Source organism: Eulemur rufifrons, chromosome 7, assembly GCF_041146395.1.
Source record: "Eulemur rufifrons isolate Redbay chromosome 7, OSU_ERuf_1, whole genome shotgun sequence".
NCBI classification, from domain to species: Eukaryota; Metazoa; Chordata; class Mammalia; order Primates; family Lemuridae; genus Eulemur; species Eulemur rufifrons.
In genome coordinates this window covers 253,212,567-253,356,745 of record NC_090989.1, presented here as the reverse complement: position 1 = coordinate 253,356,745, position 144,179 = coordinate 253,212,567, and the positions used below count along the sequence as shown (strand labels likewise).

The 144,179-nt window shown below is 42.5% G+C and overlaps 1 protein-coding gene and 1 non-coding gene across 8 annotated transcripts; one reads left to right on the top strand and one right to left on the bottom strand.

Moving 5' to 3' along the window:
* Positions 1 to 74,527: 74,527 nt before the first annotated feature.
* MELK (maternal embryonic leucine zipper kinase) lies at positions 74,528 to 137,493 on the bottom strand. 7 transcript variants are annotated; one of them, XM_069474438.1, is made up of 17 exons: positions 137,398 to 137,493; positions 135,418 to 135,503; positions 133,228 to 133,344; positions 129,775 to 129,918; positions 128,816 to 128,884; positions 126,976 to 127,068; positions 121,759 to 121,857; positions 109,096 to 109,164; positions 107,575 to 107,673; positions 102,383 to 102,469; positions 96,101 to 96,232; positions 91,759 to 91,881; positions 87,546 to 87,777; positions 83,711 to 83,807; positions 82,362 to 82,530; positions 77,234 to 77,337; positions 74,528 to 75,053 (listed from the first exon to the last, which is right to left on the bottom strand). In XM_069474438.1, exons 1-17 carry the CDS (start codon positions 137,453 to 137,455, stop codon positions 74,876 to 74,878), a joined length of 1,956 nt encoding a protein of 651 aa, XP_069330539.1. In that variant the 5' UTR covers positions 137,456 to 137,493; the 3' UTR covers positions 74,528 to 74,875. The 7 variants fall into 7 exon arrangements, with proteins under 7 accessions (XP_069330539.1, XP_069330541.1, XP_069330542.1 ...); XM_069474440.1 differs by lacking the exon at positions 91,759 to 91,881; XM_069474441.1 differs by lacking the exon at positions 129,775 to 129,918.
* LOC138388740 (U6 spliceosomal RNA) lies at positions 118,251 to 118,357 on the top strand. Its single transcript, XR_011234231.1, has one exon. It is a non-coding gene; the product is annotated as a U6 spliceosomal RNA (small nuclear RNA).
* Positions 137,494 to 144,179: the final 6,686 nt, after the last annotated feature.

Below are 144,179 nucleotides of genomic sequence, written 5' to 3'. Positions count from 1 at the left end.
GACTTTCGTCATCCATAAGGAGAGGATCTTCATTCCTACCCTGCAGGGATTCAGAGCAGCTGAGAATATTCCCTGGTAAGAGGCAAGTGCTGCCATTATTCTGTCCTAACCAAATCAGATCATAGCAGAACACCTGGCCCAGGTGTCTCAGCCTGGGCTACATGTCAGCATCACCAGGAAACTGATAATAAATAAACAAGAAAGCACGTCGTGATGCCCAGGCCCCAGCCTGGACCAACTGCCTCCCAGCTCTGCCAGTGGAGCTGGCATCAGGATTTGCCAGTGTGCAGCCAGGGCCGGGAAGCTCTGTCCCCGTTTGCTCACACACCCATTCCTTTCCTCAGGCCCCAAGATCAGCTCCTTGTCAGCCACCAAATGGTTAACACAGGACAGGATGCAGTGGGCTCAGGGGTAGCCCCTGCAGTGACCTGTACAAGGAGAGGCGGAAATGACGACACACTGGTTATGACGCAGCAGTGAGGACACAGACTGGATGACGGCAAAGCAGATGTCTGCTGAGCCTGTACTGAGGGCTGGGTGCTGTGCTGAGCACTTGGCGTGAATTTCATCCTCATCTTCAGCCTCAGGTGACACTGATAGGAAGGCAATTTTACTGATACGAGCCCGAGGCTTAGAGGAGTCAATACCTGGCCAGGGTCACAAGGTTTTACCTCCGGCCCCAAGGCTGGGACACATTCATCACCTCACCTCTCTGAGTGTCAGTTCCTCATCTTGGTTAAGGAGGGGGCACAGAGAAGTCCCAGCCCAGAAGGCGGCCGCCAGCCCCAGCTCCGAAGTAGCCCCAGGGCAGCAGGCAGGGCACAGGCTTAGCTGACAGTCAGGTGTGGACTCACACCCACCTCTCCTGGGCCCTGGCTGTCAGCAGATGTTGGCAGAATGAGGCAAGCTCACAGAATGGTGGCCCAGGTGGCAAGGGGCCCAACTCCAGAGACGAAATCTCAAAGATGCTAATACATGGACTCAGGCAGAGATGAAGCTACAGAGGCTCCTGCCCATCAGTCCTTCCCGCTCGCCCCACGGGAAGTTGCACGTACGTGTGTCCAGGTGTGTGTGTGGGGAGCTGTCCAAGGTCACCCACCAGGTATAGATAGAAACGGGAATCTCAGGGCACTGGACTCTACGTGCAAAGCTGCTTTTCTTCAAATGGGACACTGCAGGAGCCTTTGGCCAAGGACAGGTTCTTCCCTGGGTAAACAACCCTCCTGGGTCCAATTTCACCCCTGATTCTTGTCCTTAGCTCACGGCTGCATGGTGGATTTGGTGGCTCAGGGCTCAATGCCCTTCCCAGCTTCCTTCCAGTGGGCCAGCCTGAACTATAGAATCAAGAAGGCCAAAAACTACATTTCCCAGATGCCCTGGCAGCTAAGGTGTGAATTAGGTCCAGCCAATCAGAGGTACTTCGGTAAGTGCTCTGGCAGGGGAAGGTGCGGCAGGGACTGCGTTTCCTCTGCCTCTGCTCCTTCAGTTTGCACAGAGTATTTGCAGGAGTCCCAGCACGGCAAGCAGCAGTGCCCTGGGCATCACTCGTTTGCTGTTGTGGGTCTAGCTGGTGGCTGCCTCTGCATCCCCCCACTCCCCTGATGGTGGCAGAGGCCAGTGCTGCAGTCCTGTCCTGGGATCAACTCTGGAGACCTCGCCAAGGCCCTGCTCCCCTCGCCCTTCTGTGATTCTGTAAGCACCTGGTCCCCTGTCTTAAATCCCTTTTTATCTTAAACAGCTGAAGTTACTTCTGTTATCTGCAACTCAACACACCCCGATTCCAGCAGGTACACTCCTACCCACTTACCAGGCCTCAAGTGAGACCCAAATGAATAAGAAGGAGACAGCCCTGCACTGAACCAGGGGCCAGAGTGATGACTTCTGCTTCGAGCCTGCAAGGGCACTCGGGGAGCCACTGGCCTCATTTGAGCCTCTGTCACCACATCTTCACCATGAGGACAGCCGCGCAGCCCACACCCATCGGGCTGTCAGTGAACACTCACTGGGCCAGCACCTTCAGACGCTTAGTGACTGAAGACAGGGGCTTCAAATAGGGCGACAGTGTTGACAGATGACTGTGCAGTGCAGTGGAACACGGAGGAGGCACAGCCCCTGGGTCAGAAAAGCATCCACGGGCAAGTTACAGGTGGGAGAACCAACAGGAGCGAAGAAGACTCAGGTGTCAGAGTCTCGGGAGTCGGGGAAACAGCAAGCGGCGGTGCGTGCTGGATGGGAGGAGAGCTCAGGAGGGCAGGGCCGGCCGAGTGCTCAGACTGCTTCCTGAGGGTGTCAGCAGCCACGGTGGCACAGGGCAGCCTCCACACCCACCAGCATCCCAGCTCGCGCCTCCTCACAGCCTCAGCACCCACAGCCAACCTGCCTGGCCCATTTTACAGATGAGGAAGCTGAGGCTCAGAGGGGGAAGCTGACCCAGGGTCTCCCAGGGGAAGGCGGGAGGGGAAGGGTGCAGGTCAGCTGCCCCCTCCTGGTGTCCACCAGGCCCTCTGTCTGCTGACGCTCAGCCCAGGGGAGGAGCTGGACCCGCAGGTGGAGAAACTGCTCTCACCTGGTTGGCTTCCCTCGCACAGAAACTCAGTTTCAGAGCTGAAGAAGGGGCCTGGGCTTCTGCAAGACCCAGAGGCCTGGAGCGAGGGCAGCAGGGGCTTTGCCCGCCCCAACCCCCAAGTCCTGCCAGTCTCATGGTTTTAAGGAAAAGGATGCAGGACCTAGGGGTAGAAGACCCAGCTCTGTCACTGACACCAGGGAGGGCTCATCCCCTCACTGGGCCTCAGCTTGCTCATCAGTAAAATGGGCATAAAACACCTTGCTTTGGTTCCTCCCTCCCAAGGTTTCTGGAGAAACAAATGTGCTGAGGGGCATGAAAGCCCCTGGCCAACCGCAGACACAGCTGTGCGGGGTCTTCGCTGAGGCATGGGGTGAGAGAGTGGGGGAGACATTGCTCTCTCTGTGTCTAATTGGTGCCACTTCCCTCTTGCCCAGCCTGTTTGGCCTCCCCCTGACATCTCTTCCTGCCCTTGTCTTTGTCCTTCCTCAGGACCCTTCTCTGAGAGCATTAGCGGTGGAACCTTGGGGCGTGGAGGTGGACAGGGCGGCCGGACAGCGGCAGGAAGGCCCTTAGCAGCGAGGGCTCCTTCCCGCTGCTCTCTGGGAACGCCAGGAGCTGGCTTTGGGTATGACCCTGCATGGTGGCCGAGCTGCTCACCCTTTGTTTTCCGAATCTTGACACTGCTGCCATCCCACCGCCAGCCCCGTGACAAGTTCCATCCCATTAACTCCTCCACGTCACCATGGCAACACAGGCTCCCTACTCTCCCAAAGATAGGAGATAGGCGAGCCACCAACGCCAGGGTGGGCCTGCTTTCCACCCCCAGGTATGCAGGCGGGGCCAAGACCTCAGCTCCTTTCCTGTCGGGCAGCCACACTGCCTGAGCTCCTACTATGCGCCCAGCACAGTGCCTGCCTCCAAAAACAATCCCTCCCCCAAGGCACCCATGGCCACTGAGTGTGTTAGCAGATGGCTTTCAGCTTATTTTAGGTTAAGTTTCTTCATGACTACTTACCTGCCTTTTCTCTGCACTGCACTAAAATCTAAGCATAGCAGACCTGGAGCCCACACAGTAATAGTACGTAGCAGTCATACACTCATATTGTCCCATCGACTCCCTAGTGTAAACCTCTGAAGTATGGATGGTGGATCCCCTCATTTTGCAGAAGAAATGGAAGCCCAGAGAGGTTAAGTAGCATGCCCAAGGTCACAAGGCCAATAAGAGGGAGACTATTAAATATTTGAAGTCAGGGCTATTTTTCACTTGGTATATTTAATACTCATGTAGTTCTTATAATATGCCAGGCACTGTTTGGTGCTTTATGCATATTAACTCTTTTAATCCTCATAACAGCCCTAGGAGGCAGGTACTATCAATAGCTCCACCTTAGATGAGGAAATTGAGGCACAGAGAGGTTAGGTAAATTGCCCAGAGTCACACAGAAAGAGATGGAGCCTGCACTGAATTAAGCTCAGGCAGTCCGGCTCCTGAGTTTGAGGCCAGAGCCACAATACTACATTTGATTACAATTCTTGGGCCCCTCACTCCCAGCTGTACCCTAGCCCACCCCGAAGTCAGGAAATTGACTGCTGGGCCATCTCGACAGTAGCCACGCCTGGCTCTCCCTGCAGCACCCGGCCTTTCAAGCTGACCAACCGGCCAGTGTGAGGATTGTGTCTCCCCCTCAGCCTGCAGCTCTCTTTTCCAATTTCCTTTGCTCTTCAAGTAATCTCACATTTCCACTCACTGCACTGGGCTTTAAAACGCTCCCATTTGGAACAACAGCCAGGAATTGTCTTCCTTCAGAGAGAAGAGCCTTCCAATGCCCTCACGAGGGAAGTCCCTCTTGTCCTCCCACGCTCAGCCTGTCTCCAAAGACCATTAACGCAATCACTTAACAAGAGGCCGGCTCTAATAGAAAGGAAGAAAGAGGAGGAGCGTTGTTAGTGGTTTGAAGGGGAGAAGAAATCATAAAATCCATCAAACCTGTATTTGTCTCATTAAAAGTGTTTCTAATTTATAATGTCCTGGAATGCAGATGCCACCCAGCTGTGCGGGCCTGGTAGTACTGCCTGGCGCACCGCCCCCCACATTCCTGGGCCCCCTCTCCCACCTCGCTGGGACTGCCATCAATTTCTGCTCATCAGCAGCACTTACAGTAAATGGATTCATTTGTGGCAATGGGAGCTGAGAGACAAAGGTGACAATATAATTAAGGTTTTTAATTCTATGCCTGAACAGTTAAGTCCAGAACTCATGATAATTAGCCGGCTGTAATGAAAGATCTTTAATCGTTATTTTCCCTTTGTTTCCTATAATTGTTCATTTTGGCCAACTACATTTGTCCTTTCGTTTGAATCTGGCTGCACAGTTCTATGTCACTTCCATTATTCCTATAAACTCCAAAGAAAATACGTTGCGGAGCTGGTCATTTACGAAGTCGGCGGTGAGATGGCACGGGGAGCTCACCCGTGCACATTTGCTGATGGACGGCTGTGGCTACTTTCCGGGGGACAGAAAAACTGGGCTCGAGAAATCCACAGGCCTGGGGACGTGTCTACAGGAAAGTAAGCAGTGGCAGGAGAATGAGAGAGCAACGGACCCTTCACAGCTGAATTGGTCACATGAGTTGTGTGATTGTTAGCGCACAAGTTCTTGATCCTCAAATGCATGTATTGTTTTTTCACACTTTAGTGTTCCTGTTGTCAGAATGCACCTTATAATTGCTATGCATATCTATTGTCATGTCTGCCTTTTGTATTTCCTGAGAAGTTGTGAATGAATTGACAGTGTTTCTTATAGATGATGGCACCTTAGAGTTGAGAAAGCATCATGTATACAATGAATATTTATTAAGGACCTTCCAGGCAGGGTTCTGGGAATGATGCAGAAACTGACCAATGCCTGCTCGTCATGGTCTCTACAACCTGGAGGGTCAACTCAGCCTCCTCTCCAACCCCTGCTGGCTGGCTGGACAGGGCATTTCTCACTTGCTGTGGACTGTTTGGACCCTGTTTCAACTATGGGTGGAGGTGGTCAGATTTCTTACAGGTAAATGACTCTCAGAAACAGAACATCAGAGCAAGAAGGCGGGGGGCTTCCAGCAAGGAAATGGAGGAACCCAGAATGCAAGTTCTGCCTCCCAGCTGCCCAGGACTAGAGAAGAGCTCAGCTGGGAAAAGTGGGTGGTGGGATTGTGGTAGGAAAGGAAAACTGGCCTCAGGTAGGATGCAAGGAATGTATCTGAATGTGGGTGCACCTGGGCAGATCTATGTCACTTAAGGCAGATTTATGTCACTTAAGATATCCCATGTCTTTCTCCCGTCCCTCCACTCCTGATTTGAGTCCTGGTAGCCGCTTGCCCAAGGCCACGTGGCAAACTTACGTATTTCTGGAGGCGCTAATCTGCACCTGCCCTGATGCACTGCCCTTCAACTCAAGGTTCTCAATGTTGCCTCATCTCAAATTCCCTTTCATTACCATGAAGAGGAAAATTAGGCTACCCCAATAAAAAGCTTCTTGCTCTTCCCCAATCCATCTACAAAGTCAGAATAATTGTTTGAAAATCACATGACACTTCCCTGTAAAAATCTTCAGTGGCTTCCCAGTATCCCCAGGAAAAAAATCTAAACTGCTAAAAACAGTCAAAGGAGCTCTGCGTCTCCCGCCCTCCTCTGCTCCCACCCTGGGCCTCCCCGCAGCCTGGCTGCTGGGCCCTGTGTGTACCAAGCTCATTTCAGCTTCCCGGCTTCGCCCACGCCGTTCCCTCTGCCTGGGGATGTCTCCGATCTCCAGCCTGGAATGGGGTCCTTCTCTCAAGCCCAGCTCAAATGTCGCTTTCCCAGTAGTGCTACCTAAATGATGACCCATTATTTTGTTTCTTGGCACACTTATAACAACATGTAGTTATAGAGTAGACTGAGGGTCTGTTTACTTGGTTTCCATCCATAGACCGTGAGGCCCGTGGGGACAGAGTCTGAAGCTGTGTCCCCAGAACCTAGACGAGCGCCTGGCGCAGAAGTGCCGAATACGTTTTGCCCCATGCTCCCACTGCCTCCTGCCCAGAGCCTCCCGGCAGCCACACGCCCCACTCAGGCACCCCTGAAGCTGAGGCAACCTTTGGATCCCAGTTCACGCAGTGACCCTTGCTTCCTGCTCCAGCCCTACGCGTGAGGAGTTTCCTTCCTGGCCAAAGAGCAGGTACATTCATTAATTCAGTCAACAAACACTCAATACCTACTATGTGCCAGGCTGTGTACTGGTGCTGGGGGGCACAAAAGGTGAACCAGTGTTCTTCCTGTTCATTCTCTTTGGACCATCTCAGACACTCTGGGCTTAGTGCTACTGACCTTCAAGTGTGGGAGATTCTTGTTTGCTCAGAGGGACATTTGTCCCACCGTCCCCTTCCAGCACACGAGTCATTCATTTATTTACTTTAAAAAATAGGTAGTGATCACCTACTATGTGCTGGACACTGTTGTAGGTTCTGGGGATAGTGCTGTGAATGAGGCAGACGGAATCCCTTCTCTCCACGCTAGCTGGGCTAAGACAAAAACCAAATACGCGATGAGTGTATTTGCCGAATAGCAACCACTGTGGCGAAGGAGTGAAAGCTGAGCCCACTGAGGAGGCGACCTTTGAGCAGACAGTTCTGGCTGGAGAAACATCAGTTCTCCCCAGACTTGTCCCTCCTCTTTCTGTCAGTGGTGTCTCCAGTCTCTCAGTTTTCTTGACCAGAAAACTCAGCGTCCCCAGCTGTTCCCTAGTCCAGCCCTGCAGACCCCACCCCGTGGCCCTCTTGCTCTAGTTCCTGTCTTTATCACCTCATCTCATCCCTCTCTTCCTCTGATCTTGTCCCTTGTCCCTTTCTAACCCATCTGCACCTGCCCACTGCCAGATTAGCCTTCCAGAAACATGCTTCGGACCACGTCACTCTGCTGCTTAAAGACCTGCAATGGCCACCAGGTCCTCTCACAATAAATCTCATAATTTGTAGCTTGATAAGCAGTGTCCTCCACGATCTTGTGCCAACCAACCACCCCAATCTTATTTTATCATGACAATACTTTGCACCCTCAACATCCCAACCGAGCTGTATTTTCACAGCATTGCACCACCTCTGTGCTGCTGCTCACTGCTAGTCCCCTTGCTGGAATGCCCTCCCCTCCCCGTGTGGCCAAGTGGCCATGCCACCTCCTCCATAACTCTTCCTCTCCCCCACACACACCACACATACAAATACATCACATACACCACATCACACCACACAGACAGACACGACACACACACAGACACACCACATACCCACACCCATACCATATACCACACACAAACACACATACCACACACCTGTCATTGTGATCTTCTTCCTTCTGGGAGGACACAGGACCTGACCTCTCTTCACCCTCAACAGATGCTGAGCTGCTTTGGGTCGGGAGCATTCCTCTGACGCAGTATGATGGGAGGCAATGGCCAGTGAGTGTCAGGAGCAGATTCCAAATCTTGACTCTGCCCCTTGGTGGCTGTGTGACCTGTGCCTTGGTTTCCCCATCTGTAAAGTAGGGATTAACTGGGTTGATATATACATAAGTACTTAAAACAGTACTTGACACAGCCTGTTACCTGTGATTGTGGTTGTAACTCATCGTGGGTGGATGAGTCAGATAGACTGGGCAGAAACAGGTTCCGGCTCAGATCTCAGGGAGGACCTTGGAGGGGACCAGCCCTGGGTCAGTCTCTCCCTCTTCCCGCCTCACGGGCTGACAGGACCTAGGAGACCCAGCCAGATGCCCTCCTTCCCCAAAAGAAGCTGGGGAGATGCCCCCTACCCTACACACACACACACACACATACACACACACATGTCCCCCTCCATCCTGTGGTTTAGCCCTGCTCCCCCACTCCCACCAGCCCTCCCCAGGGACGGTGGGTCCTCAAGATCACCCAGCAGGCACTGGGTGGCCAGGAGCTGGGCACTGTCCTCAGCTGTTGGGGTCCCAAGCAGGCCGGCCATCACACTCCTCCAGGTGCCTGGAGAACTCATGCCTCCCCTGGCGACTGTGCAGGGTGAGGGCCTGGGCTCCTCCCTCCCCGGGATGGGCAGGGTCCATTCGCCAGCATGCTGAGAAGCTGGGAGCTCACAGTCACCTTGAGCAAGGCCCTCCTCACCTGAGCAGTGGGTCCCTCCCATCGCCACCTGCCACCGTCTGCGTGCTGTCTGCCTGCTTCGAGGTAACTTCAACAACATCCCTTTGCAGTTTCTTAAGTGCTTGCTGAGAACCTACTGTGTGTTGATCCCAGCAGGAAGACCAGATGACAAAGCTCCCAGGAATGGCCTGTAACTGAGCACTTAGTGCCCAAAGGCATGCCAGACACTTTCCAGATAAAGCTTGTTTAAGCCTCACAGGAGCTATAAGAACAGCATCACGATTGCCCCCACTTTATAGATAAGAAAACTGAGGCTTGAAGAGGGGACATTATTTCTCCAGGGTCACACAGCTTCTGAGTGGTGGCACTAAGACTGAAACCTGGGTCAGTCTGGTTTCAGAGATGTTCACTGCCTCGGGCTGCCCCTCTCCCCTCAGAAGTCACCTTGGACAGACTGAGGCAAAGAGGACCAAGAACCCCCAGAGAAGAGTTGCTGCTGTCATCAGAGCGTCTGAAAGGTGGAGCTGGTTGGGATCTCAAATGCATCGCTTCAGCCCGCTCCCTAGAGCTCACCCACAACCCACAGAATAAGCCTCAAACTGGTCTTGTCCTGGGGACACAAACATACATAAGTCAAGGCAGGTCCCCAAGCCCTCCTCCTACTATGCCCCTGAGAGCCACTGCCCTGATTCCCACTGCCACTCCGTCTCTCTCCCCAGCTTCCCGACCTCCAGTCTCTCACCAGACCTGGCTTCCTAAAAGCACCCTGGGTCAGGACCCTCCCCAGCGGCTCTGGAGAAAGTCCAAAGTCCTTACCTTGGCACTCAGGGCCCTTACAACCTCCCGCCCGTCCCTAGCCACTCCTGTGGATCCCACTCGTCCCTGCCGTTTCCTGCCTCCAGGCCTTTGCTGGTGCGGTCCCCTCCTACCTGACATACCTGTCCTCTCCCGCTGTCACCTTGCCGGGCTGCCCTGCTCTAGACCGGGTCAGATGGCCCTTTGCAGGGCACCCACAGTGCTCTCATCCCTGCACTTACCACGTGACTGGGTAGTGACGTGTCCCACTGCACCCCACCAGTCCCTGCAGACACAGGGGCTGCGGTTCGTCCACCACTGTGTGCCCAAAAAACACTTGACAGAAACAGATGAATGAGGACGGTGAGGAGCTGGCCAGCACACAGGCAGCAGGACCCCAGCCAGCAAGGCTTTCCTGTCCTTCAGCAAAAATCTCCTGAACCCCTCCTCTGTGCCAAGCCCTGGAATCCACCCTGAGGCGCTAGGTGAAGTAAGAGATCAGCCCCATCTCAAGTTGCTCGAGCTACAGCAGTTAAAAGCACAGGTTCAAATACCCTCTCTACCATTTATTGGCTGTGTGATCTTGTGTGAGTTTCCTACCCTCTCTGTGCCTCGGTTTCTTTATAAAAGGGGAACAACAGCAGCTACCTCAGATGATGATTTGAAGACTAAATGAGGTAATGGGTGTGAGAGTGGTTAGAATAGTGCCTGGCACATGGGTAATGTGCAAACAAAGTTGGCTCTCCCAGCTGGCCCCTGCAGCCTCCCTCGGGTGGACACCCACACACACCCTCGTGCTCTTGGCTGCTCCGGGAGCCAGTGAGGCAGAGCCAAGACAGCACGGGCTGAGGCGTCATCACCCAGATGGGAATGCACGACCGGGCTCCACCAACTGGCTGTGTGACTTTGAGGAAGATACATGTGAGATGGACCATTTCCCCTGGAACCAATGAGCCTCCGGTTTCCCTTAGGACAAGTGGGAGGGAAAGAATAACCGTGCTGCCGGCCTCACACGGCCTTGTGAGGATAGAGCGAGACAGGGGGTGTAAAAGTCCTTTGTGGGAGGAAGAGAGATTATTCTAATTAGAGCCACCGCGTCCAGGAAGTCAGCTGGGTAGACCAGACTTGTGTGAGCTGAGCACATGCACAATAGACAGGAAACCTGGGACAGGAGGGGGGTGATCAGAGGGTCACAGATGCCCGGCACCTCGACAGGTAGGGCCTCGGGGAGTTTGGAGGGGACACCCTTGTGAGGCCCCATCCTCTGACCCCCGGTGCCGATTTCTGGGGCCTGCCTCCCCAGCGCCTGCCAAGATCACCACGATCATCACAGCAAGTGCCACCCAGACGACTCACCCTGGCCACAAGGCTGTTCCTGTGCCCTTGAATCTATTAAACGGAGCAAAGTGATTAATTATTTTACTGTCTTTATGGCATCAACTTTAACTTGCTTCACATCCAGATTTCCAATTACATAAGCCAGAGTCTTAAACTCGGGAGGACATTTATTACTGAACTATTTATAATCAGAGTTTTTCAGAGCAGATAAAGCTCTGCTAGGCAAAAGCTCCACAACCAAAATGAATGACTTGGAGACCAAAAGACAATCTTTCCGTAATCAGAGGGGCGTGGGATGCAGGCAGGGGAGGAGCAGAGAGCTTGTGTCTGAATCAAGGGTGGCAGACCATTTCTACTGGGGGACACCGACCCCCCAGAGAGAGACAGATCAGTTCCTGGGTGCGAGTCAAGGTGACCCACCCATGCAAGGAGCAACCAACTGTAGTCTGGGGAGCTAACCTCTGAAGGAAATGATGCGACCTGGGTTAGCCCAGCCACACCAACTCCGGGTTTAAAATGGGGTCGCATCACTACTGACAACTACTGTTCCACTGATTTACTGTGCCCCTCCACCTGATAATTCTGGCTGTCTAGCTCCTTCCAGCACCTTCTTAATTAATTCTGGAAAACTCCTATGTTTTTATCAGTAAGTCTTATCAGCCACTGCTTTCCCTCCTCCTCCTTCAGCTCTCTCCCACGGCACGGGAGAACAACCCCCTCACTGCCTCTGAGCCCACCTTGGAGCCATCACCACCAGGCAGCACCGTCTCCATCACAGATGTGTCCGTACCCGAGATGGCCCACAGCCAGTCTGTGTCCCTGGGGGGACTGCCTCTTCCCCACTTTGGTGTTGTTCCAGGGAAGCTTGCCTTCCGGTGTTTTGCAGAAGTCTTATGGGTACAGGCCTTCCCATATTTACCCACTGCAACCTCCTCCCCAGAGCCCCAGACATGAATCCATGACGGGCTTGGATAGGGAGACAAATGCTCCTCCTTGCTGACAGCTTCAGGCAGGTTGCTAGGCTCAGTTTGTCAACCTGGCTCTCCTTGCCACAGGCAGATTCCTGGAGGACCCTCCAATAAGGCCCCCAGGTGAGCTTAGCTTAGAGTTAAGCTGGGTCCCTGGTACAGGCACATGGAGGGGACAGGAGCTCTAAGGTTGCTCCTATTTGTTGGACTCTAGTTATATGCCAAGTGTTGGACCAGGCTGTGTCCTCATGGCAACCCATTAGGTAAATGCCATTAGCCCCATTTCACAGATAAGGAAACTGAGACTAAGGGAGGTTAAGTAACTTGCCCAAGGTTCCGTCACTAGTAAGCTGTTCCAAGCTCTACCAGGATCCACCCCAGGTGTGTCAGATGCTGTCTTAGTCCATTTGGGCTGCTATAATAGAATATCATAGACTGGGTAGCTTCTAAACAACAGGAATTTATTCCTCACAGTTTGAAGATCTGAGATGTCCAAGATCAAGGTGCAGATTTTGTGTCTGGTGAGAGCTCGCTTCCTGGTTCATAGTGTCCTCTTGCTTTGTCCTCACATTGTAGAAGGAACAAGGAAGCCCCCTTTGGCCTCTTTTATTGGGGCACTAATCCCATTCATGAGGGCTCTATCCTTGTGATCTAGTCACCCACTGAAGGCTGAACCTCCTAATACCCTCACCTTGGGGCATAGAATTTTAACGTATGAATTTGGAGGCCTTTGGACGGTTCAAAGTTATGGCTTTCCCTCCTGCTGCTTAAGAACAGAAAACTTACAATCCAGTACCGGGACTTTGTCTAGAAAAAATATCCTCAACATACAAGAAATAAATGTTTTGTTTGTTTGTTTTCTGCAAACGAAAGACCCATCTTCAAGAAACATGGGCACAGATTTGTTCCCTCCTGGAGTGTGTGTTTGCTGAAGTAAAGCTGTGGTCTTAAAAAGATGACCCTAGAAAATACATCACGCCTTCTTTTTAAAGCCTTGTATGCGTGTATGTGTGCGTGTGTGGCAGAGATTGGCCGGCTGTTCATGAAACCTCTTTCCATTGCTTGCTGAGCACAGAGCTAGACTACATTTCCCAGCCTTCTTTGCAGTTGGGCATGGCCATGTGATTGGTTCTGGCCAATGGAACGAGAGCAGAGCATGTGCTCTGGTTACAGCTGTGGTCCATAAAAACCTCCCCCAGGTGATCCTCCATGCTCATTCCCTTTCATCAGTTGGATACAAATGAGCGTCATGACCTTGGAAACCACAGGTTGAAAGGGCAGGGCTGGAAGATGAAGGAGCCCGGGTCCCTGAACCAATACTGAAGGAGGACTACCCGCCTATCTAGAGTTGCCAGAATTAGCAAAAACAAAAACAAAAACAGGACAACTGGTTAAATTGGAATTTCAGATTAGCAATGAATATGTATACTTTTTTAGTATAATATGTCCAAAATTGGGGACAGAGGCAACCCCAGCCCCCTTTTCGGAGCAGTTCTGGTCCCTTAGGAAAACTGGGCAGATAGTTACCATTTGGAAACTACTTATACTAAAAAATTATTTGTGTTTATCTGAAATTCAAATTTAACTAGGTGTCCTGTATTTTATCAAGCAACCCTACACCCATCAGAACAGCTGCCTGGTACTTTACAAGTGAGACATAAACATCTGCTGTGTTTGAGCCATCATATATTTAAGAGTTTGTTATGGTCACTGGCATTACCTTAACTAGTGCACCACAGCTCTCTTGAGGCATCAGATATTAAATAATCCAAGCAATAAGCTTGGTCTGGCCTGGTCAGCATTCATGCAGGTGGACATCTTGTCACCAGCTCTCCTTGTCTGGACTGCTCTAGCTCAGTAAACCTGTAGGGTTCTCTTCCTTCCATGCACACATTTGGAGCACCGGGGAGGAAGAGAGAACAGACTCAGTTCTTGCCCGACCCCCATCCCAGGAACTACAGTTTGCACCTGTAGTTTCCACAAACAGGTGCAAACTAAGGCTCAAAGAGCCCAGAGACTAAGTAGTTCAGGGACAAAAGAAAAGCAGGGGGATTTTGGGGACAAGTAGCAGCAGCACTGAGTCCCCCCTAGGAGCACAACAACGGCCACCAGCTTTGGCACCCACAGAGCAAGTGTCTGGGTGAACAAACGACCAATCAGTCCACACTGGGACTGGCTGGAGCAGGAGCTGTGAGCAGCTCAGAGGATCAGGAACAGGGAATCTGGGGGCCCGTGGCAGGGGCTCCCAGGGAGTTATTTCCAGTTGGGCCCAAAATAAGAAACCAAATTTTGAAGCTACATAGACATAGGTTCCAGTCCTGGCTTTGCTATATGACCTTGGGCAGATTATTTCTTCTCTCTGAACCTCAGTTCCCATCTCCATAAAATAACAAAACAAGTGTTGTAAAGTTAAAAAAAGACAATGTACCCAAAGCATTTAGCTCATTTTTTGTGCCTAGTCAATGATACTTCCTCCCCTGAGGGGCTGGCAGCTGGAGAAGAAAGGTGAGGGGACCCCACGTTATTATCACTCCCCAGTCTCCAATAACATGCGTGTCCCCCACCCCCACTTCCTTAGACCATGGCCCAGAGACCACTGCAGTGGTGGGGGGGCAGGTTGAAGGCACTGTGTTTCCCATGCCTCCATCTTCGAGTCCAATCAGAGGCCACAGAGTTCCCATCACCATAGAAACAGGGTTCCAAATAGAAGCTGGGCTCCCGGCCAGCCCCCAAAACCAACCTCATTCAGAATATTGCTGAAACCCCGCCCCTTAGTAGCAGGACAGACTTTGAGTGGGCTAGCCTGGAACCCAGTCACTACTTCTAGCCTTGCTTACCCAGGCCTGAGCTTTGCTCCTTCAGGAGAGACCCCCTTGTGAACCTCGCACCCCAGGATGGCAGGTGGGGCCCGAGTGCCAGCATCCAAATGCTCGTTTCCATCATCCATCACTCACCTTCTGCTGGAATCGCTCCCGCCGACTCCTCTGGAGCCGTTAGCGTTCGTCATGTTTATCTGCATTTAGGTGCGGTGGGGATTCACACACTCGGATCTGTCTTGGTCATGAAGCAATGGCCCAAAAAATGGTAATGACACCTCTGACGCTGCGGTGTCTCTGTGTTCCTCACATACAGAGTCGCCAGATTCAGCAAATCGAAACAGAACACCCAGCTACACTTGAACTACAGACAAATGAGGAACAATCTAGAAGCAGAAGTATGTCCCACGTAAGCATGGGACAGAGTTGCGCTAAGCACCATTTGTCTGTCTGAAATTCAAGTTTAACAGGGCATCTGCATCTAATTTCACATCCCTTATCTGCGTCCTCCTGGAGCCTCTGGGGCATGCCGGGCTGGAAGGTTTTCACAGTCAAGCGAGAGCTGGGGTCGCCGGGCCTCTCCCTCCTTGGCCAGATTCAACCTCGCTTTCTCTGTCACCTGCACCCACCCTACCCTTCAGCAGTAGGACCCCTGCCTGTCCCTAACACACACGCACATTCCCATCCCAGGCCTTCGCCCACACCCATTCCTCCGCCTGGACTCTCTGGTCCTGCGACTCTTTTTATCTCCTGCCTTCCTGTTCCTCCAGAGCTGAGTTCCAGCCACCTTCTCTACCACATCCACGCCTCCCAGCCACGTGATTCCTCTTCCCTCTGCTCTTCCACAGCCAGGTGTCTGCCCCTCTTAGGGCAATGAGCACTTTCACTGGAACAGCTGCTCTGTGGCAAGCCCTGCGTTGGGCTCTGCAGCTGACACAGAGGAGCAGCTCATAGACCCTGCTCTCCACTAGCCCATAGTCTATAAGGGAAGACAGATATGGACACAGATAGCCACAGAAGAAACCATTCTGACTGCAGGGCCAGCTGCCAAGTACAAGCTGGGGAGGGCAAGTGTGAGAGAAAGGAGGAAGCAAAGCTCCGTTTCATCTGGGGACATCAGGGAAGGCTTCCTGGAGGAAGTGGAATGGGGCTATGGTAGGACAAGTAGAAGCTTCAACAGGGGAATGGAATTCCAGACGTCGGAACAAATCAGCAAAAGTTGTGGACAGAAAGAGGAGGGGAGGACTCACCCGGGGTGTAGCCAGAAGTGTGGGTGTGGGTGATGTGAATATAAAGCTGGGGCTGTGAAGGTGGTGGGAGGTTGCTGAATGGCAGACTGGGGCTCTGGACGATGTTCTGTCACAGCAGTGACTGTCTATTTTGTACTCACTGCGTAGCGGCTATCGTGCAGGGCACTTCACACGTATGTCGTCTTATTTCATTTACTTCTCCCTTTAACCCTACAGGGGAGATCTTGTTCTCGTTTTATAAATGAGGAAAACGAAGCTCAGAGAAGTTCAAGGTCACATAGCCTGAGAATGTTGGAACTTGAACCCTGGATCTATTTGACTCCGAAACCTGTGTCCGCCCACACCATCCTGCCACCCCAAGGGCAATGGGGAGGGTTCATCGGCTCACCTGGCAGGGCGGGGCCCAACGTGCACGTGAACACGCACAGCTTTTCCTTGCTTCCCCTGAAGAGCGCCAGCGGGCTTCACGCTGTGTTGCCATAGAGTCAAACTTGCCCTTCCCCAGCTCCCACCCTCCCACTGTGCCCCCAGGGTAAGCCCAGGGCTCCTGACATCTGCCCACGAGGCCAGCACTGAAGGGGAGGGGCCTTGCCCCAACCTCTGCCCTTTAGGGTGACCAGCCATCCTGGTTCTCCCAGGACAGGTTCCCAGGGCGAGGGACTTTCAGTGCTAAAACCAGGCAAACCGGGATGAATTGGTCACTCTACTGTCCAGTGAGGACACCTGTACAGGCCACTTATGCAGGAGGGTGACAACTGCCAAATACTAAACACCCCAAGGTGTCCCAGCCCTCAGTGCCTTCACTTTCTGGTGGTGCCTGGAAAGAGAGAGCTGTTTTTATTGTGTCTAAACTCGAAACAGATGAGCTAAATTCTCAACAGTGAGGTCCAGCCTATGAGCAGCTCTGCGTTTCTACGTGTGTGTCTCTGTGTCTCTGTGTGTATTTGTGGGAACACGCACACGAGCATGTGTTGGGATGATGTGGGAATATCCTCAGACGTTTATGTGAAAATAAATGTCCTTTTTTATTCTGAGGGAACAGAAATCTGTACAAAGATTATGTCCAAAGAAACTCATCCAGCATTTTTTTGCTAAGAGGAAAAAAAAATGGAAACCTAAACATCTGACAATAGAGAAATGGTTAAATTATGAAACTTGTATACAGTGAAATATGGTGCATTTGGTGTGTAAAATATTTTTACACATTAAAAAATTATAAAAGAATATGTAATGATATAATGACAGTGGTAAATATTCATGATGTGTAAAAGAAGTTAATTAAAGTACAGATGACACTGCTTTATTTTTTTAATAAGTTTTTTAGAGCAGTGTTGGGTTCACAGCAAAATTGAGCAGAAGGTACGGAGAGTTCCTGCATACCCCACCCCCCACCCACAGCCTCCCCCACTACCAACAGCCCCCACCACAGTGGTACATTGTTGCAACTGATGAAGCTACACTCACACATTGTCTTCACCTGAAGTCCACAGGGTACGTGAGGGTTCACTCTTGACATTGTACATTCTGTGCGCTTGGACAAACGTTTAATGACAGGGACCTACCACTAGAGTAGCGTATAGGAGGAGTTTCGCTGCCCTAAAAATCCTCTGTTCTCTGCCTGTTCGTCCCTCTCTCTTCCCTTCCCTCTGGCGACCACTGATCTTTTTACTGTCTTTATAGTTTTGTCTTTTCCGGAATGCCTTTCAGTACATATCTGTTTAGATTGGCTTCTTTCTCGTAGTAATATGCATTTAAGTTTCTTCCATGTCTTTTCACGGCTTCATAGCTCATTTCTTTTTAGCACTGAATTTTTAACATTGCATTGTCTGGGTGCACCACAGTTTACTTATCCGTTCACCTACCAAAGGGCATCTTGCTTGCTTCCAAGTTTTGGCAATTCGGAGTAAAGCTGCTATACACACCCATGTGCAGGTGTTTATAAAAATTTCAATCTTTCAATTCCTTTGTTTTCAACATGGTTGCAGGGGCATGCTTGCTGGATTGTATGGTAAGAGTGTGCTTTGTTTTGTGAGAAACCACCAAACTGTCTTCCCAAGTGGCCGTACCATCTTGCATTCCCACCAGCAACGAATGGGAGTCCCTGTCGCTCCACATCAGCTGCTCTGTTTTCACGTCTCTGAGACGGGACATTAATCTGGCATGTTCTCCCTGTTCCCCACCTCCCCTTCCACCCTGTGAGAGTGTCATGCTCCACTCCACACCCATCATTAGCTCCCAGGGTCACTGTCACAAAGTTCTCAGGTTTTAAGTCAGGAGCCATGGTCTAGGTGGAGGCTGGACAAGTTGGGGGGTGGGGGGCACAGCCACCAGGATCAGTTGTTCCCCGCCCAGCAGACTAGATTAAGGCACAAGGGCCTGGATTGGGCAGCGGGAGTCTGAGGATGAGGATGCAGCTGTGTTGCAGGTGCGGGAGAGCCCTGAACTCTGCCATCTACCTGCTTCCTGCCAAATCTCATGGGAGGGAAGAGGACACTAGAATCCCACAGATAAGTGTGGACACCCCACGACAGAGAGCTCCTCCACCCAGCTCTATGAAGGAGGCAGCTGCTGGAGAAACACAAGTGACACGGCGCATCTAGACATGTGGTGTCCAGTGTTGCCCCAGCCATGCAGGGACTGCTCGGGAGTTCCCATTCAGAGCATTGTCATGGCTCTAAATGGCGCACTGAAGTTGGTTGCAAGAGAAGGTCATGGCCAGTGAGAGTTTCAAGGCCAGCACAGCCCTCCCAAGGGGGGCTGGGGACAGGTTCAGCCACACTTGGTGGGTTTCCAGCCCCAGGGGCTGCACCTGCCGGGGCCAGGAGGGAAGAGGCAGAGTCATAGAAATTTCCTCACCACGAACCAGAAGGCAGGAGACGGAGAGGAAACCCTGACAGGAGAATCAGTCCCGAGTGTGACAGAGTGCAACTTAGAGCACTGAGAAGTTCCTGAATAATCACGACTTCAGTAAGAAATCACTAGACTGATTTTTCTGCACCAGGCAGGACAGGGGCACAAGACAGAAGAAAAGTCCAGTTCCAGGAAAAGTCAAGTAACATCTGGGTACACCTACCTTGAGCTATGAAACTCCTTCCCACGGAGTACCTGTGCATACACACTCACACCAGACGGGCATACCTGGCCTTCAAATGTTAGCGGGGTTAGCCGTGCCCAAGGACGGCAGGGCTCCTAGTTACTTTGATGTTCTTCTGTGTTTTTTCTGAATTATGAGGGCCCCTTCAGTAGCTGGCTTCTCTGGATTCTCCAGGGTAGACTGTCAGGACAGTGAATTTTCTAGAAGGATTATCTAGGCTTAACCTCTCTCTGAGCAGCATCATCCTTCCCACCACCGACCCATCACCCTAACAATCCCCACCCCATAATAAGCAATGGGAAGGGTTAGCAGGAATAAACTTACAAATGTGGCCTTCATCCCCAATTCAGAGATGTGTGCCCTCCAGAGTCTCGGCCAGTGACTTCATGCAGCCACACGTGACCTCGTGCCATCGTGGTCTGAGGGCCCCAGTCAGGGATGCTTCAGAGCCATCGGGCTCATTCCCAAAGCACAGCCATAAACAGGAAGATACCAACATTGCAGGGAATTTTGCACGAGCAGGAGGTAGGAATCCTGTATCACACCACTTTCCTCTCCCCCAGTCTCAAAAGGTCACACGGTGTCCTGAGATGAAAAGAGAACACAAAACAAGAGAGCTGCCTTAGTTTGAGAACTTGCAACCCCCGCTCTGTGCTAGTTACTCGAGCACTTTACCATTTCATCCTTACAACGCCCATGAGCAGGTACTTCTGTCATCACTAAGTGCTCGCACACCCTGGTTTGCCAGGACAGTCCTGGTTTTTGCCTGTTGTCCCAAGGTACTTACTAAGACTGCTGCTTTCACTCTCAATGGTGTCCCCATCTCAATGACCTTAACAGTCACCCTAATTACTATCCCCCTCTATAGATGAAGGGACAGAGGCTCAGAGAAGCTAAGCAACCTCCCCCAGGTCACATAGGTAGGATGCGGTGGGCTTGAGTCCTGGACCCAGTCTGACCCCAGGTGCCTCTGGAAAGTGCAGGTTGCTGGTGAGCAACAAAGAAGGGCATGGTCAGGAGAAACAGGCAGAAAAACCACCACCAGCCAGGCCAGGGAGGAAGGGCTGAGATCACCTCCCTTTCAGCTTTATTTTCCCAATATTTCAAAGGAGACACGTATCCTTTTTCACAAATCTCCCCATAAAAATAAAACCAGTGCAGTTTGTGATGGGTACATTCTCACCGACAAGGAGGGTGATCATTCGAGGGACGGAAGAAACACAGCCTAAGGTGCGTGGAGCTCAGGGACTCCCAGCTCTGAGACCGTGGGAGCGACGCTGCCTCCCCCAGCCCTGCTCAGGGAGCGTCTGGCCAGGTGGCCCGGAGCCCTGTGGATATACACAGCCCCTTCTGCACCTGCTGCTGGCGGAGGGACAGAGGGGCGATTGATGCAGCAGACAGGGCCCTGCGTGAGGGCCTGCAGCCCAGCGCTGTTCTCCGCTCTTCCTCTCTGAGCCACATCCCCCACCTGTGAAATGGGCGTGATACTCCAGGACCTACCAGCTTCCCAGAGTTCTACAAAGGGGACCTAAAAGGCAAAGCTGGGTGTGGGGGCGTTTTCCAGAAGCCCAAGCCATAGGAGCCAACCAAGCTGTCAGCATCCCTCTACCCAGTGGACACTCCCAGCTCCTGTGATGTGGTCACCAGGGCCCAGGTGTCCAGAGCAGGCTCAGTTCACAGCTGTGGGGACTGGCTGGGGTTGATATGTTCTCTTGTCAGTAGAAAGGTCCCCACTCCTTTCTTTTTTTTGTCCCCTATAGAAGGTATTACTTTTTAACTTTCAAGTAAAGTTAAATGTAGTCCCTGCCTGGGAGGAAAAGAAAACTGCAGCACTCAGCTCAGGGTGTATTGATCATGTTTCAGGCTGGAAACTCCAGCCTCCAGGAAAGGGGAAGTGGAGCTGAAAGGACGCCACTGGCGGGCCCCGTGGTGCAGGAACTGGGCACGGTCCCCCTTCCAGACCCTCTGCTGGAACCTGGCCCGGCTGAGGCACAAACACAAACACAAGCGGCCAAACCTCTGCTGTAAGACAAACCTTTTCTCGAGGGGCACCCTCTCCCCTCCATCTTCCCCAGCAGGAGTCAGCCCGCAACATATGAAGAAAGCCTTACTCTGGAACGGAGAGGGACGGAGTGGAGGCCTCTGGGATCCCAAGAGATCTCTCTGCTGGGGAGAGATCCCATAGTTTCTATAAACAGCAGGCAAGGCTGGGCAATAAATGGAGCACTGGCTTAGGAATCCAAAGGCCTGACTCTGGAACATACAAGCTGCATGAATTAACCGCTAAGCTTCAGTTTCCTCATCTGTGAAATGGGACTGTTAAAACATGCTCTGACCACACCTCAGAATGTCAAAAACTCTCTAGTCCAGAGAAAACTCTCTTTTCCAGTAGGGAAACTAAGGCCCACGGGAGGGGGTTGAGTGATTCACCTACCCACTAGTCTAGCACTTTCTCCTTCATGCCTTTTTGTCCTTTCATGCTCTCAAAAGAGATGCTCTGTTACTTTGTCCCCAGAACACTATTCCTGTCATATCTAGCATTTGATTCAAATTAATTCAGACAGAAGGTCTTTGGAGCCATTTTTTGTCCCCAACGAAGGATGTCCAATTCGTGCCCTCCCCACTCGCAGGTTCTGCACAGGTGCCACCCTGGATCACCCCTCCTCAACCATGGGCCATTTGAGGTCACGCTTTGCAAAGATTCCAGGAGCACTGAAAGGGCATGGCTCAAAAGAGGCCCAGCGCTTTTCCCACCCCACCTTCTCAAAAGTGCACCCTTCTCCCCTCAAAGAAGCCAGGAGAACAAGGTGACACCTCCAAGGGGATGCCATTTACAGACAACCCTTAACAGTGACAAGAGCAGGGCAATGACCTTCATAGGAATCCCTCGTAGTAACATTTCAGCCCTGGCCCGCGACAGGCTCCACTGACTCCTGGACATAAATTACTTGTTCATTATCAGGCCCCGACACGGGGAAAGATGTCGGCAGCTTGATTGTGTCTGTGTCCTGTGGCAGGCATTTGCATGCCGGGCTGCCACTGTCCATGGTGCTGCTTTACATGGGCCGGCACTGCCGCCTCCTCTCCTGGCAGACTCAGGCCTCAAGCCGCCCACCAGCTTGGTGCTGCACGCAGGCAGCCCAAGAGTCGTGGGTGCTGGATAGCAAGGAGGACACACGTACTCACGACAGGGTGGCTGGAGGTAAATGGAGCAGGAAATTCAGCACCAACATCAAGCCTCACGGAGCCCGACTCAAGTTGATACTGAGAGCTACCAGTTATCGAGCCTTTGCTATAAGCCAAGGACTGTGTTAAGTATATTCATATTAGTGGGGATCCTTTGGTTGCAAGTTACAGAAACCCAACTCCAACAAGCTTAATCCAAAAGGGAACTGTTGTGGGCATTCACTCAAATAGCAAAACCACAGGAAGGACAGGGATGATGTTGAACCAAGAAATTACTGGAACCAGGGATCCAAGTGCAGTCAGGGCTCTCTCTCCCTCCCTCTCTCTCCCTTCCTCTCTCTCCCTCTCTCTCTCCCTCTCTTTCTCTCTCTCTGCTTCTCTCCAGGTTTTTTTTCTGATGGGTCATCTCTCTTTCCAAGATCAGAACCCTGTCTGTAGGCAACTTCAAGCTCACAGCTTATGTCTTTACAACAGAGAGGGAAGAGCCCTTCTTTCCCCAGCTAGAGCATAAAATCCCCAAGGACAGACTCTGGTGGGCTCCCCTTGGTCACATGGCTGGCCAGGGAAGTGGAGCATGGTGGCCTGCAGCCCTGAGGACAACAGGAAGCCCTTCTAAGGAGAAGGGAATGCTCGACTGGGCAGAAAACCCATAAAAGTTCACTCAAATATCACACACGTGATCTCATGATTCCTCACAACCACACTAGGAAACAGGCACTATCATGATCCCCGTCTTGCAGGTGAAGAAACTGAGACTCAGGAAGATTCAATTATCTGCCTGACGTCACCCAGGTAGAAAGTGGCTGGGCCAGGTCAGTCGGACCCCACAGTCCAAGGTCTTTACCCCCCGACTCTGGCAACACTAACGTGGCAAGTTGAAAGAGATGCTGGAAAATCTTCTCAGTCTCAAAAACGTTGAAGGATCAGAGCTGAAGGTTTTGCTCCTAGACAAGGAGACGTGGTGGGACGGGGTGGGGCTGAGGGGAGCATGACCAGAGTCCCCTCGGCCCACAGGCCTGGCGTGTGGCATCTCAACTGATCTCTTCTGTTTTCCTTGAAGAGATCGTTAGGACAGAGATGAGACAGAAAGGAAGGTCCAGGTGATGACACAGGTGAGCTGCGGGCTTGATTCTGGGGGCCCCTCCAAGCTCGATGGGGACCTGGCCTGTGCCGAGCAGCCCTTCTCCCTACCGAGCGCCTTTGCCTGCTGGGGGCGCTGTGTGTGGAATGGGAGGTCCTGACAGGCAGCCCAAGAAGGAAACAGGGGGAACCAGCCCTGTCAGGATCTGGCCACATGTGCCAGGAAGGAAAATGCTGCAACCCCCTCCCCCCCCACACACACACGGCAACAGGAGGCTGCAAGGGCAGAGCAGAGCCCTTTGGGTACTTTGGCCTTGACTTTCTTGGAAATCATCTTCCCCCTCGTCTATCCCTCACCAGCTCTCCTCCTCCATCGGCTATTTCCTGGAAGTCGCACTTTACACATTCCCAGGGTGGGGACCGGGCAAGACTGACACCCCCATTTTATAGAGGAGCAAATTGAGGCCCAGAAAGGGTATGATTTTTCCAAGGACACACAGCTAGGGAGTGATTTTAATATTCTTGCCCTTACCATCAAAATCTTCTCTTCTCCAGCCAAAATAACGGTAGTTTAGTGAAACTCGTAACCCTGTTTATTCAATCTCTGCATGGCTATGACTGTGCTAAGCATCTTTCCCAGGGTAGAGGGGTGAGGGGTGCAGCGGGGCTCCCAGGGCTGTCTTTGGCTGTCAGGGGCACACAGGGAGGTCTCTGGGGAGGACTGCAGGGCGCTGGGCGCTGACTCTGAGGGGAAAGTGGAGACCTGAACCTGCTAGTGTCTGGGCCAGGAGGACTGAGGCAGCCTTGTCACCACGCAGATGGGGACACAGAGGCCAGGGGAGAGGCCTTGCCTAGGTGCCTTTGGTGAGGGCTCAAACGTGATGCTCCTTCTGGGGCATTCCTCAGAGTTCACAGAACACCCCTTCTCTGAAGCCCTCCCTGATCACCTTGCCGGAATGGACGACACCTTCCTCAGAGCTGGCCGGGAGCCTCCCGGGCCCCCTTGCCGGCACGTGTGTGCCTCGATGCCTGGTGTTCTGCTATCCCTCTGCCAGCCCGAGAGCCCCTGGAGGGCAGGGCCTGGCTGAGTCTTGTCTGCTTCTCCCCCACCTCTCTCCTCAGGGTATACAACAGTTGCTTAATAAGGGTTCAAGGAACTGGAGCACCTCTGGGCTGAGCTGCCCACACTGAGGGTCCCTCACAGCTGTAGGAAGGTTACCTCTGGGGCAAAGAATTCCCTGAATCCTGGCTTCAGAAGATGCAGAGAAGCCCACCAATGCCTGGAAGGCCCAGGGGTCACCAGGGCCTTGGCTTCCAGCCCAGGAGCACTGCAGCCAGGACTGTGCCCGCCCATCATTCTGCAAGGTGGACGCCTCCACCCAGCAGCCACTGCAGGGCAGCGCGGGCCACAGGACTGTCTGATCCAACCACGCCTTCATCCTCTAAGCAGGTAAAGCTGCCGGCCCCCCATCTACAACCACATCTCATTCCCAGGAGCCAAGCCCAGTGCCTGGCACACAGGAAGGGCTCCACCAAGTTTGCTGGATGAATAAAGAATTGTACCAAGGGACAACTGAACTGGTGAGGGAGCAAAGCTAGCACTTATTAAACACCACTTCCGGACAAGCAGGGTGCTCTCCACAGGTCACCTCACCTAATACACATCCGCCATCCCCATAAGGAGACCGTCCAGCTGAGGCTCAGAGAGGAGAGGTGCCGTGCCCACTGTCACATCTGACCACAGATGGGGCCATCTGGTCCCTTGAGAGTCTACACAGAGAGTGCCATGAGGACAGGATGTGACTCCCTTGTTCACCGTTGTTGCCCAGTGCCCAGCTCAGGGCCTGGCTCAGAGGAGATGCCCAGTCATCTTGTGAGGTTGTGGCTACAGCCGTGATGGTGTCCCCTGGTTGGCAGTGGGGACCTTTCTCAGTGGCAGGGAAGAGAGATTGAAGCAGGCAAGTCCCAGACTTGTGCCTGGGGCCAGGAGGCCTCCCAAGACAGAGCCCCTCCCCACAGCCACACTTGCCTGCCCCACGCGGGTCCTCGTAGGAGAGCAGCCAGCAGTGGCGACCCGTCCTGTGTTGCTGGCAGAGGGTTTCTGCAGCCAGGGTCTCCAGGCCAAGCAAACCCCGAGGTCCCCAAACTTTCCACTTCCATAGAGTGCTCTGATCTTGTCAAATTGCTACCAGAGGAGTCATAGCTGAGTGAACACTTGCCAGGTTCCTGCGGCTCTCCTGAGAGCTGTCACCGTCCTCATCCATCATAATTGAAGCAGTCCACCTGCTCCGGGCCCATCTTTCAACTGCAATGATGGCTGAGATGCGATAGATGTGTCTTGTCATCACCTTGACTTTTTTTGGAGAACGCAAAGGTCAGCAGGGATCCCAGGGCTGGTGAAGGTGCTGCAGGCCCACCTTAGTACACCCCAGTCTCGAGTGAGGGCCAAGCGCCGCTCCCAGAGGGAGCCAATCCTCCATCAGCGCCAGAGGGAAGCTGGAGACACCCTTCACCCCAAGACTCCAGGCGCCCACACCTGCCCGCCGTCTTCGGTTCTGCAGAAAGACAGACTCCAGAGGGACAATGGCATTTGGGAGGCTCTGGCTTCCATGACACACCGACTCAGGATGATCCTGAGATACAAACTTACATGTGCCTCCTCCCAGCCCATACTGGCTTTGGACCTGTCTGTCTGGGAAGAGAAATGGTTATCACCGGTTTTCTGCCCTCGAGTCCTTTAAGTCAAGCAGTGGGTATGGAGAGGTGCAGAGACAGACAGACTTCAGGTCGCCTGCCCCGAGGACTCCAGCCTGGCTGGGCCAGCAGAGGCGTCTCCCTGAGCACAGCTCTGCCTGTTCATGGTCCTGCTCTGCACACAGAATAAAGGCCAAATTCCTTGGCCTAACACTCAAGGCCCTTGGCAATGTGGCACCAAAGCAGCAGGCAGTCTGGGAAGCAGGGCAGCAGCAGGGGCCCCTAAAACAATCAATGCCCACCTAGTTTAGGAAATTCATGTAGTCGCCATCGGAGATGCCCTAAGACACAAAGGGAAGTCAAGGGGAGAATGAGCTCCCTGCCTCCAGAGGCATTCAAGTGCAGCCAGAATACCTGCAGGAAGGCTGCTGCTGGGGCTCTAGCGTGACTCAGTGTGGGGAGGGGATCTGAAGGGGGCAGCTCTCTGTCCCCCACCGCTGAGTTCACAGCACGCCCTCTTCAGCCGCGTCTGGCACCGCGGCCTTTGCTCATGCAGTGTCTTCAGTCTGCGGTGCCCGTCCCCCTCTCTGCCACCTGCAGGACCCCTGCTTAGCTATCCTTTGACTCAGCAACACATTTTCTGAGCACCTACTCTGTACTCTGTGCTGGGGACACGGAGCTTACTGGAACACTGTCCCTGATCCCAAAACCCCGACCAGCTGTCTCCCTCCTCCCACCCACCAGGCTGCCGAGCACAGTCAGCATCACACGACTGCCTTTCAGAGTGTCACCCACGCTCCCCCTCCCTCGCCCTCCCCGCTCCCAGCCATTGGGAGTGACTGGTTCCTCTTCCGGCTTCGCTCAGGTATGAGCAGGCACAGGGGTCTGGACGGGGTTGGGGGGAGCCCGGGGCAGCACAGGCAGCCCTTCAGGTGGGCACTGTCACGGAGAACCAAGGAGTGCCATAGTCCCAGGTTTATACTGGGCCACTTCCAGACCTGAGAATATGCTGGAACCAGGCCCCTAGTCTCAACCAATAGTTCAGTGATTTCAGCCAAACACCAGTTTATGCTCCTCAAACCTGGGTCATGACCCCTTGCTTTACCTGGAGAGGCTGACCCCTAACAGGCAAAGGAGTCAGGACCTTGTACCTCACGACACCCCATCGGCATTGTGCGTGCAACTCTGAGCTTTAAAGCCACAGTCATCTTGGAAACTTCAGCAGTTTCCCTCCACAATAGAATTTTTACCTGAGCAAATTTATTCTCCTCGTTGGTGCAACATCCTACCCACCCCTGCCTACTTGAAGGGTGCTGGTGCCCCAAGGCAGTGCCCACAGGCTGGGCAGAGGGTCCCCTTCCCTCTTCCCAGCCTTGGTGACAATCACTTACAGCAGAGCCCAAGAAAGCACTTCTGCTTCTAGGAGACCCCGAAGAGACCAGCTCCGAGCCGCGCGCCTGCACGCAGTTCTGGGCAGGGGTGAGGAAGCCGCAGTGAGCGGCTGCTGTGCCCACGAGGGGAGCTCCGGTTCCCTGGCACGGAGAGCTTTGCAGCAGGTCCCCTTGGAAGAGGGCACCGCAGGTCTGAACAAAGATGTGCAAAGCAAGACGTGGAGACAAGAGAAGATAGCTTGATGAGAGGGTGACTCTGCGTAGGAATTTTTTAAGTGTCAGCTCCCATCCCCTCTGTCTCCCTGTTGACATGATCAACAGACGTCAGCATTCAGTGAATCTGTCAGAAAACAATTCAGTAGAATCTGTCGTTCCCGATACTGACTACCCCACCTATGTAAACTCCCCGTGTCATCCATCGGGATGGACAGCAGGACACGGGCAGCCCACACGTGTTGCAGGAAAGAGAATAAGGCTCCAGGGTAGAGGGGCGCCCAAGGCTCAGCTTGACCAATCCTGACTCTCTGGCTTTAGAGTCTGCTGAGCTTGTTTCCTTATCTGTGAAACAGAAAAATTGTGCTAACTTCATAGGATTGAGCTGATAATGAGATAAATATATGTAGCAAGCCTGGAACACAGCAGGCATTTACCGAATGACAGCACACAAAGGGACTTCACAAATTACAAAGTGCTAGTATGGGCCTCAGTTTCCCAATCTGTAAAATGGAGGTCATATCTCTGCCCTCCTTACCCAAAAGTATTTCAAGGATTGGATGAGATGATTCTTGTAAGGCATTTAGTGCAGTGCCTGACTCGCATAAGTACTTAATACATTTCCATTATTATTATTATTACAGTTATTTAAATACTAGGGACCCCGAAGTTACACCCTTTGTCTAAGGGCCCACAGTTGGTAAGAGGAGAGCACTTTCCGGGCCCCACTGCTGGTTCTCGGGGCAGTTCTTCCTGTGCTTGGTCCCTGCCCTGATGGTGTGATGGGGCAGACTGAGACATTCCCGTCAGGGAAAGTCCTCTTTCCAGCCGCACAGGCATTTGTGAACGTTCATCGTGGTGCCAGGGGAATGCCCCTGTGCTCTGAGCAGACAGAGGGGGCTCTCTGCAAACAGACTGTTAGCCGTTTGGATTGTAATGCAGACCAGGGTTTCCTTGACCCTGTTCCGTGGGGTTCCCTCACCCAGCCTTGCCCCTGTCTCTGCTCCCTCTTGGTGTCTGCCCCAGCCCAGGGGGGCAGAAGGAGCACCCATGCTCCCAGGTCCTTCAGGCCTCACCGTCTTGTGTGTAGACACCGCAGTAGCTTCCTCCCGGCCTCCTGCCTCCCCTCCAGCCCATGCTCCCCGCGCACCTGCCATCTTGCCAGAATTTCCAGAATGCACCTCCAGCTTGTCCCTTTCCTGCTGAGCACCCTCCCGTGCCTCTGGCAGGCTGCAGGTCGTGCTGAGCCCTCAGCCAGGCTTCTAAAGCTCTGTGCACCTGGCTCCCATCCGCTTCCACCTCCTCGTCCTTGTTCACCACCACACAGCCTCCCTTCCCCTGCTGGGCCTCTACCCTCGCTGCCCCCTCTGCCGGTGACCCTTCCCCAGCCATTCCAGTCCCACTTCCCTTCAAGGTGCAGCAGAGCGCTCCTCCCCCGCTGCAGCCTGGCCAGCCTCCCGGTCGGGAGGGGGGTGTTTCATCCCTGGCTCCTTCGCCTTCTCTTAGCGCATTGCTGGTGCCTTTTCACAGCACTGACTTCCTCCTGCCCAGCGTCTTAGTGTCCCCGCATCTGTCTCTTTCCCCCATTAGCCTGTGATCTCATGGAGGGCAGGCTGAGGCTTGGCCACCTTTACATCCCAAGCAGCTAGCGTTGAGGGTAATCAATATTTTAGGAACAATTTCATGATCGTCATTCTGCCTTAATTTTGGATGGTACTGTGCTTTTAAAAGCACATTCCTATCAATTACCTCATTTTATCCTTCAATTTCTCCTCCCGTGATGGTAAGCCAAATATTATCCCCATTTGCTAGTGAAGAAACAAAATCAGTGAGATTAAACGCCCACCCAACCACCCTGCCTAGGACCACACAGCTGATCAGCAGCAGCACCCAGCCAGGCCCTGGTGCTCTGAATCCCTTTCCGCGGGTCAGTTCCGCCACACCAATATCCCCCGGGGCACGTTAGAAATCTTTGAGGAGCACCAAGGCATGGGAGGGTTGCCTGATGACTGTGGCCTGGCAACTGCTATTCTGGTCTGTGTAAAGCAAAATAGGGAAGACGGCCCAAGCCAGAGGCCAGCGGCCCTGACACTGACCCAGGCCAGACGACATCAGCAGGAAGTGGCCAGGCCTGGTGCGACCTCAGCACCCACACTTGCCAAAGGCACGTGCTCACAGACAATTACAACCAAGCACAAAAATCCTTGACCAGAAAGTGGAATTGAATATACTTCCTGGGCAGTTACCTTTGGTTTCTACAAGTCCCCTGGGTCCTTTCCCTCCCTGCCTGCTAAGTGTTCAATGTTTGCCTTAGCCGACTCCTTTTAGCCACGTGTGTGTGTGTGTGTGTGTGTGTGCGCGCGCGCGTGTGTAAAACCCTCTAAATTGCCCAGTGCCGCCACCCCATCCAGGGCTCAGGTCCTGTTTCCTAATGATGATGGATGGCTGTGAAGACACGGTGGATCAATAGGATCTGAATCCCTAAACTCTTGACAAGAGCTGGAGAGAACACACATCTCAACGCCTGTCCCACGGAAGCAGATGGGGGCCCTGTCCTCACACTGCTGCTTCTTCGAAGCATGGTCAGGTCAGCTGGAAATGGGGCCCCATGGGGTCGCTCGCTGTCTGGTCTCTACCAGGTTGTACTGGGTGTTGGGGGCAGGGGGGGCAGAGGGGAGGTGATGGCCTGGCCCCTGTCCTAATGGAACTCAGCGCAGTGAAGGAGGCAGCACCACACAGCACCACCCTGATGCAGGGCAGGACAAATATGGATCACTGAGTGCTACGAGCCAGGTGTCACTGCAGCTGCCGACAGGCATCCTCTCACTGGGTCCTCAGCACAGCCCTGCAGGAATTGCTGTTGTCATGTCCAGGAGGGGGAAGCCAGGGTCACAAAGCTGGAAAGTGCTGCAGGCAGCAGGCCCAGAGTCCTCAGCCTGGCACAGACAGATAGAGCTTCAGAGGAAGGGGAAATTGCCTGGGCATGGAGGGAGAGGGATGTAGCCAGGGAGGACCAGGCTTGTGAGCCAGATCTCCAAGGACAAGAAGGGTTTGGAAAAAAAGAGAGGAAACATTCTAGGTAGATCCCATACCTGGAGCAAGGGCTGGAGGGGGCAGGCAGGAGAGGTCCAGGAAGCGGGGAGAATAGTGCCCAGCAGAGAGATCACTCGGAGAGGGACCAGTAGGGAACGAAGCAGGAAAGGGGGTTCAGGGTCGAGTGAAGTGAGACCCTGGAGGAGGATTTTCCCGAGTGGGGAATAGGGAGCCACAGAAGGTGAGGTTTCTGTGCAGGAGAGAGTCACCGCCAGGGCCGTGAGTCCAGAAGAACAACCTGAAGGTTGCATCGACACCGAGACAGAATCACAGAGCGAGACCGGGCACGGGAGGGACGGAGGTACTTGGCTTCTGTCCCCGAGAACCAGACAGCCGGGCGCGGGCAGGTAGGGGCGCCGGGCCAGGCGGGAGGCGGCGGGCTGAGCGCGGCGACGCTCCCCTCGACAGGTAAGTGATTGGATTAAGAGGCCTGTCTGACAGGATGTCCGTTCAGCCGCGGAGGCTAATCAACTTCCCCATCCTGTCTGCTAATAAATCCTGCTCCGGGGACCACTCTGCCTGATGATCTCTCCTCGGGGACCGCCGCAGACTTCTCCCGGAGAAGCTCCCGCAGTCTATTAAGGAGGCCGCCTCGCGCCTGTCAGGTCCTCAGTCCCGGGGAGTCTCGGGAGGTGCCCATCACCCAGGTGCGCGCGCCCGCCGGCCGGCGGCCACCGAGCCGAGCCATTGTTCTGCGCGGGCTGACAGCGGGGGTCGCCCGCCCGCCCGGGTCCCCGCGCCAGGACCGACCCCGCGCTCCGGCTGCCGCGGGCTCCGCCCGCATAAATTAGGAGGCGGCAATTGTAGGCTCCATAATATCTATAGAGAAGATGTATAAATAAATTAAATCTTTAATTATTTTCTTGGATTCGCTGCGGCTCAAGAGAGCTAGCAAAAGCTGTCGGGGAAGGCCTGACTCTTTCCAGCAGCAGTTGTAGTTTGCTTAGCTGCACTGATTTTTTTTTTTTTTTTTTTTTTGGTCCCTTTTTTTCTTCCCTCTCACCTCCCCCATCCCCCAAAAGGCACGAGAGCGGGGAGGGTGGGCAGAGAAACAATTTCCTTTATTGTTGGAGATGAAAAGGACATGCCTTTGGACTTGTAGGCCCAGCTGCTTCCAAAACAGGATTGCCCTCCCACCCCCACTGCCACCCCAGCACACGTCCGCCCACACCAGCTTTCTTCTCTGGGAAGGCGTCTATGGGCACAGTTCAATCCCACATTTTCATCAGCTCTGGAAGAACCTCCAAGGGCGTTATTAAATATGTGAAATACGCCAGAAATATTCAAGCAATCCCCATCTGGCCCTGGGAGGCAGGAAGAAAGGACTGAGAAAGTAATAAAGTGTGTTTATTTTTTAATCTAGATGACATGTTTTACATCATTAAAAAAGGACAATTATTTTTAAAATTCAGCCTGCACGCTTCGATGGTTCGAGAGGTCTGCTGCCTCAGAATCCATCAGAACCTCACTCCACAGCTGGGCCTGGTCCACCCTCAAGGCCAAGTTATATTTTAAACATTCAAAACTACAGAGGCCATTGTGAGTCCTTTAAAAAGCCCACATCTTTACGGAGCAGAAAGGACAAGGGCCTTTTTCCCTGGAAAGGGGGGGGGTTTCTGATCTTAAGGTCTGGAGGATCCTAAGCTCAAAGAGTTTCAAAGCTTGATGAAGTTGGACAGGGTTTGAAATGCCAAAGCACCGATATCTTTGAAACAAAACACCAGTTGTCCCACTATGAAAGCTCTGCTGAGTTGCTCCTCTGTGCCGTGACTGGTCCAGGGCCATGGCCCAGTCAGGGAGCAGCTGGGACTTCTGCCCCATCCTCCCAGGCCAACCCTACACCTAACAGGCAGCTCCGGACACGGACACGTTCCTCACCCTCAGCCCTTCCCTCTCTTGGTCTGCTTTGGACACACGCCAGGAGGTCAGTGTGGACTGCTTGCATGCATCCCTTCTGACTCGGGAAGTGGATTTCTAGGAACATAATCCTAGAAGTAATGGGGAAAAAATTATACGAGTAATTGAAAAAAATATGCAAAGATTAGTCTCAAGGATGTTCACCACAGCATTATTTATGTTAGGTCGAATAATATGAAATTGCCATTCTTTTAGACCAAGAACAATCAAATGTCAGAAATTTCATATTGTTCAGTCTAACAAGATTAAAACACTAGAAATACCTAAATGTCTAATCACAGGGGACGATTGGCTACATTTCAGCACCTACTAGAATACTATGTGGCTGTTGAAAATAATGTTGCAGAAGTATATTTAGTAGAACATAAAGATTTTGGAATTATAGTAAATGAAAAATAACACATAGAGTCTTATCCTTTTGCTGTAAAAATGAAAAATACATATGCAGAGATGATAATAGACCCCCAAAATGTTAAGAAGGGTTTTCCCTTGATATTGGGATTGTGCGTGACTTTTATTTTCTTCTTTTTGCTTATCTGTAATTTCTGGCTTTTATAACAAATTACACTACTTGTATAGTAATAAAAGTAAGCAACAAAGGACTTTTTTAAAGTAATAAAGTATGAAGCCTCCAGTCGAATCTGAGACGCTGAGCAAAGCCCGTGAGATTACACTGCCGCAGCCCCCACCAGGACACGGCCCTCCACCTCTTTATTGCTGGCTGGAGGCAAGACCAGGAGCCTGGAATACGGGCAGGGGACAGGGCTGGTGCCAAATCGCCTTCTTGGGCCATGCACCTGTGCAGCTGCCAACACCACGGGAGCTCCCTGGCTGCCCAGGCTATGGCCGCAGAATAGACGGGGAGTAGGAAGCACATGGACAAGGATGGTTTGCACTTGAAGAAAAGCCACATTTCCGGCATCCAAGTGTGGCTCCAGAGAAAGACATAGTCGGTAAACCAGGTCAGTCCAGATCCACCCCGGACTCAGCGAGCCTCTCAGTCTTCCGTCTCAGTGTGGCCAGGTAACGTTGGGCCACTCTTTGGGATGTTTTCCTCCATATTTCCTTATAACTTTTGCTCTTGCCCCGCTCCAACTGCACCATAAGCAACAAAGTTGTTTCAGCAGAATCAGAGAGTGATTTAAAAGAACAATAACAAAAGAGTATAAGACAAAAGGATCAGGAACAATGCATCATTTTGTCAGAGTCAGTTTTTTCCGACCCCAAAGAACACTAAAAACTCCCTGGGCTGGGCAAAAAAAACCAGGTCAGAGGTTAGATGCTGGAGGAGTCCCTGAGAAGGGCCCTGAACCCCACCCTTCCCCAGGCTTAGGCCAGGGTTACAGGGATAACAAAAATCTCAGGTGGATTTGGAGAGATCCGAAAGTGGGGGAAGCCCAGGGAGGCTCAACCTGGTAGAGTTCCCAGGTGGCAAGTGCCCTGTGGGAGGAAGAGTAGAAATGGCTGTGTGTGGTGTGCTTAAGCAGAGAGGGAGCCTCGTGCTGCTGGATGACTCAAAAGAGAAAGTACATCCTGATGGAGAGAGATAAAGTCACCTTTTTTTCAAATCCGAGTTTGTGGCGTGAGGTTGGGAGAAAGGATGGTAAGGTCCCACTGAGCAGCACATTCTGTGGGTCTGTGTCCCGTCAGGTGTCCTGCAGCCAAGAGGCAAGAAGGGCCAGGGGCAGGCAGGCGGCTAAGGCAAGCAGACCCAGGCTTGGAATAGCCCTTAGGGACTATTGTGCCCAACCTTTCAGCTGGACAGGTGGAGAAGCTAAGGCAGAGAGGAAAAGAGAGGTGTTGATGGGCAAATGTAAACCCACGCAGAGGCAGATTTGGGATGTGCTCTTTCCACCCCCTAGGCACTGCAAGTGCCACAGGGCCCACAGGGCAGAGCGGGGTGGATGGATGGGCGCTGTAGAACCATCCCTGGGGGCTATGCCTGGGTGGTGGACAGTCCCCCAGCCCCTGGCTTGGAGGCCCAGGTGTTCACGTGCACATGGAGCCAGCTCGTCTCCAGCCCTGGCGTCCTGTTAATAATCGCACTAACTGTCTCCACACACGTCAGCACTAATCTCTCACAGCCGTCCAGGGCCTGATTTATCAGAATGGAGGGCACGCTCTTAAAGGGTCACAGCCCACCGCGGCTCTCCGGCTCCTTTAGCAATAAATGGCAGAACATATTTTCTCTGCTAACACTACTGTATGTTACAGGATAGATTATTTTAAGAATCAAGACTAAATTGAAACAAGGCAGGCTTGATTTTTTTTCTCCCCAGAATCATAGAAGAGGGTCATCTATCAGCGTGACACGGTGGGCAAAGTACTAGGGAGTGACTCCAAAGCCCAGGGCTGAGGTCTCAGTCTGGCATTTATTTGCCCAAGTGATCTTGGGTAAGTCACTTACCCTCATTGAACCTCAGCTTCCTCACTGATGAAGTGGGGGTCACTATCTTCTGTCCTAGCACGAGACAGTGTTACAAATTTATCAGGGAAACACAAACCCACCAATGGGGGAAATGGAGAAATTTCCCCAGGAAATAGACACATATGTATGGCCTGTAAACATAGAAGAAAATGTTCAAAATCCTTAATAATCTTAGAAATACAGATTAAACCAGTTAGAGACCATTGTTGATAATTAAATTGATGAAGATTGAAAGGTGATAAGAGCCAGCATTGGTGCACGCGGGGAGACACGGGCACTCTCAAACACGGAGAATGTACGTCTAAGCAAAGGGCTCCCAATGCCTTCTCTACCTGTTTCCTGGACAGAGAGGGGGCTGGGAATAAGGAGAATTGGAGAGGAGATTGAAGGAACAGGCCTCTGCCACGGGCTCACCATGAGCATGTCACTTTCTACAGTGCGCCGAATAACAGTCCCTAAACATCAGGTCCTAATCCCTAGATTTGATTGTATTTTACAGCAAAACGGACTTTGCATGTGTGATTAAATTAAGGATTTTGAGATAGATTATCCTCAATTATCTGAGGGAGGTGAGGGGGCACTAAATATAATCACAAGTGTCCTTATAAGAGAGAGGTAGAGGAAGACCTAAATACGGAATAAAAGGCAATGTAACCACAGGGTCGGAGATTGGAGTGATGTAGCCGCAAGCCAAGGAATGTGGGCAGCCACCAGAGACTGGAAGGAATGAGGAATGGACTCTCCCTTAGAGCCTCCAGAGAGAGCACAGCCCGGCCAACACCTTCACTGCCACTCAGTGAAACTGATTGTGGACTTCTGGCCTCAGAACCTGAGAGAATAAATTTGTGTAGTTTGTAGCCAGCAGGTTTGTGTGATTTGTTATGGCAGCCAGAGGAGACTAATACACTCCCCCATCAGAGCCCATGTGAAAGTTCTGTGATCCTGTGCTTGTCAACTCTAAGGACTAAACAAACCTTCCTGTTAAATAATGAAGAACGTAATTCACTCTGGTTTGTTGCCCAAAGTCATTTGACATCAAATGTCACCCTTCTCAAAGCCAGAGGGCCAGTGCAGGATCCGGCCCAACCTTAGAGCTCTTGAAGAAGGGTTAGGAATTCTCAAAAGTGCTCCATCAAGCCCCAGGACTGTCCGACTGGCACAGCTTATCTGTGCTCTGTTATGTACAGGCCACTCTGTTTACTTTTGTTTAAGAAAAAAGAGTTCTGATTCTTACCAAAAAAGAAAAAAAATATTTGGCATCATCCCAAAGAGTGCAATTTTAGGAAATGAAAAAGCAACAGAATGCATTGTAAAAACACTGGGTTAGTCCAGTGTGTTTCTATACAGACCAAGAAACCAAATCCCAGAGAGGGGAAGGGACTTACCCAAGGTCACACAGCCAGTCAGCAGGCACAGTGGGCTACATCTCTGGCCTTCCACCTGCTCCCATCAGAAGACACACACGTGCACGCACACACACACACACACACACGCACACACAGTTAGATTCCTAGCACTCCTTGGTTTGCCAGCTGTCATCCTCAGGGAATCACTGTTGCATTGGTTCCCTAGGGCTGCTGTAGCAAATTACATGCGCTGGGTGGCTTAAAACAACAGAAAGTTCTTGTCTCAAAGTTCTGGAGTTCTGAAGTCCAAACTCAAGGAGTCGGCTGGCTGTGGTCTCTCTGAAGGCTCTAGGGAAGGAATCCTTCCTGGTCTCCTCTGGCTTCTGGTGGTTTCTGGCATTCCTCGTCATTCCTGGGCTTATGGAGGCACCCCTCCAGTCTCTGCTGCCACTGTCCCATGCCTTCTGCCCTGTGTCACTGTCCTCTTACAAGGACACCAGTCATTGGATTAGGGGCCACTAGTATGTGGCCTCATCTTAATTGCATCTGCAAAGACCTTATATCACATTCACAGGTTCTGGGCAGACAAAAATTTAGGGAGGGACACTATTCAACCCAGTGATATCTACTTGGGCTCTTTATCCAAACTAATGAGCATCCCAGGCTTGAAAGCCCAGCCAGAGCCTAATAAGCAAACATCTGAAGCCTTTTCCCTGCACCTGCCTTTCTGCTCTGTATGCTAACAACCTGTGGCCAGTTCCTCTGCCCCTTCTAGCCTGTGAGTTCCTCAAGGGCAAAACCCGTGTCCCCAGTCCCCTAACACAGCCCTGGCACGAAGGAGGAACTGGGAACATGTGCTGAACAAACGAATGAAATGAGACATTTAGATGCACAGTCCAAACTCCAAAGAATGTAATTTCCAGAAACGAAACGGCAGCCAGATGCACTGTAACGGAGACGGTGACGGCACTCACTTCTCAACCTCCCTGCTCGCTGCTTTCACAGTGGGCAGTTGACTTGTCCCCGCGGGAGTCCGGAACGGGCTGGCATCTGGCCGCCGGCCAGCAGGGGGCAGCGTGGTCTCAAGGACGGAGCCCCAGAGGGTCGAACTGGGCTCTGCTCTCCCGGCGAGCAAAGCCTCCCGCACTCGGAGCGTTTCCGTTTGCAAGGACTCTGAGGAAACACCTAGTCCGATTCCTCTGTGCACAGACGGAGAAACTGACGCCCAGAGAGTTGGGATCCGGAACTCCAGAACCCGTTCCCTGGGCCAATTCTATTGCTGCCTGCAGGCATCGGTGGCACTGAGACCCATCCTTAACAAGCAAAGGATAAAAGCGCCTCTCAATCCCACTTGGGCTCTTTTAAGGCGCCCCTCCCAGATTTCCTTATATGTACACAACGTATACCCCCTTTGATCCAGTGATGCCACTTCCAGAAGGTACCCCAGATGTGCATGAGGATGTTCATTGTGGTGTTGTTTACAGTAAAGAAAACTTGGAAGCAGCATAAAAATTGGAAACCACCAGTACAGGACTGGTTTAATAAATGCTGACATACCTGTTTTATGGGGTAGTAAACTATCATTAAAAATAAGTTTTAGAAGAATACTTATAAAGAAAATATTCATGCTAGAAAACTGGGGAAATAATACATATAGTACATTCCTAATATTTTTAAATTTCATATATATAAAAAAAATCATGGTTCTAGAGGTACTCACAAATTAGCACTAATGTTATGTATGTATATTTTTAAAATTGGATCTTAGAATTTTAAAATAAATGTTTACTTTTAAATTAAATATTTATTTTATATATATATATATATATATACACACACACACACACACACCCTTAGACTTTAAACGGGCAAGTGCTGTCCTTGTCTCGTCCTACGATTCTGGCACTTGGGATCTGGTGCTCAGCGCTGCATGGCGTAACCCTAAACATCGGCTCAGGACTAGCATCATTTAAAAGCCAGGAATTGTGTCTCTAGCTCTTTCCCTCTGTCTTTGAGACAAAAGGGACTGAATCCCAACGCCACAACACTGTGGATTGCGCAGCTGCTGACATCAGATATGGACGATGCTTCAGAGCGCAGGGGAGGATTTGAGCAGTGGCCGTGCTGAAGCATGTAAGAGGACAGACAGATTAATTTGTCAAATACTTCCTCTCAGATAGCATGAAATGCAATATTTTCTTGCATAACAAAGCATCGTCTCCCAGTAGTGCCAAGCGTCCATCTCCTTGCTTTTCTTCCTGTTCTAATTCATGGTTCCAGGGGTACTCACTAATTAGCTCGATGTTTGCAACAGCTGCACATAACAGCTGAGGAATATTCTGCAATAGCAAAGGATTCGTTTTACTCTTAAATTTGTCTATACATAGGTCTAGACATAATCTGCATGAAGCACAATACCAATTCTTTACATTGACAACTAGATGGACCTTGGCCATTCAAATAGCATAGAGTTTTACTATTTCCAATATTTAATTGAATTTAATCAAATGTTTAAAAAACAAATTTAAAATACAAGCTTTACTGAAAATATTTTTACTAAATTTTTAATATTTACTAATGATAATTTGAATTTTGCCTTTTCCTCTTAATAGCTAATTTTGAATATTTTAGAAGAAAATCTGTCCTAGAAAAATGATTTAAATATTCAATATTTAAACATATGGTACGTGGAACTCTAATTGTACTCTTGCCCTGGGCCCCTCAAATGTTAGGGCAAGGCCTGTGTTTAGAAAATAGATCATGATAGAAAATACATCAGAATTTTAAAGGTGGTTGACTCTAGATTATGGGATTGCTATAATTTTTGTTTTTAGTATTTTTTCTTTCTATTTTTCCAGATTTTCTCCAATGAAAAAATAGTACTGATCTAGTCAGGCAAAAAATAGTAAAGTATATTTTCAAGTGTTGCATCAATTCCCCAGCCCCCACCCCCACCTGGAACGCCTTTTTACCCTCAACCAGGTCCTGGGACAGTTTCTAATTCTGTCCCTGTTCCCACAAGCACCCAAGACTTCCAGCAGGAGGCCCCCCGGGGTGGCTCCACCCTCAGCCCACACTGAGCAGTTTCCCCATTAGCTGGCATCCTGAGGCTTTGACAGAAAGCTGCCCCTGCATTCTCCGTGGGCCACACTCTGGGCAAAGGCCTCCTCAGCCTCGCAGCCTTGGGTTTTTCCCCTGAGCATTTCACTCAGTGCCACTTCTGGGCACTAGGTCAAACCCGCCGTCCTCCCCAGAGTTTGCGCCGAGCTCGCATCCCCCAAGACAGGGTGGAAATGCTCCACAACCTCGCTTCCCAGGAGCCCCCTCTGGAGGGTGATCTGGCACGCTGGGGGAGGTACTGTCACACAGTTCTATGGCCCCCTGCTGCGGCCTAGCAAGTGTGATGTTCCCATAAAGGGAACCAACAATGTAGGGGAAACTGTGTATGTCCCTTGTGAGAAAACAGTGTGGGAACAGAGAGATGGAGAAGGCAGGATGTTCCCATTGGCTCCCAGTCAGTCCTAGGGGTGCTCTCTAAGGAGTGTGTCACCTGACACCTGGAGCCTCCGCTACCTGCCCCACCTGGAGCACCATCTCCACCCATCCCTGTCTGGCAGAGAGTGACACCCACCCAGTGAGAGCTGCCTTCCCTTGTCAGACCATATATCTGGAAGGAAGCTCTTCCTGAAATTGGGGGCAGGGGCCTTCGCCACCCTCTAACCTACAGGGTCCCTGAAGGTTGAAGACAGGCGGGCCTCAGAGCTAGGAGCTAGGATCAACCCCTCCGTGTATGCATGAGGTTCAGAAAGCTCAACTGGCTGGCCCAAGGTCACAGAGCAGTCGTGTCTCTGTGAACCAAGAGCTTTCTCTTCCAGCACATCACACAGCCTGGAACTTTCCTCACATCATGACATTTGAAATTGAACACAGAATACCTGCCACATTCGTCAAGGAGACATACTTACACTTCAGGATTGTTTAGAAAAGTATCTGCACCCAGAAGCTTGTAGCGAGCTGCAATCCAAGCAAAGGCAGAGAACACAATGGCCTTAGCCACCACTGGGGCCTCAGAGGTTCCCTGTGTGGTACCTGGTCCATGGATTTTAAGGTGGGCATTGTTTCACATTTTAACATCTCTAAAATTGGGATATAACTTGCAATCAATCACAGGTCAAAGCGTAATTGGCAGCATTTTTCCTTAGTAGTAGATGAATCTTTGTGCAGTATACAATTAATTGATGGTATCTTAGATTCAATGAAATATGGTCATAGTGGCCAAAACATATTTCTCAAATAAAAAAATGTGCCAAGCACTATGCTAATGTTCCACATGTATCATCTCATGTATTCCTCCCCCAAATCCTCCTATGAAGAAAACATTATTATTCCCATTTTATAGATCAGAAACTAAAACCAAGAGCAAATCCTATGAAGAAAACATTATTATTCCCATTTTATAGATCAGAAACTAAAACCAAGAGCAGTTAAGATGCTTGCCCAAGATCACACAGTAATGGTGGAGCCAGAATCCACATCCAGTTCCAGGTGGGCATAGTTTCTGTTGTAACCACTGAGAATCCAGCCTTCCCAGGTGAATGCAATTCCCTTGACACCATGTAAAGTAGGGTGACCAACCATTCCGGTTTACCTTGGCCAGAGGAGGTTCCTGGAACGTGGGCCTGTCAGTGCTAAGACTAGGAAAGTCCCAGCAAACCCTATGACCAAGCCCGAGTCCTCCACTCCTGCCCCTCTGCCTGCTCCCTCCACGTGGCCTCCTCCTCTTCCAGGGCCTGCACCTGAACAGGGACCCTAGGCCTGGAGGAATTCCCAGGGTTCGAGTCCCTCTCTGGATGAATGTCAGGGGAGCTGCCAATGTTCCTCTTCCCTGAGTGTCTACCACGAACGGGTGCCAGATCCAGATGTTCAGTAGACCTGCTGGGCTGTTGCCACAGCTGGAATATGTGGCCAGGCTCTAGAAGCTTCACTAAAGTTATGTACCAGCCTCCTTAATTCCCGTTTCATGCTGCTACGTGGATTGTTTTTGGGTTCTGAAACTCTGCTAATATTAGCACATATGGACCCAAATGGGAAGGACGCTTTCCTGCAAGAAGCTTCCCAGCTTCCCCTGCCAAGGCCGCAGGAACCCAGACAAGGCCCACGAAGGCCAAGCTGCCATCAGGCAGTGCTTCTTGGTGGGATCCCCAACCCCGGCCCATATTACAATGCAGATTCCTGGGCCCCAGCCCACATTTGATAAATCAACCTTCAGGGATGGAGCCCAGACAGATGCATCTTAAATTAACTCCCCTGGTGACTCTGATTCATACTAGAGGTTATGGGCCACCACAGAGGGTGGGTTCAGACAGCGCATAGCCCCTGCCTCTTGCCTTGCCTCAATCCAGATGCCCTGCAGCCGGGCCCCATTCAGGAGGGTCCAGAATCCCAGCACCCCCACCACTGGGACCTTTGACCCCAGCTCCTTCCTCTGGGACCTGGCACTGCTGTCCCACAACTGGACAGGAGGCATTCAAAAGCTGCATTTCTACTCCAGCGCCCGGGAAGAGCCCGCACACAGTCACACCACAAGTACTCACAGGAGCTGAGCGCCACTTTTACTTATCACATGCAGGCAGCATACACACCCCTCTCCCGCCAGCTTCACTCCCCACCCTCTCTATCCCCCACACCTGCCTCTGCCTACCGCACCCTCCCCCCTCACCTGGGAGACTCCCAGGGCTCCTTGAATTCAGGACATCATGGTCTCCCTTGAAGTCCTTGTCCATTTTACACGAGTCATTAATAGATGGATATCTGTCACCCCAACCTGACCACTACCCCATGGATACAGAGACAGGATCTAGATGGTGCCCTCTGCTGTATCTCCAGTGCTTGTTACTGAGCTTGGCATTGTGGAAGCCTAATAAATAATTGAATAAATGAATAAATCCCCACATCCTACAAAACAAAAACTATTATTATCCCCATTTTTACAGCTGAGAAACTGAGGCACAGGGGAAGGAATTCATTCACACTGCTCAGCTACTAATTGGTGGAACAGAACCGGAACCCACCCTGCAGTCCCCAGACCCCCACACTCTTACCCACCATGCTAACACAGCCCTGGGGGAGCTGAGGGGCAGGAAGACCTGGGCCTGGCTTGGCAGCTGCTCTGCCCTCTGTCCCCAGACTGGGCAACGTCTCATTTGCAAAGTCTCTCTCCTGTTCTTGCTCCTAGACTTCCACTTCTGCTTCTCTTTTTTTCTTCTCTCTCCTCTCCCTTCCCAGGGACCCCCTGCCCACTGGGTGCACCGTCTGGTGGAGTCACAAAGACCTGATGAGCTCTTAATGGGGAACTTTTCAGAACAAAGGCAGAGTCACAGTGGAAGCAGAAAAAGCCCAGCATCACACCTAGCTGAGTTGGGGAAACAGAGGCAAGTAAGTATCTAAAAGAATTGATGCTTTTTTCCTTGTAAAGTCTGCTTTCAATATGAAAGAAAAATAAATTGAGAGGGGGAAAAAACAACTCTTGAAGATGAAAAAAATGAATATTTGGAAAACTTGAAGAAATAGATATAATAATGATAATTGGAAACTGGCTTCCACCCTTTATAGCAAATCCTGATGAGATGCATTCTGAAGTGTAAACAGATTTGAACAATAAACTTATTGAACCATATACAATTATTTCTGGAGAGAAATGGATGAGCGGTTGGTTAGACAAATGGAAGAGGTGTGAATGATTCTTAACACTCTGATCTGGCAAAATGGTCCTTGGAAATTAATGGAACAAAAAATTATACCGGGGAAGAGAAGCATCATCAGGAGAAAGTGCTAAACATAGGAACCATGAAATGAAAATGCATTCTTATGAATAAGAGAATTAATGAAATGAATTTAAGAAAAGGTCAAGTTGGGGAGAATATCAGATGGGCTGCGCCTCCACAAAGCCCCTAAATTTACTGTGGCATTTGAAGCACAGGACTTTGGAAGTACAAAGTCCCTGAGATATCATCCATTCCATGCCCTTTTGCCATAGATGAGGAACTCAGGTCCGGCGAGGGTGAGTGACTTGCCCAAGACCACACAGCCAGGTGAGTTTCAGTCCTTCACTGCATTAATCACGTGGATCAAGGAAAGCTGTGCTTCCATCTGCTCTGGGCTGTTTTTAGTGACAGCTGCTATGCCTTAGAGAGGGCTGAGAGGCAAGGGACAGGCGGCAGAGCTGGCTCAAGAGTCTCCATGCAGAGAACACACGTTCTAGAGTCAGAGGCACGTGATTCAAATCCCGACTCTACCATTTGCCAGCTAGGACCTTGCAAGTCCCTCCACCATTCTGAGCCTCAGTAAATGGGACCAACGTTGCCTACTTTGCAGAATGAAGTGAGATAGCCCAAGAAAAGCACTAGTACATACAAACTCAATAAATGGTGCTAATATTTTAGGCAGGACCACAATTCATTGCCTTGAAATTCTAAAGTTAGCCAAAAAGGAAAAAAAAAAAAAATTGGCAACAAAGGGAAAACAAAACATCATGACAGGAGAGGTCTGACAGCAGGAAATCAGGCAATTAGAAATGGAGTGTGGTGCAAGAGCTCATCTTTCCTCAGAGAAGTCAAATGGCCCAGGATTGCAGAAAAAAATATACTGGATGGTGGGCGTGGCCTGGGGAAGTGCCAGCATCTATTTCCTGGCTTGGTTCTCGAGCTGTTTTGGGGGATTCCGGCTGCCTGTCCCCAGGTCATGCCCCTGAGGGTCTTGAGGCAAAACTCCCTGTGCGGGACAATCCCCTCATAACGGGTGGTGCCTGCTCTGCGGGGCAGGGGAGGTCTGTGTCGCGTCCCCCACTTGTCGGGGGATCAGGGAACAGAGGTAAGAAGGGCCCTGGTGAGGAGGCTCCACTTCCCACCACCGGGGGCAGCAGGGAGGCGCCGACCTCCCAGCGCTGTCTCAGGGGCCCTGCTGCAGGGGCCGCCTGGCTGGAGCGTAGGGTTTCCGGGACATCATTTGTAGCGCCCACGGGGCCGCTGAGGTCTGCAGGGCCCTGAGGTGACTCCACTCTGCCGGGCCCCTGAGCTCTCCTACTTGCGAGGGAAATGAGGCTAAGATCTAATTCTTGCTCTATTCCTATTAGAAGCCAAAGTATATTTAGCAGGAGTTATTTTCACAAAATAATACTATGAACTGCTTCCCAGAAAAGCTATTGGGCAATAAACTATTAAGCGTAGTGCTCTGCATAGCCATGACGCAGGACTTGCCCCTTCAGCAGGCCGGACAGGCTCGGGCACTGCCCTGCGCGCTGAGACCGTATGGTCACAGTTCTCGAGATCCTTCAGATTAAGCTGGCTGTTGTGACTGCGTTAACTAAGCAACAGTGACATCCTAGTTCACATCTGGCCATGCTCATGATGCTACCTTGTCAGAATCAATAACTCCCTCCTCTAACTCCCGCGGCTCCATGTTGACCACCGTCTTTCTGGAATTTAAGACGTGGCTGCAGGTCAAGTGGCAGCAAGTGAGGTCAGGGACCACCTTTTCTTCGTCCCCAATGCCTCTAGCGGCACCTAGCTGGGTACCTGGCACTTGGCCAGGGCTCAGAAGCGTTCTTGGAATTAAATGAAATGAAATAATTGTGACAAATATTGGCACCGGGCCAAATGGACTCAGAGGCCAAAGTGTCCAGCAGTGGCTTTATTGTTTTGATGTGCCTACTCTCCCTCAGGCAACTCAGCTTATACCACGGGCCTTACAGGAAAGGGTGCTGGACTCTGTGCTCAGTCGTGGGCTTGGGGCGGCTGGAGGGCTGGCCTAAGGGAGGGGAAAGAGGCTTCCCTTTGGTGATAGATGACCCTAGGGTCAAACTCCAGCTCTACTGTTTACTGCCTTGGGCTTCCTTTCCTCATCTGTATCAAGAAGACAATAGTATTTACTTTGCAGGATTGTAGTGGGATTTAAATTTGACAATGTGCAAAGTACCTGGCTCATAGAAGGCCCATAAAAACTGTTGTTTTATTCTCCTTTCACATTTGGAAGAGACGTGAAGGGCTCAAAAAGGGCTCAGGCTTCAGAGCCGAACTGGCCTGGGCTAGGTCTGGAAGCTACCTTAGCCATATACCCTTGTGTGACTTTGGGCAAGGTATTTAATATCTGTTGCCCTCTGTTTTCTCATCTGTAGAATGGGGATAATAGTAACTATTTTGTGTTGTTTGGGGGAGATTAAATGAGATCAGTAAAATGTTGAGAATATTGCCTGGCACTTATTTAATTCTAAACAAGCAAGCACTATTAGTATGTTCTTCCTTAGTCTGGGATGAGACATTACTAGGCCCACAGTTAGGGTCAGGCTTTGTGATGGGCTCTGTGGATTGGGGGTCCTGACGGAGAGGGCTTGCCAAGACCAAGGGGCAGAGGATCTCGCCAACAGTGGAAAGCCCTCTGTCTGGTCAGCACCGTGGACAGCTCTACCAGTGCTGTCACCTGAGTGTGGAGATAATACTTTCCAGGGGACTCCTAATACAGACAACTTTAAAGAAATCGATTTCCTAGTTCTCAACTTCCATGTGAACTCTCCTAAAACTGATCTGCCTGTGATGGAAGCATCATGCCAGTTTTCCATTCCCACTTTTCCATCTGTAATCCCCCTTCTATGGTACAAAGAGACTTGTATCTTTTTCACCCTGAATCTTATTCTTGTGCATTGTCCTGTTCAGTCAAAATTTCTGGGATCAAATAAAGGGACAATGTGACAAATGGTGTTTTCAATGTCACCTTTAATCAAGGCACTATAACCACCACTCCCCAAATCCAGAGTGGATGATAATGGTGGTTTGCAGTGGACAACCTGAACTATGTACAGATGTGCAGGTTGTCCACTGCAAAACTCCAAGGGTTACCATCAACATTATGGTCTATGTGAATGGCTCTTCCAGGAGTTTATAGTGCACAGCCTGCATGGGTCTATGAGGCAGTCCTGCCCACATCTACCTCATAAAGGGAAAATTTTCTAATAAAATTTAACTGTTTAATAATTTTTTAATCAAAATTTACAGTACATTCATATTATTTTATCAAGTTTATATTACTAATAGTTGAAATAACTCAATCCAGAAGAATTATTTTAATATTTAGAGGCTTTTTGTCATAGGAAATAAAAATTTCAGTTTATATACATCTTTTTGTTGTAGAGAAATATGATAGGAAAATCAATAGAAGACTTTCAAGCATAAAAGTACATTACATTAGGATAAAATTCTGTGGGGGAAGTGGATTGGAAATATAATTTCCTACTGTTAAATGAGAGCTCATTCGCGTATTTTTTAAAAGGATGATGGTGGATATCAAATTACTATGATATCTGTATTTTATTGGATACATTTAAAACACCAATGCAAGAGTTTTAACTTACAATGTCTGTATTATAATATACCAGACATTGCATCCTTTGTAATTATTTAACATTGTTATAGAATATTATAAATGTCAACTTAAAATGTTTCAAGAAGGGACAAAGATTTTCAAAATTATTTGGGGCTGCATGGAGCAGAAATGGTTAACCCCACTGGTGTTGTCAACCCCATTTTAGACACAAGCCAACCTAGCAAGAAGCTGCATCCTTTGCACAGAAGAACACATGTTTGTTCTTTGCTTCTCTTTAGACCAAGCTCAGGCCTTCAAGGGTAGGGAGACATTGCTATGTGAGAAGGATGGCCTTTGGCTACCAGACCAGATTTGCCTGGCTGTCTGCTGTCATTCCTTTCCTTGCCAAAGAACTTGGGCTTTCTTCTGTTTGGCAAGTGCTCACCACCGTTGGGGCCCCGGCAATCTCCCTGTCAGGCAGATGAAGGGGTCCGATCAGGCCTCTTCCCACACAGACCCTACCTAGGGGACTCAGGTGGCGGTTTGGGACTCTGGTTTCTCCTCCCCATCAGGTTTCTTCACCGTGCATCTGACACCACTCCTGGCACATAGTAGGTAAACGTGCCTACAGTAAACATGCCTAACCGTGTGACAACCCCAAGTATAGAGAGATCTGCCTTTTCCCAATAAAAAGTCCAAAACAAAGCTTTTGACCAACTTGCATGTATAGACTTTCGGGAATATAGATGAGATAATCAAAGATCCACTTATCGTATTTAATTGATTTAACATTTAATGATACATGTATTTAAAGTCACACAAAATATATTACTGTAGCAATGTAGTAGCTATAAATTAATGTGTTAACTGGAAATTAAAATATTAATATAAAGTCTTATACTAATTACAAGTATATTTAGAAACATTTTTTCCTGTGTTCACATTTAATTCATGAAACAATTGAATTCACTCTTCACATACATCTTTGACATTGATATCTTTGTCCTCACTAGAGCCTCTTCTCAAGTCATCTAACACAGCCTTCCAGAGATATCGTCTTCACTTCCGTCCAAGTCATTTACCATACAGGACGTTTTGCATCGTAGATGATGCTGTCACTGAAAATTATGCTCCCAGCCCCAAGTACCCATTCGCTATTCATGAGCTCTGCAAACCAGCCACTTAGTGTATTGTTTTTTAAAGAGAGCTTTAAAAGGCTTGTTTACAACATCCAACACTTGCAATTATAAGCAAAAATAACTAAATCTATGCTTAGTGTTTCTGTCTCCGTTTTTGCTCCAATAAGTGACCTTTACAAGCATTTGGAACATAGCATTGATTGAAGTTATTTTGGACTAGTATGTCATCCCCAATAGTGCTTTATGGGTCAAAATTAAGTGATTGAGAGTAAGCTTTGTTACATGAGAGCTTCACTAAGGACTTGAAGAGAAGGTAAACTTCACCCTTCTGAGAGATACTGGGTGATGGATGAACAGTTGGAAGTTGAAATCTTTGGCTAAATCCAACACCGTCCCTCCCAGATTGGGGCTTAGCAAGGGCTGCCCTCTAGGGCCCTCAGTGTCCTTCATTGGAATCTCCCCCAACTGACCCACCATAACACTGGGAGCCAGTCTGGGCAGGGAGAGACTGGTGGCAAGGAAGCCATGTTGACCAGATGTTTCCTCTTTACAAAGTGCTCTATAGCAGCAGTCCTTGACCTTTTTGGCACCAGGGATGGGTTTCATGGAAGACAATTTTTCCATGGACGAGGGATGGGGGTGGGGTAGAGGCAGAGCTCAGGTGGTGATGCGCAGCCCGGTTCCTAACAGGCCACGGACTTGTACCAGGCTGCTGCCCAGGGCTTGGGGACCATAGCTCTAGAGTCTTCTCTGCTGCCACCCTGCTAAGTCTCCCAGCCAGGCTGTGAGGTGGGTGTTTATGTACATTCAGCCATGAGGAAATTGAAGCTGTAGGCATTTTTTAACAGCGTTTACAGAGACATGAAAACCTGGCCAATAATTAACTCCCATGTGGGTACAAACTTCTGCCCACTGGCTCAGAGCTAGCTTTGGAGTTAGACATCTCAGGTTTTAATCCTTGTCCTTCCACTTAAAAAATATTTGACCAGTAGTGAGTCATCTAATTTTTCTGGACTTCACTTTTCTTATTTATAAAATAGGGGTGATAATACATACCTCATAGGGTGTCGTGAGGAGTTAAATGATGGTGCCTACACCAGAACCCGGTACATTGATTGTAAACACTGCCAGTAAGAACCTGGATCCAGGCAGCTCAAGCTCTGAGGGCAGAGAACATAATATTACAAAAAGAGCCAGTTTCTCCTTGGGAAGACACAGCTTTCCCTGCACAGCGAGTGACCATATTGTTTATCTTTGCACATGCAAAATTGCAAAAAAGAAGACAGGCTTTAATAACTAAACTGGCCACCCACCCACCCAGACACGGTACCATATGACTTTAGCAGGGGTGTCAGCATGTGCCAACCATCTTAAAAATCATGTCTGTGGCTTGTTTCTCTTATTACAAAAATGATTTTTTTTTTTACAGAGGAGCAAAAGATAAATTATAAACCTCTAATCCCCAGGGATAACGTTAGTTATTATTTTGGTATACATCCTTCTAATGCTTTCTGTTTTGTTTGTTGGTTGTTTGGCTGTTAGCTTGCTTTTCTTTTCAGTTACAAGCATAGGATCATATTCTCCATATTATTTTGTAACTCACTTTCCTGATGTAACACTCCATGAACATCTTTTAATGGCATTAACTATTATCTCACATAGTTTTAATTATTAGGTAATGTTCTACTGAGTGGCTGTGCCACGCTTTTGAATAACAAGTCCCTTTTTCTGGATGCTTTTGAGTTGTTTCTCATTTTTCCCGTGGTCTCTTAGAATTTTATGGTGCTGAAAGCACTCCCATCACTTTAGATCTTCTCATTCCTTGGGGGGAGAGCAATGTAATGATCATTCTCCTGTTTGACAGATGAGAAAACTGAGGCTCGTGAAGAAATAGTGGCTTGCTCAAAGTTGCTCAGTAACTGGTAAAGCGGCACCCGACCTAGGTCTCCTGGGCCCCCAGACCAGCCAACTTCTTGACCCTCCTTTTTTTCTCGTGGAGAAATGAATATTCCAAAGGGCGCCTGTGGCTCTTTCTCCCCAGGAGCGTCTGGCTTTAGAGGAACCACTTACCCAAACAAGAAACCCTGGACTTCCAATCCAAAGGAGCTCCTCATCCTCTGTCTAGCCCATCACCCAGTTTTATTCTGATCATTATAGTTATTGCTGCTTATTTTCTTGCTTATTCACTTGTCCTTTATACAGTTCAGTGACTCTCAGTGGGCAGAACCAACCCTAAGAAGGTATTTGGGTTGTCACAGTGATTGGGAGGCAGAGAGGGGCAAGGACGCTAGACATTCCACAAGGCACAGACTGCCTCACATCTTCACAACGTTTAAATCTTAACAAGGTGTCCGTGTAGGTCAAAAAGCATTTCTAATTATCTAAATCTAGAATCTAACACCAGTTTGCGCACAAACACAGAGGATAGTCTGCTTGGTTGAATTTACACTGACTTCTCCAGGAATGCAACCAACATGGAAACTGTGAGTTTGGGGTGTTTTGCTGCTGTTGTAGTGGTTGTTATTTTTGAGAGATTATTTTACTTTCTTCTACTTGGAGTTTCGTTGTTTCAAAAAATGATGTCATCAGTGGCAACCCAGTTCATGGGATTTAAATCACTGACACTACTCTTGCAACAGTTTGCATTTGTGGCTGTCACATTCGAAGTGATTCTATTTACCAATATACTTTTTTTTTTAGCCCTTATTTCAAAATGTCAAAGACAAAGAGAAAATGTTATCCACATTCAGTTGGCTATTTTCCAATATTTTCTTAAGTTCAAACATTCATTTTAAGGAAATGTAAGTACCTGAGTGCTTCACTGTGCTTTCTCGTGTAGTTATAGGACCTATCATTTTATTCAAATTATTTTTCTTTTCTTTCTCCGTCATATTACAGTTAAAACATTATATTGATTTTTAAAATTATGTGGATAAGTAGAATATATTACGTGTGAATTTAGTTTTAGAATGACAAAGGGCACTTCCACACTATCTGAGTTATCAAGGGGCCTCCGGGGCCAGCTGCGCGGAGAGCCACTGGCCTGGTCCGGCTGCCCCACTGAAGGACCAGCTCCATGAGGGCAAGGCCTGGTCCGCACTCGCTACAGATCAGTGGATCCAAGGAATGATGGAGGGGAGGCGTTCCAGGCACCATAAAAAATTTTGAGTCAGGGAGATACTTATAGTGGGAGTTCAGCCTTAGACAAGGCGATCAGGCAAGATTTCTGAAATGCCTTCTCTCCAAGTACAAAGTGGGGTAGAAACCCCGATCTGCGTGATGGCCGAGAGGATGCCAGGAGACCCCAGATCCGGCGACAGCTGGCGCGGAGCCTGGCGGAGGCGAGCGCTGAGTAAATGAGGGTGGTTGTTGCCATTATTAGATTTCTCAAGCAGTAAACCTTAACTCTTTATTTTCATCTACCCCTCCTGCTCTGCTCAGAATCTGGTAGTTGTTACTAATCCATTTTCCTAAGTGCCTCCGGTTCCCATTTATTTCCTGCCACCTCCCCCACCCTCAGCCTGGGCCACCTTCAATAATCTCACTCTAATTGGAAATTGGGGCTGTCAGGATGACCTTCCTCTCTCCTCCCCGATTCTCACCTTGGTCCCTGTGTGTGACAGATGCAAGCGTCCCCACAGCTCCAAGCAGAAGCCACAGACCCGGAGGGTGCCGGGAGGGGCAGACTGCCCTGGGCGCCGTGGCGGGCAGGCCCGTGCCCCAGACTTCAGCTGCCACGCGGGGAGTGGACCCGGCTCCTCTGCCAATTCTCGGCGGTGAAACGCCGCGGCCCCCGGGAGCCGTCTCCAGCCTTCCACGGTGGCTCTGCGGCAGGTTTATCACACTCGCTGAGAGAAGACATAATCAATTCCCCAGCTGGCACTTTGCGCTGAATACCCACTTTTTCAGCTTGATAGCAGGACTAAATTAGTTATTTAGCAACTAGGCCCTAATTTAGAGCGAGCGAGAGCCTTGACAAGGATCATTGTTCAAGGCCATCCCCCCTTTGCCTTCAGATAGGAGGCCCACAAATCCCCAGAAGGTGATAAATAGACAATTAGAAAATAGATATATTTGGTTAGATCTACAAGGCTCCCCGGCGCTGTCAGGCTCACAATGAAGGGGGCCGGGGTAAATTGGTGGCCAATGCACGCCAGCTGCATGGCCATCCGTCCTGCAGACACGCAGCCATATGTGGCCATTTACAGGCCGTCCTGCAGAATAGATCGGACCAATAAGACCAGAGGGAACTAAAAATACTTGACAAAGTTGGCTGCTCTTCATTTAACAAGAATAAAATATCTAATGGGGTGTAATGGAGGCCATCAATCAGCAGCTGCCAGAGCCAGCCGCGATGCCACACTTTTAACTATTAATGCAACTTTTTTCTCTAATAAGTGGGACAGACACATCCACTTTGTACGCAGGGTGGATGTTTGGGGAGTGGAGATGAATGGGAGGTGCTGGAGAGCTGTGGCAGAAGATGAATTCCAGCCTAAAAATAGGAAAGGAGTGGTGGAAGTGTAAAAGGGTGCAGCTGTATTGGAAAACAGTATTCCTTAAAAAGTTCCTTAAAAAACAGGTTCCTTAAAAAGTTAAGCATAGAATTACCGTGTGATCCAGCAATTCCACTCCCAGGTATTGACCCGGATTGAAAGCAGGACTCAGATACTTGTCCACCAATGTTCATGGCAGCGTTATTCACAACACCCAAAAAGTGGAAGCAACCCAAGTGTCCATGGATGGATGGAATGGATAAACCCAATGTGGTCTATACATACACTGGAATACTATACAGCCTTAAACAGGAAAGACATTCTGATACATGCTACCACATGGATGAACTTTGAAAACATTATGCTAAGCAAAATAAGTCAGACACAAAAAGACAAATACTGTATGATTCCACTTATATGAACCACCTAGAGTAGTCAGATTCATAGAGACAGAAGGTAGAATGGTGGTTGCCAGGACTGGGAGGAGGAGGGAATGGGAAATTATTGTCTAATGGGTACAGAGTTTCTGCATGAGATGACTAAAAAGTTCTGTAAATAGATAAAGACGATGGTTGTACAACATTGTGAATGCATTTAATGCCTGAGTAGTATATTTAAAAATGGTTAAAATGGTAAATTCTATGTTATATATCTTTTACCACCGTAAAAAAAAGTTTTTAATAGGAAAGGGAGAGCAGGTAAGACATTTGGAATCATCTACTCGAATGGCAAACACTGCATGCAGTGGCTAGAGGCCACTGTAGTTACCTCCTACAAGGTGAAGTTTGTCCATCCATCTGTTTCTCTCAGCTCCAAGAGGCAGTCACTGAGCTCTCCTCTACACAGAACAAGGTCCTAAGAGGTAGGATTTGTGCAAACCAGGCCATGCCTGCCCTCAAGGAGCATTTCTTCTGCTGGAGGAAACACACATGTACACAAAGAACACAAAGGACCATCAGACCCTGCCATGGAAAGTGGCACAGGAGAGGGGCAAGGCGTCCTCAGCATCCCCAGGAAGGAGAGGTGGGGCCTGCTAGGGAGGCTCTGGCACTGTGCATGCAAAGCAGGCCCTTCGGATGGGGTGTAGAGGACGGGTAGGATTTGGCCAGAAAGAGATAGAGGAAAGGTCCTCCATGCAGAGGAAAGAACGTAGACAAAGGGAAAGACTTTGGCAGCAGGACACACATATCCATTTAGCAGGAGTGGAGGGTACGTGAAGGGGAGAAATAGAAGATGAGATGGACTTGAGGTTGAAAGAAGTCAAAGAAAGCCTTAATTTATTCATTTGTCCATTTACTCTACAAATATTTGTTAACTGTGACATGCCAGATACTGGAATTTGTAGAAGAGAGATATATAGGTATAAAAAATAAAGTTTTTGATATGTCAATGATTTATTTCCACTGTGCTTGGCTTTATAATGTCAGATTTAAGAATTTTCTTTTAGGATTCCACGCTCTGTCCCACAACTCCATCAGAAGAGAACGGTCCAGAACCACTTTACCTGGAATGCTAACATCTGCTTTTCAGTCCAAGTCAAAGCCCTACCCCTACTCCATCCTCTAGTCCTGCAATATGGCCATGAAACCAATTCTGGCCAGCAGGGAGGAGTAGAAAAGAGATTGGCACGTGCGTGAGTCAGTTAAGTTGCATTTAGCTGTAACAAACAGGAACCCTGGCTCAAGCTGGCCTAAACAACAAGGAAACGTATGGAAGTCAGAGACACAACCGGCTCCCAGACTGGTTAATTCAGAGGATCAGCCTTGCCATCAAATATCCAAGACTTTTGTTTCTCCAGTGGAGACTGGATGCTCTCTAACCCATTTTCTTTTTTCCAGAACACACAGCTAGAGTACATTTCCCAGTGGCAGTTGGGTATGGCCACGTGACTGAGTTCCAGCTAGTAGGGTGTGGGTAGAAGTGTGCGCCTCTCCGAGCCTGGCACATAGAAACTTCCCACACACAATCCTCCATTGTGCCTTCCCTCATCTGCCAACCAGATCCGGAGGATGCTAATGTCCACGGGGATGGCAGAACCGCCTGGAGGAAGGAGCTCAATTCCCTGAATTACCACACGGATTCATTTGCTAGAGTTGCCATAACAAAATACCACAGACTAGGTGGTTTAAATAACAAAATTTTTTTTTGCACATTTTTGGAGGCTGGAAGTCCAAGATCAAAATGTCAGCAGGTTTAGTTTCTCCTTGTCTTGAGAGGGCCACCTTCTCACCATGTCCTCACATGGTCCTTTCCTCCGTGCATTCACATCCCTGATGTCTCTCTATGTCATAATGTCCTCTTATAAGGACACCAGTCAGATTGGATTAGGGCCCACCCTAATTCTAACTCAATCACCTCTTGAAAGACCCTATCTTTGATACCTCACATTTTAAGGTATTAGGGGTTAGGACCTTAACATACGAATTTGGGGGAAACACAATTCACTCCATAACACCACATGAAAGGCCTTTGTCCAGACTCCTAATTGGAGTTTATATGATCAAGAAATAAACTTTTGTTATGTTAAGACATTGAGATCTGGGGGTTTGTTTGTTAAATAGGTGATGATAATTACCCTGACCAATGCACAGTTATTCTGGTTTGTAATCAACAGTGAGTTTCATCAGGAAGCTGGTTGCAAGATGGCTACTGAGAGAATCAGGGATGTCTGCTTCCTTGTTTACATCCCTTGGTTAAAAATAGGGTCACTTCCAGAAGCTCTCCAAAAACAGCGAGTATCCTCCTTTCCCAGAAGCCCCTAGCAAACCTCCCCTCATGTTTCACTGGACAGAAATGGGTCACATGCTCATGATCAATCACCATGACGGGGGAGATGGAGTCATTCTGATTCGCTTACATAATCAAGGTAAACCAATTTCCCCCCAAGTACATGGCAACATGGGAGAAGAGGGGATACTTGAACAAAATTGGAATTTTTTTAGATGGGGGAAGAGAGAACAGATGTTGGGAGTGCAACCAAGGACATCTACACCAACATTTTCATCAATGTTCTCTGTGTTCTCTTTGTTCTAGAGTCTCTAGGGGCCAGAACTCTGCAAAACCCAGCCCTTTGTGGGCAATTTTTAAAAGGACATATAGAATGCAAGGACCAGAAGAGATTTTTGAGATCATCTATTCTAAACCAATCCCTTTATTGTATAGATAAAGAAAATGAGGCCCAAGAAGTCAGTGGTGAAGCCAGGACCAGACACAGGGGCCTTGACCTACATCCTATGCTTCCCTCACCCCACCAGTGGTTACCAAACCTTACTTCGCATCAGGAACTGCTGGGGAAATTTTCAGGAATACAGAGTCCCAAACCCTGGCCCCAGGCTAAATCAGAATCTCCAGAAGTGGATCGCAGCACTCCATCTTTTAAAAAATCTCCCTCAAGCTAAAAAGGTTCGGCATGGTAAAGGACAACAGGCAACTCACAGAATAGGAAGAAATATTTGCAAACTATCCACCTGACAAGGGATTAATAACCACAATATACAAGGATCTCAAACAACTTAATAGCAAAAACATAAATAACCCAGTTAAACAATGGGCAAAAGATCTGAACAGACATTTCTCAAAAGAAGATATACAAATGGCCAACCAGTATATGAGAAAAATGCTCAACATCACCAATCATTAGGGAAAATCAAATCAAAACCACAATGTGATATCATCTCAATCCAGTTAGAATGGCATGTATCAAAAAGACTGGCAAGAACAGATGCTGGTGAGACTGTGGAGAAAGGGGATTCCTTATACACAGTTGGTGGGAATGTAAATTAGTACAGCCACTATGGAGAACAAAATGGAGGTTCCTTGGAAAACTAAAACTAGAACTTCCATGTGACCCAGCAATTCCACTACTAGGTATATATCCAAAAGAAAGGAAATCAGTATATCAAAGAGATATCTGCACTCCCACAGTTATTGCAGCACTATTCACAACAGCCAAGATATGGAATCAACTAAGTGCCCATCAACAAATGAATGGATAAGGTTCATATACACAATGGAATATTACTAAGCTATATAAAACAATGAAATCTTGTCAAATGTAGCAACATGGATGGGACTGGAGGCCATTATGTTAAGTGAAATAAGCCAAAACAGAAAGACAAACACCACATGTTCTCATTCACATGTGGGAGCTATTAATAAAAAAAAAAAAAGTGGATCTCATGAAAATGAAAATGGAGACTAGGCTGGGCGCGGTGGCTCACGCCTGTAATCCTAGCACTCTGGGAGGCCGAGGCGGGAGGATCGCTCAAGGTCAGGAGTTCGAGACCAGCCTGAGCAAGAGCGAGACCCTGTCTCTACTAAAAATAGAAAGAAATTATATGGACAGCTAAAAATATATATAGAAAAAAATTAGCCAGGCATGGTGGCACATGCCTGTAGTCCCAGCTACTCGGGAGGCTGAGGCAGTAGGATTGCTTGAGCCCAGGAGTTTGAGGTTACTGTGAGCTAGGCTGACGCCACAGCACTCTAGCCCAGGCAACAGAGTGAGACTCTGTCTCAAAAAAAAAAAAAAAAAAAAAAATGGAGACTAGATTGGTGGTTACCAGAGGACAGGAATGGGAGGGGGTGGGGGAGAGAAAGGGCAAAAAAAAAAAAGAGAGAGAGAATATGAATGTATTTATTACCACTGATCTGTACACTTAAAAACGGTAAATATACATAAAATATATATGTATATTTTACTTCAATAAAATTTTTTAAATCTCCCTAGTTTACCTTGGTTCAAAGATAAACCTTGGGAACCTGAATACCACACTTTTTCTACAGCAGTCGTTCTTATATTCCAGCATGCCTTTAAGACAAAAAAATCTCATGAATTCAGTTAATCTAGGAGCATTTTTTTTAAAAACGTCAATTCAGAAGATGGATCTTCTCTTGGGCAAGTCATACTCTGTTGGGGTCTCAGTTTCCTTGTCCACAGATGACAGATAGCAATCCCTGATCCTGCAACTTGCAGAGGTACTGTGAGGCCCATGCGAGACGAGAGGGACATGAGCATCCTGCATAAACTGTTTAGCACAATTGTCTAATTTGCCAGCCCGTACCCCCTTCCAGCCCAGCTAAGCAACACTTAAGGAAACACACTAAAAGCACTTCATCCATATGGACTGAGCCATCAATCTGAAAGATCCCACGGATGGAGAGTCAGGTACCCACAGAAGGAGGCCATACCCTGTCCTCAACCCACCACCAACTTGAGGAGGCTCCCATTTGGCCACTGCTGGTTTCATGCATTATTCAGTCACAACAGTCACCCTACAGTGCCCCGATGGTGTCCTTCACACAGTCTGAGAGTGTCTCCAGGTTGGGCAGACGAGGAACAAGAAGCTGAATGACTTTGAACACACCTGCAGAATGCAGATGAGCCAGGTGCTTTGGCGGCGTGGGGCTGAGTGCTCTTCGTGGGAAGGCAGAAGAGGTCTGGGCATTAGAGGAACAATGACAGCTACAGAATGTTGGCCATCATGTTCTTGATAACGCCTGTGGTTCGGGCTTTTGTAGTCTTTTTCTCCCGAGAATGCATATTTGGGTTTATTGTGAAAAATTCCTTCTATTTCAGTTTTTAAGCACTTAACTCATTTGATCCCAAGAAAACACCTTGTACATAAAAAGATTGAATATTTCCTTCTCTTGAATCTGGCATTCTCTGCTTGAGTCCTGGTTCACCAAGTTTGAAATCAACTCAGTCCCTCTGTTCGCTGTTTTGTGCACTATCATGAACAAGTACCCGACGTCCCCTTTCTTTTTCTGTCTGACTCATGCCCAATAACTAATTCATTTAGCAAATGTGTTAGGATTCACAAGTAGCAGAAAACCAACTCAAATGAGTGTAGGGGAGAAAGAGGAAGTTGTTAAAAGGGTAAAAAAGCATCTCATGGAACCCAAGAACAGGACTATGGTAGGGTCCCAGATGCAAAACCTGTGAGCTCAGACTTTTGCTAGGACACTCTTCATCTCCCATCTCTGGCTGGGTATCTATGATTTCTCTCTTTCTCTCTGTTTCTCTTTCTCTCTCTCTCCCTCCCTCTCTCTCTCTCTGCCTCTTCTCAGAACAGTTTTGTCCAGTTCTCTGGTTCAAAGACAAATAAAGCTTGTGGCCAACAGTTCCTGAGCTCTGCTTCTTATGTTTCTACCCACTGGGAAGAAAGAAATCTAGCCTTCCTTCTATGCCCAATTTTAAAAGATACATTCCTGGATCAATCTCCAGTGGGAACCACCATGTGGATAAAATAGAGGGTTGGGGGTGATCCTAGAAGAAGGTGGATAGCGGATTAGTGCTGGGAAACAAAACGTGTCCATTACACAAACATTTTTATAGTCTGCCATGTGTGAGACATTCGTTCATTCAAAAATATGTATCAAGTGTCTACTATGAGCTCATCACTGTAGTAGGAGCCTAAGATAAAGCAGTGAACAAGACACTACCCCTGCTGTCAGGGAGCTTACAGTCTATCTGGCAAGATATAATAGATCATATAAATCATACCCAGTAATTTGTTGCAATTATGGTGTTATGAAAAAGGAGGCTGGCATAGAAAGGATACATTTGGACAGGATACAGAACAAGCCAGGTCAGGAGGTATATATGTATATATATCATTTGACCTAGTTTGGATGGAGGAGCGTTCTTCCCCGAGGAAGTGAGATTGAAGCAATGACTGAGGATGAGTAGCTGGAAACCACTGAGTGCTCTGAAAACTTAAAGATGAAGACTCTGTCTTCAAGAAATTTCAATCTAACAGAGTAGTGTTTCCTGAAGAATTCCATAGAACACTGAGTTCACAGCATATTCACAAGCATCTAATTTATGAAAAAGTTTCTGTGGTTAAATACATTTTGGAAACACTGGGTTGGACAAAGTTAAACCGTTCACTTTACTGCAAAACTTAAAGATTTTTTTACGCCACGGTGTCCTGAGAAGCTCTTTGGAGATTTCCCAACCAAGACAAGTCTTTATAAGTCTTCAAATGCAGGCCGGGCACAGTGGCTCACGCCTGTAATCCTAGCACTCTGGGAGGCCGAGGTGGGAGGATTGCTTGAGGTCAGGAGTTTGAGACCAGCCTGAGCAAGAGCAAGACCCCGTTTCTACTAAAAAACAGAAAGAAATTATCTGGACAACTAAAAATATATAGAAAAATTAGCTGGGCATAGTGGCGCATGCCTGTAGTCCCAGCGACTTGGGAGGCTGAGGCAGAAGGCTTGCTTGAGGCCAGGAGTTTGAGGTTGCTGTGAGCTAGGCTGACACCATGACACTCTAGCCAGGGCAAAAGAGCAAGACTCTGTCTCAAAAAAAAAAAAAAAGTCTTTAAATGCAAGCAAAAGTACTCTGTTGGAAAAAATCTGCTGATTCATGGAGGGAAAGAGACGTGCCCGAGGACACATAGCTCATTAGTGATAGAATCTGGACTCTACTGACCTCCCTGCTAGCCTTTCCTCTTCCCCATCTTCCTTGCAGGATAGAAGATAGAGACGCAAGATAACTACTTTCCAACCTTCCTTATAGCTATGCATGACCACGTAACCATTTGTGCTGGTGAGATGGCAGGAGGATTCTGCTTGAAGACTTGTGAGAACGACCTAGCTCCTGATAGAGAGACTATAGAGTGAGTTCTCTCTCTGCCCTCCCTTCCTGCTTTTGGACTCTGTGGACAGCAGATGTGGTGCTCTGAGCTGCTGCAGCCATCCTGTGACAATGAGGGAAGACATCACCAACACCGTGAGTGTGGCAGAGCATAGAGCAGGTGGGAATGGCGATAGCCCTTTATTACATCGTTAAACTGCTGGACCCTTTAACTGTGACCGTCCACCTCTGTGCTGCTGGCTGCGAACACCCACTTTAATGAGGATGTTCTGCTACAGCCAAAAGAACATCCTTGCTAATTCAATTCTCAACCCTGGCCATCTATCTTGGACTTTTTAAATACAGAATGTCTTCATGTATAACATTTTCCTGGTAGAATGCCCCTTAGTTGTAATACCCATATTTCATAGAACATATGTATCTTCTAATATATTATTTCAGCCGATATTCATAAAGGAAAAAATTTGTATTTATGACTTCAAAACCTCATGGTGACATTATTAACAAAACAATGTATGAGGAAAGTCTCAAGTTATGTTCCAGCTCCAGCTGGTAGATCATCAGAATCACATAGGAAATTCTGAAACAACAAAAGGGAGGTGTCTGTCAGATGGAGCTGGCACTAAACGAAGCCCTGTCACTGCACACAAACGACTGTTAGCAACCCAGTTTATCATGCAATGATGAGAAGGGGTGTTGTAAGCATTTTTACATCTTGATGTGATAGTTTACAACGTAAATCAAGGCATTTGATTATGTTGTAGTTATGTTTTAGGAAAATTTGGTTAAAGGTTTTGGGTTGACCTGTAACATTTCATTTTCTTCCCATTTAAAATAATGGAAAATAGGCTCCCAGTCAGCATTTTTGTAGAAAATGTCTGATTTTCAGGAATGGATTATCGAAAGTCCAGATACCTGTAATTTCATGTGGCAGGAAACCTGAATTTGAATTGTTTAGAAATGCCTTCACTGAAATATAAATCAATACTCCTCTTGTATTAGGAATCGATATGATAATTGGCTGTATTAAGAGTTTCTGCTTCTTCTGCAGAATAGCAATTACTCATTAGTTTTTCATAAACTACTGAGCCATAGGCCTGGCTGTGCAACACAACCACCTGAGGAGCTTTTCAAATATATAGATGTACATGCCCCACCCTAGACAAATTAAACAATTTCTGGGGGTATCAGTATCAGTATTTTTTTAAACTCCCCAGATCATTCTAAAGTATAGTCAAGTTTGAGAACAACTGCTCTAAACAAAAAATTCCTCCAAGAACTTAGAAGGCAAACATTGATATGACAAAAAGAATTATGAAACCCACTAGTTGCCTTTTTTATTTTGGCTACCAGGAAGCTCAACTAAACTTAATTATAACATTCTTGTCCCTGGTTATTACCTCAGTTAACTCTCCAGATGTCCAGATGCTGCTTCTTTTATTTTAATCCACTTGTACTGCAATAAAATCCCGAATCTTCTGCGTCTTGCGATCAGACATTGCACCTACCCTGACCAACCATATTAGCATACATGACCACACACACACCCCAGGGGTTAGCCTACTCCTGCAAGTCACATGTCCTGCTTTTCACTTAATCTTTTTTTCCCCTTCCAGAAGTTTGATTGCCTTTAATTTGTCCTACAGTGGTTAAAACCTTGACTAATCCAATTTTCTATGAATCAGGGATATCAAATATTAATATGACTCTACTTTCTATAGCTAAAAAAATATTTTACTTTAGGAACAAAATATATAGCCTCATTTATGCCGGAGTTCATCAACCAGTTAAAATTTTTTGTGTTGTTCTTTTCATCAGCTCTGACAAAGTGATATGGAATTAGACACCCTGTGAACTGTTTCTTTGCTCTAATGTGTGAGCTGCGCTTCACTAGAGGGAATAAAATAATCCACTGTCATTTCTGTTTTTATCATATTCACTTTTGGCAGAGAATTTATTCACTCTTCACTATATAGTTATTTATGTGCTACAATCTTGCGTTTTTGCATTCCCTAGAGAACGCACCATTAAAACTCTTAATGTGACACCTCATATTTTTTAGTAGACTAGAAAATAGTTACAATTTTAATTTAAATTGAAATGACTATGTAATAGCTGGACAAATCAGTTTGTGATCCCCAGAGCTCTTAATTATAATTCTCCATTGTTTTCTATGCATAAATTTCTATTCCAAAGTGCTCAGTTTGAAATATTCACTCATTTTTTTCAGCTGTTCCATGCTCATTCCAAACTCACTTATTTAATAATTTTCTATGGTTAACAACTTCATGATTAAACTTTAATGTTAAATATAAATGGTTGAAATAATAAGCTTATTAAAGTGTTTAGAAAAGAAAGAGGATTCGACATTTAAGGAATGATGAATTTAAGTATTAAGTATAAGAAAAGGAGAGATATTCCAGCCAAGAACAAAGCAGAGACACAGATTTTGGTAGTTTAAATATATATATATATATATATATATATATATATATAGTACAGGTCAGGTTGAGTAACCCTTTTTCAAAATGCATGGGGCCAGAAATGTTTCAGATTTCAGATTTTTTCAGATTTTGGAATATTTACATTTTACTTACCGGTTGAGCATCCCTAATCCAAAAATGTGAAATCCAAAACGCATTTCCTTTGAGCATCATGTCAGTGCTCAAAAAATTTCAGATTTTGGAGCATTTGGGGTTTCAGATTTTCAGATTAGGGATGCTCAACCTGTAGATATGAATGTTTAAGTCTCTCCAAGCAATGGTGGCAGACTTTAATATGATTTAATGTGACGACATCAACTTTAACATGATGGAATTCAGGACTGGAAGCAGCTGTGAGAGTATCTAGTCTAACTCATTTTATGAATGAGTAACACAAGGTTCAGAAAAGGAAGTGATTTTTTTCAAAATCAAATGATTTATTAGCCAAGACCAGGCTAAGAGAAGAATCAGAAATGAACTAAAAGAAGGGAAAGAATTCTACTAAAGACAGACAGCCTCCTTCCGGAATGCCCACAGCCACCAACACGTGTCAGACTGAGCAATAAATTATATCATAGCCTCCCATCACTTATGTGCTGAGGAAATGTTTCAGGCTATCTGACTCTTAGTTTAAAAACAACAACAAAAATAATACGTGAGATGCTGTAAGATCAGATTTTAACTTAATCCTGTCTGGCAATGTTAAGAAGGTAAAAAATGTCTCCAAGAGAAAACTGGTGAAGTGCATCTCAGATAAGCCTTGAACGGGCTGCTCAGCTCCCTCGAACATTGTTTTCTAAGCAAGAACATCTATTCTTCCTCTCCATGCCGCACACAAAACCCCCAGGACACACACATACACACACACACACACACACACACACACGCACACACACGCACACATGAAAGGCCTAATGAAGGCTGACTGCTGAGCTGTCACTTTACTTAATGAAGAAGATTTAAACCACCTAGAAAAGAGCCGTGGACAGCTTCCAGGGGATCTGGAGTCTAAAACTGACCCTGCACTAACTGACTGTGCCCTGGGTCAAGTCCATTTTCCATTCTGGGCCTCAATTTCCACATCTGCAGAATGAAAGTTAGGCCTAAGGACCCACCCTTCCCTCTAATTTTCCATAGTCCTAATTCCATCCCTTAACCCCATCTTCATGCCCTTTATTCAATATTTATTGAGCATATTCTACAGGCAAGACTGTGCTTGGCACAGGGAATGTCAAAGTGAATAAGACACTCCCCTGCCCTCCAGGGGCTCAGAGTCTATACAGGAGTGAGACAAATAATATAGAATGTGGGAGTGAAGCAAGGGCGAGTTTATGATAAATATGGCACGGGCATCTGAGTGGGTGGTCATGCCATTGTCCAAAATGGATAGAGTGACCATATAACGTATCATACAAACCCAGACACTTTTGAAGTAAAGGATGGGCTTATTAATAATTATGCTGTCTACTACATTGACCATTAAAAAATAATAATTACTATTATGCGGGGACAACCAGCTTAAACTGAGACTATCCCAGGCAACCTGGGATGAACGATCACCCTAAAGATGGGGCCTATAGAAGAGAATAGGTTTGGGAGGAAAATAAGTTTGAGTTTAGAAATGTCACCTTCCAGGTGCCTATGGAGCATCCAAATAGAGTGGTGTAGTGGAGAGGTGGACTCGGGCTTGGAGCTTTGGAGAGAGATCTGGGCCGGAGACGCAGGTGTGGGAGCCGTCAAGAGCCATAGGGCAGATGAGACCATGCAGAGCGATGTGAAGAGTGTGAAGAGAAGACAGTGAAAGTCAGAGCCTGCAATTAACAGGCAGAAGAAGAGGCTGGAAAGGAGATGGAGAGGAGTGGTGGGGAGGCAGGAAACCAGAAGAGGATAACATCAAAAGCAGAAAGACCTCCAGATGGAGGAAGCAGTCAGTAGTGTCAGAGGCCACGAAGAGGAACCATAGTCGTGGAATTCAGCAGTCCGTGGTGCCCTGGAGACTCTTCCCCTGGCGTTTCCTCCACAGCCACACCCCATATCCCCTCTAATCCAAAAGATTGTTCACCTTCCCTTTAGAGCTAGTCCCATCTGCACGGCCTCTGTGTGTGCATCTGAAAAACGGAGACACTATCCAAAGGCTTCAGACTACTACCTAAAAGACCAAATCGCATTGTGGACCTGAAAAGCACTTTACGAAGTATAAACGCTGTACTGAAGTTCTCTCTCTCACCTACCTAACATCTTTTTTGTCTCCAATGTAAAGCTATTTCTCCTCATCTTCATTCTCCTTCCCATCTGCCTTCAATTTTCATAGGTCTCACTGGTCTGGCCTCTACCCGATTGTTCTTGCAGCCAAATCCACAAGCACGTGGCCTGAACTTCTTGCCTGCACCTCCCAGCTATTGTCGTGTCTTCCTGAGGTCAAGCTTCTTCCCCATCAAACTCTGGAAACTCCTCCTGGTTCCTGCTTGATAGCTCCAAGGCTCTCTTCCCACTCCTCAGTCTGCTTGTCCTCTGTAGCCTCCAGTACTGCTGACTGTCCCTCCCCAAAGGTCTTTGCTCTTGGCTTTGGAGACTCATTGTTCTCTCTCCCACCTGTCTTCCACTCCTTCACCTGTTTTTCAGAGCCATGGTTTACAATGGCTGAGTCCAGCCAGTTTGCCCACAGCTTAGACCTTGTCACATAACCCTGGGATTAGGAAGATACTGAGCTATTAGACAGGGACCAATTTCACCTTCCTAAAGCCAAAGCCTATACTTGAACTTTCTATCAAGAAACCCCTGGGGCTCCCACTCTACAACCTACCATCCAGGTCCTAGATCCTCAAGTCAAGAACCTCATAGAATTATTGACTCTCAAGGTTCAAAGGGAACACCAAGTGATTTAGTTCAAACATCACCTAATCCTTATAATCCTGCAACAGTCCCAGCAGAGGAGACTCTCCTGCTTCTGTTGAGCACTCCAGGGACAGGGAACTTGCTACTTCCAGAGCAAGCATCTTTTCTTCCCAGACAGCTGGGGAAAAAATCCCAGCTCATATTGAGCCAAACTAGACTTATTATCCCCATGCATTTGGTCTTCTTTATACTTCATGGGTCTACTCAGAAGAAGCCAAATCCCTCTCGTACACATCTGCCGGTTTTTGAAGTTGCCTGTCCCATCTCCTCCTCAGTCTCTCTGGAGAGCCTGGCCACTTCCATTCCTTCCAGCACTCCTCACGTCACACAGCTTCAGATCCTCTCACGACCCTGACCCACTCATCTGCGTGTAACCATTTCCAGTAGTGAGGAGTGTGTGTGTGTGTTAAGTGAACAAAGGGAATTTCTTTTAGTTTTTCTTTAAGTAGTTCCTTTTTGCAAACATCAGGGAACAATTTCCGAGAGGCAGCATGACATATGATGACATAGGAACAAGGTTACCCAGAGCCCAGCACATCAGACAGTCTGAAAAACCCTTAAGTGAAGAATGCTTGTCTCCATGAAACCTTGATAATTTAAAAGGGACAATGACTATCTGAAGCAGTCAAGGTCTCCGTTAAATCCAGCAAAGCTAGGCGGCTGGAAGGGGGGCTTCTCATGCAAGGGGACCCTTTGGTCTTTAGCGACATCATTATCTGTGGGTTATTATCATTACTACAAATACTAATACACTTTTATTAAGCACTGGCAATGACCCAGGGCAAGTGAGTTTAAGTTCATATTATATCCATTTTCATTATCGAGAGAAAAGAGGAGAATGAACAAAGGACTATAATGTGAAATTCTAAAGTAGGAAAAATGAAAAAAGGTTAATTAAAAAAAAACTCACAGAGTAAAGAGAAAGGCTCCAACTGTTCATGGTCAGGAGCCATGATGGATGGTGGATCTTGTCACCCTGGACTTGTCCCCTGTGATTTCTTTTCATCTCTCCCTGTAAAAAAAGATCCTCCTCTCAGCTAAGGACATGGCAGGGACAGGAGAGGGGGTGAGGAGAAGGGAGTAGACTTTTATCTCAAGGGTCCCTTTTGGATCTGAAATTCTGCAAATCACTGCTTCATAATTCTAATATCTAGCCCCAAACAAAATCAAATTTAACATCAATCATACATTAAAATGTAAAAATAAGATAAAAATATTAAATCCTGAGAGACATCCTTTTCCCCAAAGATCATTTTTGTACCTCTGACACTAAAATATTGAAGTATTCCACTCTCACCTTTAAGTACATCCTGGCCTTCTGGTTTATGTCTCTTAGAACATATGTAAGAAGTTTTCCATTAACCACCAAACTTCTCTGAAAGTTTCCTATGAAATTACATCTTCCTGCTCTATAACTCTGTCCTGATCATTTCAATTAGGTTTCTATGCAAGTTACTTTTCTCCATAAAGGTAATGCTTAAGGTTTTTCTGGTGTATAAACCAGACCAAGCAGGTCAGCAGAATGGACACCTCAATGCAGAGGACGTATGCTGTCCAGGCCAGTGTCCTTGGTAGGAGTATTGTATTTTGAGTGTATATTTATGTCATATAGTGATGTGTTTGTAGCTACCCTGTTGGAGCTACTTATTTTAGCTGAAATGGATCCTCCATTTCAAATTATATATCAACCTTTGATGTTCTTTGTGGTGTCACTATGCTATGAGGAACTCTAAAATAGGTGTGTACGTGTGTGTGTGTTTGCATGTGTGTGTCATGTTTGTAGAACAAATCTGGAAATAAGCACTGACTTACCCAAGGTTATTCAGCACAACCAGGTCTGGAGTCCAGGGGCCTGAGTCCCAAAATCCAGTTCTCTTCCTGCTAAAGTACACGGTCTCCTAGACAATGGTACAAAATACCACAGCTGCTCTTACAGAATTCTTTACAGTGCCTCAAAGTAGGAATAAAAGGTCATACCCCAGCCCCTTCTTCTCACAGGCTTTGACAAACAGGTGTCTCTTGGAAAGCTGGCTTACAGTGAGGCTGTGTAGAAAGGAGACGTGAAAAGAGCCCACGTGTGAACGTGTGTGCATCTCGGCGCCGCTCAGGGTGTTTCTCACTGAGGCCCCAAGCACCTTGATGGCAGGATAATACATGCACTCTTTTCCATATTCCTGCCTAGTGCCAAGTATGAAGTTCAAATTCAATAAATGTTGACTGAAGAAATGAACTCAACAAAGGTAGGAGTCAAGAATGAATATTCAGTAAATGGATGGTATTGGGTCAACTGGCTAATCATGGGGGAATCAGTGAAGATTGATAATGGAAGAATTGGGGTGGGGGTACATATCAGATTTGTGTTTTGAAAACACGATAGGAAAATACTCTGATCTGCGGCTGACTCTGGGCAGACTCTGTGCTATGGGTCACACATATATTCTCATTATTCTTAAAGCCGCCCTTTGAGGAGGGCACTATTTTTTGTGTTTTACAGCTGATAGTCTGAAACTTTAAGAAGCTGACCAATTGCTTAAAGTTACCCTGTTAGGAAGTAACAGAGCTTTTACATAAACTGCCATTTCAAACATCTTAAATTTTAAAAAATCTGCCAATAATCCCAAGTTCTCTTCCACTTATGACATACTCCCATCAATGTGAGTTTTGTTGTTGTTTCGTCACTTCCTTACTTACTAGCACTATAATCTGTTCCAGACTTTTCTTGAGTATTTCCTACCCCAGTCCTACAATCAGCCATTTCTCTAAGTTACCCTGGTTCCTTTTACAGGAGAATGGCATTAGAAACAAAGATCTGGTCACCAGGTGTGCTTATTGCTACTGGGATGCCTTTCAGGCCCTCTCAGCTGACAGAGCAAAGAAATACATGTGTGTTTACTATGGTGCATATAAACATATCTATAAGCATTTCTATGTGTAACCATCTGTATCTATGTTAAGCTAAACATGTGGTCATGATGTCGCCTTCTCTAATCCATTATCACATGATTGTTCTAGCCTCTTTCCCTTGCTTATCTGCACATTCCCACTCTAACAGTGAGAAACCTGCTTTTTACCATCTGCCATCCATTTACTTAGTTGTTCAATTCCAGTATACGTGTATCAAATTTTCAACCTGTACTCCTATGGGAAACAATTTTATCAACTAGAGTACAGTGCTTATGTGTGGTTTCATTTGCCTTTAGTCTTACAGATTCTCATTTCCAAAGTTACTTAGGTCAATGCCTTTTTTCCTACCCCCTTCAGTGAGGTTGTTTCTTACATGTGTATACAGTTAGATTGTCCTGCCATGATATACATTTCTTCCTGGTATGCCCTAACAGTTTAAATAATTTTTAAAAAAATTTGCATACACTAAGATTTACTTTTTACACTGTAAAGTTCTATAGGTTTTGACAAATGCAAGTATATCACCATGTAATTGTGCACAAGTGTCATGAATCCACCATTATAGTATCATAGAAAATAATGTTACCACCCTAAAAATCCCCTGTGATTCACCCATGCAACACTGCCCCCATCATCGCCACCACTGGCAATCACTGATCTTTTTAACATTTCTATAGTTTTGCCTTTTCCAGAATGTCATATAATTGGAACCACACAGCAGGTAGTTTTTTCAAACTGGCCTTCTTTCACTTAGAAATATGCACTTAAGTTTCCTCTATGTCTTTTTTTTTTTTTTTTTGTGGCTTGACAGCTCATTTCTTTATAATGCTGAATAATATTTGTTTGTATAGATGTATCACAGTTTATCCATTTGCCTATTGAAGGACATTTGGTTGCTTCCAATTTTTAGCAGTTATGAATGAAGCTGCTGTAAGCATTCATGTGCAGACCTAAGTTTTTTAATCAATTGGGTAACAACCTAGGAGCATAATTGCTGGGTTGTATGGTAAGATTATGTTTAGCTTTGTAAGAAACTGTCAAACTGTCTTTCAAAATGGACGTACCATTTTGTATTTCTGCTAACAATGAAAGAGAGCTCCTGCTGCTCCATATTTTTGTCAGCATTTGCTATCCAGTGTTTTTGTTTTTTTTTTTTTTAATTTTTAACTATTCTAAAAGGACCTATTGGAAGCTGCTGTAAATACTGCAGCTCTCAGTTGAAAGCCTTGGCTTAACTGAAATCATCAGTTCAGTCCTGATGGAACCGATGTGATCACCTTTGACCCTTTCTGCCTGACAGGGAACACAATGAATTCTCCTTGAGGAAGATATCATCTGGAGCTTTGCCAGTTTTTAATATACAGCATCTAGCATAAAATTCAATAAAAATTACTAGACATGTCAAGAAACATGTTGAATAACCAAGGGAAAAAACAGACAATAAAATAATTGACCTACAGGTAACTAACTCTGAATTGGAGTTATTAGACAAGGCCTTTTTTTTTAATCTCTGAGATTTATATTCAAGAAAATGAAGACAAAATGAAGAAAATAGATGAAAAAATGGAAAATTTCAACAAAGAATTGAAATCCAGTTTTTAAAAAGAATCAAATAAAAATTTACAAGTTAGAAATATAATTACCACATTTAAAAATCAACAGATGGGTGTGACTGCAGATTAGGCACAACAGAAGATAAAATTAGTGAACTGGAAGACATGTCAGTAAGCAAACTGAAGCACACAATGAAAAAGAGGGGAAAATACACAAAAGAGTATAAAAGATAGGTGGGACACAATGAAAAGGCTTACCTTACATGTAACTGGAGTCCCAGAAGCAAAGAATTGAGCAGAAAAACAACATATGAAGAGAGAATGGCTGAGAATTTTTCAAAACTGATTTTTATAAATCAACATGAAGATTCAAGTCTCTCAATAAACCCTAACTAGCATAAATGCCAGAAAACAAAACAAAACAAAAACACATACATCAAAGACAGCCTACTGAAAATCAAAAACAAAGAAAAAAAAATTTTAAGCAGCTAGAAGAAAAGGAACATTACCTTCAAAGAAGCAACAATAAAATGATTTCCCAAAAGAAATGACAGAAGGCAGAACACAATGGAATGACATCTTTAAAATGCTTAAAGAGACAGGAAAGCAAACTTGCCCATCTAGAATTCTATACCCAGTGGGAAAGTCTTTAAACATGAAAGTAAAACAAAGATGTCTTCAGACAAACAAAAACAGACAATCACCCATAGCAGACCTGCGCTAAAATGCATATAAAAGGGAGTACTTTAGACAAAGGTTAAAGGCAAAAAAATGACCCAAGATAAAAACATGGAGATGCAGAAACAAATACAGAGCAATGAAAGGGTAAATGTGTAGGTAAATATAAATGAATACAGATTGTAACACACAGTGACTACAATGTCTTTTGAAATTTAAAATGCAGACAACAATAATGCAAAAAGCAGAAGCAGGTAATGTATTTAAACTATTGGAAAGTTTTTGTTTTGTAAAGTGCTATGGTAGATAATAAACTAATGATGCATGTTATAATCCAGTATGAACACTAAAAAGAGAGTATAGAAATTATAACAAGTTAATAGATGGCAAATAATAACATAAAGTATTTGATCTAAAGGAAGACAAGAAAGGAGAAAGATGCATATAAAATAGGCAGATTAAAGAAAAACAAATAGTAAAATAGTAGCTTTAAATCCAACTATCAGTAATTACATCAAAAGTAAATTTATTGTAATTTACCATACAAACAAATTTAAGAGAAAAACCATACGATCATCTCAATAGATACAGAAAAAGCACATGACGAAATTCAACATTCATTCACAGAAAAAAAATCTAAGCAAAGTAGGAATAGAAGGGCACTTCCTTGATCTGATAGCAAACATCTACAAAAAACCTACAGTTAACATCATATTTAATGGTAAAAGAAAGACTCTTTCCCCATAAGATCAGGCACAAGACAAGGACATCTTCTTTCACCACTTTTATCCAACATCATACTGTAGGTTCTGGCCCATGCGATATGGTAAGAAAAGGAATTAAAAGGCAAACAGATTGAAAGGGAAGAAAGAAAATGGCCTTATTCACAAATGACATGATTATTTACACAGAAAATCCTTAAGCATCTACCAAAAAAAGCTACTACAATAAATAAGTGAGTTTAAGAAAATTGCAAAATACAAGGTCAATATATAACTCAATTGTATATACTAGCAATGAACAATTAGAAATTGAAATTTTTAAAATGCCATTTCAAAACCATCAAAAGACATACAAGCATTGATGAGAGAAATAAAGAAGACCAAATACCATGTTTGTGGATCAAAAGAATAACTATTATTAAGATTATGTCAATTCTCCCCAAATTGATCTACACATTCAATATAATCTTAACCAAATCCCAAAAAGCTTTCTTGTACAAATTGACAAGCTGATTCCAAAATTCATATGGAAATACCAGTACAATTTTAAGTTGGAAGATCCACACTGGTTGACTTTAAGCTTACTATAAAGTTATAGTAGCAATAAAGATAGCATGATATTGATATAAGGATATAAATATAAAACAATGGAACAGAATAGACTCCAGAAATAGACCCACACACATATGGATCATTAATTTCTAACAAAGGTGCCAAAGAGGAAAGGCAACAGAGCAAGACATTATCTCAAAAATAAATAAATAAAGTAAATGTACTAAAAACTTCAATTTAAAGATTACAATTGTGGCCGGGCATGGTGGCTCATGTCTGTAATCCTAGCACTCTGAGAGGCCGAGGTGGGAGGATTGCTTGAGGTCAGGAGTTTGAGACCAGCCTGAGCACAAGCGAGACCCCATCTCTACTAAAAATAGAAAGAAATTATATGGACAACTAAAAATATATAGAAAAAAATTAGCCAGGCATGGTGGCACATGCCTATAGTCCCAGCTACTTGGGAGGCTGAGGCAGGAGGACTGCTTGAGCCCAAGAGTTTGAGGTTGCTGTGAGCTACGCTGAAGCCACAGCACTCTCGCCCGGACAACAGAGTGAGACTCTGTCTCAAAATAAATAAATAAATAAATATTACAATCTTCAGACTAGAGGGTTATAAGAGAAAACAGAATAGGAAACAGTATCACTTAAAGTAAGGCTAAGCAGTGTTATTTGTAGTGGATCCCAAAGTCATTAGGGGAATGCAAATTAAAACCAAAATGAAATACTACTAATGCACAAGTGTTTCCATTATGTGTACTTGCTGCTTGCTGTGGTTCATGGTCAAAAAATTTTGGGAATCACTGTTCTAGCCCATGCCATCTCCCATAGGATAGAACATTAATCCTACTCCATGTTTTACAAAAGTAGATAAACTGGACTTCAGAAAATTAAAAAATTTTGTTCAAAATATACCATCAAGAAAGTAAAAAAAGCCCACAGAATGGAAAAATTTGCATATCATACATTTAATATTATCATATCATATGTATTATCACACAGTTGATAATGGACTTATATCTAGAATACATAAAGAACTCTTACCATTCAACAGTAAAAATACAACCCAATTAAAAATGTGCAAAGGATCCGGATACTTCTTCAAAAAAGATATACAAATGGCCAATAAGCGCATAAAAAGATGCTCAACATCATTGTTAGGGAAAAGCAAATCAAAACCACAGTAAGATACCACTTCACACACATTAGGATGGCTAAAATTAAAAAGACAGACAATAACAAGTGTTGGGGAGAATGTGGAAAAATTAGAACCCTCATACATCACTGGGTGCAATCATAAAATGGTGCAGTGACTTCAAAAAACAGTTTGATAGCTCCTCAAAATGTTAAATAACCCAGCAATTCTACTCCTAGGTATATATACAAGAGAATTGAAAACATATGTCTACATAAAAACTTGTACACAATGTTCACAGCAGCAGTATTCATAATAGCCAAGTGGAAACAACCCAAATGTCTATCAACTTATAGATAAATGTGATATATACATACAATGGAATATTATTCAGCTATAAAATGGAAAGAAGTACTAGTGTATTCTACAATGTGATAAATCTTGAAAACATACTGAATGAAAGAAGCCAAACCCCAAAGGCTACATATTGTATGATTCCACTTATATGAAATGTCTAGAACAGTCAATCCATAGAGATAAAAAAGTAGATAAGTGGTTGCCAAGGGCTGGAGGTGAGGAGGGTGACCACTAATGGGTATGGGGTTTCTTTTGGAGATGTTAAAAATGTTCTAAAATTAGATTGTGGTAATGGTTGCACAACTATGAATATATTTTTAAAAAACACTGAATTGTACACGTTTTAAAGGGGTAAAACTTTTTCGAATTATATCTCAATAAAGCTATTATTAAAAACCCTTCGACAGCTCTCCTTTGCCAACAAAAAAACCACTTAGTTTAGTGGAGCATTCCAGATCCTTTATCACTTACTTCCATCTAAACTTTAAACCCTCGTCTCCTGCTATTTTCCCTTCGACCACCTTCTGCTTCTACTCCAAACACATAATGCTATTTTGTAATTCCGTGCCTTTGCACATACTGTTCTTGCTATAAAGAACGTCGTACTCCCTTTTCTTTTTCTGTTGCACTCCTATATATCCTTCAAGGACAAATGTTGTTTCTTCCAAGAAATCATTCCTAACTCCATAAAACGTTGATCATCCCTTCTATGCTATAAACACTGGTTTGTGTTGTGCATCTGCCTCTGCTAATAGACTCTGCACTCCTTGAGTTCAGATAGTATCAACTTCAGCCCCAGGACCTAATGCTTGTAAGCACTTAGTAAATGCTTATTGAATAAATGAATGACAAAACACTGCCCTCACTCCTGACCAGAAATAGTGCTATTTTTTCTCCAACTAGTTTAATTGGTAAAATCCATACAAATGTAACTTGAGATCTGGCCTTTAGAGACCAATAAAATGAAATAAAAATATAAATTTGGGGCCAACATTGAGACTTAGGGAAATTACCATAAAGTAACATTTCATGGGGTTCATGGTTCAGATACTTATCATTGTTGACCGAACATACTTGCTGAAGTCAATATTCTTTTATTCAACATATTAAATGTATTGTTTAACTCTGGTAACCACAGCTGTGACTTAGTTAACGATCTCAATAAATCCTACTTAAATCAGAGACAGGAAAAAATTATGCAAATGAATTCTTATCTGTTTTTCTGCCCAAGGCATATTTGATAACATATAAAATATACTCCAAATAGTCTCTACTTAATAGGAAGCCATTTGAGGTTTTATTTGGATCAAAATCAAATACAAAGAAGAGAAGCTTGCTATATGCACAAATGGTTTTATTTCAGAGAGAAATTATACATTAAAAAGAGATGTAGTTAAGAGCTTACACTCACATATGGAAGTGAATCTAGGAAAGTCAACAATTATTAATATACAAAGCCACATGATTTAAAAAGACTGTAACAGATAATGACAGATGGGCTTGCCTTAGATTCATCCACAAAATAATATCTTTTGTTTAAAAACAAAAAGATATTGGTTTTAAGATAGCTGTTTTGAAATGAGTTTGTAGTTCCAATGGACTTTAAAATCAAACCGATCACACCAGTCACCATGTAGATTGTATCACACCCACACTCATCCAGTGGGCTAGAAACCATCCATCAATTATACCTTGCAGCTAGACAGGATGTCTTCCACTAATCTCTTGTAAACCCAGGCATCGCCCTTAAGCCGCTGCCTCCTGATACCCACCACATCAGGTTTTTGAAGCTGGCACACTTCTAGTTCAAACTGCATTGTCACTTTGCCAAAATCTGACTGTGTTTGACACTTCAGTGTATAACTGTGAAAAACCAGATAAGAAGCGAGTTAGTAGGAGAACCATATTCTGTATAATACAAGAGTTTTCTAAGCCTCCAGGAGGCCAGTGGAGAAAATGAACCATTATTTCATATTAAGCAATGTATTACTGTTTACAGTTTCCAAATGACCTAGCTATGCTTTAGTAATGCAGTATGACTGGTGTTTTCCCAGAAGCTGAACTAGGATCCTAAGAAAAAATAAGCATGAAAATGCTTTACCAGAATTCTCCTGTGCCCTAAAGAAAAGTCCTTCTTTCATAGCTGTACATGCCATTCGTGCTCAAGAAATCTGGCATTCTTTATGCAGCCCTTTCAACAGTGTAATTCGTGAACATTAGGCGATTTCCACAACGTTCACAACAAAGGAAGGCACAGGGAAGATGAGGAATATTTTGTGTGTGTGCACCTCATCAGAAACTTCTGTCTTTCATACAAATAAAGCTGAAGCCACTCACCTGTCAGAAGGCACCCAGGTTTTTGAGGTTTGTCTAATAGTAATAAGAAGTTATGATCATCAAATTTTATGACATAAAGAAAAGCAAAAGAAAGCCCAAGGAGGTGGTACATTCCCATAGCCGAAATGTATGGAATTTATAGCTAGAACTGTCACATTAGCTACTTTGATAATGGAAAGCCCAGTCTAAGTGAAGCCTTAAACTCACCTTAAGAAATAGGTGTGATTCTGAAAAGTTGCATAGATTTCATTTGTATAAATAAATTTTTTTGGATTAGTTTACATTATATTAATATTTTAGATTTTTATTTGTCTTACTGATCTTAAATAAACAATAAGCATAAACAATAGGATCAATTTTAAATTTCAGTTCCCTAAATATTTAAGAGCATATGATTAGGCACTATTCCACAGATGTACGGAGAAATTACGTATTATGAAGTTTGACAAAATATCATTCTTTTTCTTAGTTATGTGTTTTAGAGAAGGGGCTTGATCTCTTAAAATTAAGCAGTCAATATCAGAAATGCCAAAAGGAGCTCCCTTAGTTAAGTTTCTTGACAGGATGATGAAGAACAGAACAATTTAGTCATATGGAAAATAGTAGTGAGTAATTCATCCTGATTGGAAAAAGATGATATTGGAATATAACCAAAATTCCTCTCCACTGAAAAAGTTAACTTTTGTCTTTCTTTCTGCTTTGTGTCAAAGAAGATAAAAACAAACAATGAAGGTAAAAAGAAAAGAAGGAGGTCAAGGCAGAGACCTCCTGGTTGATTAGTAAGTTAGTAGGACAAAGTATTGGTTAACAGCTAGTTAGTAATCTCTTGACAGAGAGCTCATATACTAAAGGAAAGACCATGGAAAAGATAGAGATTTGGCTAGAGGTTCTGGAACCATAGATAAGCCCCAAGCATGAAGAAGAGATCACAATGAGTTAGATGTGTTCTAATGAAGCCTAAAGAGGAAAACTGGGGTTCATTGTAAGGAATGCTTGCCAACATTTACAGATAAGTAAAAAATAAAATTATATTTGCAAAAGATTGTTTCTTAAAATCGTACTCTATACTGACTATTCTGTTTACATGATTAAATCTATTTGTGGCTCTACTGGTTGCTCAATAAAAAATTTTTAGGGACATAAGTGAATGGAAATGCTTACGAATTGGACAGCTTGTGTAACCAGAAGATGTCTGGCTATTCAGACCATGAGATCATAACCAAAGAGCCTTTGATAGCAATTCATTCAACAGTGGGAAAGAGTTAAAGTGAAATAACTTCCTAAAGCACTGAAAACCCTGTAAAATAGCCAGTCATAAGGAGGATTCTATATAAATCCCTGATTTATTTGAAATGTCTCACAAATTTAGATCACAACTTATAAATATTATCATAAAGCTGAAAATCAAAGGAAATAGAAGATCTAAAAGAAAAATGAAAGAAGTTCAGATTTTCCTATTTTGAAATGAAATGTCTAGCTTTGAAAGTGGGACAATATGTGTGCTTTAAAAACTTTTATAGCTCATACAAAATAAAAGAGAATAAATTATAAACAATGACACTACCTTAAAAGCTTTTTGGAATGAGGTGGGAGAGATATATTTTTTAAAAAGGACAGGGGGTGGGAGGTGGGGATCAATCCATATTTTTTTAAAGTCCAAAAGATATTAAGTAATAAATGCAACAGCCTGTAAGTGTGCTACTTACCCCTTTTGCACAAAGTCAACATGCTTCTCTGGAAGAACAGACATTATTTCATTCAAGAGTTGATCTGGATTCACTAATCTGGTTGTAGTCACATTATAGTGAAGCTTAAAAAAAGAAAAAGAAGGGGTGAGAAGTAAATCTCTATATCAACACAAAGACCATCCTACCAGACCTACAGTTCCAAAACTCCTCAAGATAGTACCTTTCCAAATGGAACTATTTCCAGAAAAATACCAAAAAAATTTACAGCCAACTCTTGGTAAATTAATGGCACTGTGAAAGCTTAGAGAAATGAATTTACTATCTTCCTTTTTATACTTCCAACTTCTGCTCCTACCTTTTTTAAAAAAATAAGTATTACATAACATCAATCTAGCTGAGTTTTACCTGTTTCTCCCCTCCCACACTATGATTGAGACAGTCTTGAAATGTAAACTGTGGGAAGATGAAACAAATACCCTACAAAGTTTGGTTTGTATATAGTTGGATATGTTTTCTTCATTCTTTCTGGATTATTTAATATTACAGAATTCCAGGAGCTGATTCTTTGACAATTCTATGAGGAAATGAATATAACAGGTACTTCTTTTAAAAAGTATTTTTTCTCATTGACCAAGAGTACAATTCTCAGAGATAATTTTTTTCTTTTCTTTTCTTTCTTTTTTTTTGAGACAGGATCTCACTCTGTTGCCCAGGCTAAAGTGCAGTGGTGTCATCATTATCTCACTGCAACCTCAGACTCCCGGGCTCACGTACTCTTCCTGCCTCAGCCTCTCAAGTAGCTGGGATTATAGGCAAGCACCACCACCTCCCACTAATTTTTTAATTTTTTTATAGATAGGGCCTCACTATGTTGCTCATGCTGGATCAGAGATGATTTCATTCCTACTTGGTACACATTTATTCATTCATCCAATAATTATTTATTGAATGTTTACTATATACCAGGCACTGTTTTAGTAGGTCCTAGGGACATAAAAATTGCCACCTTCCTAGTAGTACCTTCACTGTCAAACAAAATCGTAATTTCTGTGTCTTTCAGATTTGAGTTCTTTTCATAAATAATAAAATGCTGAGGTAGGAAAGGAACCAACTACCTTACTTTTCAAAATAAGAACCTGTGGCCTGAAAAAGAGATAAATTTCTTAAGGTAAGGTTTCCCACAGTATGATGCAAGATATACAAGATGACTCTAGGTGGTACATAAATATTTTTTGCTATTTATGTATTTGCTCCAATCTGATTTAGAAAAATATGATTAGCAAAAACTAGTAATATATAGTTTCCTTTTATATAAATTTGAGTTTTAAAAAAGTGGTTTCACAGGTGTTATATATAATACCAAAGCATGTTAATTATATATTTCTTTCATTTTATTTTTTATTTTATTATTTTAGAGACAGGCTCTCGCTCCATTACCCAGGCTGGAGTGCAGTGGCACCATCATAGCTCACTGCAGCTTCAACCTCCTGGACTTAAGTGATCCTCCCGCCTCGGCCTCCCAAGCAGCTAGAACTACAGGTGTGAACCATTGTGCCCAGCTTGTACATTTTTAGTATGTACAGTTTACTATATATCAGTTATACTTCTATAAATCTTTTTTTAAGAGATGAGGGTCTCACTATGTAGTCTAGTCTGGCCTCAACCTCACAGGGTCATGCAATCCTGTCTTAGCCTCCCAAATAGCTGGGATTATAGGCACATGCCACCATGCCCAGCTTATAAATCTGTTTTTTAAAAGAGACTCAATATAGGATAACAGACTTAAACCTTAGGCGTGATACAATCAGAATTCTAGAAGAAAATGTAGGAAAGACTCTTACAGACATTGGCCTAGGCAAAGAATTTATGAAGAAGACCCCCAAGGCAATCACAGCAGCAACAAAAATAAATGAATGGGACATGATTAAATTAAAAAGCTTCTGCACAGCCAAAGAAATAGTCCAGAGAATAAACAGACCACCTACAGAATGGGAAAAAATTTTCGCATATTACACATCAGATAAAGGACTGATAACAAGAATCTATTTAGAACTCAGGAAAATCAGCAAGAAAAAATCAAGCAACCCTATCAAAAAGTGGGCAAAGGACATGAATAGAAATTTTTCAAAAGAAGATATAAAAATGGCTAACAAACATATGAAAAAGTGTTCAACATCTCTAATCATCAGGGAAATGCAAATCAAAACCACAATGAGATATCATTTAACCCCAGTGAGAATGGCCTTTATCAAAAAAACCCAAAACAACACATGTTGGCGTGGGTGTGGAGAGACAGGAACACTAATACACTGCTGGTGGGACTGCAAACTAGTGCAACCCCTGTGGAAAGCATTATGGAGGTATCTTAAACAGATTCAAGTAGACCTGCCATTTGACCCAGCAATCCCATTACTGGGCATATACCCAAAGGAAAAAAGGTCATTCTGTAACAAAGACACATGTACCCAAATGTTTATAGCAGCACAATTCACAATAGCAAAGATGTGGAAACAACCCAAATGCCCATCAATACATGATTGGATTAGTAAACTGTGGTATATGTATACCATGGAATATTACTCAGCTATAAGGAATGATGAAGATACGACATCTCTATGGTTCTCCTGGAGAGAGTTGGAACCCATTATATTAAGTGAAGTATCCCAAGAATGGAAAAACAAGCATCACATGTACTCACCAGAAAATTGGTTTCCCTGAACATCACCTAAATACAAATCTGGGAACGACACCAATTGGACATCAGACTGAGGTGGGGGGTGGGGGAGGGGATGGGGGTAGGCCTACACAATGAGTGCATTGCGCACCGTTTGGGGAGTGGTAACACTTGAAGGTGCTGACTCGGGAAAGGGGGGGGGGTGGGGAAAAAAAATATGAAACTGTTGTTTTTAACTTGCATTGTTCACTTAATAATTTATCATGAATATTTCCCATATTATTTCATATCATTGTACAAGAAATAATAAAAAAAAAAAGAGACTCAATATAAAGAGAATACCATATAAATAACAGTGTACATGATATGTTGATATGGCAAACATTGTGAAGGTGAGTGTAAATGGTGGGACCCTGGCTCCCAATCTAAGACTTTTTCATTAAACTAAATTGGCTCTGTCAAGGTAGTAATAAACTGAACACCTTCAAATCACAATTTAAATTATTGCTTTTGTAAAATAAAGAATTCATACTCTTATTTAAATTTCAGATTTTCATAGATTGCTTCCTAAAAGAGGGCTTAACTATATACAATGTGCTATCTTAAAAAACTTCATATTATTCTGTCAACTTTTCTGGTTATAGTTTTTTAATACTGAATAAGAAGTTAGTAGAAAATATGAAGATAATTTCCTAAAGCAAGTCCTTCAGTTTGGCAAAACTTAAAGCATTAGATTCAAAGTTAGATTAAGTTTCAGATCTAAAGTTTGTGCTAATTAGCATTACAGTTCTGCTACATGGAGGTTAAGATGCCCAACATTGATAACAATAACAACCCCTAATGATGGAACACTGCCTTATATTAATAAAGCATTTCATATGCAATGTAGCATCCCATGTGTGGAGTCTTGTGAGGTTGCCAGGATAGGCGTTATCTCTAGATTTTACAAAGAAATTGAGCAAGTCAAGGATAGAATGACTTAGCAAAGCTATACAGCATAAAGCCGGAGCTAGAACCCATGACCAATCTTGTGGTTGTTCTCCTACATTCTAGAAGTACTGGGTAAGTACCTAGAAAGCTAACAAACACCACAGCAGAAAAAAATTTACATTAGGTGAACATTTTTGGAACTTTAGTATTAGTATTTGGTAACTGCTTAGCTTCTCAATAATGTATATGGTTAAACAAGTTTCCTTAATTTTATTGATTTAATGTTTTTTTAGTGGAATGGTACTATGGTTTTCTTACTATCATAGTTTGAAGTAGTTCATAACTGTGTCCAACTAGAGAAACCCCAGAATAAAAGGACAAAGGATATGTCTAACAAATAGCCACATGTAATGTAAACTTAGTGCACTACATAAGTTCAACAGGGCAGTGAATATTAATGGATAAGTCCTATCTTCTTCCACTTTAAGACAGAATATAAATAGGATCTCAGAACATTCTCATTCTCTGCTTAAACACCCTTCTGCCTAACAGCTCAGCATTTTCCTTCTCTCAAACCACCCAGATTTGTTCAATATAATAGTCTACTTGCAAAAACTAAACACAGATCCAGTCCCCAAGTCATGGTAACACTACCAACTTCTCTCCTCCCTCTTCTGGAGCCACACTGCTTGTAACATGTTTTCACTATAGCACTGAGCCCAGTGTGTCAGAGCAACATCGCAGCCTGTGTTCACTGCCGCTCTATGAGTTCCTCAAGGACGTGGGCTGTGTCTTACACCTTTACCTCTTATTTTGTACAATTCCACCAAACAAAAGTGTCATTCATTAGATGCCTAGATGAATGCTCAAAGAGAATCCAAGAGAGTAAGAAGTATTTTGTATCTCCTAATGGCTTATTTTCCTTTCTCTTCTATCAAATATATTGTCCACACCACTGATACATTAATCCTTTTAAAGTATAACAAGTCTAGCAAATAAGATCCAGACCTCTCAGCCAGGCCTTGAGGACATCCCAGCCTACTTTGCAAGCCCACCATGCACTACTTTCCTCACACACCATGCTCCAAGTTCAATAATCTTCCCATGCATTCAAGTATTTCCCAAGGGTCTATAAAAGAAGCTATGTGTCAAGGACTCTTCTATGTGTCAGAGACACAATTGAGCTCAAGTTCCCCATCCTGAAGGCATCTCTCAGTTTCCCCTATATGCCCCACGCTTCCTCACCTCCATGTTGCCTCTGTGATTAATCCTTCCACCTGCTCCTGAATATCTGAATTATAGCTGTTTGGTCCTTGATGGGAGTGACTATATCTAATGAACCTCTGCATTCTCAAAGCCCCCTGCACAGTAACATGCATATGTTAGTTGCTCAAAAACTATATATTAACTAAATGAATAAATAAGGAAATAAAAAATACTAATCAATTCATTCAGTACTTTTCTTTTTAAAATAAAACAAAAAAGCAAAGCAGCTAGCAGTCAGCTTCTGATATTCATACTAAAGAATTCCATTCTACCTACCTTTAGCCTTCGTGGCCCATCTTTGGCAGAGCCCTTCCTTTTGCTCCTGGTAAGCACAGTGATAACCTTATCCAGTCCCCTTTCAAGGCTCCCAAACACTTTGGCTCCTTTTCTTTTTGGAGTATCCTCCATGTGTGCTTGGTTGAGATCTAGTTCCACTGAGCGGCACCTTAAAAAAAAAGCACAAGTGGGGCGATGGGGGGGCATGGGCAATATATTTTACCTGAACTTTTGTACCCCTATAATAAGCTGAAGTAAACGACAACAACAACAACAAAAAAAAAAAAATGAAAGAGAAAAAAAAAAGCACAAGTAAAAGTAAAGTTGGGCCTCTTGCCTCTTGGGGCCCTCAAGGGCGGGCTTTTGTCCCTTTATGCACATTAGGGTGCCTCATTCAGGTACGCCAGGGCCAGATCACCTCAATCCTCCTCAGGGAGCACCAAAGCCATCTCCCTCTAGAAAGGAGCCATCACCCTTCTCCCAGCCAACTGCCACTCAGCAAAACTATTAACATTTTTCCCCTTCCTTTTCATAAAGTGTCAAATAAAAACACTTGAAAAGTTGAAAGAACGGTACAATGAACACCCACATATCCTCCTAGTTCAACAATTGTTAATATTTTGGCACATTTGCTTTCTGTATGTATACAGATAATAAATACATTAAATATATTACTTATTTGCAAAGCTATGTGAAAGTAACCCATCTATAGATATCATGACACTTTACTCTGAAACACTTCAGTATACATCTCCAATGAAAAAAGACATTTTCTTACATAATCACGATGCCATATCATGTCAAGAAAAATAATAATAATTCCATAGTATCATCTAATAACCAGTTTACATTCTACTTCTTCCAACGGTCACCAAAATGGATCACACTTTTAAAGAATAGCTATAAAAGACAATGAAGGGTGATATATACTGCAGAACTTTTCAAAGAGGAGTGGGTTTTCTTTGAAACACCAGTTAGTATCTTTACTATTTGAGGGAACTATTATCTGTTGGTAGATATCTATACTCGACTGAGAGAAGCATAGGGAAAGATGGGCCTCAGCAAGGGAAATACATGCCTGGGGCGAGGGCCACTGTCTTTCTAGCGTGCTGCACTTTAAGTTAAGGTGCCAGTCCTACTTCTGATCAGTTTCACAATTCCACCCCATGAGGAAAGCAGTGACGACAGGTCCATTAAAAGCCACAGACCATCCTCATATAGACAGATATTCCCACAGTCTCCAACAGAATCTATGTGATGATTCACCTTAATCAAGTTTAACACATACGAAAAAGGAAATCTGGTTATATATACTAATGATCAAAGAGCCTAAAAAACTGAACACTTACCGCCTCTCAGGGCTAATGACACCTGTCATTAACTTGTCTGTTCCTGTTGAATTTACTGGTGTTTTAATTGGGGTTTCTTTCAGGTACTGGTTTCTAGCTATAAGAAACACAATGAACACAAACCTTATGTAGCTGATATACTATGGCTTCAAAATTCCTATCAATAATGCATTCTTAAGCTTATTCATTGAGTCAAAAATATTGTAATCACTTGGCCAGTCATGTTAAAGGCTCTAACACTTTAAAGAAATGTTTCTGTGCGATTTATAATAAAAAGAAAATCATTTTTTTTTTTTTTTTTTTTTGAGACAGAGTCTCGCTTTGTTGCCCGGGCTAGAGTGAGTGCCATGGCATCAGCCTAGCTCACAGCAACCTCAAACTCCTGGGCTTAAGCAATCCTCCTGCCTCAGCCTCCCAAGTAGCTGGGACTACAGGCATGCGCCACCATGCCCGGATAATTTTTTCTACATATATTTTAGTTGGCCAGATAATTTCTTTCTATTTTTAGTAGAGATGGGGTCTCGCTCTTGCTCAGGCTGGTCTTGAACTCCTAAACTCAAGCGAGCTGCCCGCCTCGGCCTCCCAGAGTGCTTGGATTACAGGCATGAGCCACCGCGCCCGGCCAAGAAAATCATTTTGCCTTGCATGTATGGCTCTTCTTTTTCTTTACTGCAAACTGAGGCCATGCTTATGATTTTATTATAAATATCATATGATAAATCTAAATAGATCCTATAAATACAGATCTCATAATTACCGATTCTTCTTTCTATAAATAAAAGTCAATCTGTAATTATACATGGGCCCAATTTATGCTTTTAATTGATATGGTATTGAAAGGTATTAATTCAATTCATAGCCCTATTCAACTCCTTTTAGGCAAAGAGAACAGTTTCAGGTAAAAGCTTGACATAAGTTATTATAGAAATGTGAGCTTTATTTTTTATATTCCCTATTCCAGAATTTTGTGTTTTATTCTACGTAGGGTATTTGCATCTCAGATAGTTTGTGACAAATTTGCATTAACAAATCTGGTTACCACTGACTAGTTAACTTTTTGTTCATGATCTAAAATTTTTATACCCTTTAGAGGTAATAATATTCATATTAGAATAACAAAGATAAGATATCAAGTTTTTAAAAGGAAATCAGGAGTTTGGTTTTATTTATGACTATTTAGCTTTATTCTCTCTAGTTTTTTTTTTTTTTTTGAGACAGGGTCTCACTCTGTCACCCCGGCTGGAGTACAGTGGCATCATCATAGCTCACTGCAACCTCAAGTTCCTGGGCCCAAGTGATCTTCCTGCCTCAGCCTCCCTAGTAGCCGGGACTACAGGCACACACCACCATGCCTAGCTAATTTTTTGTGTTTTTAGTAGAGAAGGGTCTTGCTCTTGTTCAGGCTGTTCTCAAACTCCTGAACTCAAGTGATCCTCACACCTCAGCCTCCCAGAGTGCTGGGATTTCAGGCCTGAGCCACTGTGCCCGGCCTATTCTCTATAGTTCTATAAGAACAAGAAAATAAGAGCAACCAGAAATATCTGTGAAAACAGTTTTCATCTTTGTATACTGACAGTATCTACCACCACACATAGTTGCCTTTCAACAAACTGTCACTGCCTGGATTGTATAGGAGTCACAAAAATGAAATTAATGTTTCTGTAAAAAATAACTCACAGTGACAGTAAAATGCAAAGTGCTAATGGAAGCTATCAATTGTGGCTTCAGCCACTTGCTCCCTTGGGTGATTCTTATGTTTAAAGAAAAACAGCCAATAATAGCTTTTGATCAACACAATCTTTCTCACAGAGACAAGATATATAAACTGTGATACTTCAAGATTACAAAATAAATTTCACACTACCTATATTGCAAAACCTTCAGAGTTACATAAAAAGTAAAAACTATCAATAATGGAAGGGACTATAGCAACAAAAAGTTTAAAAAAAGAAGCCCTTAATGAGCCAAGGTGAGCTTAAAGTCTATCTTCTCTCCCTGCCCAATCCCATGATTCACAAAGGAAGCTATGGTTATATCAAGAGAAATAACAAAAAAGATAGAGACCCTCTTGTTGGGAAAAAATGAAATAGCAGCTACTACTGAGGTCCTACCATGTGCAAATGTTATCTCACTGAACCCTCACAACAATCCCAGGCAGCCACATACACAAACACACATCATCACACCAAACTGGCCTCACATTTTTGGGGAAAGTATTGAGTTGATGAAATGGAGAATGTCATTGATATCATTGGGATATTTGTCCCCTCTAAATCTCATATTGAAATTTGATCTCTAATGTTGGAGGTAGGGCCCAGTGGGAGGTGTTTGGGTCATGGGGGTGGATTCCTCATGAGTGTCTTCGTGCCATCCTTGAAAGAATGAGTGAGTTCACGTGAGAGCTGGTTGTTTAAAAGAGCATGGCACCCCTCTTTTCTCTCCCTTGCTTCCCTCCTCTTGCCATGTGATACCAGCTCCTCTTCCCCTTCCACCATGAGTAGAAGCTTCCTGAAGTTCTTACCAGAAGCAGATGCCAGACCATGCTTCTTAAACAGCCTGCAGAATTGTGACCCAAATAAACCTCTTTTCTTTACAAATTGCCCAGCCTCAGGTATTTCTTTATAGCAACACGAAACAGACTGAGGTGATCGTTAACATAATAATGGGACTTCTAGCAAATATTCTAACAAATCTTCCATAACATCTTTATGGATAAGAAGTTGATCTTTTGAACTGGCTATCAGCCCCATCAGCACAATGCAGGATGGGGTTTAGCAGCAGTTCACATGGCAATGCTTCAGAGTTTAGGATCTTAACGTAATACAATAGAGAAGGTCACAATTGCTGGAAAAAAGGCTAATAAAGTTTAAATATTCTAAAATGTCACATAGACTAGATCACGGTAAATAAAATTCCTTCAGACTCTCTCTTATTCCTTCATTCAACAAATATGGCCCCTACTCTGTACTAGGCATCAAGCACCTACTATGTGCCAGCGAACAAATATGGCCCCTACTACGTACTATGACATGCTGTAATAAACAAGGCAGACAAAGTCTCTACTGTCACAACACTTACCATCTTATCCTAGAGAGACCCAGTCCCAGAAAGTTGGGTTCAGGTCTAGGCACTATATTTTAAGAGGCACACTGACAAAATAGACTATGTTCAGATCAGGCCCACAACCAAAAACATTGAGGTGTCACAAAGAAAACAGTTTAAATAACTGGTGATAATTAAACAGAAGAGGAAACCAAGGGAAATGAGGGGGCTGTGATATCTGGACGTAGACATAAATATCCATAAGGGCATCACAGATTTTCCCTGCTGCTGGGCATGTGCAGTAAATACAACACGGCAGAATAGGACCAGACACCAGAACTGGAGATCCAGATGCGCAAGAAGGGCTCAGCAGAGACTTCAGCTTGAGTCATTAAAAAATGGGAATAAATGGGCAAGCAAGGTCTAAGCCTGGATATGTGACCTTGGACAAATCACATCCCTCCTCTGACTCTTAGGTTCCTTAGCTGTGAAAAAAGGAGTTGGATTAGATGAGCCCTAACTTGCTTTTCAGCTTTGATACTCTAAGATGCTATGATTCAATTTTATAAATGTGAAAAAGAGAAAAACTTAGTATCATTTCAGAAAAATTAGAGGTTAACTAATATGCTTTCATTTCAACTAATCCAAATGACATGATAAAAAAATCAGCTTGACTTCTAGAAATTTCTGAGAGCAACACTAATGATTTCTGACCTACTATGTGTTTATTTAATATGGTAAGAAGTATGAAATTTGAAGATTTTTACCACTGCTTAATATACTTAGCAAATACCTTTTGAGGGTGTAGTATAATGATTTGGTGTGGTAAGTATTTCTCTCTTATGCTGGTTCTTATTAGCTGGAGTCTTTGGCTCAGGAATTACAAAGTACTCTTCATTCTTTACAGCAGACTTAGGAGTATATAGATTCTCTTTGTTCTTTAATTTATTTGCAGATGTTTTGCATAATACTGGAGTTAATGATTTAGATTCCAGCCCACTTGATTCTGTCCAATGCCTGGTAAACTGGAAAAAAAAAAAAAGTTACTGGATAAAGCACATTGAAGAAGAAAAGTCAATTTCTTTTACAACATGCCTTAATAATTTGCAAATTACCTTGCACTATTTTTATTAAAATAGAATATTATCAAAAAGACATTATTGGCAATACCAGGAAATTTGAAAATGTATATTCAGGTCTCTTTAGTACATGCAGATCACTTTAGTCTGTTTTATTGACAGATAATTTTCAACATGTTTCTTCAGGCCAAGTGTTTGAACATACCCAGATCCCAGGCCTCAAATAAATCCCTAAGAAATGCTTCCCACACCTAGATTGCCATGGTTTGCCTATAATATGTACCAAGTAAAAAAATTTAGGCCGTGATTAGAGCAGAAAAAACATGTTAAAATATTCTAACAGAAATGTCGAATAAAAGGAAATTTTAATCCTTTCAAATTTATGGTTGGGCTTGCAAAAGAGGAAGGAAAATCCTCAGAGGCCAAACTAAAAACATGAGCATGAATCCAAAGATGTAACCAAGGTTGAAACTTTCTGCTGCCCTAAGGGCATCTACCTACTATCTCTGATAACCTGCAGCAAGAGTTTTAACAGTCACAGAAGCCTTAGGCCTATACAAGGTAGTAAGCTAGATCCAAAGCTCCCATGTGAAGCCAGGAGGGGCTATAATTAAAATGAAAGGGTGAATTAAATATAAATCTGCCCTTTAAAGGGAATCAGCAAGAAAATATGTCTGTCTTGGCCTTGGATCTGGGGAAGAAAAAAAAAGTCTCTTTTAATAATTTGTAAGTAACCAAAGGACAGTCTTTACATAGGTACAAGGTCCAAATTAGTACTACCTGCATGGTCCCAGAAGGGACTTCAGCCTAAATTTAATTTAAAGTCATCCTAAATTGGTTCTTCCCCAGGAAACTGGTAGAAGCAAACATGGTTCCTAGCTGAAAAATAACCTTAAATCCAACCCAACCCAAGCCCTCAACATTTAACCCAAGCCTCAAAGAATTCCCACAGAGTTCAAAGAAAAATGAACCCATAACAAAAATTCCAAAAGATGCAGGGACTATGAGAAAAGTCAGCATACAAAAATGAAACCAGTACAATCAGACCATGAAGATATCAGATGCTAAAACTATCAAATATAGAACATAAATATGTTCACGTTTAAAATAATGAAAGAAATTAAAAACATGAGAAAAAGAAAAAGAGACTAAAAATGTTCAAATAGATTTGAAAAACAATAAAAACCTCTAGAAATAAAAAATGATAAAAGTGAAAAACTCAATAGACATATCAAATAACAGATTAGATAGACATAAAAAGAGAATTTCTGAATAGGAAAATAAATTTGAAAACATTATCCAGAATGTAGCCCAGGTTGAAAAGGATATGGGATATAGACAGATGATTTAAGGTAAGTGGAAAATGAAGTGAGATAGTCTAACACATGTCTATTCTCAGTCCAGAGATAGATAATATGGGCAATGCTAAAGAAGCAATTATTCAAGGAATTTTCCAAAATTCATTAAAGATACAAATCCTCACATATAGGAAGCACAATGAATCATAAATAGGATAAATAAAAAGAAATCCACATCTGTAATTCCCAGGTTATACAACTCTAGAGGATACTATCCACACAGACAGCACACACATGGTGTGTGTTCCCTGGAGTTGTACAATGTAGCAGCCCTAATGGAGAAACTCCACAATGCCAAAAATAAAGAGAAAATCCTAAAAGGAGCCAGAGAGAAAAGACAGACTAACTAGAAAGGAACTAGTTTGACACTGATTTCTCAATAGCAACAATAGAAGCAAGAAGAGAGCGGAGTAATTATCTTGAATAACTTCCTGTGAATCCATAAATATTTCAAAATAAAAAGCTAAAAAAATTAGAGAGCTAAAACACTGGACACATCACTAGCATGTAATCTAGGAATGGTAATCACAGATGAAGTGTTCTAAGGCTGCTGTCCCCAACTCCAAGGCCATGGACCAGTACCTGTCTGTGGCCTGTCAGGAATTGGGCCACACAGCAGGAGGTGAGTGGCAGGCCATAAGCAAGCAAAGCTGCATCTATATTTACAGCCACTCCCCATCGCTTGCATCACTGCCTGAGCTCTGCCTCCTGTCAGATCAGTCACTGTCTCCTATCACCCCCAGATGGGACTACCTAGTTGCAGAAAAACCAGCTCAGGGCTCCCGTTTATTCTGCATTATGGTGAGTTATATAATTATTTCATTATATATTACAATGTAATAATAATAGAAATAAAGTGCACAATAAATGTAATACACTTAAATCATACCAAAACAATCTCTCCACTCCCCAGTCCATGGAAGAATTATCTTCCATGAAAATGGTCCCTGGTGCCAAAAAGGCTGGGGACCACTACAGTAGACTAACCAAAAAGCTTAAAGGAAAGCTGAAAAATAAGATGTCCATAGTGACTTCAAAAAGCTATGAAATATACCTGGGAATCTAGAAGGCCATGTATTAATACATGTATAGGACTGCACTCACACCAAAGACTGTGCATTTACTCAGGAAAGATCTGAGAAGACTCTAAGCTCTCACCTCGAGCTGACCTTGAGGTTCTGTGCAAACAGGAAGCGAAAGCTAAGGCAGAGTTGTTAAGTGCCTGGCTGAGAGTTGAAGACACCCCAGATGTATCCAGAGTCGCTTAAAAAGACTGAAAGACTTACTGATTCCTGGTATCTAAGAAAATCTCTCCAAGCATTAGCTGATCACTATGCTAAATGAGCAGAGACTTCTGCAGCCAAATACAACAAAGTAAACAGACTTTACAGAAATAGTTCAGAAAAGTCACTAAACAAACAACAAAGAACACCACCACCAAATCCTGAGGAGGGAAGTGAATCTGATTACCAGAGTTGCCACATTATATTATTTGAAATGTTCAGTTTTCAACAAAAAAATTGTAAGACATAGACATGTAAATAAATAAGAAAGTATGGCCCATGTACAGGGAAGAAAAGCAGTCAACAGAAAGTGTCCCTGACGAAGTCCAGACATTGGACTTACCAAGCAAGACTTTTAAATCAATTTTTAAATATGTTCAAAGAACAAAAGGAAACCATTATCTAAAGAACTAAAAGAAAGTGTAAGAACAATTTCACAACAGAGAGTATCAATAAAGAGATAAAATTATTAAAAAAAAAAAACAGACAGAAATTCTGGAGTTGAAAAGTACAATAAAAATAACAAAAAATTCACTAGAGGGGTTCAGTATCATTTTCAGTAGGCAGAAAAAAGAATTGGAAACTCAGGAAAAAGTTCATTTAAATTACCTAGCCTGAAGAACAGAGAGAAAAAAGGAATAAAGAAAATGAACAGAGTCTCAGAGAACTGTAGGGCACCATAAAGTGTGCCAATATACACATAAGCCACAGAAGACATAGAATTGGGGAAAAAAAAAAAAAGATTTGAAAAAATAATAGTGAAAAACTTCCCAAATTTGGTAATAAACATTCATCTACACATCTAGGAAGCTCAACAAACTTCAAGTGGGATGAAAAGATTAGCAAAAAGAAACAAAAACAGATTAATTGCTGTTCAGAGCTGGGGAGTGGGGGTGGACCACAAAGGGGCATGAGAAAATTTTGAGAAGCAATGGAACTGCTCTATATCTTAATGCTGGTGGTGGTTACACAACTGTATGCATTTGTCAAAACACACAGAACTGCATACTAAAAAAAATGAATTTAATTATTTAACTACATGTAAATCATACTTCATTTTAAAAAAAGGAAAAGGAAAAAAAAGGAGCAGTAATCCAAAATGGAATCAGCTTTCTTCAACTTGGAAATAACTGACTTCCCTTTCATTTGTATTCCAATATCTCAATGTTTTCAATGGTTTAGGGATTCATTAAATTTGCAAGCACACACTTGGTTTCATGTTAGTCTGGTTGTTTTTATAATTGAGACAATATATTCTGCTTTAAATAATAACAAAAATTACCAACCTGTGATGTTTGGGGAGTAGCCACAGCTGTTGATAAATTATCTTCACACCATTCGTAGTCTATTAATCCAGCCACATTCCTTTCATCACTTGTGGTCACATCTTCCAAACTCAGATTCTTTGACTATTCAATGCAAAAACAATAGCACTGTGATTCGATTTTTAGAATACAGTCATGCATCACTTAATGACAAGGATACACCCTGAGAAATGCATTGTTAAGCAATTTTGTCACTGTGCAAACATCAGAGCATACTTAACACAAACCTAGATAGTATAGCCTACTACACGTTAGGCTATATGGGATAGCCTACTGCTCCTTAGGCTACATACCTGTACAGCATGTTACCGTATTGAATACTGTATGCAATTGTAACACAATGGTAAGTATTTGTGTATCTAAACATATCTAAACATAGAAAAGGTACACTAAAAATATAGTATTATAATCTTATGGAACTACCATTGTATATGCGGTCCAACATTAATCAAAATGTCATTATGTGGCACACAACTTTAGTATATTTCAGGCACAGGGCAAGACCCTGAAAGCAGAAATCCATGAGAGACAGTTATTGAGGAAGCTCACTATCCAGTACATAAAACAGGAAGTCAGAAAATTTTAGGTCAAATTATGATAGGAAAATCTCTGACTCTCAAATAACATATCTTGGAACATTCTTGTGTTATATGGCATGCTACCTAGCTTATCATTATCACATAATCACTATAATACAAGACAAGTCCTTTACAAATTTACAAATAAAAAGATCTGACAAAGCAGAAGATGGAGGGGAAATGACTTTGAAATATGGGTTTTTCAGTTGTAAGAAATACAGAATAGTTTCTACCAGAAATAATTAGCCTTACCAAAGATCTCCCAGGGGTAGGACATTTGGGACATATGTATGTTAACACTACCACGAATAATTTATTTTCTCTCAGTCTTCCCCCTCTATAAAATAAGGGTATACTAGATATATCCTGAACTCAAGACTGTGGGGGTATATTTGGATTTTTTTGTTTCTCCCTCCTTCCTTTTTTCTGAACATCTTGTTAACCTGGCGAGGTAATTTTTCTTGAATTTCTTATACCCCAGCTTTCTTTTCCAGTCCCACTGCCACTATTCTAGGTCAAGGACAAATCTTCTCATACCTGGATTATTCAAACAGACAATATGGTCTCTGCCACTAATCTTTCTACCCTCCCAACCAAGGATGACAGAATTCTCCAGGAGTGCCAATTACCATCAATTACAACTGGCTGCATGGAACGCCAGGCTAAGAAAAATCTTAAAGCTAAGCCTAGACTTGGTGGGGAAAGTACAGTATTATATGAATGAGGGCTGTCACTGGTACTACAGTAGGGAGTAACAGCACACACATCACCCCTAACTGAATGATTCTATACACCACTGGATGAATGTTTCAAAATCATAGTCATGTCTCTCTCTCTTGCTCAAAAATCTCCATTTCCTATTGCACAACATCTAAAACTCTGGCATGGCATTTCTGGGTTCTCTACAATCTAGCTCTTGCCTACCTTTCCAGCTCACTTACTCTCTGTCTCTACCACCCTTCCTCTATTTGAACTCTTCTTTTTAACCAAGCAAGTCTAGCCACTGTCAACAGAATAGATCAAGCACAATAATTCCATTTATCTTGCCTTGAATACTGTGCTCCTTCTTTTCCACTTTTCTAAACTTGACTGTCTGTTCAGTTTAGATCTCCCATGGTGATGACTCCCATCCTCTAAAGCCGCCATAGCACACTTCTGGACACTCCTCTGGCCCCTATCATCCACTGCAATGTAGTGTTATTCATATATATGTCATGCCTCAACTTGACTGTTAGAGAGCAAGTACCCCACTTTATACTTATATGTTTCCCAAGAGATTAGCATGGGCCCTGAAAATGCTAATGATGTTGAAGATGATGTGGTCTTTTGTGATTCTCGGATCAGACTGAATTACTGTTTCACTGAAAGTGCCATTTATTGATTGGTGGTTCAGGATTATTTACTTTTTTATAAACAACTCAGAGAAAAAGTGTGATTCTCTCAATGGGGAGAACAGTATAAAAAAACTATGTGGCTTGCCTTAAGTATCAATAATTTGCATAATGATCAGAAAAGAACCCAAACTTTTATTTCTGCTTCATTTCTTGTCATTAAAATGCCTCTCAATGTGTAGTAAAAATTGATTAATATGACTGCCCAAATAATTATTAGGTAAATGCTTGTTATGTAGTAGATGGAAGATAAGAGTAAATATCTTCCCAGATATTTTCTACTTGGCTACTTTACAAATCATATAAGCAGCTCAATTGAGGCCAAGCCAATTCAGAGATAAGAAAATTCAATGGCTCAGACCTCTTAAGTGGGATGTTATAAATTTTAAATTTTAGCTAAAACAATTATCCTAAGTATAGAGGTATCTAATACCTTTCTGAAATTACCTCGATCAGAAGCAAAGTTCATGGTTTTGCATCCTCCTGGACCCAAATGTGTTACTTGAATCTGAAAGTTTAAAGGGCTTGGCAACGTGAGCAGAATGGGTGATGAGCTACTTCATGTAGCTCAGGCACAAAAGATCTGCCTGGGCATGGGGTATTCACCAGCTTAATAAAACTTTCCAAGAATAGACTAGAAAACCATCCCAGGAATAAGATTGTTTTCCTTCAGAAACTTCTTAACACCATAGCCACTTGCACTGACACTTTTAGTCCTTTGTTTGGTGAAAAGGCCAATTAAGAAGGGAGGAAGGAAGGCAGGGACATAGGACCCCACTATACCTGTGGCACATAATTGGCAAATGCCAAAAAGAGACCTAAATGAGGTGTTAAAGGAATTTGGAGGCAAGGAGAGGGTTCAACAAAAGATTGTGAAAGAGATGACTTTAACATTTTTTGTTTTACAGTTTTGAGACCTATAGAAAAAAAAAATAATAACCTCATCCACACAGTCATTTGGGTTATCTTGGATTCCATAAAGAGAACCAACTTGTCTCTGAAGAAAACAAAAGTACAGTTCCCTAGTGCTAAAATTATTTAAATTACAACCTGAATTAATCTGAGAGAGGATTATATTACAAAGTTCCATACCCAGCTGGCATAGCATTTGTATAGCTGAATTTTAAGCCATGGGAGATACAAAGAATCACACAAAAAACAGAAAGCAAATGAAAGCATTTAGGAATGACTTAGAGCTTCCAAATATGTAACACTTTTCCACCATTCTAAAAGTCCATGACAAAACTGAGACAAAGACAACAAAATAGAGAAAAATAATTTAGTTATAACTAACTCTCTTACAAGGAATTTGAGTTGCATGAGTTATAGCTACTGCTCAAAACAAAAACAAAAACACAGGAAGAAACACAAAGACTAATAAACATGAAACTGCCAAATCTCCATAAAGGAATGCAAATTTAAAAATAAAAAATATACTCTTAATATAAATATCAAAACATTTCATGTTATATAAAGTACAATATGTCCTATATTCACAGATCTTATTCCCAATAATTTTTAAATTGTTCTCTACAATTCAATACTGTGTCCTTTAAAGCCACTTGAATGTACATAAATTATATAAACAAGCACACTAAAAAAAAGACTGAAAAGACACAGTAAATGTTAACTATTAAATATCATCTAAAGCTAGTAGGTTATAGGTAAATTCTATTTTCCTTTCAATTCATCTGTGGCTTAAAATTCTTCTACAACAATCAAGAATTGCTTTTATGGAAAAAAAAAAAAAAAAAGGAACCATAGGGGATAAGATTTGTAAAATGTTGTCTTAACTTCAAAATTTCATAGTTCAAGTTCAGAACTTCACATTTTTCTCATCAAAAATGTTTAAATCATGGCTGGGCGTGGTGGCTCACGCCTGTAATCCTAGCACTCTGGGAGGCCGAGGTGGGCGGATCGTTGGAGCTCAGGAGTTCGAGACCAGCCTGAGCAAGAGCGAGATCCCATCTCTACTAAAAATAGAAAGAAATTATATGGACAGCTAAAAATATATATAGAAAAAATTAGCCGGGCATGGTGGCACATGCCTGTAGTCCCAGCTACTCAGGAGGCTGAGACAGGAGGATCGCTTGAGCTCAGGAGTTTGAGGTTGCTGTGAGCTAGGCTAACGCCACGGCACTCACTCTAGCCTGGGCAACAGAGTGAGAATCTGTCTCAAAAAAAAAAAAAAAAAAAATGTTTAAATCATAAAATGTCTTTCCTCTAGCTGCTTGACACCAGAAAGTTTACTTTCCCAGTGGTGTATCCACTCATGAACAGCGTAGACACATGGCAAGACCAGCAGGTGTTCACACAAAAGGCTCTAACGTTTACCTTAATGTCTGTGAATGGGGAAGCACTGGCTTGTCCACAGGAAAAGGAAGGAAGCCTTAAACGAACTGGTTTTCCCCGAGCCTTCTTGGTTAGAAGCAGAAGATAGGTAGCTGTGAGGTGATCATATTGCCACTAGAGAAAGAGGAGATCAAATTGTTTAGAAAACCAAAGTTGTTTGTTAAGATAATGTTTTATTTAAAATTAATTTTTTTCCTAAAAGTAATAGACATTCAGAATTTAAAAAACCAATAGCTTTACAAGCATGCAATCAAAAGTAACAATCCCCTGTACATTTCCACACATAGATAACATCGACTCCCCAGAAGGAAACACTTTTAAATGCTCTTAGCTTTTCCTTCTGCTATTATTTAATAATTCTGTGTTTCTAAATTAATTGCTTATATAGCTTTAAATTTTTTCAGCTTCAGATACTATCTATAAATTTCCTAGTATGAAAAATGAGAATTTAGGTCTCCTACAACTTCCTCCCTTCCCCACAAATCTCTTCCCTGGATCCTCCCTCCTACTGTAATTTTATCACAAGTTTTAGCTAAATCAATATTTATATTATTATGATTACATAAATAGTATTCACAACTAAAGAGAGCTAATGTTCAAAATATTTAATTGGTACCCAAACCCCAACCAATCAGAACAGAGGCCAAGAGGTCAGTAGGGTCCTGAGAGACTCCTGCCTTGCCAATTATTAACCTTCTAATTGCAAGATGAAGGGAGAAGGTGATGCCCAGGGTGTTCAAGGGAGATAACAGGGCAATAGGGAGGTAGTGATTATTTATCAATCATCATATAAATACTCTAATATTTTAACAACCAATGTGGCCATACTGGCTGAATATCAGCCCTGCAGCTAAACCACACAGGGTGCTATTCTTGCAGTTCTTTTTTTTTTTTTTATAACTTTGTTTTTCCTAAAGTTAAAAATAAAAGAGTCAGTTATCCTCCTTACAAATTCAACCCCACACTCTCCAATACTCTTTACCTCCTCTCAACATATTCACACACATCCACTAACCTGCTTTCCCCCTTCTCTTGGAGACATTCCACCTGATGTTTGTATTCCATGCTCTACTCTAGACTGGCTTCTTTCTCAGCCTGCTACTCAATTGTCAGTCTAGGAATTCCTGTCACCTCTATCCTATGATGTACCTCCAGTTTCCCAGATCCTAAGTATTCTTCTTTCTTGGTTTATTTTCTTGTTTTGGTGAAACACATCCTCCAGTAACTTCCTGAGGATACATGCATGGAAGGTAAATTTTTTGAGTTCCTGCATGGCTGATAAATGATTGCATTCTGTCCTCACTCTTCATTCTGGGGTTTGGCTTAGTATAGAAGTCTAGGTTAATAATTTTCAGTTTTTATGGAATTATGGTCTCTTGATTCTAGTATAGCTACTGAAAAATCTAGTCTTTCTGATCCCCAGGCCTTTGTGTATGACCTTTTGTTTTTATCTCTGAGTACTTTTTGAATCTTGTTTTCTTCCCCAGTTTTCTGAAATTCTACTAGACCAGGCCCTGGTGTGAATCTATTTTCATCCATTGTGCCAAGCCCTGATTAAGCCTCTTCATTCTTAGAAACTCATATCGTTCAGTTCTGGAGTATTTCTTCTTGTATTATTTCTTTGATGCTTTCTTTCCCTCTTTCTTCTCTGTTTTGTCTTCCCGTCACTTCTATTATTTGTAGGTTAGACCATTCTTACCCTTTCTCTTCTATTTTTGTATCTTTGTCTTTAGGTTCTACTTTTAAAAGATTTCACACTAACTTCATTTTCAAACATTTCTACTGAGCTTTTAATTTCTGTGATCACATTTTAGATTTTTAAGAGTTATCACTTGGAATGTTCCTTTTCACTCATCTCACTCTTATTTCAAGAATGAAATAGCTTCTCTTATCTCCGAGAATATTAATTAGTGGTTTTTTAGTCATTTTCTTCCATTCCCTGCATTATCCATTTTTTTTCTCAGTATCTTTATTTTTCCTTCTTTCCTCCCTCTACCCTACTCCATTTGTTTTGATCTCTAACTTTCATATTAGAAGTTATCCTCAAATTTCTGGCAATCTTTGGTTGTCTGTTTCTATTTAAAAGTGAAGAATTACATCACACAGTTAATTAGAGGGTCTGTGTGTAGGAGGCAGCTGCTCATTACCGTGTGGGCTTTTCTCATCACTCTATCATGCTTAACTGAAAATTTCTAAATAATGTACTCATAAGACTATGAGACTCTCTGCCCTACCAAAGTATTAAATTTTAATAATATTTAATAATCTTTAATGCTACGTATCCCCCCCACAAAGTATATGACTGAAAAAAGTCAACTACCAACTTTGTTTTTGTTAATACATTTTATCAGTTAATATTTTAGATGGCCACAATCATATGATTTTAAATTTGCATAACAGCAAGTATAAAATACTGTGATATATTATTATGGAATGTTTTCTTCAGTCCAGACAGGATGGCGGAAAGAAAGGAAAGAAAAAGCTTCACAGAGAAAGTACTGGGAACTGGATGGAAACTATGTAATCACTCTCCACTTTCCAAAAACTACATTACAGTTTTTTTCTTTCCCACCCCACATCTATAGTCTCAGGTATGATAGCCACCTTTTTGAAAGAGATGTCATAAACTAATTAGAAACAATGGATAAGAAGAAACAAGTTGCCACTTATCAATAATGGCATTGTGCCACTTTCTTATCAATAATGGCACTGTAGACAAATCCTGGGTAGTGCTGAGTTCTCTAAACATGCCTAGGAGTTTTACCACCCTCCTTTTCCCCAGGAAAAAAGCATCCTTTTTATAACTTTTTGCCATAGCCACAGTACACTGCTCATTGTGGTAAGATACACAGGTGAATTCTGTGTTCAATAACAGATAAATCAACATATTACTTAGTTTTCAGGTGATGTCAATCCACAAATGTCTCCCTGATCTTATAGGCAATGCCCTCTTTTGAAAGTCAAATGTCTGAAAGTAAAGTGATAGGTTTACCTATTAGAAAGAAGCTTCCATTTCTAGAAAACTAAATCCATTTCAAAATCCCCAGTTAAACGTTAAAGAAGTTCTAAGGCAGCTGGGCTGAAGAGAGGCAGCTACTAGTCCAGAGGGGCAAAGAAATTGAGGGTGGCCCACTACCCTTCCCCTGACCCTCCTCCTGAGGCTCTCAATCTTTACACATATGACTATTTGCATCGCCAGGGTGGAGGAAAGGGATCTGTCTTGATCTGACTAGGTTCTCGTATGAACATGTGACCCTTAGTGAAGTTCCCTACCAGATGACTGGCTGTTCCCACAATCCAGAGCCACTCGTGTCTGGCAGAACGGGGAAAGTAAGGAAAGCAATAAGCTGGAAGCTCTAGCACCACTGTTGGGAGTCTCAAAAGGCTACAATTAGATCACTCAAAATCATAAGATATATGAGACTCTGACTACTGCACATAAAAATCAGTTCAGAGTTCTCCTGTATTCAACATAAAAGTGGGAGTTCTATGAGTCGAATGTTTGAGAATAATATTGTTTCTCCCTCTCTTTGTACACACGAAGATCAGCAGCACCATACCAGCATGGATCACACTGAACTGACCTCTCTCTGTCCTGCCTAATCAGCCCCAAAAGTAAAGGCAGAGCTTCCAAGATGCCTTAAAAAAAGTTAACAGATCAAGCTAATCTCAAACTTGGTTTTCCTGAGGCTCTTCAAATTGGAAAGTACGAAGAGGCAACATGAATTCTCTGAGAGTACCTAGACCAGGGTTTCTCAGCCTTGGCACTATTGACGTCTGACCTAGATAATTCTTTGTTGTGGGGGCGCTTCTGTGCATTGTAGGATGTTTAGCAGCGTCCCTGGCCTCTAACCCACTAGATGCCAGTAGTATACACACACCCCTCGGTTATGACAATTTAAAATGTCTCCAGACATTGCCAAATGTCTCCATACGGGCAAAATCACTCCTGGTTGAGAACAATGGACCTGGACCAATAATTCTCAAGCTTTGATGTACATACAAATCACTTGGGGATTAAGACGCAGATTCCGATTCAGTAGGTCTGAGGCATTTCTAACAAGCACCAAAGGGAAACTGATGCTGCTGGTCCTAGGCCACGCTTTGAATAGCAAGACTCTAGAGCAGTGCTTTTCAACTCTTGGCTGCAGATCACAATCATCTGTGATGCTTTTAAATAGTATGATGCCTTGGCCATACCCTAGACCAACTGAATCATAACTTCTGGGTGTGCGAGTTACAAATCTAGATTATTTTAAAAGTTCCCAGGTGATTGCATAGTACAGCCAAGATGAGAATCTCTGATCTAGAGTGAATAGCCTAAATTCTTCTTAATAGCTTAAATCCTTCTGAAACTGAACTTAAGGATGAAAGAAGATTGGGAGGCCAAGGCAGGAGGATCACTTGAGGCCAAGAGTTTGAGACTAGCCTGGGCAACACAGTGAGACCCTGTCTCTACAAAAATTGTTTTTAAAAAATTAGCCAGGCATGGTGGTGCACACCTGTAGTCCCAGCTACTTGGGAAGCTGAGGCAGGAGGGTCGCTTGAGCCCAGGTGTGAAAGGTTGCAGTGAGCTCTATGACCACGCTATTACACTCTAGCCTGGGCAACAGAGTGAGACCCTGTCGAAATAAAGGGAGGGGAAGGAAGAGAAGGGAAGGAAAGGAGAGAGAGAGGGAGAGAGAGAGAGAAAGAAAGAAAAAGAGAGAAAGAGTGAGAGACAGAAAGAAAGAAAAGAAAGAGAGAAAGAGAAAGAAAGAAAAGAAAGAGAAAGAGAAAAAAGAATGAGAGAAGAGTACAAAGGAAGAAAACCTATTACTTTCTTCACTGCATTCTCAGTGTTAGTCACACTTAACTTTCAGAATAACTGAGAAAGGCTTTAGAGATGTAGCACCAGAAAACAACCTCTAATATGCTTCATTATCTATATGTTTTTTCATCAGAAGGAAAGCAATTAATTCATATTTCCATTTCACTTTTGAGTTTGAAAACTGTAGGTAAAGACCTCATGAAAGATACCATTTGAAAGACTTATTTTTTTCAATGATTCTTAAAACTCTGAGTATGTTACTTTTAAGATTCAGGTTTTAAAAGTTTATGAATCCCACACCAAATTTTTCCTGGATAAAGTAACATGATGTCTGTGATTTGCTTTGAAATACCCCACCTGGAAAGGGTAAATGAGAGAGGGTGTTGGGATACAGATAAAATTGGCAAAATGTTATTAACTGCTGAAACTGGATGATGAGAACATGGAAACCCAAGTGTTATTACACTATTCTATCTATGTTTTTAGGTATTTAAAAATTTCTATAACAAAAATTTTTGGTATCTAAAATATTGTCTTCTATTAAAGATCATCCCAAGGAAAAAGTTCTGCAATTTTTTTTAGATTGCTTAAATGGAAACTTCAATTGATAAAAGACTAAGGACCTGATATATCTTGCCATCATCTTAAAGGCATTATCCATGAAAAAGTAAATTACATTTCCATTTTTCAGACACATTCCAGAACCTTTGCTTATTATGTCATTCAAAAGAATTCTTTTATATTTCCTCCTCACTGAAAAGCTTTGTTTAGCCAAAAGAAAATAAAATTGCTTAAGGATTCTACTTTGCAAATTAAAGAACAGAAAAAACAAATATAAATCATAGATGATGAAAGACTGGGCCAGGAGCAAAACTAGGTACAATCCTTGCCCACTGCGTAATTAGACTTCACTCAGAAACAGCTGAAAATGCCCCATCTCTAGAAAAAAACACAGGTATGATCTAGAGATTAAGCACTGGAAAGAGCTAAAATGATCCAACACCAGAAATCTTAATTATGATTTAATGGTATTTGGTTCATAAGCTTGGGGGTGATGTGATGTTAGTTGCTTTTAGGTTAGAAGAAAACTGCTTTGTGTTTACCTCATTTACACAGCAGAATTATAGTTGTTTGTTAGAGAACTTTAAAGCGGTCAAAATTAGAACTCTGCTGATCCTCTGTGGACTAGTTTGTTCTGTTTTTTAATTATTTTTTCACTATAATTCTCTGTCATCAGTGTCTTAAGTGTAGAGTGTTCATTTTTAAAGAAGATATTCAGCAGACAGCAGAAAAGAACTGAGCAGAAGTCATATATAAATATAAAATAAATGCAATATTTGTACCCATAATAACATCTTAGGCCTGAAAAATGCTATACTATTTCTAATGCACTGATAAAATAAAGAACAATGAAACAAAAGATACTACTCTCAAATTCATGTTGTCTTTCTTACCAATGAAATTAAATCCTCCATTGTTTTCCTGTTGTTTCTGTGATGTACAGAAAGTTCTGTTACACAATCATCATCAAGGTGAATAAACTACAAAAAAAAAAATATAAACCTTATTAACCAAAAATTACAAATACCTTATTGCTTTTAAATTTTAAAATCAGCATAACTACTTTATAAAATCAAACAACAATATGTAAAAACAATATGAATTTGTCAAACTCTTGGGTAAAAATCAACATTCTTCATAATTTTTTAAGATGCAGGCATATGACAACAAGCATTTCCAGATGAACTCTTGTCCAGCTCTTCATATCCCAGCATGATCTGACTAATAGTTAAAATTCTGTTGCGCAGCCAAGGGACACTGTAAGACCCACGCCGGCATTTTCATCAAAGAGCAGCCATCTAGGCATCTAAAATCAGTGGCTGTACAATAGGCTAGTAAAAGAGTGACTCAGACTTGTAGCATATTGAACCTCAGGTTACGTTTTAGGTTCAGCACAATCCAAGGAGCCCTTACGATGGTGCCATAGATGCTGCACAATCATTACTATGCTGAAGGTACCAGCACAAAGCACAATTTTAAAAAAGAATAAGTGAGAGCCTCTATACAAACTTTGTTTTGCTTACGGATAGAAATTACCCAAGTATGCTGATCCTACATGATGGCACCTCACCAAAGGTGGGTCCAGAAATGGGTTCTCAGAACTGAATAGGGATCACCAAGATCAAAAAGGTGGGAATGGCCTGGCCTGGACCTGGAAAAGAACTTAAAAGATCATATGGGAAGAGAATCATAAAGAATATAATTTTAAAGTTCATCTTTCCAATGTAAAAATTCTCTTCACAACAGCCCCAATAAGTGATGTTTTACTTTCTGCTTAAAGTCCTCCCCTCCAGGGGACTCAGAACAGTTGGGATGGTTAGCTTCCCCCTCCTGTTGTCTGAGGTCTGTCTCCCTGTGATCTCTCTCCACTGCGAGTCAGTACAACCTTACAGCTAAAAGGCTTTGGAATTAGACAAACTTTGATTTTAATTTCAACATCACTTAATAACCATGTGACCTTGAGCATGTTACTACACCTCTCTGAGTTTCAATTGCATCATCTGTAAAAGACATGGTACATGCCTTGCAATATATGTAACATATGGGGAATTCTCAGTACAACACGTAAACAGAGTATGTCCTAAAAAACAGTTAATTATTTTCACTAAGTCATAATTCTATTTCCTAGAATTATGAATATAAGAATTAAATTGCCTAGAATTATAGACTATAAGAGCCTTTCAGAAGTTTGAAAATTCCTATTACAGGCAAAGTCTTCTCTTTTCCAGTTCCTTCAACCAGTTTTAATGATTAACTCCCCTTACCATTCTGGCCCTTTCTTTAGATCACACACTCCAGGTTGTCACTAGCCCTCAAGGTGAGGTATTCAGAACCAAACATTACAAAAGAGGTTTGCCCAGCCCAAAGCAGAGCAATATCACGACCTTCCCTGGTTCTGAACATCATGCTTGTAACGGTGGGCTCAAGAGAGAGTCATGCTGCCATCGTGAAAACAAACAGTAAGGACAATTTTGTCCCCTCAAAATCCATATGTTGAAACCTAATCACCATTAGAAAGTGGGTCCTTTAGGAAGTCATCAGATCATGAGTAGGCTCTGCCCTCATGAACGGGATTAGTGCCCTAATAAAAGAGGCCCCAGAGAGCTGCCTTTCCCCTTCCACCATGTGAGGACACAGCAAGAAGGAGCCATTCTATGAACCAGAAAGTTGACCCTCACCAGACAATGAAGCTGTTGGCTCCTTGATCTTGGACATCCCAGCCTCCAGAACTGTGAGAAATAAATTTTTGTTCTTTATAAGCCACCCAGTTTATTGTATTTTGTTATAGCAGCTTGAACAGACTGAGACAGCCTTGCATTACTGGCAGGCACAAGCACAATCTCCTGGATCACAAAGAAAATGGAGACCACAAAGGCTAATACTAATACTACTGTGAAGGTCCAAAGTTCTAAGAATAAATTTTCACTGTGTTGCTTGGACCTTTGCAGCTCCTAGAACTATAGATTCCCCCTTCAGGATGGTCTCAACCTCAGAAGCCCAAACACTTTAACACCAAGTTAGGTATCTTCTTATTGACGTCATCATTGCTCAAGCAAGAAGGGAAAGATTTTGGGGGTTCCCTCCATGATCTTAAGTTACTCCCCTAAAAAAAACCCTCTCTTCCACGGCCTCCTGCTCTGTACCTTTACCACAAGATATTAATAAGTACGGGAAAGGGAGGAAAGGTAGGAAGGAGGTACTAGCATCTCTGCTGGGCTCCTGAACTGGAGAGAACGAAATGTCTAAGAAACATGGTTAATCTCAAGCTTGGTTTTCCAAAGAGACTCAATACTTTAAATGCTCTGAATTCTCAGCCACAAATACTCAAGTTAAATTAAATACAAAAATGCAAACCAAAATCTAGCCAATTATTTTTGATTATCCGTGCCTACTACATTTCCTGTTCACTAGGGCAGAAAATAGAACTGAATATAACTTCTATTGGATACAATACTTGGGTTCTAGAGCTATGTGCGAAAATGGTAGGAGGAGATCATACGTAGAGTTATAGAACAGCATCTATACTTTAAATATTAAGGTAAATCTGAATTATTTTTTATAGTTCACTCTTGATGAAACCTAATACTGAGGAAGAAAAGCAAATACTTCAAAAAGCAACAATAATCTCTTATACCTCTTCTGCATATAACTCATTTGATCCTATAACAGCTCTGCAAGGCAGGCATACAGATGACTGATACAACATGTAAAGGTACTCTAAAAATGGCAAAACATGACCCAAACATGCATAAGAGATTGGCATTAGAATACCCATATTAGAAGTGATAAAACAAAGACTCAGAAAAGTTACGGTGATCTGTCCAAGACTGTCATTTTCCATTCCTAGCCCAGGGTTTTTCTACCCCACACAATGCCACCTGTCTATAACTCCACTCCAGTAGCTATTTCAAGAGACCAGACAAGGAACGCTTTGCACAAAGGCTACAGATACGCAGGATACAGGCCCTAAGCTTGAACCAGCTGACCTATCAGATCCATTCCATTCCAAAACTCTTCTGTCTGGGTTCAAATCCTGGTTTTACACTTACTAGTTGTTTGACCTTAGGCAAGTTACTTAATGATTCTGTGTCTCAGTTGCTTCACCTGCAAAATGGGGGCAATAACAATAGCTACCGTGGAGGGTTAGTGTGGAGATTAAATGGGTTAAAGGAGTTAAAAAAACATAAAGCCCATAGAATAGTGCCTGACTCTTAAAGGCACTATCCTAAGAGTTTTATTTATATTATACCATAGTATAATATACAGAAAGCACCTACTATAATGGTACACTATTCTTGTCTAAGTACTCAATAAATATTAGCAATTATTATATTAAGATGTAAGGAAAACTGGCTGGGCACGGTGGCTCATGCCTGTAATCCTAGCACTCTGGAAGGCAGAGGCAGGAGGATGGCTTGAGGTCAGAAGTTCGAGACCAGCCTGAGCAAGAGTGAGACCCCATCTCTACTAAAAAAACAGAAAAATTAGCTGGGTGTCATGGCATGTGCCTGTAGTCCCAGCTACTGTGGAGGCTGAGGCAAGATGGCTTAAGTTCAGAAGGCTGAGGTTGCAATGAGCTATAATGACTCCACTGCACTCTAGCCCAGGCAACAGGAAAAAAAAAAAAAAAAACAAGAATGTAAGGAATACTGTATACCCTTTTGGAACACTCAAAATTTTATATATTTTTTTCTTTATACTGTGGCCCAAATAAAAAAATCTTTTTGGATTGTAGAAATCAGAGACTTCTTCATTTTGGCATCTGTTCTGTTGCAAATGGTAGTGTATCCTATTCTATTAGGATCATGGCTGAGGGGACATGCAAAGCTCTCCACACATGGAGAAATGATGACCCCCAATGGTTGAACACAGGCATTTGCACCATCCACTCTCTCCACCTCACAAGGGGCACATCACATCTTCCCTGGCCCTGCTGTTGCACTGCTCAGACACTTTGCTGTTCTCAGCCTTTCAGCATTGATAGTTGTTAGAATTACATTGTATTTGCTCAGTAGATATTAAAGATGACCCAGAGGGATGGGGAGAATGTGGATAAGAGAAATTTTAGGAGTTGACAGTGACAGGAAAATCAGGAGAGATTTCAGCTCAGGTTGCACGGCCGTAACAGTGGGCAGAAGGGTGAGAAGGGGCTTGAAGCAAGTATAGTCTACTTTTTCAAGACCAGCTGGCCATTGGGAAGAGCATTTACATTTATTGGTGTGATTATTCCAGGAAGCAAATACTCCACAGCTGAACCAAGTCTACACTGTAGCATATCTGAAATCTACTTCCCAGCTGTTCTGTTGGTCCATATACATGTCCCACTCCACTGCAGAAGTTTTAGTGGAATATCAGAGAATAGCCCAAATTATCTGGAATGGCTATTCAAATACTTCTCCCTTTTCTAATTATATATCCATGTAAGGCTGCACTTTGTTCATATGCTTCAATAGAAACAACATATAAAACAGGCTGAATGCAAAAGCAGATATGTATCCAAGTGTCTTCTATTAAGCCAGACTTTAAAGAAATTCGCAAAGATGTAAAACAATGCCACTATTTTTGCTACATTTATTTTTTAAATGGTTATTCTTCATAAAAATGTTTGGAATAATATGCAATAGGCTTATTACTGCTACTTTAAAATGACTTAGTAAATAAATATTAAGAATGTAAACAGGTCCCCAACAAACTAAAAAGTTTGAGAACCACTGTAACCTCATGACTACTCTGGGAAGTAGAACTGGTTTAACATACTTCTTACAGATGAACAGATTTTGCAAAGGTAAGTAACTTGCCTGAGATTCCCAGAGCGCTGTGACTGACTACACTTTTAAAAGTACCCATTAGGTGTTCTGGGATAGGGAGCAGGCATTTCTTTTCAAGGTCCCAGGAGATTCTCCTGTGCAGACCAGGTTAAGAAACCACTGACTATTAAGTTATAAGTCTCCAAACACCAATCTGATCAGTAAGTCTATAAAATATATTGTCTTTTACATGTAGACCATATCATTGTGGGCTATGAATTCACACAAATATCACACAAAGTGAAAAAAAAAATTCTACTGGATTTCATTTTACTTACAGGATTCTTGCTTTGCCACTCAACAGGACAGTTGTAATCCTGCATGATCCAGGGATGGTTCAATAGATTTTTCACAGAAATTCGTTTCTTTGGGTCCACCTAGTGGCCATTAAGAAGTAGCTAGAGATTAACATTTCAAATAGAGACCATAGAACGCTTTTCCTCCTAAGAACTCAAAATGCATCAGAACAGATGTAAAGTTTATCATCACAAAAATGTTGTCAAAGACCTTAAAATGGCCTTGGAATAAATTCTTTAAAAAAGGCAATAGAGGCAAGAAAACTATAGCAACCACCATAGGCTTAGAAGACAAATGCTTAACAAACATGAACTACATTGGTATGGACATTATTCATGAAGTTCAGTCAATCTATTGTATGATGTAATAGTCTTGCTGGAAAACCTATTCATGGGAAGTATTCACCAATTTAATATTCAAGCAGCCACAATGCAGGGCATTCATACTGAATATGCAATCTCTACCTCCAATGAGCTTACAATCACATAGAACAAGCTGAAAAGCACCCCTTCCCTTTCCATTTGTGATTTTCAAATGTGGAGAGAAAAATTAATCAACAAAGATTAAATTTTTCGGAGTCTAGAAGAAAGAGTGAGGCATTTTCAATCTCATTATGGAGATTTGGTAGCCCAGCCCTACTTAATCGAGGTGGGTGAGCCTGAGGTAAATTTTGAATAATAGGTGGAGATGACTTAATAGGTGGAAAACCCGGAAGATATTCTGAATACCTAATGAAAAAAATATTGCACTAATAAGGTACTCATATTTTCAAAGCATTTCCTATCAATTTCATTTTATCCTTATACTACACAGCAGTGAGGCTCCCATTTTATAGATGAGAAATAGTTTAGGTGATATGCCTACTGATGGGTGGTAGGATGGATACCTACACTTCAGCACTCCTAGGTTTCACCCTCAGAGGCTCATTCCACTAAATCAGTGGTTCTCAAAGTGTGGTCCCAAGATGAGCAGCATCAGCAGCATCTGGGAACTTGCTAGAAATGCAGATTTTTAGTCCTACCTCAGATCTATGGAATCAGATACCCTGGGAATGGGGCTCAGCAATCTGTGTTTTAACAAGCCCATCTGGAAATTCTGATACCTGTTAGAGATTGAGAACCACTGCACTAGATCATAGGGCCCATTCAATTGCACATCAACTCCTTCAAGCATTTACTCAGTATCTGCTACATACCTAATGTGCAAGAGTGGAAACAAGAAAATAAAAGAGCGGAGTAAGAGCTATTAAAGAAAACAGACAATGCTCAAGAAAAAGGAAAACCATACCAGCAAAGACATATGGCAGATGTCTAAAAAAAGGGGGGGGGGGGGAATAAAACATAATTAAGGATCTAGAAGACATGTGCAAAGTAGATATATGATGAATGGAATTTTTCCAAGCTAATAGATCATGGTAAATGTAGTAGTAAGACATATCTTAAAAGCTGGATCAAAATATTACAATAGACTTTTTTTATTTTAAAATAAATAACAAAGTTTACCTGTAGCATTTGTTGAAGGAGCAGAATGCTGCTGGGAGAAAGCCATTTAGGAACATCATATTTTCCTCTCTACAAAAAACAAAACATTTAAGAGATTTAAGTTCATTCAGCCTTTACACAAATTTTTAAGGTTTACCTCCAAGCTTAAAGACTTCACCCAATTATAAGACTTGGAAAACATTATTAATAATAAATCTGTTTCTTGCCTTAAAGAACAGTATCTAGTAAATTAAATACTACTGTCACCTCTAAATTATCCACATATCAGAGAGCGGCTAGAGCAGAGAATGTAACAGTGGAACACATTCATGTATACTATAGCTTCGGAATCTATAGTATGACTAAATGAACAACAAGTATACATTGTAGTCAATTTTTGTATTGCCGAAACCAATTTTAGTTTATAACCTCAGAGTAATTACCAACTGACAAAATGAAGTCGCAGAAAAGCATACTTGGTGGCAGGCACAGGCTGTGGTTAAAAACAGGTCACATCCACATGGCAGAATTAACAATCACTGAGGGAAACAATGAAAGCCACTTTCTAAGTCAAGTACATTTGTCAGAATGGAAGAGACTCAGGAGACAAATGTTTACAACCTCATATACTCAGAAATTATGATCACTAAGTCATCAACCAAAGATAAGACCAAGGACTTGCTAAACACTAATACTACCTCTTTACACAATGTGCCACACCCCCCTCTTTTTCAATTCAGAGGAAATGATACAGTAATTTCTCACAGCACGATCACATTGTTTAAAGATGCTCAGATATCAGCTTGCTTAGCTGAGAAAAATGATTGAACTCTATATAATTCAAAGTATATACCAAAGGTAATTCCACCCAGATTAAATGCAAATACAAAGCCATAAGAGTACTTAAAGAAAACATGGGTGATTATTTTTAGAATCTCTCTAGATATGATGGCAAAGCCAAAAACTGTAAAGACCAATAAATATATGACAAAATAAAAATGACATTTCTGTACACTAAAATACCACTAACAAAGTTAACAAACAACAAATTGGGGAAAAAAACTTTTCCACCTAAATGGCAAAAGATTAATATACTTAATCACATATAAATCTTTCATAAATCATGAAGATGTTGCTACCACCACCATCAAACCTTTCTTACCAGATTTCTCCCCGTCTCAGTAAATGGTAACTGCATTCTAGCAGTTGCTCAGGCCAAAAACCTTGAAGTCATCTTGAACTCCTCTTTCTCTCATACCCCATATCCAATTCATCAACATCTTTTGGCTCTACGTTCAAAATATATCTAGAGTCACTTGTCACTACCTCCACCACCACAACTTCATCCAAGCCACTAAGCGTCTCTCATCTGGCATGTTGTAATAGACTCCTATTAACTGTTCTTCCAGATTCTACCACTGTCCCCCAAAGTCTAGTCTCTGCTCATTACCATCAATGTTCTTTTAAAACACTGAGTCAAGTCATGTCACTTTACTCAAAATTTTTCAATGGCTTGGTTCCATCTTGCTCTGAATGAAATCCAAATTCCTCACCCTGGCTCCAAGGCTCTGCATGGTCTAAATCCCCACCCCACTCCTTTTTGCCTCTCATACTCACCTCCTAACTCTCCCCCTTACTGGCCAAACTACAATCCCTTGCGAAACACAGTCATGCCTTAGGGCCTGTGCACTCATTGTCCCTCTGCCTATAGTGTTTTTCCCAGATATCAGCAGAATTTATGCTTTATCTTCTGCAGGTGTCCGCTTAAAACACCTATGATATCAGTGAGGCCTCCCCTGGCCACCTTAATAACACAGCACCTCCACGATCATACTCTGCCTCCTTCCCTCGCCTAATTGTCTTTCCTGTCCTTATCACCACTTTTCATATTATATTTTATTTATTTACTTTCTGTCTCACTACATTGGAATATAAGCTCCTTAACCACAAGGATTTTTGTCTATTTTGTTCACCTAGAACAGTGTCTGGCCCTAGCATATAAAAGATACTCAATTAACATTTATTGAATAAATGAAGTAATGGGATAAAAAGCACACATTCCAAAACAAAATGGACAAGGGATATTCACAATTCCCAAAAAACAACTTTTAAATAACCAGTAAACATGAAAATATGTTCAACTAATTTAGCAATAAAAATTAAACAAAAATATGATACCACCCGTCATCTATCAAACTGACAAATTAAAAAAAAATCATCCGACATTAGTAAGAATTCAGGGACAAGACTGCTTTTATACACGCGCGCGCACACACACACACACACACACACACAACTAGAGAATATAAACTTTTCTGAAAAGTAATTTGGAAATATGTACAAAAAACATTCAAAATTTCCTATCTTTGATCCAGCAACCTCACTTCTAGCAATTCATCCTAAGCAAACAATTTGGCATACAAAAATTTATGAATGATAACATTCATTACAGAATTGTTTATGATACAAATGGAAACTAAGGAACTAGTATATGGCAAACTCTAGAGGGGCTTCAAAACTAATCAAAGACAAAAAACACTGAATAAAGACAAGGGAGACAAGGACAAGTACCAAAAAAACCCCCCAGCCAACTGTAATTGAATGAGGCTAGAAGGGTGGAGGCAAGTAGGTAGAGAAGCCATCAACTAGCACCAGCACTGGGGTTCTCTGTTCTTATGAACTGTCTAGGATATAATTCTTAGAGAAATCAGTCCAGATTAAAGGTAAGGGGAGAAATGGAGAGGTATGGGTTACTCAGAGTCCTAAGACGATCCAGCAGGCTGAATTTTGATTGTGTTAAATAAGTTTTCAAAGTCCCAAAGAAGCATTGTCAACCAATGAACTTAGAAAGGTATACATGTCAAAACTCAACCTCTCTGATGAGAGTAGACAGACTGACCTACAAGTGTTTTCTAGGAAGGACAAAAGCTTTCATTTTATAAATGACATTTACAGTTATTAAATTTTCCATTCCCTTTATCTAAAGCACTCACTGTTACCCAGAGAGTCTATTCTTGTTTATACCTTGCCAGGAGACCTTAATACTTGTCAGAGTCAGAAATTGACAAGGCTTGTTTTTGAATCATAGTGATGAAGACTCTAATTCATTTCTCCCTACTGTCCCTCATCTACAGCCAACTGAACCCCAACCTGAAGGCTCGATACTGCTTGGGCTCCACGCCTATCCCTGGGAAGGAAGGATTTTTAGGTGCTTTGGCCAGCTCTCTGGGACTCAGCAGGAAGTCACAGTTGCTGCATGACTGGCCCTGACCTAGTTGGCCCCACTCCCTTATCTGAGCTTTTCTTTATCCCCGAGACCAAGGCTTCTCATGATTGCAACTTATAACTTGACTTGTTCTTTTTCTTGGCAAAACTGTCCACTTTCCTGGCCTCTGAAACATTTTAGCTTGCTTTTGCCAGGGTCCCATGGAGAATGTAGAGATCAGCCTGGGACAAGGATCCTCCTCAGTCATGACCTGCCTGAGTCTCTGATCACAACCTGCTGCTAGAGTGTCCTCTGTAATGCTTCACTCACTGGTCAGGACCTTCACGCACTCTAGGTGGTCTTCCCTCATGCTGATTGTTTACAGGGCCATTTGCTGCTTACTGTCTGGATACCATCTTTACTGGGTTGAATAGCATTCCCCTAACTGTGTGAGAATAAGTTTCTGTTGTTTTACAGCACCACTCTGTAGTACTTTGTTACAACAACCCTAGTAAACTCATACACCATCTATAAGGGTTTAGCTTCCTTACATTACCTCCCTCCAACCAGCCTCTGTCCACCTCAAGGACAAGCATGGTTCCAGGGTCCAGCCCTTTCTGCTCTGCTCCAACATACAGATAGCAAGCTCATAACCAGATCTATCATAATATAACAGATATTATGCCTTTAAATTCAGAAACTACCATCCAAAACAAAGTAGTCTTAACAAAAAGTAGGAATACTCCACAGAAAACAGATGTAAAACCAAATAATCAGACCAAAGTACTGAATAAAGAGAGATCCTTGGGATTAATTCCAAGTTCTTCTTTGCCTCTTTTTATCACCCCTTTTTATCATCTCATTTTGAATTCATGAAGTATCTTTTAATAGATCCCCTGTGCTTCGCTATAAACTAGCAGCATGAAAGCAATTCTACCCAGAAAAAGGCAAACAAGTGAATGAGAAGTGTGGTGTTTGGCACATTGGAAACAGCAATGGATTGGAATCACATTATGTCTGAATCCCAGTTCTGCCTCTTACTGGCTCCGTGAACTTGTACAAGGCATTTAATCTGACTCTGTTTCCTAAGAGAGTAGGCTCTGAAAACAAATCACCCAGGTTCAAATCCAGGATCTACCACTTACTAGCAGTGTGACTTTAGATGAGCTATTTAACCTTACTGAGGCTCAGTTTCTTCATCTATAAAAAGAAGTATAATAATAGTACCCACTGCATAGAATTGTTACTAGGATTCAATGATTTAATATACATAAAGCATTTAGCACAGTGCCAGAGACACAGTAAGAACTGGATAAATGTTAGTTTCTTCTACTAGTACTACTACTACTGTTGCTACTATCTGTAAAACAATTAATGCCACTTATAGGATTATAAAAGGCATAAAAGAGAATGTATGTGAAAGCATTCGGCACAACGCCTTGCACAAGAGACGATAAATGTTCATTGATTATGAAATAAATAGGAGAAGGAAAAAAGTAGTGGACCAGAGATGGGCATGCTGGCCAAAAGCCATGTGTTCCAAAGTGCTAAATACTCAGTATAGCAAGAAAGGCTAAAGCCATTATGAGGAATGTCACATACCCTCCCAAAGGAACTTTACCCCACCGCACAACCTCAGAATCTCTGAGGATTGTCTGGTAAAGAATATATCATCTAGTCAAGCCCTGTTCACATCACCTCCTGAAACGCACCCACCCACTTTGGCTGTTTGCATAGAACATCTCTGTAGAGTGTCATCCACAGCAAGTCATAAAGCCTGTGATGCATTTCCATGTCCTGACATTCTCAACTTCATTCTCTGTACTGAAATACCAGCAGAAATAGAGTCCAGAGCAGAGTTTGCTGCCAGGCTCAACCTAACCTCTTATTAGTACACAGTGCTTTCAAATGCACAGAACACTTATACGTATATTTCACCCTGTGCAGTAGGCAGGGATTATTAACCGCATTACACAAATGAAGAAATCAAGTCTCAGCCAGGAAGATTAACCACTTGTATAACATTACAGGGCATTGGTTCTAGAGTGGGGATGATTTGTCCCGCAGGGGACATCTGGCTGTGTCTGGAGACATTTTTGATTGTCACAACTTGGGGCCCACTACTGGCATCAGGTGGGTAAAAATATGGATACTGCTAAACATCCTACAATGCACAGGACAGCCCCCACAACAAGGAATTATCTGGTTCAAAATATCAATAATGCTGAGGCTGAGAAACATTGTTATAGAGCAAAAAAGGCCTAGAGACAGGACCAAAAGAGAGATACAGCACTTTTTCTATTGTATTGTGCTTGAAGGCCCAAGGAAGCTTATAAGCAGAGAGAAAAAGGCTACTTATTTAAATATTAAAATATCTACCCAAAGATAAAACAGAAAAGACCTTGACAGGGACAATTCTGCTAGGGAAGAGCATTTCCACAAAAGGCTCTGTGTCAACCAGGGCTGAGCCACCTAAACCATTGTCTCTGCTCATTCTTTAAAGAATTCTTGTTTGTTTATTTAAGAGATAATTACCTTGCAAATGAGAGCAAGAAAAGGCTAACAGTGGGAGAAATGCAAGGGAGGGGTAGGTGGAAGAAAATATCTGTGAGCTAAGAAAGATAATTCTGGGAATTCTAGTGGCTTCAAATTGTTCACTTTTTACATGGTTCTAAGAAAAGCAGGCGATCTCTGCAACACATAATCATAGTACTGTAGTCAACTCTATAATTGCAAAAATATAATCTCATAAAGAGACAACTTGCTCATTTTCTTTAAAATTATAAATTATAATTGTTAGGAAGCAATTTTACTTTCAAGCTACTCAACTTTCATTTACTACATTATTTATATTTCCCTAATATTTGTAAACCAGGACCGGAGCACAGTCATGCTTGTCTTTGAACGAAGTGATGGCAAATGAATATAGGTGACATTAATAAGATTAATACTCAATCTATTAGTAATCATGCCGGAAATTACAGTTGAGCATTTTGGTTAAGATAGTCTACAAATGCAAAAGCTAAACTAAGTCTGCCTCTTAAACAAGAGTTACATACAGTGTGTCAAATATTGCTGGGTTTTTCAATCAAACCAAGAACTGAGGGAAGTGTTATTCCCAAGTGAGGAATTTTAGAACATTCTAGGCAAAGATACATACTGCATGCAAGTGATACGACACCTTAATTAGATTCAACCAGCAGACTGTATTACACTGCGACTCGGAACAATAGTTCTGAGCCAAGATTACAATAAATTCCAAAATCTATAATGTGTGAAATTAAATTCCACAATAATGCATAAAAGTCCTAATTTGAATCAATTTTCAACTTGCAAATACATGAAAAACTAAAAAATGAAATTCAGAGTAGAAGAAACAAAGAATATACAGCATTAGTAAATAATATTAATTAGGAAGGCCAAATCTCTCCTGAACAAGAATTAGACATTTTCTATCATATTCATTCCACTTCAAAGATATTTGATTTTCCAAAAATTTCAGAACTTGGATCTAACATCTACTGTTAGGATGTACCATTTTTGTTTTATTTTAAGGTAAGCTTCCTCCTTCAAAGGATTAATCCAGGATCCACTAGTGTATTCAAATAAATAAAAGTAGAAAACACTGAAGTTTGTATGTTGGTACATTCACCTTTTATTGATGAAATAATATATTAATAATAGCATTAATTCCATGGCTGCCATATGAATGTTAACTTGTATTAACAACAAATGAAGACAAATAAACAGTGTAGAAGTATATGGTCCAGATATGTAAAAATAAAGCAATGCTTAGGGTTAAGTCAATAAATAAGGAACACCACAGACATAAAGTAGTTCAATTTCAGTAGGGTATTAACAGTCATTTATTTCATCTTTGTGGATAAGACTGCAAAATCTTGGTTAAGTGTATCTGATACAGACTAAAAACCAATACCCAGAAAACTTAGGAGTGGTTTTGTTCTCTTCAGTTCTTTAATAAACAACTTAGATCTTTAAGAAGTGTGCAAGTGGCACAATGCTGGAGGGACAGCTATTATGACATCAGTGCAGAATCAAGATTCAAATAACAGAAGAGAATGCTAGGTTAAAACAAGAAAAACTGAATGTGAATATATAGAAGTCAAAGAACTTACAGATACTCCAGAGCTGGAATGGATCTTGGAAGTACTGATTTTTAACCCTACTGATAAAGGAAACAAGAACCAGTAAGTGCCCTTCTGGGGTGACACCTAAATAGTGGAAAAGCTGATGCACAATAAATAATACATACTATGAACTAGAAAAACTAACTTGTACCTTGGTAAATCTGAAAAGATGGGATGTCTGGTAACAGTCCCAAGTTAATGGGCACAAACAGAAGCTTGGAGTAGGGATCGCTTTTCCTATAGGCATCCATGATTCTCATGAGACTAGCAACTAGAGCTGAGAAACAGTATTTCATGGTGGTTATGAAAATGGGCTCTGAACTTCACTACCTGGGTTCCAATTCCAGCTCTGGAGCCAGGTGTAGTAGCTCACCTCTGTAATCCCAGAGGCTTGGGAGTCTGGGGTGGGAGGATCACTTGAGCCCAGGAGATAGAGGCTGCAGTGAGCTATGATCACACCACTGCACTCCAGCTTAGGCAACAGTGAGACTCCTTAAAACAAAACAAAACAAAATTCCAGCTCTGCTACTTACTAGCTATAAGACCCTGAGTAAGTCATTTAAGGTCTTAGTTTCCTTAGTTTTCCTTAAGGTCCCTTAGTTTCCTCATCTGTAAGAGGAAGATAATGATAACAGCTGCCTCACTTAGAGCAGAGAATGCCTGGCAAATAACAGAAGTTCATGAATGTTAAGAAGTATTACTTTTGTAACAATAGAATGAGAATATGCATGCCAGCAAACGTTTTATTTTCTTCTGAGCAACCATGTGCAAGGGCCACAAAGATATGAAACATACACACTTCAGAAAGCTCTATCCCCTTGGGGGGGTGGGGGAAGGGAATAAAAATTCAACAATAAAGAGACTGATGCCAATACTCTAGACAGAAGAGATTTCAGCACAACTCAAATAAACATACAGCTCTATTTCTGTACACCTACAGAGACTCAGATCTGGCCTGCATAAGGTACCTCCTCCATTTTCCACATAAGTTTTTGCGGTTCAAAACTCACTGAAAACTTTACTATTCTACTTTTTAAAAAATCAACAATAGCAAACCAAATTCAACAACATAGTAAAAGGATTATACACCATGACCAAGTGGGATTTATCCCTGGGAATGCAAGGATGGTTCAACATACTAAAATCAATCAATGTAATACACTACCTTAACAAACGAAGAAAAAAAACCACATGATCATCTAAATTGATGCAGAAAGAGCATTTGACAAAATTTAACACCCTTTCATGATGAAAACACTTAACAAACTAGAAATAGAAGGAAACTAGCTCAACAAAATAAAAGCCATACCTGAAAAACCCACAGTTAACATCATATGCAATGGTGAAAGACTGAAAGCTTTTCCTCTAAGATCAAGAACAAAACAAGGATTCCCACTTCTACCACTTCTATTCAACACAGTAATGGAAGTCCTTGCCAGAGCAATGAAGCAAGCAAGAAGTAAAACTTTTACATGATTCAAACTTTAAGAGATACAAAAGGGCATAGAATGAAAAGTCTCCCTTCTCTCCCCTAGTTTTCTTCCCCAAAGAACAACAATTACCCACTTCTGGTATATCCTTCTATATGTGAGCAAATAATATAAATACGCTTCTAATTCCTTTATGTTTTACAAAAATGACAGTACATTAGACACAATTTTCTACACCTTGCTTTTTCACTTAACAGTATATCTTAGATATCACTATCAGTATTTAAAGAGCTTCCTAATTAATTTTTATGGCTGTAGAGTATTCCACAATAAAGACGTACATAATTTAACATTTTCTAAAGAAAAATAAAGCACTAAAAAGACCCACAGACCGTGCTCGCTTCGGCAGCACATATACTAAAATTGGAACGATACAGAGAAGATTAGCATGGCTCCTGCGCAAGGATGACATGCAAATTCGTGAAGCGTTCCATATTTTTAAAAAAATAAATAAAAAAATAAAAAAAAAAATAAAAAGACCCACAGACCCATAAAGAACTAAGAAATAAAAAGGTTAAGTAGTGAACAGCACTATGTTACTATGCTATGAGAATACAGATCCTTGGAGAGGGTATGAACCTCATACAACCCAAAAGAACACTCAACACCAGGCCTCCCTGGCTCATTTGTTTGCCATTATCAACACAACAGATATGCTACCAAACCATCCCTTTTTAAAAATGGGAGTAGACTTATTCCATTAAATTATGGACCCATTAGCTTTCCAAACATTCCATTTAAAAAATACACCAGGGAAAAACAATCAGGCAAATTCTAATGGAAAAACAGAATAATAAGAGGAAGCTAATACTACCCGGCATTAAATATATGGTACTATAATTGTACAGTAATTAAAAAATTAGGTATAAGACAAGAATAAACAAAAAGATAAACACAATACAGAGCCCAGAAAGAGAAATGTATAAATATAGAAATTTAGTATATAACAAAACCACCATTTCAAATACTTGGGAAAATGATGAATTACTGAATAAATAGTACTGGCACAACCAGCTAACCAGCTGTTAAAAAATAATACTGGATCCCTAGAAACTATCACAGACCAGAGGAGGGTAAGGAGACATGATGACTAAATGTAATATGGTATCCTGGAACGATCCTGGAAAAGAAAAAGGACATTAGGGAAAAACTAGCAATGGCTATGTTGCCATCACAATTAGATCTTTAAAAGCTAGAATCCAGAATATAAAAACAAATCTCTAGTTTTTTTAGTGATATTTAAAGTCAAGAAACCACAGGTGGGGCACAGTGTCTCACACCTGTAATCCCAGCACTTTGGGAGGCCAAGGCAGGAGGATTGCTTGAGGCCAGGAATTTGAGACCAGTCTGAGCAACACAGCAAGAATGTCTCTACAAAAAATTTTAAAAAATTATCCAGGCACAGTGGCACGTGCCTGTAGTCCCAGCTACTCAGGAGGCTGAGGCAAGTGGATCCCTGAGCCCAGTTCAAGGTTACAGTGAGCTATGATCATGCCACTGTACTCCAGCCTATGTGACAGAGCAAGACCCTGCCCTTAGAAAAAGAAAAAAAAAAAAAGTAGAACTGGAAAAATGTTACTGAGCAGCATGCCCAAAGACCATGCTTCCACTTCTGTTGACTGAAGTGAAGCCACAAAGCAATCCTAACACCACTGTCCTCTGTATCCTGCTGTTGACACGGTGGGATATGGCTCTATGTAGTCCAAACTGCTGCCAGTCAGCAAGCAGAAGCCAAAGCAGCAACTGCTACCCTGCACAGTTTAGAGGAGGCTCAAAAAGGGAAAGGAGGAAATACAGGCTGTCTTTGCCCCCGCAGCAGGCCTCCAGCCCACTGCCACATCTGTCTCCCCTTCCCAGGGAGAAGCATGTGCATAACCAGCTCCCCAAAGTAGCTACTGCTAACACCACTTCCCTTTGACCTGCAGAATTAGAGCTCCTCAGCCTTCAAGGAGTTGGAACATGCAATTCCAACTCTTCCCAAAACTATTCATCAATTTTAAAGGGTTTTCCAGAGTGGAATATAGAAAAAACTGGTAAGTCAAATAAGCAAAAATTGCAGATGGAACTCAGTGCCCTTAGACTTGGTGATCTATAGAGTGGGCAACAAGCCAACCAGGACTACCACTTTCAACTCTGTGCTACTTCCCAGAAATGAGAGTTGACTTAGGTAATCTCCCTACCTAAAGGTGTTAGAGACCCAATGGTCCAGCCACATAAAACTTCTGAACATTGCTCCCCATATCTCTCCCATCTCTACTGTCTGGCTACCAGGAATGCTCTCACCCACACCCTTTTGGGACGCACTTCTACCCTTCTTTTAAAACCTTGCTTAAATCTCATTCCTCTAAGATGTTCTCCCAGATCCCACCCCAATTCTTAATATTACCTTCATTTATAATTCTGTTATAATATAGTATTCCTCACCCTTTGCCCTTTTCAGACAGCCTTATAGCTGTCTCTAACAAGAAATCAAGCCCTACTGGACAACAATCAAATTTCATTGACCTTTGTCCATGCCTCTCAGTATCTTATACAAAGGAGACATTCAGGAAATATCTGATAAACAGAATTGGATTCAAACATTATTCAGAGAAGTTGCTCTGCCAGTCTGACCTTGGTTTGCTATGGAACACAATATGATGCTCTTTTTTCCTCTTTACATATCTTCTTTTCTTAGCTTGATTTGAATATGAACATTTTAAAAGAATTTTACTATTTTCTTTGCTATGTATAATTTTTTTTCTGATTTTTTAACTGAATATAATTCATATACCATAAAATTTACCCTTTTAAACGGTGGGTTTTAATATATTCACAAAGTTGTACAATCATTACCACTACCTAATTCCACAATGTTTTCATCATCTGCCAAAAAATCCCCACATCCACAGGCAGTTACTCCCCACCACCACCCCCATGCAACAACTAATCTACTTTCTGTCTCTGCTCTGTATGATTTTAAGAAAACTTTTGGTAGGTAATCTTAACTGTGTGGTTTTATTATACCGTAAAGCCACATTTTTACCTTCCAAAAAAGAAAAGGGGAGGTTCTTATTTTACCATAACTCAACAGAAAAACGTGATTTAACTTTAACACGGAAACTGACTAAAGTATAATTTCAGGATATAAAACAAAAACTCTTATCAGAAAAATCATCTTACATGTTTACTTACCTCCATTTCAGGACAATCTAAAATACAAAACATTTTCTGTTTGTTTTTGTTAAGCTTTTTATTGAAGAAGTATAATATACATATAGAAGTGAACATGTCATAAGAGTATACCTTGATAAGTTTTCATAAACTGACTACAGTAGTCCCTGTTTATCAGTGGGTGATACATTCCAAAACACTCAGTGGATTCCTGAAACTGTGAATAGTACAGAACCCTATATATACTATATTTTTTCCTATACATACATACCTATGATAAAGTTTAATTTATAAATTAGGCACAGTAAGAGATTAACAATAACTAATGATAAAATGGAACAACTTTAACAACATACTATAATCAATGTTATGTGAATATGTTCTCTTTCTCTCTCCATCAAGATATCTTATACTCACTTTCAGGCCTTGGTTGACCCTGGATAACTGGAACCGTGGAAAACGAAATCGCAGATAAGGAGAAACTACCATATACAAGTGTAACCAGCACATCGAACAGGAAATAGAAGCCTCCCCAATCCTTCCATAACTGCCTCCAGTGAATAACTACTATCTTGACTTCTAACAGCACAGATAACTTCTGCCTGTTTTTATACTTTTAGAAATGGAAGCATACAGTATACAGTATAGAAAACTTTTACATTGAAATTCTATGCCCTGTAATACTCACCATAATCTTCTTGTATAAAGCCATGACATTATCATCATCAAATGGTAGAAATCCACACATAAGTACATATAAGAGTATGCCCATGCTCCAGACATCAGCCTAAGAGGGAGAAAAAAAAAAAAATCACTCAAAGATTCAGAACATATTTCAAATTGGCGGGACACTTAACAGAATTGCAGAATCTTCACAAGGCTGGAAAAGAACTCAGAGATCATCCACTTCAACCTGCTCATTCTACAGTTGGGAAGCCTGAAGCCCAGAAAAAGCAGGCTCATCCAAAGTCACCCAGTCAGTGGCAGACCATCCCGGAAGGCCTCCTGATTCCAGTTCAGTGTACTTTCCTCTAGCTGGACCTAATACTTAATAGGAAATAATTTCCAGTTGGCTGGGCTGGACTGGGCATGATAGACAGATGAGGCCACGTCTCTAATTCTGAAAGACAATTTTACAGTGCTACTGACGGTTTAGGTTACATATGAGGATTATGTAAACAGGCATGAGGATGCAAACAAGTCTTAAAATGTATTGATAATCTGCAAATATGACTAAGCTGCACTGTAAAATCCTCTCTATGTAGAGAAACTTTAATAAAGTTCAATGATTGACTTTTTAAATATAGAGGCTAGAAATTAGTCTGCCAGCACAAATAGTCCTACAAATCTCAAAATCCCAGACAGGAGCTTAACCTTTACATGGAATATCCATGTGTCCCATGAGTCCTGAGCAGTAACTATTTATTCATGCAGTATTTGGCTTTAGTCAACAAGGACACCATCATTAGCTAAGGAGAAGTCACAGCTCCCACCCTCATTTGAGCCTTAGGAAAATTTTAAGAGGTAAGAACAGCTTTCAAAAAAAGACGAAAGAGTTAAAATAACTGGAGCAGCATCACACATTTAGGTAGCACCTATACTAAGTAACTCAAATCTGACTCCTAGTCTTGTCTATTGAATCACATCAAATTATTAGGATTCTATTATGATACCTCAGGTGAACAATTGGCTTTGAAGCAAACACCTGATTTCCCTTCCAAGTTGCAGGTCAGAAACTGACCATTTATGCCTCAAGATATCAAATATTTAATCCACAGTTGAGGCATGATGGCATGGCATGGGTTGTTAAATTCAGAACAAAGAGGCTACACAGGAAATGAGCTAACATGGCCTTATCAAATACCTGAAGAGGTCAATAGAGAGATTATATCTGGAGTTAGAATAAAAATGAAGAAAACGACAGTAACATCCCCACAGAAATCTATCAAAGCATACTAGAGAGAGGAAAGCAGAAAAAGTACTCTTCCATTACCTCATTAAAGCACCTTCACTTCGGTGTTTTGAATTAGATAGAGAATAAATTAATCAACTAAAATCATAAACCAAAGCGAATGCAAGTAAATCCACAAACTACCAATTGATAGGAAAAAATGACTGGGGGAAGAGGGATTTGAAAACATTTCCTGTGAGAAATTATTGAAGGAATTAGAGATAGTTACCATAGAACATGTCCTCAATGCATGATCTGGACCATGAGCATCAGAATCAAATATTTTATTATTTTTAAATGAGGATTCTCAAAACCCAACCTTAGAAAACAAAACTAAAATCTCTGACGGTGTTACCACCCTAAGCTCTGTATCTTTTAACAAGTGCCCCAGAAGATTCCTTGGTACACTGTCTTTAAGATACTGTCTTAGAAGGATGGAAAATCGAACTAACATGGACAAGAAAATGTAAGATCACATAGGAAAAATTCAGATACATTCAAGCCAGCAGGGACTCATCGCCAGCCCTCTCAGAATCTTGTAAGATTAAGCACATGATTACCACTCCTTCTGGGAAACTGGATATAACATTGGAAAGCACACCTCGCTCAGCTCAAATCTTTTTTTTTTTTTTTTTTTTTTTTGAGACAGAGTCTCACTCTGTCGCTGTGGGTAAAGTGCTGTGGCATCAGCCTAACTCACAGCAACCTCAAACTCATGGGCTCAAGCAATCCTCCTGCCTCAGCCTCCCAAGTAGCTGGGACTATAGGCCCGCGCCACCACGCCGGACTAATTTTTTCTATTTTTAATAGAGACGGGGTCTCGCTCTTGCTCAGGCTAGACTCAAACTCCTGAGCTCAAACGATCTGCCCGCCTTGGCCTCCCAGAGTGCTAGGATTACAGGCGTGAGCCACCAACGCCCGGCCCAAGTGCTTTTCTTTTTTTTTTTTCCTTTTCTTTTTTGAGACAGAGTCTTGCTCCGTCACCCGGGCTAGAGTGCTGTGGCCTCAGCCTATCAGTGCAAATCTTGATCCATAGTTACCAACTGTGTGACCCTGTGAAGGCACCTAATTTGTACCTCAGTTTCTTCATCTTCCTTATCTTATGGAATGGGGTAATAGTATTCACTTCATAGGATTTTTGTGGAGCTTAAATGAAAATTATAAAAGGTACCTAGCATGTGAAACTCTTGTGCGCTGCTGGTGGAAATATAAAATGGTGCAGCCACTGTGGAAAACAGTAGAGGTTCTACAAAAAATTAAAAATAGAATTACCATGTGATCCAGCAATTCCACTTCTGGCTATATACCCAAAAGAATTGAAAGCAGGATCTCAAAGAAATATTTGTACACTCATATTCCTAGCAACATTATTCACAATAGCCAAAAGACAGAAGTAACCCAAATGTCCATCAACAGATGAATAAATAAAATATGGTAGAAACAATGAATATTATTCAGTCTTAAAAAAGAAGGAAATCCGACACATGCTACAACATGGATGAACCTTGAGGATATTATAAGTGAACTAGGCCAGTCACAAAAAGGCAAATACTATATGATCCCATTTTTATGAGGTACCTAGAGTAGTCAAATTCAGAGACAGAAAGTAGAAGGGTAGTTGCCAGGCACATGGGGTAGGCCAGAATGGGAAATTATTGTTCAACAGGTATACACTTTCAGTTTTGTAAGATAAAAAGAGCTCTGGAGATTAGTTGCACAATAATGTAGATGCACTTAACACTACTGAACTGTATACTTAGAAATGGTTAAGATGGTTAAATTTTATGTGTATTTTACCACAATTAAAAATAAAAAGTGGCCGGGCGCGGTGGCTCACGCCTGTAATCCTAGCACTCTGGGAGGCCGAGGTGGGTGGATCGCTCGAGGTCAGGAGTTCAAGACCAGCCTGAGCAAGAGTGAGACCCCGTCTCTACTAAAAATAGAAAGAAATTATATGGACAACTAAAATATATATATATACAAAAAATTAGCCGGGCATTGTGGCGCATGCCTGTAGTCCCAGCTACTCAGGAGGCTGAGGCAGTAGGATTGCTTAAGCCCAGGAGTTTGAGGTTGCTGTGAGCTAGACTGACACCACGGCACTCACTCTAGCCCCGGCAACAGAGTGAGACTCTGTCTCAAAAAAAAAATAAAAAATAAAAAATAAATAAAAAGTATCTAGCATGATTCCAGGAGTATAAATGCTCAGTAAAAGTTTGTCCCCTTTCCTATCATGCACTAAGAAGGCCACAACATCACTTCTGTGGTATTTCTGCCAAAAATGTATAACCTGAATCTAATCATAAGGAAACATCAAACAAATTCAAATTGATGGACATTCTACTAACTGGCTTCTTCAAAAACATGAAGGTCAAGGAAAATAAAGAAAGCCTAAGGAAGTCTTTCAGATTAAAGAGGACTAAAGAGACACAACAACTAAACACAATGCATGATCCTGGACTGAATCCTAGACCTGGGGGAAAATAAAACTATAAAGGACATTACTGATACAATTTATGGCCTGTGGATTAAATAAATTGTATCACTGTTAAATTCCCTGATTTTGATAACTAAAATGTGGTTATAAAAGAAAAGGCCCTTGCTTTTAGGAAATATATACGGAAGTATTTAGTTATAAAGGAATATGATGTTTCCAGCTTACTTTCAAATGATTCAAAAATAGAATATACATATATATATATATATAAACATAGAGTGAAAATGATAAAGCAAATAGGGAAAAATGTAAACAACTGTGAATTTGAGTAAAAGATATACCACAGTTCCTCATTCTATTTTTGCACTATTCTGTAAGTCTGAGATTATAGCAAAATAAAAAGTCACCAAAAACAAGTGAGTTCCCATTTTCTCATGTTATGAAGTAAATTTCTCCTACATAACACTAATTCCAAAAGATGTTCCACATAAAAAGTGAATCCCATAGCAAATAAAATCAGGACCAGCAGCTACCTATGATGTTCGCTTCCCAAAGGATCGTAATAACATACTAAATATCTAAAGATTTCCTGAAATAAGAACCCTGTTCAACACAGCACTTCCTAAGCTTCTGACAGCTAAAGTTTTTGGTTTTTTTAACCTTATGATTCTAACATCAGCAAAATTAGTACTCCAGAGAATAGGAAGAGCTGACTAGCTTGAGCTAGCAAGTGTAAAGCAGGCAAAGCCCAGGACTTTTGAGCCTGGACTTCTACACAGGACTGCTGGCCTAGGAGTGAGCTATGAATAAGTACAGGTTTTCTCTGTGCTAACCAGCATCTCTGAAGCTGAGCCTGCACCTCTGGCCTTGTGCTCTACCCAGCTGGACTAACCAGTCCAAACCAGGCCCTGTTTAAAATACAAAAGCAACCACAACAAGGACACCAGAAATATATCCCTGCTTCGTAAGTATATTATGTTTATTACAAGTTATTCATTCCATTTATGAGTTTACATATCTTACTCTCCAAATAGACTGAACTCTTTGATTAACAAGATTATTTCTTGGGCCAAGCGCGGTGGCTCACGCCTGTAATCCTAGCACTCTGGGAGGCCGAGGTGGGCGAGTCGTTTGAGCTCAGGAGTTCGAGACCAGCCTGAGCAAGAATAAGACCCCCGTCTCTACTAAAAAAACAGAAAGAAATTAGCTGGACAACTAAAAATATATACAGAAAAAATTAGCCGGGCATGGTGGCACATGCCTGTAATCCTGGCTACTCTGGAGGCTGAGGCAGTAGGATTGCTTGAGCCCAGAAATGTGAGGTTGCTGTGAGCTAGGCTGACGTCACGGCACTCACTACTCTAGCCCAGGCAACAGAGTGAGAATCTGTCTCAAAAAAAAAAAAAAAGATTATTTCTTATTTCATTGTTATACCCCCAATGTGCAGTACCTAACTCACTACAGGTCACCAACAAATGTATGTTGATTCTACATTGAATTAATCAATGAATAATTACCTCTGATCCAAGATATGAGTTGCCTTGTATTAATTCAGGTGCTGCATAAGCAAGACTTCCACAGCATGTCTGTAGATGGTAATCCTTGTCACCCTGTCAATAAGATAAAAATGAAACACTTACAGCCCTTAAGAGAATTAAACCTTGATAAACATTCTTTGAGCACAAGCAAAAAGAAGCTAGATGAAGATCCCCAAATATATGGGATTTCTGCAACCAACTCAATACTCCATGCACACATGTATGGTCTCTGCTTCTCTGGATTTCCAGCATCACTAAAACCTGAAACAGATATTTTGCCCCTTAGCTCAGTCAAGTCCATTCACATAACAATCAGCCTAGCATATATCCAAGAACATACGTCTTCCCACTCCCAAGTACTCAGGGCAAAAAAATTATTTCTTTAGTGGACCCTATGTCCAATATCACATCTTTACAAATACAGAAGAGCTTCTTTTTCCTTAGAGGGGCAAAAAAGCAATATGGTACATAGAACAGTACCTTGGGCACGTTTTCTAGACTCAGTTATAAAACAAATCACTACCTTAGCTTCTAGATCTGCCAAAATGAGAAATCTATTCATCCCCCTCTCCCACAGAAATATCAAGACATAATGAAAATGAAGCTACTGCCCAACACCTGTATAAAAGTTCTACAGCGGGCAAAGGACTTGTGAAGTTGTGAGATTTCATTTACAGCTGAAACAACATGCCCAAGAGGGAATTCCTAAGCAGAAGGCTAAGGCAAGGCTCTCCCAGGCCACCCCTGCTTTCTTAGATGGTGTCTGTGTTGGCTGAATCTCTGGCAGCCATACAGAAAGGTTCACAGAGTCTGTCACAAACTTTCTCCATTGTCTCCTGTGGAGAACATGACTTAAACAAGTTTGTCTGCTCAATAGTATGTTTTCTCTTTATATGTCTGCCGACCAAAAAAAAAAAAAAAACTGCCTTCTCACATTTGGTTCCCAGACAAAAGCCTCCACTGATAATCTTCGAAGAGCCAAGGGAGGGAGAGGAGAATCAGAAAGAATCAGACTTTCAGCCAAAGGGGCAAAATCTGCTTCCCTCTGCACCCAGCTAATTCTGACTGGGGCAGGAAATAATCATGGGACTACAAAGGGCTGAGACAAATCTGCAATTTCAACATTCTTAATGAGTGTAGACAGCTCATTTTAGAGATTGTGAGTACCATCATTAGAGAACTCAGGAGGAAGCCTTCAACAGGCAGCCACACAGGAGATCTGCCGAACACAGCAGAGCTGGAAAGTTCAAAGTCACCTCAAAGAGAAGTTATGCTGGAGAACACCAGTACTTAACTATGGAATACAAATTAAGGAAATACATGATATAAATTTAGAAGTGCATATGGACTTTTTCTTCCTTCTTTTACGTGAAAAAGGGATTATCTCTCAAAATGTAACTAGCTGTTATATAACCATTTGGATAACCAAGAATAGATTTATATTAAATTTTAAACTCAAATCTAAATAAACAAAGCCATCAACTAGTGGCAACATACTCAAACTGCAAGCACTTGGTCAATTCAGCATTCCTGCTGTAATGGCCTCATGTCACATCCACACTACAAATTCTCTCACAGTATACCCATGGGGTCTTTAGCAGAACCAACCCTAGTACTAGACCAGTGGCTCTCAATCTTGGTTGTATATTAGAATGATCTAGAGAACTTACAAAATTTACTAATGCCAGGAATGAAATTTAACATTCTTCGCAATGGATGCAACCAGGCTCAATACAGACTAAGTGGAAGTCAATACAACATAACACACTAAGAGATGCATTTAGAAAGAAAATAAATGCATTTTTATTTCTGCACTTACCTTGGGTTTTGCACACAGACCAAAGTCAATCAGCTTTAATTTATGATATTCATCAAATAATAAATTTTCCTGGGAAAATAAAGATATTTTGATAACTATACACTGATATCCTTTTATCACATCCCACCTCTAGCCATTTCTAAAAATGTTTTAAGATTATTTACATTAAAAAGCCTGGGTACAATAGAGTGAAAAATCACTAAAAACTAATGAAATGATAAGAAGTATAGAAGAGGAAAGAGGAAGAATGTTGACAACTCTAACAATTCCCTTCAAACACACTAGCATAAACCATTTTCTCCTTTGTGCTCTAAGGTTCAACTATAAGTAAATACAATTTGTGCCAAAAGCAAGTTTAAACCAAAAGAGTGAGCTCAAATCAAAGAGTTAGGTATAAACAGACAGAAAAGGATAGTTTCTCAGACCAATTCTAAATCCCTGACTTTGGTATCAAATAACATTTAAGTCCATATTCACTATCACCCACATTAGCCAGAGCCTGCAGACTTAAAGAATATCCACATTTTTATTCTGTCCTTAAAAAGTAGAGTCTGTAAATTACATTGACCTGTGACTTTCCAATGAATAATGGAATTAAAATGAAAGGAAATGGGGTTAGGAAAATAGCACTGAATGGAAAATGCTCAAGTACACAATATACTCATAGAAAATACACAATACTCCTCTTTTCTGGAGACACAATCCTGATTACAAATACAAATGTTAGACATAATTGACAAATAAATCAAACACTAATAAATTCATCCAAAAAGTCTACTGAAAGTCAAAGGTAAAGGAGAAAAAAAGAAATGTGAATGATTCTGACTGGAACAACAACAACAAAAAAGAAACAAAGCTAAGATAGATTCCTAAACAGAAAAAAATCTGGAAACCTAAAAATGATAGGTAAATTGTATTGAGCACTCAGGTAAGCATCTAGCTGTGATGCAGTCACTTACTGGTTTGAGGTCCCTGTGCGCATAGCCCTGACTGTGCACGTAAGCAACAGCAGATACTATCTGACGGAAGACAACACGGGTCTCCTCTTCTGACAGGCGATCCTGGGAGATTATGTAGTCAAACAGCTCTCCTCCAGGGCAGTACTTCAATAGAATCACACAGATATTGTTACAACTTACAAAAATCATGTAACAAGAATTTAAACTAAAAAATTATACTTAATTCAAAGATATTATTAATTCAACTTTATAGGCAAGGGAACTCAGTAAGGCATATTCAAAAATACATATTCTCAGGATCAAACAACTCAATAATTATTCCAGGAATGAGAACGATAACTCTTTCCTCAAGCAGTTTTATTACCAGTAAGCAGAAGTAAAACCAACTACCACTGTGATTTTAAAAAGCTCACTCAGGGTTTTATATTTTTATAGCAAAGTACTAAAACCCATTCTCATCTTAATGTACTCACATTTAGTGTAATTACCTAAAATTAAAAAAAACCAGCAATAATTATTGTTTCTCCATCCTAAAGACTAGCAGTTTTCAATCTGTACCAGAAGCAGCCCAGCTCTACAGAAGTACCCCAGCAGCTGTGGGAGAACAGGTACCAGAGCACAGAGCCTGTGGCTTTCCATCCCTTCTCCAGAGCAGCTCCACTGTTCTATAAACTGGGTTTCTAGTCAAGATTTCATTCCATTTTAGCAGTATCACTTAAAATTACACATGCATATAGTCTTTCACCTTATAGTTCCACATTTAGGGATTTTTCCTACAGATGTACTCACTCACACGAAAAAACAATGCACATTAAAGATCGTTTGCTGAAGCAGCAATGTGTATAAAAGCAAAAGACTGGAAAAACTGTCTTAGTTCCTTTGGGCTGCTATAACAAAACACCTTACATTGGGTAATTTATAAACAACAGAAATGTATTGCTCACAGTTCTGGAGGCTGGGAAGTCCAACATCAAGGTGCCAGCAGATTCGGTACCTGGTGAGGTCCTGTTGCTCATAGTTAGCACCTATTATGTGTCCTCACATGGTAGAAGGGAGCAGATAGGCTCCCTCAAGACTCTTTTGTAAGGGCACTAACCCCATCCATGAAAGCATTATCTACTAAAGGCCCCACCTCTTAATACTATCATATTAGGGATTAAGTTCCAACATATGAATGTCGAGGGGACACCAACATTCAGACCATAGAAATAACCTAAACTATATAAATTATGACACAGCTGTAAAACGGAATTCCAGGCAAAAATTTAAAAAAAAAAAAAGAGGAAGCTTTTTACAAACTGATATGGAAGAATCTCCAGTACAAGAGTACATATTGATATGATGACTTGCAAAAGCTTTATGCTGAGCAAAAGAAGCCAGACACAAAAGAATGCAGACTGTACAATTCATTTACATTAAATTCTAGAGTGAGTAAAACTAATCTACAGTGACAGAAATCAGGTCAGTGGTTGCTGATAAGGGAAGGGTAGGTGCAGTTACAGGGACGAACTTCAAAGTGACAGGAGAAAATTTGCTGGGGTGATGGAAATACTTTATACTTCGGTGTGGGAAGTACATGGATATATGCATTTGTCAAACTGCATACCTAATGTGTATATTTTATTATGTATAAATTGTACCTCAATGGTAAATTTTTTAAAATGCTATCCAGTAAGACTTACAAAAAGAAAACAGCCTACTTCATATTTTCAAATAAAGAAATACAAAATAAAGAGAAATAAAAATATCTAAAATCTCTACAAATGTACACAGATGGTCTCCAAGCTAAAATGTTAAGTGGGAAGAAAACAAGGTGCACAGTGTTATTATAGTTTTTGACCATTTGTGAGACAGAAACCAATAAGCTAAACACACACACACACAGACACACACAAACATACACATAAAATATACATAGATATCTATAGGAGATACGAGAAAAGTAAGTGGATCACTCAGAGGAAAGGGAGTTGGATGGCTGCGACACAGGGCAGAGAAGATTTTAATTTTTAATATATGTCCTCTTGTACCTTTTAAATTTTATCTCAGATTCATGGATATTTTGAGGGTTTTGTTCATTTTCTAAGAAGTTAATCTGAACAAAGGGATCAGCTAAAAATAAAAAAGTTTTAAAATCATCAGTATACAACATGTGGGTGGATCTACAGTAAAGAAAAAATAGCTCTAGTTCCAAAACTTTCAAGACTATGAATTTTAAAATATGCTTTGACAACAATGCTAATCTGTGAAAATGATGTGCAGTTACAAATCATTTGGCTGACACTAAGGAAAATGAAACAAGAGATGAATGATAAAAGTTCTAAAGACTTTATGTTTCAAGCCAAAAAGGGTAGGTTAAAACTTGAAAGAGCTTTTGCATGACATGCACTGGCAGCTACCCATATACCGCGGCTTGAACTGTGTCCCCCTAAAAATGTGTTCAAGTCCTAATATTAGGTATCTGTCAATGTGACCTTATTTGTAAAGAGGGTTTTTATAGATGTAACATGTTAAGAAGAGGTCACACTGGATTAGGATGGGCCCTAATCCAATGACTTGTGTCCTCTTAAAAAGAGGGAAATTTGGACAGAGACACAGACACACAGAGAGAAAAATACCACTTGAAGATGGAGACAGAGATTGGAGTGGTTCATCTCTAAGCTAACAAATGCCAAGGACTGACAGCAACCACTAGGAACTAGGAAAGAGACATGGAACAGATTTTCCCTCAGAATCTCCAGAAGAACCCAACCTTGCCCACACCTTGATTTCAGACTTTGAGCCTCCAGAACTATGAGACGACACATTTCTGTTGTTTTAAACCACCAAGTTGACAGTAATTTGTTACAACGGCCCTAAGAAATTAATCTATCATATAAAACTGAAATGAATCCTTCCCTCTAGGAAAAAATTCTAACATTCTATCCACAAAATCACACCACCCCATTAGAGGTATATTGGAAAGATTACATTTGCAATGAATCTCTAATTTATTATATAGGTTTATTTGACCTAAACTGCTGTTACATATAGAACAGGTAAGCCACTTAACATTTCTTCTAATCTTTCACGTTCAGGTGAACTGTACTTTTCTTTTTTTTTCTGAGATACGATCTCACTCTGTCACCCAGGCTGGAATGCAGTGGCACGATCATAGCTCACTGCAACCTTGAACTCCTGGGCTCAAGGGATTCTCCTGCCTCAGTCTCCCAAGTAGGTGGGACTACAGGCATGTACCACCAACACCCAGCTAATTTTTTTTTTATTCTTTGTAGAGACAGGGTCTTGCTATTGGCCAGGCTGGTTTTGAATTCCTGGCCTCAAGCGATCCTTCTGCCTTGGCCTCCCAAAGTGCTAGGATTACAAGCATGAGCCACTGAGCCGAGCCTACTTTTCTCTTAACTATTGATAAAGTGGCCAAATGTTTTTAGGTCTCTGGAACACACTACTAACCTCAAGAACCATGAATATTTTGTTGGCTGTCTCTAGCACATGGTAGAGTTGACATATATGCTGATGTCTCAGGTTCTTCAAGGCATCAATCTCCGTTTTGATCCGGGGCAAATCACTCTGTGAGAAAACATCATATGGAGTGAGCAGTAAGTTTATTTGGGGTGTGTTCCAAACATCAATATCAACAGCTTTAATACTAAGTAGCAAAAGCTACCAACAGCCCCAAAACAAATGGTTCAACAACACAGAATACTATACCCAAACTTATTTGTATGTACGTAAAAAAGGCCTTGGGGATTTTATGAAAGACAAGTTCAATGTGAGTCAATAGCACAACGTCCAGAAAACAATCTCAGATTCCTTTACAAGGTTAGCATTCCAAACAAGAAAAACGACAGAAACACTTTACTCAGTTGTCATGCCTATGCTACCACTTTTGGTCTCAGCAATGCCCCTTTAGAAGCATGCTAAGCTAAAAACCAGTGCATTTAGGTAAAAGGTATGTGGCTATTCACTGTCTCTCTCAGTCTCCTAACTTTTCTGGAGGCTTGAAAATTTTTAAAACAGGCTGGGTGTGTGGGGAACTCACACCTGTAATCCCAGGCCAAGACAGGAGGATCACTTAAGTTCAGGTGTTTGAAACCAACCTGGGCAACATAGCAAGACCCTGTCTCTACAAAAAAAATTAAAAATTAGCCAGGTATGGTAGTGCACAGCTGTAGTCCCAGCTACTTGGGAGGCTGAGGTGGGAGGATCACTTGAGTCCAGGAATTTGAGGTTCCAGTGAGCTACAATCATGCCACTGCACCCCAGCCTGAGTGACAGAGGGAGAACTTGTCTCTAAAAAAATATAAATAAATTTCTTTTTAATTTTTAAAAATGTTTTTAAAAAAGAAAATTTTCAAAATAAAAAGTTAGTTGAGGAGGAGAATAAGCCAAGCTGAAAAAAATTTAAAAGACAAAAACCTAGAAATCCCATAAAGTAACAAATAAAACCTTATTATAAAAAGGGACTCAATCTAATGATCAGTGACTTAAGCTTCAATTATCTGAGACTATGCAACTAGATGTCGGTCAGGTCTTGATCAAGAACCAACTGTAACTTTGACTATTCTGATATGATAATCTTTCTTTTTCTTTATTAGGGGGCAGGTTGGGGAGCCTGACGACTAAAACCATGGAAGTAATCAAAATACTAAAATCCTAGAAAGTAACTAAAATAAGTAACCATAGAAAATATAAAAACAAGTTTAGAAATAAGGAAGTCCCAAGAAGACCATCAAAAGAGACATTTTTTACCTCAATATAAAAAAAATAAGGTATGTTATACCCAAACTGCAAATTGAATGGGCTGCTTTAGGAGGTAATCAGCTGCTAAATTCTGGAAGCGTTAATATAGAGGAATAAGAGGCTGATTAGAAAAAGGATTTCATTAGATAACTTCTAAGGTCACTTTGAGCTTAGGACATAAGCTGGGACATAAGATTTATCTACCTACTTATCTATACTACAAAGTAGATCAACATTTAGTAAGAATATCATGAAAAAATACAGATGGGACATATTAATACCCTGAAACATCTACAAGACTATGAAACAACTATAGAAAAATAGGCCGGGCGCGGTGGCTCACGCCTGTAATCCTAGCACTCTGGGAGGCCGAGGTGGGCGGATCATTTGAGCTCAGGAGTTCGAGACCAGCCTGAGCAAGAGCGAGACCCCATCTCTAAAAATAGAAAGAAATTATATGGACAGCTAAAAATATATATAGAAAAAATTAGCCGGGCATGGTGGCACATGCCTGTAGTCCCAGCTACTCGGGAGGCTGAGACAGGAGGATCGCTTGAGCTCAGGAGTTTGAGGTTGCTGTGAGCTAGGCTGACGCCACGGCACTCACTCTAGCCTGGGCAACAGAGTGAGACTCTGTCTCAAAAAAAAAAAAAAAAACTATAGAAAAATGGATGCCACAGATTTCAAATATGTGCCATTGCCCTGCATTAAAATCTGAAGGATAAAGTAATCCTTTCCCCAGATTACTTTTTAAAACCACAGATATATACATTTTTAAAAAAGGTATGGATAATAATATTCTGAAGAAAGAACAGTTATCAGAACATAAAAACAAATTTGGGTTTTAATTCACAAAACTGATCTATAGATAGAATATTAAAAAAATAATTTTAAACTTACCCCTAGTGCATTTTTATCCATGATTTTTATAGCTACCATTTCTCCAGTAAGGATATGGCAGGCAAGTTTGACCTTTGCAAAGCCACCTAAAAATAGGAAAATGTATCACGAAGACATAAGCAAGGACTTAGGCATAAATATCTTTTTATATACTTTTAAAAGGCTCTATCAAGTCATATTTTTCTAGAATTTGTGGCTTTCTTCCTATTGCTTCCAAAATGTTAGCCACAGACTCAAGCCTCTTCTCATCCAATGTCTAGCTGAAGTTTTGGGTTTTTTTTTTTAGCATAATAATGTATCTCTAACTTTGTAATTAAAAAAACAGAATTCACTCTAGAAATTTGTTTTATGATTAACCCTGCAATTAAATTTGCTTTATAATTAACATTACTAGGCTGGGCGCAGTGGCTCACACCTTTAATCCTGGCACTTTGGGAGGTCGAGGCAGGAGGATTGCTTAAGGACAAGAGTTTGGACCAGCCTGGGAAACACAGCAACAAAATATTTTTTTAAAAAAAGCCAGGCATGGCAGAGCATGCCTGTGGTCCCAGCTATTCAGGAGACTGAGGAGGATCACTAGAGCCCAGGAGTTTGAGGTTCAGTGAGCTAGGATGTCATCACTGCCCTGCAGCTAGGCAACAGAATGAAACCCTGTCTCAAGAAAAAAAAAATTAAATTAAATTACAAGCTAATTAACATTACTAGAATACAATATAAAGTTGCTGAGAAGAAAAATTATATGAAAATTCCATTCAACTTTGAAACTATGAAGATTATATTCAAAACTGGATCAAAAGCTGGATAAATGTCTCCACTTAGGTATCTAAAAAAAATTTCTAGGCCAGGCATTGTGGCTCACACCTGTAATCCTAGCACTTTGGGAGGCCAAGACAGGAGGATTGCTTGAGGTCAGGAGTTCGAGACCAGCCTGAACAAGAACAAGATCCCGTAACTACAAAAAAATGGAAAAATTTAGCCGGGCTTGGTGGCGGGTGCCTATAGTCCCAGCTACTCAGGAGGCTGAAGTGGATGGGTTCACTTAAGCCTAAGAGTTTGAGGATGCAGTGAGTTATGATGACACCACTACACTCTAGCCAGGCCAACAGAGTGAGGCCCTGTCTAAAAAAATTTTAATTTTAAAAATTTAAAAGTTTCCAAATTTACATTTCCAAAAAGAAGTTCCTGGTAGTCTCTCCCATGGTCTTCCTCATTTCAATAAAAGACAACTCCATTTTCCAGGCACTCAGGCCAAAAACTCTGGAACCATCCTTAGCCCTCTCTTCCTCTAGCACTCCATACCTAATCTGTCAATAAATCCCATTGGCTCTGTGTTCAAAATATATCAGTGGTTACCTTGGGAGAAAGGAGGCAAGTACTGACTAGAAATGGTCTATGTCTTGATCTGAGCAGGAAATACGTGGTGGGGGTGGGGATGTGTATACACACAAATAAAATTCCATCAAGATTAGTATACTTTGCATATTTCACCATATGTTAACACCACAATAAATAAATTAAAATACAAACACCCATACACAGAGTATATGTGTAAAGAATCCCACCCCATTCACTACTTTCACTACCATCAACTTGTCCAAGCCACCATAATCTCTGGCATCACTCACCTGAATTACTGCAAAAGCCTCCTAACACCCCTCTCCTTCTGCCCTTGCCATTTCCAACCCAATCTTTTCTCTACCAAGCAGCCAGAGTGACTCTGTAAAAACACAGGTCAGATTACTCCTTCGCTCAAAACTCTCCAGTGACTTTGATTTAAAATAAAAGTCAAAGTCTTTGCAATGACCTACAAGGGCTCTCCTACTTCTCTCTGCTCTCCTTGTTCCACTTTTTCTTACTAAAGTAGGTAGAAGAATTTTAAAACTACATGGGTTAGACTAAAAAGCTCATGCTTGCCCAAATGGACTATACTTTCAAATAGTTGATCCATCCTCTGCCTCCATGAAAAAAATTAACAATTACCTGTCCCAATAGTTTCATATAATTCATAGTATTTGAGAAGTTCATCATAATCTTTCATAGTCCTCCTGGAAGTTTATTCCAAATTCCAAAAAGATCCTATAAGACAGAGACAGTACATAATCAATAAAGGAAATAATACCAGATTATCTCCTCTATTCTTCTAACAGCAAATGTAAGTCAGTCTTAGGCATATAATACTGAAAAACTGATCAGCCATATGAAAAGAAAACTGGATTCCTAACTTATTCCATACATGAAAATGAATTCCACATAAAGACTTAAGTATGAAAAATAAACCTTTAAACTTTTTTTAAAATATTGTCATTATTTCAGGATAGGAGAGGATCTTTTAAACAAAGTGCTAATCATAAAAAGATTAATACATTAAACAACATTAAAGTTAATAACTTCTACACATCAAAAGACACCATCAAAAAAGAAAACCATAAATGTGAGAAGATATTTGCAACACGTATAACAATGGATGTATATATGGAATATATAAACCGTAACACAATAAGAAAACCCAACAGAAAAATAAGCAAATGATATAAAAAACATTTCATAAAAAAATACAAATGGGCTGGGCGTGGTGGCTCACGCCTGTAATCCTAGCTCTCTGGGAGGCCGAGGCGGGTGAATCGTTTGAGCTCAGGAGTTCTAGACCAGCCTGAGCAAGAGTGAGACCCCATCTCTACTAAAAAAATTAGAAAGAAATTAGCTGGACAACTAAAAATATATATATATAAAAAATAAGCTGGGCATGGTGGTGCATGCCTGTAGTCCCAGCTACTCGGGAGGCTGAGGCAGGAGGATCGCTTGAGCCCAGGAGTTTGAGGTTGCTATGAGCTAGGCTGATGCCAGGGCACTCTAGCCGGGGCAAGAGTGAGACTCTGTTTCAAAAAAACAAAAAAAGAAAGAACGAAAAACAAATGGGCAATAAAGACAGGAAAAAATGATCATTTCATTGGTCATCAGGGATATGCAAAGTAACACTCCAATGATATACAATTTTATTATGTATAAGATATGTATAATGAGTATATTTATTATACTTCACAACTTACATGTTATACATACTCTTAAGTATGTATCAAATAATATATAAAAATTAGTTGTAAAAAAAAATCTTAGATCATACTGATTTTGTCTCCCTAAGTTTTAAAATTACATAGTATTACAAAAAACCATGGAGATGAGTAAGGCCCTATTATGCTCATTAATACAAAAATTCACACTCATGCCAGCTTTGTCTTACTTGTGGAGAATATGTTCTTAGTTGACTTTAACTAGAGATTAGCAGTGTGTCTGGCAGAACTGCTAATGAGGTTCTAGACTATTAACCCTGAATTTGCTTTTATTCACTCATTTATTCATCTAGATGTTTACTGAGCACCTATGATGTGCCAAATGTATGCCCAGCACTAGGGTTATAATGGAGAAGAAATGTGGTTCTACCTTCATGGAGTGTTCATTCTAGCAGAGAAGACAAAAGACAAATAAACAAGCAACAAATTAAATAGTTATAATTTGTAATAAACACTAGAACAAAAATAAGCAACAGCCGTTAGAGTGGGTCACAGAGAAGGTAATATTTAAGCCAAGATCTAATCCAAAGGGTAAGAATTAAGAAAAAGAAAATCAGCCCTGCTGGTAATCAGACTGTAATATTACTATCAAAACTTGAACCACAGTTCCAACAGAACCTGAACGTGATCATGTAAATAATATTTCTATACAAGGCTGTTAAAATGATAATGATCATTATTTGACTAACTGCTTTCTCATCAATGACATCCTCAGCCCCACCTCATTTTTCCCTTCTCCTGCTTTCTAATATACACAAACGCAGAAATGCCCCAGATCTTTGACAGCAACCATTCCAAAACTGCTCCCTGCTTCCCTAATCCCTTCTTTTTTTTTTTTTTTTTTTTTTTTGAGACAGAGTCTCACTCTGTTGCCCAGGCTAGAGTGAGTGCCGTGGCGTCAGCCTAGCTCACAGCAACCTCAAACTCCTGAGCTCAAGCGATCCTCCTGTCTCAGCCTCCCGAGTAGCTGGGACTACAGGCATGCACCACTATGCCCGGCTAATTTTTTCTATATATTTTTAGCTGTCTATATAATTTCTTTCTATTTTTAGTAGAGATGGGGTCTCGCTCTTGCTCAGGCTGGTCTCGAACTCCTGAGCTCCAACGATCCGCCCACCTCGGCCTCCCAGAGTGCTAGGATTACAGGCGTGAGCCACCGCGCCCGGCCTACCTAATCCCTTCTTAAAATGACCCAGTACAAGCCCACATCCTCTACGCCCCTCTCATCTCTCTCTGAGACTACCCAAAATCCTCAGATATATAGTTTCTCTTGCTGCAGCAAGCTAAAAACACCCCATGGCTTTTGCTACAGCTGTGTTCTTAGTGGTCTTTGGTCTGTAGGCCTTAACAATTGTTAGCCCACAACAAATTAGAGGAAGAACATTCCAGAAAGAGGAAACTTAGGTGCAAAGATCCCATAGGAAGAAAAAGTTGACATGTACTGAACTCAAATTGCTTTGGAGGAACAGCAAATGGATATGCACATTTTGGAGCTGTGACAATTGGTTAGTCATATAGGAAAAAAACAACAACATTGGATCTCTATCTCATACCATACACAAAACCAGTTAGTTGTTGTAAACACTTAAAAACGAATAACAAATCTTTAAATGTTTAAAACATAGACAGTTAAGGCTTACCCATACCAAATGTATTAGCTAGGAGTGGCAAAAGGAAGCAGGGAGAGAATGTTTAGAAAAATAAGAATTAGAAGAAAACACTTCATGAAAGCCAAGAAGGAAGAAAACACTAAAATTATTTAATAATAAAAGAAAGTTGCTAGGAAGTAGATTTCTAAATAAATTTTCTAAAAGTGCTTGAGTTGAGTTTAGGTCCTACAAAGTAGAGCTTTCTTGATAGCTAGACATGCGGTTAAAGCTCTCTGAATCTATACAGAAATGGTTTTTCTAAGGGACTCTTCTTCCCAAAAGCTGGTATAGAAAGAAAGACTTGGGATCTCAGCCTTGGGAAGAGATGTCCCCATATCCCTTAGAAAGCCAAGCAGGAATCTGAAGGGCTCGGGGGAAGTGGAAGTCACTGAGACAGGCAGAAAGAATCTCCCATATAGTCCAGCACAGCATACCAGGGCTATAACGTTCACAAAGAGGTTTGAGGCCAAGGCCCAGCTAGTAATGAAATCCTCCTTCTTGCTTGGCCTCTCACCTGAGCACAAATCTCCCTTGGTGACCTAGCAATGGACTAGTAATGGCAGCCCAGTGTTCAGAATCTCAGGACCCCCTTCTCTCTAGCACTTCAATAGGTTAAATAAGTACATTCGTAGCCACTTGGGGACTCAGGAAACAAAGTTCTACCTGGAAAGGACAAAGCCCAGGCATCCTGATCACTGCTTCTCAATAGTGAAGATCTGGTGCTAGTGCTCATTTCTGGAGCCAGATAGTCTCACTTCACTAACAGGCAGAGCTCTAGTAAGCCCATTTAAGGCTCTGAGATTGATGAATGGCAGGTATCATGTTTACTACCTTCAAGTTCTCTGTTTTTCATCCTGTCCTGATCCAGAACTGAATGCTACTAAGCTTTAATAATAGTCATGAATTTGAAAGACCTAGAATATGAGTTCAACTTCAGGAGAGTGGTGTGCTTATACAGGAAGACAGAGTAATGGGGTAGGCCCTTCATATGATGAGGATGGATCATCTCCTTAAATTGAAGTTGAGAAAAATCTGAATGAAATTACCAAAACCCCCAGAGCCACAAAGGATATTTTTTAAATATCATTTTTAAATGCCTAAAACATTGATTCCATGAATCATTTTACTTGAAGAAAAAAGGTAAATTATTACCACAAGTAAAAAGCCTTTAAAAATTTATCAATGAACAAAAAATTAGAATAGAAGCTTTGGAAGGAAAAATATCAAAACTCAAGAAAAACTTGAATCAGCTTTAAAAAAAAACAGGTTTTAGTCTCAATGTCAAAGCAGAAATAGCAAAGAAAATGATAATAGGCAAAAGAGGTTCTGATACAATAAAAAATATTAGCCATTTCCTAGGAAGACATTGCAATTGACTAACTTAATAAGCAGGTTCAATATTTAATCTGGCTGAACCTGCATGAATAAGGTAGGCAAACATTAGAAGAAGTAAGGTCAGGTCCCAGGGCTGAGGGAAAATTGGTAATATAAAGTGAATCTTTTCTGCTTCCACTAGAGTGACAAAAGTTACTCAAGGGAAGGAGATACTACAGAGGACACATTTATTCTCACTGGACACCTGCAGGCACAGGATTAGAAATACTCTTAACAACAACACTAATTCAGAAATATTTTAAAGGGCATTTGTCAGTGGGCAAATACAAGAGTGAAGTGGAACCCCATTCTAAAAACACAGGAATCGCAGGACTAAGAAATTCCAAAACAGGCAATAAAAACAAAAAATATAGAAGTCAACCCAAAGCTCAGAACTTTCTGGGATCCTGAGAAGAGAAAGAATGGGAGAATGGAAATGGAGGAATGTCAGGCTATAAATCTGATTAGAAAGTTGCCTGCTATAAAAGTAGACTATCAGGTCCATTAGAGAGCAAAGCCCCCAATTAATGCAGTATTGGGGTACTCAGAACACAGGGGCTAAAGATGAAACACAAAGAGACATTTCAAAGTTTAAAAATCATGGAAGGTGGAGGTGGAAATGGACAAAGGGAAAGTAGGTGTCAGGAAATAGAAGAGTCCTAATTGCCAACACTGCACGTCTAAATTCCATACAAAGGACTGGGCTGTTCAAATTCACTCTCAGAAAGAGAAAGCAATTTGTAAAATGTTGGAATTCACTTCCCCAGATTAAGGATATAAGAGTGTCACAATTAATTTCTTGATAGTTTTCTTCCAAATGAGTAATAAACTTCAGGTCATGGCCTCTGGACAGCTAGTTATCAATCTAACAACTGAGACTGAAACCATGCACCTTTTTTTTTTTTTTTCTTCCATTTTTCTCTATCTACCCCCTTCCCTCAAATTACACCATGTCTTGGATGAGTGAAACCAATGTGGGCCTAGATTACAACTACTGAATCGAGGGAATATCAATTTTGCTACTGTTAATATATAAGAAAACTGGTGCTTACATTACAAACTGCTATACTCATGGCAGATTTTTTTTAAGAGACAGGATTTCTGCTCTGTTGCCCAGGCTAGAGTGCAGTGGCCTGATCATAGCTCACTGTAACCTCAACTCCTGGGCTCAAGTGATCCTCCCGCCTTACCCTCCCAAGTAGCTAGGACTACAGGCATGCACCACTATGCCTGATTAATTTTTTGTTGTTGTAGAGATGGGGTCTCACTATGTTACTGAGGCTGATGTCAAACTCCTGGCCTCAAGAAACCCTCCCACGCTGGCCTCCCAAAGTGCTGGGATTACAAACGTGAGACACCGCACCTGGCCTACTAATAGCAGATTATACTTGATTTTTAAATTTTGTGGATATGGAGTTAGTTCTACATATTCTTAAGTGCCCTGTTTATTCTCTAGAATTTGCTAATACAGAGTACAAGAAAGACTTGTGATTGGAGTAACCTAATTTTGTAGCTACTAAAGGAAGTATTTTATCAGTCAACCGGGAAGGCAGCCTCTCAACTGTGGATAATGAAGAAGGAAACTAGACCCCAATCAGACACCTGAGTGTCCTTCTGGGTATGACTAAATAGAAGAATTGGGGGCATATATAATTGGGATATTGAACTTCACTGATGAAACAAGGAATTGGCTTGATAATGGGAGGTTTGCAGTTAAATTTTATAGAATAGCAACAAATTGGGGGCATTTTGTTACCAACATAGTATTATTTGGGCTTATCTATTACCTGCTGCATAATACATTTATCTTGTCTAGTAAGCTTGGTAAGAATGATGCTGAGGATAATTTCAAATGAGAATACAGAATGGCTTATAATGTAGCCTTGTAATACAATTAATTAGCATCCTGCCCTGTTCCCTTGCAGAGGTTCCTGAGAGCACCGACAAAGAAGCATTCATTCCTAAAGGCATTAAAGGATTGATTTGCCATCTAGTTGGTCCACAGTAGTCACACATGGACAGCTCCACTGATGAAACAAGTCCATGAAAGTGCAATAAGGGCTTTTCTGATTCTCTGATTTCTGCCGCACCCCATGGGAAACAGAAACCAAAATACGAACAAAACAAAAAAGTTAGGAACACTGGCTTCTAAGCAAACATCCAGGCTCCTCTGATGCTTCCCACCTTCCCTCATTCTACTAATCAAAGAGAAATACCAAAGATGAAGCTCAAAAACAATTATTCATCCCAGGTGCTAGGATCCTGATCACTGTCTTGGGATACCTTCTTTGGGGAGTCTCCTCCACAGATTTCTTGCGGGGAAGCAACCTTGCTGCTCCTTTTACTGCTATAGCATTCGGTGCATATTCCCCTTTTAGCGTGAGCCTCTTAAGCCACAACTTCGGGGAGATGAAGGGAGAGGAAGGATTCGGAGTCTGAAAACGGAGTAACAACACACTTTCCTTTTTTACTGGACTGCCCCAGTGAACTGAGTTGTACAAACAGAAATAACTAGAAATCCTTCTTTGAACTTCTTTCGCGGAAACAGTCAGGGTCACGGCAACGGAAAACTGGAAATGGGAATTCACACCTCTCGCAGCCTCCTAGGTGGCAAACGATTTGCCTGAATACCTCTTCAATAACTCTGTGAGGTAGGTACTGTCATTAACGC

Excerpts from the sequence above, each read along its gene's own strand:
- MELK (XM_069474438.1), bottom strand. The coding sequence starts at position 137,455 with ATGAAAGATTATGATGAACTTCTCAAATACTATGAATTATATGAAACT. Across the intron at positions 135,504-137,397 it reads ATATGAAACTATTGGGACAG|GTGGCTTTGCAAAGGTCAAA; the intron begins GTAATTGTTAAT and ends TCCTATTTTTAG. Across the intron at positions 75,054-77,233 it reads GTTGACTTTGTGCAAAAGGG|TTATACACTGAAGTGTCAAA; the intron begins GTAAGTAGCACA and ends GGTTTTTCACAG.